Source organism: Vidua macroura (genome assembly GCF_024509145.1).
Source record: "Vidua macroura isolate BioBank_ID:100142 chromosome W unlocalized genomic scaffold, ASM2450914v1 whyW_random_scaffold_68, whole genome shotgun sequence".
Taxonomy (NCBI): domain Eukaryota; kingdom Metazoa; phylum Chordata; class Aves; order Passeriformes; family Viduidae; genus Vidua; species Vidua macroura.
This window is the reverse complement of record NW_026530538.1, coordinates 1096692-1218587: the sequence shown is the minus strand read 5'-3', so window position 1 is coordinate 1218587 and position 121896 is coordinate 1096692. Positions and strand designations below refer to the sequence as shown.

The 121896-nt window shown below is 46.4% G+C and overlaps 1 protein-coding gene and 1 long non-coding RNA gene across 3 annotated transcripts; one reads left to right on the top strand and one right to left on the bottom strand.

Moving 5' to 3' along the window:
- The first annotated feature begins 3897 nt into the window (after positions 1-3897).
- On the top strand, positions 3898-94992 carry LOC128822760 (ubiquitin-associated protein 1-like). The gene is made up of 8 exons (XM_054004567.1): positions 3898-3919; positions 25988-26028; positions 65700-65824; positions 73683-74609; positions 89887-89922; positions 90340-90537; positions 91982-92083; positions 94522-94992. The coding sequence occupies exons 2-8, from the start codon at positions 25995-25997 to the stop codon at positions 94660-94662; spliced, it is 1563 nt and encodes a 520-aa protein (XP_053860542.1). The 5' UTR covers positions 3898-3919; positions 25988-25994; the 3' UTR covers positions 94663-94992.
- LOC128822761 (uncharacterized) lies at positions 58411-60572 on the bottom strand. Of its 2 annotated transcripts, none has more exons than XR_008441586.1 (3): positions 60444-60572; positions 60161-60330; positions 58411-58699 (listed from the first exon to the last, which is right to left on the bottom strand). It is a non-coding gene; the product is annotated as an uncharacterized LOC128822761 (long non-coding RNA). The 2 variants fall into 2 exon arrangements; XR_008441587.1 differs by lacking the exon at positions 58411-58699 and adding an exon at positions 59417-59517.
- Positions 94993-121896: the final 26904 nt, after the last annotated feature.

Below are 121896 nucleotides of genomic sequence, written 5' to 3'. Positions count from 1 at the left end.
GAGTCTCTAGTGTTTGCTACTCTCAACCTAGCAGCTTTTAAGCTTAGATGCTCTTGACTTGCTACTCTCAGCCTAGCAGCTTTTAAGCCTAGGAGTTCTTGAGTTTGCTACTCTCAGTAGCTTTTAAGCCTAGATGCTCTTGAGTTTGGCACTCCCGAGTCTCTTGTGTGGTTTTAGACCCTCAACCTAGCAAAACTTCTAGGGGCCCCTCCCTTTTGTCCTGTTTCCTAGTGGATCGTGCTAGGAAACTCCTCTGCTCCCTTCCTCTGAGGGGTCCAACCCCTCCCTGGGACCCCATCCCAGTCACAGTTTCCCTGGGGGATTCTCTCACTCCTTTTATCTCTCGCTTAATTTCTTTACTGGCCGCTTTTCTTGCGAAAAGACGGAACCGCAGTGTGGGAGACTCATCACTCACTTGGCAAGTCTGGGATAACCAGCCCGCCTCTCATTCACACACATTCATCCTCCCATACCCACGCCCCCGAAAAGTACTTACAATCCTTTTTCCTTTCTGGGTCTTTTTGTACACTTAGTCTGAGGGGGCCAATTACCATGGTTTTAGGGAGCCTTTTCCCTTTTCTTTGTTTTATTGTCTCTTTTGTCCACCGGTTGGAACCTGCGTCTGCCGATCACACCAGAAGAAACAGAGCGAGGCTGCCAAATGGGCAGGGTGCACCTCCCTTGTGGATATTCTCAGCTCAGTCAGAGAGAAAGAGAAAAGGGTTTTCTAACCAGGCGAGAGCCTGGGAAGCAGTTGGGAAAGAATGTAAATAATTCTCCAATCTATCTTATTGTTCACATTGTTTATAGATATGTTCTGCCACTGTGCGTCATTCACTGCACACCAATGGTGTGAGATGTTTTTACTCTAAGACCAATGAAATTAATCCGCATGATGTTCTCTATATATGGAGTGGTGCATTTGAAATAAAGGAGAGTTCATTTTCTTTACCTTCTAATCTGGAGTTCTCTGTTCCCATCCTGCTCAACAGTGTCACTCCCTCACTCAGAGTCCTCTGAGGCCCCGGCAACGAGATGTTAAATCCGAGTCACGGCACCAGATTGTGAAAAACGCCAATCACTTGTTTTAAAATTTTAAAAGTTTAATAGTAATAAAATAGTTATAAAAATAGTAATAAAATTTAGAGCAATAAGAATTTGGACAATCAGAGTTAGGACAATAAAGGACAATAAAAAGCAAAGAACTATGGACGTCCGGGTGTCTGGCACTCTGCCACAGAAAACACACCTCGCTAACAAAGGATTAACCCTTAAAAGCAATAGCCTGTTGCATATTCATATATCTCATACATGATGTAAACATTCTTTTCAAACAAAGGATGCCCGCTTATTAATTTCTGCCCTCCCCCCCCCCCCCCCTTCATCTTGTAAATCAATTTCTTGGCTCCTAGAAGTCTGGAAGAAGTCTGAACAGTCCTGATAAGGAGGCAATAATAATTCTCCTGCAAACTATATTTACCACACTACTTAAAAGAGATTAATACAGCATAACTTTCCAACTTAACACATATAGGATTCATTTTAATATTTGTGAAAAGCCAGTCATATCATATGCATCTATAACACTTATCATCTCCAGTTTTGGGTCTTGGTCCACACTGTCTTCAGACAGTGAGTGCTGATAGTTGTCATATCTGTAGCAGGTGTCTTCTTCATATGTTCATTGTATGTTATCCCATCCAAGCAGGCATTTTAACACAAGCATACTTATATCAGCTATTTCACTAAGCTTAATTAACAACAGAAATAAAAACTATATAACAAAGTTACTTTAACATCACACATATAGAATCCATTTTAATATTTGCAAAAAGCCAATATTATAATATGTCTCTATAACAGGCATGTGCCCCAGTGGACTCTTTCCCTTTATTCTAATAAAGTTGCAGGACTCCTCTGTCTCCTTTATGGACACTGGCTTTTCATAGCATGATTTTCCATACAACAAGCATAAAACACCTCGTCCTCCCCTTCCACCACTAGACCAGAGGAAATAATGCCTGGCACTGGCTTCACTTTGCAAAACTTTGTCGGAGTCTAGGACATCCCTCTGGCTGCCCTGGCTGTCTCAAGACCCTAGCCGGGGTTTCAGAGACCCCGCCAAGAAGTCAAAAACATCTGTGGCTTCGATTTTAGCCCGTGGAAAACTGCCAACTCTGTATGAGGAATTACAAGTCACAAGGGTTTTAGTAGTGTGATATTTAAACTAACACAGGGTGGAAAAATAGAATTTTGGGGTTTTTTAAATAAGGGGTTTAGGGGACAAGATGGAGGGATTTGGGCGTGTCCTGACCTTCTTCTTGTTCTTCTTGTCCTCTATGTCTTGCTGTGATAGTGACACTTTTCTATTGGTTTAAGGTAGGGACACACTGTCCAACATAAATGTTAGGTATTGGTAATAAATTGTAAACATAGTATACGTAACTTTTGATATAAAAGGTAAACACCGTCCGAGAGGGCGCGCAGAATGTTATGGCCTCCTTGCTAGCCAGAGCTCGGCAGGTCAGAGAGAAACTGTTATAAATAAGAAAAAATAAACAACCTTGAAAACACAATCTGAAGCATTCCAGACTCCTTCTTCAGCTGCGTTTGGGCTAAGGGAAGCAAAGACTCTTTTCAGATCTCTCTTGGGGTCACCCTGACCTATAGGAACCCTGAGAGAGAGAAATCCACAAAACTTCATCCCAGTTTTCCCTTAAAGAGACCCTTGTATCTAGCTTGGCTTTATCACCTGGCTTCTCTGAGTGAATACAAGAGCCCAGTGCACAATGAGATGCTTAGTCAAACTTTGAGGTACTCTTCTCCACCAAGAAACTCCCTTATTATAGGGGAAATAAAGGGCACTCAAATATTTGTACAATTATGCTGCCTTAAAACTGATGTGGATGGATATGTGCTTTTCCTTATGTTCACATGGATCATGAACTTTTTCCTATGCTTATAGAGGCAAAAATTAAGAGTAACCCAAACCAAATGATCACCAGTGAGCAACATTGTAGAGAAAAGAAAAAGGAAGACAGGGGAAAAAAAAAGCATGATGTACAGGCAGACTGAAAAGAAAGCCAGCTCCTGACCACTTGAAACCCTCTGGTGTCTCAAGTCACACAAAATCAGTAAACACACTATTTTCCTGAAAAATATGGCATTTCTTTTATGCCTTTTTTTTGGTGTCTTTTCACCTAACAAACCTGAAAGACAAGGGTGCTGCAAAAAGCCAAATTGAAAAAAAAAAAAAAAACCTAGAAAAGAACCTATCAGGCTTTCCAGCTTCCCCTGAGGATAAAATGCCCAAGGGATAATAGTCTTTAGCTGTTTTCAGTCGTGATTTACCATGATTAATGCTCCTCTCTACATCCTCCCTCACACGCATAACTACCACTTCTATTTTGGACAAAAAACCTTAATTTTGTACCAAGGCCCTCTCAAAAGACTGAAAACCTGCTGCCAAAGCTGCTCTTGGGGGAAAGTGCTATGCTCCAGGGCATCCAGCAGGAGTGCCTCCTCAGCTGTACCGGGCAGGCATGCAGCCCTTCGTGAGGGGATTAAGGGCAGGTGTCGAGGCAGCCATCTCTAAGGAAAGAGGCTGAGACGTATGGAGCAAAATGCCACCTTCATCCATCCCGGAGGAGTCTGTCGCTGTGCCCAGCTAGGAAAGGGGCAGAAAGTGCTAGCGGAACCCCCGGGCAGGGCCGGAGCCGGGAACAGGCCCGCAGCCGGGACAGGCAGAGACAGACCTAGACACCTCCACACCGCTCTAGGCAGAAGGAAATGAAAGTATTCTCGTCCCACCCCTCTTCCGCTGAGGTGATGTCACCGTGAGCACCTCCTGATTGGCTCGGCGGGAGTAGGTGACCTCGCGGAGTGACGTCAGCGTGTCGTTGAGGAGGCGAGGTGGAGGGTAGGTAGACAACATGGCCTCTCCTGGTTGAGGGGCTGGGGGTGGTGATACGGTGCGCGTTTCGTACCGGCGGGTGGTGGCCAGTGACCGCGGGGACAGCTGGAACCGCCAGGTGCCGCGCAGGTAACGAGCGGGCCGGTAGGGAATGGGAATGCAGATGCTGGTCTGGGTGAGGGGCGCAGACTGCCGCTCCTCGGGCCCTCCGCCCCGCTGCCGAGCTAAACGTCGCTGCCGCTTCTCCTTGTCCGGGGCGAGGGACCATCCGCGCCCCCACCGTGATTCAGCTGATGCGAAGTGCTGGCGGCCGCTGGCGGGGCGGCTGCAGGGCCGCTGGCCTCTCGGGGCCGGGGTTCGCATGTTTGGGGGCTGCTCCCCCGGCTGTGGAGGGGAGCGAGCCTGCGAGCGCTGCGTTACTGCATGGTCTTGCTCCGCCTTCACGGCCTCTCGGTATTGCTTTTGAAGTTACCCTTTAATGGAGGTGCTGTACTAGCTATGGGGAAGGGAATGAGACTGAGATGGTATGTGTGGTAACAACACCGTTGGACCGATTTCTTCAAGGCCGTGTGCCAGGATGGTGTTACGTTGCAGTACCACAACTGTACTGACTTCAGGTTTTTGTACATGCAGAGCTGTGATTCAAAAGTGTCAGTGATACTTTAGATCACCATTGCAATTGGGTGATTTAAACTTTTTAGACTGTCCTGGTTTCAGCTGGGATAAAGTTAATTTTCTTCTCAGTAGCTGTTCCAGTGCTGGGTTTTGGATTCAGTATGGGAATAATGCTGATAACATGCTGATGTTTTGGTTGTTGCTACGTGGTGCTTACCCTGAGTCAAGGGCTATTCAGTGTCTCAGGCTCTGCCAGTAGGTAGGTGCACAAGGAGCTGGGAGGGAGCATGGCCAAGACAGCTGATCTGAACTGGCCAAAGGGATATTCCATTCCATAGACTATCATGCCCATTATATAAACTGGGGGAGTTGGCTGGGAGCCACCAATCGCTGCTCAGGGACTGGCTGGACATGGGTCAGTGGGTGGTAATTGAACTGTGCAGCACTTGTTTCTCTTGGGTTTTATTCCCCTTTCTCTTTTTCATCATCATTATTATAATACTTGAAACTTCAAAGGGAAAACCAAGGAAATCTTATGTATATGTGAATGAATAAATGTTAGTTTCTCTTTAGTGAATTAAAATTCAATTTTCAGACTACTGTAAGAGTACACTGATTAGGTGGAAGACTTACTGTATAGTTTATGTTGATGGATAAAAAATCATCAAAACCACGTGGAAGAGTTCCATCTCCATTGTTTACATGGTGTTTTGCAGTGCCTGGTACTTGTCCTAGAGACAAAAAATCTCTAATAGAATAGGAGTCAGATTTCTGGACCAATCCAGCAGACTACATCTAATTCTGTCACACTGGCAGCCATAGCTGTTTTGGCTGGTGCTGGTGGCAAAAGTGCTATAATGCCACAGAAGTTATCATCTTAGTCGTTCTCCTTTTTAATTGTATAAGCTTATGGTTTTGTTTTGTTTCCACAAACTTTAGGGATTGATAATTCGGGACATTCAATACTGCTGTGAATTTCCAGTCTATATAATAAGTTTTTTACATCAACCTGTTCTTGTATTTTACACTTAGTGCTGGGTTAAATATTTCAATAAATTAATCTGTGAGAAAATTAGTTTTACTTATTAGACAAAACTGCTATCCAGCCTTCTCTGGCATTTTGTTTGTAACATAATAACTCCCAGTCTTTTCAATCATAAATTCCAAAGCTTCAGCTGTCATTTTACAAGGATGCCTAAAGGCATGACTAACTATTTAAAATTGATCTGTGGAATTCAGATCAATGTCAGTGTAAAGAAGGTCTAATGGAGCTGTAATTGAAAAGCTCTGAAAGAGGTTTTTGAAAACGATTATTTGAAGAAAAGGTAAAGAAGGGTGAGCTCACAGTTGTTGTGTGTTAACTACTTAGGTAGGTAATCCTCTCTGGTACGCAAGTGCATTGCTTCATGCTTTGACCCCATCACTTGGTTTGAATAACCTCATGTTCTGTGTCCCTAATGACCTTTTGCAGTCAGTATAGTCTTGTATGAGGTCTCCTAAGAGAAACTGAGCATTGGGATTTTTCCCTCACTTAAATGATCAGATTTATTCCAAATCCTTGCTTGCATAGGGAAGGCATTTTCTTTAATGTTAAGAAATACTGTCTTTCCTGTGATTGGGAAATTTTGAAAGAACAGCTTCTATGTCCACACTTGATAATGGTGGGGGTTTTTTTGTGTGTTTTCCCTTTTTTGTAAGGCTACAAGGTCTTTTTGGAATCCTTTAAGCTTGCAATGTACTTGAAACATGGAAGTATTTAAAAGGGGAAGCAGAATATAATTTCTCTGACTTTGGTTTAAATATTTTCTGGAGGGGAAAGCAGATTGGTTCAAAATGCCAATGTTGCATTAGTAGTGTTACAGTTTTTAACTGAGTTAAAATGGAAATTCTGAGCTTATGTTTTCTCAACTGCATTTTGTATCAGAAATTCTTACACCAGAGTAACATTTTAAGTGGGCATATCAGAAGAACACGAGTCCTATACAAGAAGCAGTCAGTTCTTCAGCTGGAAGATGGTCTGAATATACTTAAGCTACTTAGCTATTGGTAGATGTTTTCATGGAAGCTAGTAAAGAGTTGTGAGCTCCTGGTTAGCCTGGTTTATGTTGCTGAAGATCAACATTCATGATAACTATCTACTAGGTTATGTGAAAGATTTGATTTAAGCCCTTTCCTAATGTATATGTTTGTGCTTGCACCATTTGGAATCTCTAGGCTAGCAGCAGATGAAGTCATGACTGAAATGACCGGTGAAGTTTGTTCCCTGAGTTTGTGAGGTTGGATTTCTAAGAGTATGTGTATGACCAGTTATGCTATGTTAAGTGTTAGCAGCATTCTTAATCTAGATATAGATCGTGCTTTTTTGTTTAACTTGATTTGTTTCATCAATGCTGAACTCTAAATTAAAACTAGATTCCTAGTTTATAAACACTCTGTAAATTGTTAAAGCATTGTTAAATATTTAACTCATTAATAGTAGTATGAAGTCTTATGCTAATTAAGTTGAAGTAGCTAAATTTGTTTATAATTACTAAATGCTTTCCATCTGATTATTTTAAGCTCTCAGAACTGGTAGGCATTTGCTATTCAAGACTATATAGGAAAATAGTAGTTAGAAGCAGTTGCTCTGCTCATCAAATTTAGGACTTGTTTCATTACTGCATTGTGAGATTATTATAGCCCTCACTAGTAGTACAAGTGCTAGATCATATTTTCTTCCTTTTTTCCCCCCTAGAATGTAGGAATTGCACAGCATATTTATATTTTCTGGCATGGTTTATCATGCAAATGTCTGTGTTGCTGCTATTGTATTTCAAGGAGGGGGAAATGGTCTAGTTTACCACCCTGTCCTGGTTTCAGATGGGATAGAGTTCCTTTTTTCTTAGTAGCTGGTACAGTGCTGTGCTTTGGATTCAGTATGGGAATAATGCTGATAACACACTGATGTTCTGGCTGTTGCTGAGCAGGGCTTACCCTGAGTCAAAGGCTTTTCAGTGTCTCATGCTCTGTCAGGGTGGAGCTGCACAAAGAGCTGGGAGGAAGCACAGCTGGGACAGTGGTGGTAACACCTCTGTGATAACATATTTAAGATGAAAGAAAAAAGTGATTGTGCAGTTGTAATTGCAGACAAATAAGACTGGGGTGAGAACATGTGAGAAGAACAACTCTGCAGACACCAAGGTCAGTGGAGAAGGAGGGGCAGGTGCTGCTCCAGGTGCCAGAGCTGAGATTCCTCTGCAACCCATGGTGAAGACCATGGTGAAGCAGCTGTCCCCCTGCAGCCCATGGAGATCCATGGGGATACAGAGATCCACCTGCAACCCACGGAGGAGACCCACGCCAGAGCAGGGGGATGCCTGAGAGGAGGCTGTGACCCTGTGGGAGGCCTGTGGAGAGAGGGGCCCATGATGGAGCAGCCTGTCCTTGAAGGATTGCACCCCATGAAAGAGTGTCCCATGCTGCAGCAGTTTGGGGAGGACTGTTGCCCATGGAATGGGCTCATGTTGGAGAAGTTTGCGGAGAACTGTCTCCTGTGGGAGGGACCCCATGGTGGAGCCAAGGAAGGACTCCTCTGCCTGAGCAGTGGGAGAAACAATGGATGATGAAATGACCATAACCCCCATTCCCTGCCTCCCTGTGCTGCTTGGGGAGGAGGTAGAGCTGGGAAGGAGGGACGGGTGGGGGGGAAGGTGTTTTTAAAAGTTTATTTTACTTCTCATTATCCTGCTCTGATTTTGGTAGCAATAAATTCAATTAATATCTCCAATTAGGGTCTTTTTTACCCATTATGGTATTTGGGGACCTCCTGGTCCTTATTGCAACTCATGAACCCTTCATTATATTTTCTCTCCCCTGTCCTAGTGTGGAGGGGAGTGGGAGAGCGGCTTTGGTGGGTGCCTGGCATCCAGCCAATGTCAACCCACTACAGGGATTTACCCAAAAGGGGGTCGATTGATGTTCGAGGATGGGCTGTGTATCAGTCAGCGGGTAGAGAGCAATTGCACATCAGTAGTTTTTCTTGGGGTTTATCTTTCACTTTCCTCCCCCTTTTTATTAATATTATTATAATTTTAAATTTTACTTTGTTTCAGTTATTAAATTGTTCTTATCTCAACCTATGAGTTTTATTTTTTTTTTTTTAATTCCCTTCCCATTCCCACTAGGGTGAGGTGGAAGTGAGCAAGCGGCTGTGTGGTACTCTTGTTGACAGTTGGGGTTAAAACCATGACACCCTTTTCTTGGTGGTGATGTAGCTTCTACATTAGTGAAGCTGATCTCAAGGCCAAAACAGGATGTAAACTCTTTTTTTCCTTCTTGCTTATCTATTTAGATGATCTTTAAATCACTTGGGTAGCAGTCAATAGTAGGAACTACACTAAACCCACATCTGTTCTTGGAGTTGACAGAACCTGTGTTATCTCCTTATATGTTGTGTTTGGAAGTCAGGCAAGCATTAGATATTAGTTGCAGATTCTTTTCTCTTGTGACAGGGCTCTCTTTTGGGAAAGGGTACATTTTAAAAAGGTCACCCTGATTTATTAAAGAAATATGGATATTGATCTAGCACCGATATCCAACTGTGACGGACAAAAACTCTCTAACAGTTTAAAGTTAGAAAGTGTATGTTTATTGCGACGCCGGGCAGCGTGTGGGATAGCTCCCAAATACACACCGCACCTTTCAAATGATTACAGAGTCCTTTTATCCACACAAGAATTGAATACCCAAAATACAAATACATATTCATCATTTTGGTACATCCCGTTCCTCGCTTCGTATGCTAATCATTTCAAAAGCTATTAAGCATGCGTAGTTTGTTCCTTGAAATGGGTCGGTGGTCCCTTTCATGAGGAGGGGTCCCAAAATGAGGAAGTAAATGAAGTCTTCCTCATTTTGACCTTTCTACCTTTTCAATGCAAATATGACAAATGAACTCTTGGTAGAACTCCCATTCCTTGTCTTCAATTGGTTTCAGAACAGAGGAGGCCCACAATTGTCTTATGTTCCTAAAAGCTATTTGTCAGTTTCTATATTCTTCATTATAAACCCAGCTAACTAAACATTGTGTTGACAAGCAATCAATTATTAGTTAACTACTAACTCTTAACTTCATCAAGGCCTACTTACAGAATCCCTTTATTTTAATTAACTCCAGTAAGGCTTATCTCTAACTAAAATCTTAGCTCCTCTAAAATCTCTAAATCTCTTAAAGTTTATGTTTCAACCCATTTGCTGCAACAGTTAAATGGGAATTTAGAATAGGTTCATCTTGTAGACTCTTGTTCAACACATCAGTCTCTGGCCAAAGATAAAGCTTGCACTTATCTGCCTTGACCACCAGGCTGTCTATAAGTAATTTTTGATTTTCTTATGTTTTTGCCTCTGAAACTTGTAGTTCTAGAGGCTTGTGTGGTATAAAAGCTTCAACTTCATTGGAAACTTGTATGGCTGGTAAGTCATTTGGTGATTGAAAATTGGTGCATTAGTGTACTGTGTTTTCTCACCCTTGTAGCATTTTCCCTTATTTTTGGGTGAAATGTATGGCAAAGGAATTTATGTCCCAAATATACTGTCAGGATGTTGAAGGAGGAATACAGCTGTCTATTATCAGTTAAGAGCCTTAAATCCTTAACCAGTCCAAATAGTATGTGCTTTTAGCAAGTGCAGTGTCTTTAATCACAGAATATGCTGAGTTGGAAGGGACCCAAAAGGCTCATCAAATCCAACTCCCAGTCCTGCACAGGACCATCCCTGAGAGTCACACCCTGTGCCTGAGAGTATTGTCCAACCACTTACTGAAGTCTGTCAGGCTTGGTGCTGTGACCACTTCCTTGGGGAACCTGTTCTAGTGCCCAACCACCCTCTGGGTCAAGAACCTTTTTCTAATATCTAACCTAAACCTTCCCCAACACAACTTCAGGCCATTCCCTCAGGTCCTGTCACTGGGCACCAGAGAGAAGAGATCACTGTCTGCCCCTCTTCTTCCCCTCACAAGGAAGTTGTAGACTGCAATGAGGTCTCCCCTCAGCCACTCATATGTCTTCCTCTCAAGGCCCTTCACCATCTTCACAGCCCTCCTTTGGATGCTCTCTAATACCTTTCTTATATTGTGGTGGCTAAAACTGCTCATGATATTCAAGGTGAGGCCACACCAGTGCAGAGCAGAGCAGGGCAATCACCTCCCTCGACCAGCTGGTGATGCTGTGCCTGATGCACCCCAAGGATATGGTTGGCCCTCCTGGCTGCTAGGGCACTGCTGACTCATATTCAGCTTGCCATCAACCAGGACCCTCAGGTCCCTTTCCATGGCACTGCTTTCCAGCATCTCATTCCCCAGGGTTGTCTCATCCCAGGTACAGAATCCAGCACTTTTCCTTGTTGATCTTCATATAGTTGGTGATTGCCCAGACCTCTAATTTGTCATGGTCTCTCTGCAGGGCCTCCCTGCCTTTGAGGGAGTCAACAGCTCCTCCCAGTTTTGTATCGTATGCAAACTTACTTAGTGCCCCTTCCAGTCCTGTGTCCAAGTCATTTATGAAGATGTTGAAGAGCACAGGGCTTAAAATTGAGCCCTGTGGAACCCCACTAGTGACAGGTCACAAGTCTGATGTTACCCCATTCACTAAAACCCTTTGTTCCTGACCTGTGAGCCAGTTGCTCACCCATCACACGGTATGTTTATCCAGCTGTGTGCTGGACAGTTTGTCCAGAAGGATCCTGTGAGAGACGGTATGACCAAAGTGGGACATGACATGAAGATAGCTGCATAACTACAGGTGTCTAACATTAATGTAATGAAGCCATATGGAACAAGAGAGTTAGAGATGCCATGCTTCTCTGAGAATGTATGGAAGGGCTGCCTTCTGCTTTAACTTCCCATTGACCGATATGTACTGAAGCAGAAGGTCTAGTTGCCCATTATGTCATGCTAAGCAATGGTACAATTTGAAGAATCAATTTCTCCTAATGTTTGTCACTGCTAGGAAGATGCTATCCAACATCTGCATGTAAAGTCCTATATATGGATGTTATTGCCATTGCTAGAGTGTTGTCTTGTAATCCAATAATGTGATCTGCATGCAGACCTACTCTTCAGTGGCTCTTTTCTCCATGTCTTTCCTACTCATGTATTCTGGAAATATTTTTAAAAGTGCTGTTTTATTGATTCCTGTCCTTCTGCTCCTCAGTCATTGCACTGGAAATAACTGAATTAGTTTGATGTTATGGACTGTCCTTCAGATTTAGATCTCTTGTTACAGTTGCTTGGGTTTTTGATCCATGGAGTGTGTATGCCGCAGAGATCTAATCCCTTCCTCCCTCCACTGTTGTCAGTGTAACCCCTATTCTGCATTTGGTTAAATGTAAGGTGACCACTTGTATCCCATAAGATGGAGACATGTAATTAAAATTGTTTCAACCAGAAAATACTGAAAATTGAATGGAAACTTCTTACCAGCATTTGCTTCAAGGAGGGTCTGGTTTGTTCTTGTTGATCTTAAAATAGACCAAGAGCCTTAATGTACTTTATCTCTTGGATTGCAGTAAATGTATTTAAAACTTTTTTTTCTGTTAAGACTGGTCATAGTGATGTTTGCTTTTTTTTTCTGCAGGAGGTGTAGTTGCAATGTGTCAAATATAGCTGTACAATGACTTTATCCAAAGAGCTATTATCAGTGTCTCAGTATCACTGTGCTTTATGAAAGGGGAGTATCTCCACGCAGATGACTCTGCTTGTTTGCAGAATTGTAAGAGGTACAAAGCAGAAGCAGTTGCTGCAGATTTTGGGCTGATGTCATCCATTTGGAGACTGCAATAAATGAAAACAGAATCCGTTTTGCACTGTAGTAGACTCTGATCAGCTTTTTACTGTCAGTCTCAGAGCAATAATGGAATGCTTACATAGGTGGAAAGCTTTGATAGAACTTTGAGTTTTGTTTTATCTTAGCAACAGGCACTGTCTACTTCTGTTTTTGTGGTATATACAGCAAACAGAACTTTTAAGCATTGCACACAGTAACACTAGAACAGGCTGCCAGCCACATTTCATCACCTTATTTTCAAAAAAATTAATTAGTATCTTGCAACTAATCAGATTTGAAAGGCTATTCAGGGACCACTGTTACAAGCATCTTGTTGCTCTGTCTTGCACTATATACAGAATGCTGATGTTGGTTTAGCCTTTCACTTGCACTGAAACAAGTAGTTACAGTAAAAACTTAAACCACTGTCTAAATCTGAAATACCTGTGGTGCATTAGAAATCAATCACTGCAATCAAACTGCTTTTCACTGTTTTTCAGTGTACAAACAGTAATAGTTAATGAATGTAATATAGGCAGCAAAAATGAATCTCTTTAAAGTCAGGGTTTTTGGGGTATTTTTGTAGTTTTCAGAGTGAATGGTGCATCCTCAGTTGTGCGTTCTTAGGTTAAACAATGAGTATCAGCAGGCAAAATGGAAATGGCAAGATTTTTTTCTCTGAAAATCACAGATGTGCTGCACTGATTATAGTTGATAACTTGGGGCATTTTGATTTCCTCTGACCCATAATACTTTCTTCAGAAGGTGGGAGTTACTTCCGAAAATTCATGTGGTCTGGTATCTAGACACAGTTGCACCCCAAAATGAAGGATATAGCAACAAAAGACCAATTCTTCTCGACAAATAGTTAAATTGGCTTGAGTTATCACTGAGAAAGCTGTTTCAGGTACCATTAGCAATAGGATGCTTCCAATTTGACCAGTCAGAGCTCTTTCAGAAGGAAAGGAATGTAGATATAAACTTCAGGGAAAACACCAGTAGAAGGAACATCCAAATAAAATTATAATTGAAAAATCTCCCAACTTCCTAGCAGCTTCTCATGGTAGTAAATTTTTTTCCTCATCTGTGTATGAGATTCTCCCTTTGATACCTTGCCTGCACCAAGTCACACTTCCCTATGTTCTCCTTGTTATCTGGCAGCACAAGTAAATAGTCATTCAGGTTTAAGTGGTGACATGTCAGGTGGGCTGTCTTGGTTACCTGTGTTGTTCCTTCAAGCCTTTCCAACTTGTCATCTCTCTCTTCGTGCCAGTTGTTTCTGTCATCAGTTTTGTCTTGTCACTTCTCTGTGTCTGCATCTGTATTTTTTTTGTTTCTTGTGGTTGTTTCCCTGTGTGTGTCCCCCTCCTCCCCTTTGAGACAGAGTAAAAATTTAACAAAGTAGAAATCCATTTGGATTTAAATGAAATGTGCCGCTTTGAGCTTGCTAACATAAGTAAAATATGCTGTTTAGTCTAGTAACTGCAGCACTAACAAAACTGCCCCAGCTAAGGAGAAAGAATGCAAATTTCCAAGCTAAAGAGATAAGAAAGACTCTTCAGACCTTGAAACAGACAGTGCAGAGTGACCCAGGAGTTCTCTCTGTACTTTCTGACAAAAACTGAGTACAAGTGTAACTAGCTGTAAGCGTAAAGCGAAATCGGAAGAATGAATATGCATGAACCTATTGTGAAATTCTATGAATATGTAAATTAGCTAGAGTAATAAAAAAGGATCGGGAGTTTTCAGGGACATGCATGTCCTTTGAAAGGGAAAAATCCCTTACATGCGCCCAGCGCTGAATAAACATACCGTCCCTACAAATCTTTATAGGAATTGTAGGGTCTTGATTTTTCACCGCAATTCACCTTCTATCATCATAACTCTGAGATCCTCTGCTCTCATCTTGGGCTCTGGTATGCTGTGTTCCTCTGACTGTCTGGTTTTAAAAATGTTGCCCTGTTGACTCAGTGTTAAGTGGAAAATGAACATACAGGAAGGGAAGAGGTTGCCTTGGTTGCTGCTGACATTAAAGTTGCTTATAACTTTAGGCACCTGTAGTCCTGATCTCTTCAGAGAATTAACCAGAACCAAGAATGAGAGAATGAGGCTAAGGATGTCTACATTTATAGAAGTGAGCTTGTAGGTGGCTGTAAGAAAACCTTGTAGTACTATGCAACTAACTTGTTTCCCTAGACCAGGAAAGGTGTTTTATGTTCTTTGTCAACTTAAAGCATGCAGTAAAGCATCTGACCAAAATTTGTTCCCCTATGTGCCATTCCCACAGATGCCCTTCAGCATCCTGTTCTGGACTTTGTTCTCCAGAGGCAACAATGATAGGTCTGCAGTCTTCCATTAACTCGTTTGGAGTAAGGCTTTGGGAGCAAGTCCTTTAAATTTCTAAAAGAGCAGTAACAAATGTAAACAAACCTTTACTGCACAGTGTAGCAACTTTGACTAAAGCAAATATAGTTCAGACCCAGAAGCATAGTAGCAACATCAGTAACTTTCTAACTGGCTGCAATTCTTTTTTTTTTTTTTTTTTTTTTATTTCCCCTCTACGCCAGCAAGACAGAGCAACAGCAAGATGCTTATAATAGTGGTCTCTGAATAGCCTATCAAATCTGATTAGTTGCAAGACACTATTTTAACTAAACGTTTTTTTGGAAAGGTGATGAAATGTGGCTGGCAGCCTGTTCTAGTGTTACTGTGTGCAGCGTTTAACAATTCTGACCGTGCCTTCTGCAGTAATGGTATCTTAATAAGTACACACTCACACAGTGCATCAGGAAGAGCTAATGTGATATAAACTCAAATGTTACCTGAATCTACAGTGTGATTGTCTCTCTGGAAGTGGTGCATTTCATGATTAGTTTGCTATTTATGTGCCTTAGCTAGTTCTGTAGTTAAACTAAGGTGTTGCATATGGCAGAGGAATAATTTTTCCCACTATGCCTTAAACTTAATGCAGATGCCTGGTCTGCACTAGGATTTTACTACAAGATTGCCAACAAAAGCAAGATACTTATTGTTTATGTGGGATATTTTGACACTGAGGATGCATCCAAGGCTTTATGCAGCTCCAGATTGATATACTACTGAAAACCTTCCTGGATGCTAGATGTGCACATCTTTAACTTTGCAGGATTTTTATGCATTGCTACTAGTGTCCCTGGAGTAAATTGATTTTGTCATGGTAACTTAATGTTCTGTTGCCCAAGATCAGTGTGTGAGATGGTAAACTTAAAATGTCCTTGCAATGGCCTACTGGAGAAGGGTTATAAATTACCATTCTAAAAATTATCTCTTTGGATTTTCTTTTCAATGTCCTTTGTGTAGGTACAGTCTGGAGTAAGCTGCTTCTGGTAAATGAGGTAGACAGCATAAACCATATTACCTGTAGATAACTGGTTCTGCATTGAAAAAACTTCCTTGTCAATTGAGTTGCCAAAGTGAGTAGGTTACTTTCATAAAAAAATTGAAATCCTTTAGAAAAGTAGCACTTGCTTTTCAGTCTGAGGTAATAACTAGAAGACAAACTTGGAGAAATTAAAGAAAGTGTGCAGAGGCCTTCTCCCAAGTTCAGCTCTGCTATAATAGTAGTGAATGATGGGCAGCTATAGTACATGCTTGCAGACAGTGCCTCACAGTCTCCAATGACATACAGAAGACCAGTGAGGTACATGGAGTCTGTATGATTTTACAAGTGGCCTGGCTTTTTTGATAATAACAAATCAAGTTGACATCTTAATTGTTACTCTCATACAGAGGAACTAGCAATGTAGCAGCTTGTCTGACAGTGTGATCTGTGTCTGAAAGGTGCAGCCTCTTTCATGTGTAGGTAGTATTCAAGGTATTCAGGGTGCTGTAGTCTGCAGTCTGATCTCCCCCTCTGTGGCACTGGGACTAATAAAGCCCATTCATCTCTAGTGGTTGACATGCAACTGTACTGGGTGGTCTTGTGGCTTTGCCCTTAACATCCTTCCTGAGGTGGCAGGCTCAACACTGTTTCACCACCTTTTTCTTCTGCCTTTGAAACCGCTATGTTTTGTTTGCTTCTGAGAAGCAGTTGCTGGCTAGTGCTGAAACCAGTTCTCTGGGTTTAGTGGACTGGTTTTGGATGTAACGCCAATGTTGATAGAGATGGTGAGATGTGCTGAGAGGAATCTGACAAATGTTGAGCAGAATGACACTTATGTACAAGGTACACCTGGAGCTGCCCAGCATGACTCACTTGCTCATGGCCCAGCACCTGCTTACTGTATTTCACAGTCTGGTTGCACCCAGGTAATCTTCATACAGCTTTGGCTTTAGCTGTGTGTTGAAATTCCATTAGCCAATATGGTTGGTTCACCTATTGATTTCAACAAAATTTTGAAAGGGACTTGAGCACTGTTGCAGCGTGGCAGGGTGGTAGAAATGCTGCAACCTTCTTCAAAGTGTCTCCTTCAGAAGCCGCTCAGAGTAAGGCCACCAGAACAGCCATTTCAAGTCCATGCACACACACACACCACAGATAGCTCAGTAGAGGAAAGACAAGAAGAATCTTTGTATGATGTATTCCAGCGAAGGTTTATTCCAAAGCACCCCGAAGGGATCAGGGACAAAGACGAAACCATGTGGTCTTCACAGACTTAAGTATGGTGTCAGTGACCAATGACCTGAGGGCACAGGGCGGTGCAAAGGGCAACAACCTGTAGGGGGGATGACGGATAAATAATTGGGGTGGGCAGTGTCAACTGGCCAATGGGGGAAGCAATCTAATGTAGATTGGCAATAGTGCTGCAGAGCACCATGGGCTAGGTCCTTTCTTTCACCTAGGTGGGGAAAACTATGGTATATTCTTCCAAGGCAAGGCCCTGGGGATTTCCCTGAGGGGGAAGGATTCAGAGGATTCCACAGAGCACAGCAAAAGGGGCTTTCCTAAAGTACTTGAAACTGGCTCTTCCTGCCCCTAGATGTGTCAGCAGCTATCAGGAGGAATAGCTAAGATGTCTATATAATCCTCACCTTATGACACCCTTTAAGGTAACATTAGCAGTTAGAATCAGCAATGGAAACAGTGAGGCTAAGAGTAAGATCTTGATAGGGGAATGATGGGTGTGAATGTTAGATCTGCTCCACGTTGTGCTTTGAGTACTGTCTGCTGCTGGTGGGGTGTACCAGTGTAGTGGGTCTAGCACTGGCCAAACGCCAGTGCACCCACTAGAATTATTTACTCATTTTCTGCTGTGAGATAAGGATTAGGAGGAGAGCAAAGCAGGCTCAAAACTTTAAAGGGTATAAAGAAAACTTTATTAACAGAACTAAAAGAAAAATAATAAGAAATCAGAATAAACATTCAGAACACTTCTCCTCCCCCCAACTCCTCTTTCTTTTCCCACTGACAACATAAAGAGACAAAATTTGATATTTTCAGTCAGTTTACCACTTCTAAAATAATCTTTCTTCAGTTTACTTAGGGAGAGGAGTCTCTCCTGCCATGCCATGGAGACTTTTCCACAAGAAACAATTCTTTCATGGTTTTAATTTTCATCAATAGCAGCCGCCCGGAAATCTGCAATCGTGAAGTCCCTCCACAGTTTGGTAGTCTTCCCACAACTACCACCATGTGTCATCTCAGCTTATTGGGGTGCAATTTTAAGGATGAGCTGTTCTAGTATAGAAACAAAAGTTCTTTTATCTCCGGGAACAGAGGTTTTCTTCTCCCATCCCTGAGGCCAGGTTTCTCATCTCTCTCTGTTCAAGCTTTTCATTAGATCACAGCTACTTCAACATCTGCTTGCTTCAACACTGGTGCTTCTGCTCACGGCTATGCCTAGAATGCTACATCGCCCCAATGCATTCCATGAGTTACAGGAAAAAAAAGTCTTGTGTATTAATTATATCTTCACCATAGCCTTACAAGAGAATTTCAGCCCAAGACTAAGGCATCTCCTTATTCTCCTCCCATCTGGGATTTGACACCTTCTTCACTGACCTCGGTGTCTCCATGTTGTTTTCTTTACGTGTCTTCCCCCTGTCCTTTTTCTCTCACTCGAGAGAGGATTGATGTCTGCAAGTTTCATCTGTGCACTAAAAGAGTTAATGTCTCACCCAGGCCTGTGGATGGTCATGTGATCTCTGCCGGGCCGCGGCCCCTCTGGCTGCATGGCTGTTTTCCGGCCTCTGCTGCGTTCAATTCAAGCCACGGGGCTGCTTTCTGCGCGGGGCTTCAGGGCTGCCTCTGTTCTTAGTCGCATGATTTTCCGCGGTGCCAGCAGGATAGCTCGGCAGCTCACGGCTGGAGCAGGGCCCGGCTCGGCTCCACCCGAAGCCGAGCAGAGCCAGCCTGGCCCACCAGCCATGGTTGGAACTCGCTGGTGGCAGAATCTCAGCCGAGCTGTACCGCGAGCTGAGCCAGCCGGGCTGTGTGGCAGAGCAGAGCCCAGCCCGGTCAGCGTCGTTACCTGTTCAAAAGCCGGAAGCAAGAGAGTTTTTCCCGGAGTTTGTTTGTTTTTAAATGTGATTTCACAGAAGCGTATTCAGCTCTCTTAAGTGGTTTAACAGGGTGTCAGTTGAAATGAACAGGGCTAATGCCTTTATTAATGTTCAGCTCTTTATTAAAAAGATCAGCTGGGCAGGGGGCTCGACGCAGAGCTCGCCCCCGCAGTCGTAGCTTTCCCAGGCAGCCAGAAGGAAGGCGGCGTGCAGAGTCGGTCACTGGAGTCCCGAGCAGCAGCTGTCCTTTCTCCTTCCGTGGCACACCGGTGGCCCGAGGATGAGGAGGCGTGGTGTGCAGAGTCTGTTGCTGAAGTCCAGAACAACAGCTGTCCCCGCTCCTTCCGTGGTGGCAGCACCAGGGCTCTCTGTCTCTATCTCCCTGCTTCTCAGAGCCTAATATAGTCTGTTCTCTCTTAGGTGATGGCGACGGTTAAAAGCCAGTCAGGGGATGTGTTTCCCTCTTCCTCAGCTAGGGCATTTATCTAGACTCCTCTATTGTGTTCAGTTTTTGATTTATATTCATTTTTATCTCCTAAAAATACTCCCATGATCCTAAGGGGTTTTTATTTGCATGTTAGTCCCAGAATGGCAGCGTGGAGGGGTGGGAGGCCAGGTAGTTTAGAGAAAACAAACAGAGCAATTAGCTAATTAGCATTTCAATATCGGTACTTAGCTAGAGTTAGTTGTTTTCTTTTAGTGTTGCTATGGGAACTAGGAAAGCCCTGCCCGCGTCTCTGGGGAACACCTGGAAACTGTTCATAACAAATCCCTCCTCTACTTCTTTGATCGGGCTTAAGCCCGCATCAACTTACAGTCTTTGGCTTTTGAGGGCTAACTTCTTTTGGCATTTGTATGCTTTTACTCAGGCCTGAGGGTAATTCTAGTGTTCTTTAGAAACCAAGTGTTTTTTTTTTTTAGGTAACTCCTTTGGCTAAAGGACACATAGTCTTATTACACAATTACCAAGTACTTAAACCTTTTCTATGGTACTTTAACTCAGCAACAGTTATTAACACCTTACTGTATATCAGCCTCTAGCAAGTCTTCTTTAAAGTTAATTTTAAGTCCTCTGGTTTCTTAATTACTGTCCATGCACAAGAGGAGGCGGGTGACACTGTTGGGTCCGGTCTGGCGTCTGGGGGTGGCACTGGTCCTTTAACTCTGGTGACATGGGTCCAGCCTTTTTCTTAGGTCCATACCGCAGTGTGTGTGGTGAGTAGTACCTGGAAAGGTCCTTCGAATTTGGGGGTTAATGGAGTGGTAGTGTACCAGGACTTTATCAACACCCAATTCCCAAGTCTGATGTGGGCATTGGCGTCCAGAGGGGAAGTTTGGGAGAGATACCCCTTCTTTCGGAGGCCTTCTAGGGATTTTCCTATGACCTCTAAATATTTCTGAGTTGCTGCCTCCCCTTCCAGATAATCTGCTGTACTGAAAGGGGTGATTAAAAAAAAAAAAAAAAAAGGAGTCCAAACATTATTTCATAGGGAGAGACCCCTGTGTCAGACCAAGGTCTGGTTCTGATGCGCAAGAGAGCGAGAGGTAAACACCTGAGCCAATTCATCTTTGTTTCTTCAATTAATTTAGTTAACACATTTTTAAGAGTTCTATTCATCCTTTCCACCCTTCTTGAGCTTTGAGGATGCCATGGGGTGTGCAACCTCCACCTTATCCCCAGGGCTTTTGTTACTTGATGTAAAGTTTGAGCGACAAAATGTGGACCTTGGTCCAAGTCAATGTTATTGACTAGCCCATATCGTGGTATGATGTTTTCTAAGATTATTCTTGCAACTTCCTGCAGTTTCCTTTTTGGTTGGGAAAGCCTCCACCCAGTGAGTGAGGTGATCTACGATCACTAGTATATGTTTGTACTTTAATTTTCCCTTGCAGGATCAATTTTTGGGCTTCTTTTATCAGGATAGCTGCTGCTGCTGTGATTACTTTCCCACTTAAATACATTCTTAGGGCTTCTTTGAGCAACTCATTGATGTTCTTTGCTTGCCAGTCCTCTATCTTTTCTGGTTTTTGTCTAATATCGGGTCAGGATTTGGTGGCAAACTAGACCTTTAAGAGGACTTGACCCTCTGGGCTATCTGGGTCTATATTTGAATATAACTGGAAATTTCGTTTTAGTTGGTTAAGCCAAATTGCCGGGGTCTCATCCTTCTCCTGAGTACCATCAAAGCCCAATTTCGTGTTGCTTCCCCTAGGGATACTCTTTGATCCCTCTTATCATGAGGGACCTATAGTCTCTCATGTTTTGCCTACCTTCTTGTTGGCTGGGACTCCAGTTGGGGTCCACCAAGGGCATTCCCTGGTTCCCTGGGGGCCCCAATCCACCCTCTCTTTCCCATATCTTCACCCCTGCTGCTCAGATCATCTGGACCTTTCTCAGAAAGAACAGAATGCTTAGAATAGTTCAGGTCTCCCCAGGTACAAATACTCAGCCCTAGAAACTGGTCCAACTGGCTAGATATTCCAACGGGGTCTTCCACTAAATTTCTTAGCTCTTTCCCAAATCCCCAGACTTCAGAAGCTGCCAAAGGTGCATCCACAAACCTAACTCCCCCAGCTGCTCTACCCATAGGAACCCCTCTAAGGGGAAAGAGCCCCTCCACCCTTGGTGCTTTGGATCGGGTGCTACAATACGGCCCTTTTTCTAAGGCACCAAGCAGGGAAATAGTAGTGGAGAGAGACACTGGAGGCCAGGGGGCATGCCAGGTGATGAACCAACCCTGGGCAAAGGTGGCCTCAGCTCCCAAGTGGGAGGAGGCAAGGAAACTCCAGCTGGAGAAGGGGAAGAGGGAGTTGGGGAGATGGTTGAGGAAACTAAGGGAAGGGACGATGAAACAGAGGTGGGAAAACGGGGGAAAGGAATCAGGGACTTAATAGGAGGGGCTGAAGGACCAACTGGGGAAACTGTTGGGGAAGTAACAGGAGCAGAAGGGGACAGGCAATCGAGGGGGTCCCATTCCTTTATTTTTCTAGTCTCCCCCTCTCTATTCCCTTTGTCTTCCTCTCTATTTCTTTGTAACTTGCATATTCTCACAGTCTCATTATTTATAGAATTCTCCAGCCAGCAAGCTGCATGGGATAGTTGTTCTATATCAAGGCCCTCTCTTCTGATTACACATCCACTGATCTTGGGTTCCATACCACGGCCACTCTCCCCGTAATTCTAACTTCGGCCATACTTCTTATACTGTAATGTATCATCTTACTCTTGTCTAGATCCTTCATGATCTCCCGAGAATCCCATTAGTCTAACAGTTGCCCCAAGGGGCTGTTAGGGGGAATTCTCTTTGCTTTGGAAGGATTTGCTCTTTTACTATAACCTCTTCCCATTTTCAGGCCTCAAAAACAAAAAACGTAAATAATATATACCTTAAATGGTGCTTCTATCTAAAATGGAATATACTGACAGGCAGCTAAAGCTCATCTGGCCCCTCCCAACTTCGTATTTTGAATAACTTGACTAGACTTAATCTCTTTTAACTAAATTCCCACTCTTGGTCCTACCCTCTTGGCATTTTACATTGTCTCTTGGCCAGGACAATCACTAGTCACAATCTCGTCTACTGTCTTCTGTTCTTTTTCTCTTTGGCCTAAGTTTTGAAATTCTTGATGGACTTTCTAGGATTGTACCCCTGCTAAGTCCTGCCCAAACTCTTACTTGGCCTTTTGCCTAACCTTCTTACTAGGCTTGGGAAGCTTGGTCTCCCTGCCGAGGTAAGGTCGAACGTCCTGCCGAGCCTTACACTCGAACTCCGGCCAAGTCCCCTTGCCTGACCCTACTAGGCTTGGGAAGCTTGGTCTCCCTGCCGAGGTAAGGTCGAACGTCCTGCCGAGCCTTACACTCGAACTCCGGCCAAGCCCCCTTGCCTGACCCTAGTAGGCTTGGGAAGCTTGGTCTCCCTGCCGAGGTAAGGTCGAACGTCCTGCCGAGCCTTACACTCGAACTCCGGCCAAGCCCCCTTGCCTGACTCTCCTACTAGGCTTGGGAAGCTTGGTCTCCCTGCCGAGGTAAGGTCGAACGTCCTGCCGAGCCTTACACTCGAACTCTGGCCAAGCCCCCTTGCCTGACCCTACTAGGCTTGGGAAGCTTGGTCTCCCTGCCGAGGTAAGGTCGAACGTCCTGCCGAGCCTTACACTCGAACTCCGGCCAAGCCCCCTTGCCTGACTCTCCTACTAGGCTTGGGAAGCTTGGTCTCCCTGCCGAGGTAAGGTCGAACGTCCTGCCGAGCCTTACACTCGAACTCCGGCCAAGCCCCCTTGCCTGACCCTACTAGGCTTGGGAAGCTTGGTCTCCCTGCCGAGGTAAGGTCGAACGTCCTGCCGAGCCTTACACTCGAACTCCGGCCAAGCCCCCTTGCCTGACCCTACTAGGCTTGGGAAGCTTGGTCTCCCTGCCGAGGTAAGGTCGAACGTCCTGCCGAGCCTTACACTCGAACTCCGGCCAAGTCCCCTTGCCTGACCCTACTAGGCTTGGGAACCTTGGTCTCCCTGCCGAGGTAAGGTTGAACGTCCTGCCGAGCCTTACACTCGAACTCCGGCCAAGCCCCCTTGCCGTACTCTCCTACTAGACTTAGCTTCCTTGCCTTCCTGCCTTTCTGCTTACTTGGGTTATTGCCTGCTCTGACGGGGACATCCTGCCCTGCCTTCCAGGGCCATTCCCCTATCTGCTCTGACGGGGACCTCCATCCATGCCTGCCATGGGCATCCTACCTGCCCTGTTATGCTGTCCTGCCTGCTGGGGACATGCCCTCTGCCTGGCGGGACTTGCTGCTCCTGCTTGCTTGGACATCCCACCTGCCCTGTTGTCCTGTCTTGCCTGGCAGGGACATGCCTTTTGTCTATCGGGGACATGCTTTCTGTCTGCCAGGTACATGCCCTCTACCTGCCAGGTACATGTCAGTCCTGCCTGCTAGGACACCCTGCCCTACCTGTCAGGGACATCCCACCTGCCGTCCTATCCCATCCTGCCGGCGCCGGGGACATGTCCTCTAGGACCTCCACATCCCACCTGCCCTGCTGGGGATATTCCCCTTGCCCTGATTGCCAGGGACTTACTTTGCCCATAGGGCATCTCCACACGCTCAGAGGAGGGCCTGCTTTACTTCTAAGGAGACGCCTCAGTCGCTCCTCTATGCCACTCGCTTCCCCCCGTTCCCAGCCGGCCCCTTCGCAGGAGTCCGGAAACGCGGTACTAGCGGGTCCCTCTCACTTCGGGGGTCCGAGCTGCCGGCCCCCGTCTCACTCACTCATTCGCTCGTCTCCCGGTTTTTCTTACCCATCCGATGCTCCTCTGCGTTGCTTGTCTCACGCGGATCCTAGGGTCCGAAGGTAGCCAGCAACTCCCGAGGGTCCCTCGAAGCAGATGGTTGAGCTGTCCAGCTGTCCGGGGGTCCTCTTCGGGCGTGGCTATCCCGGACGAGCCCCCAAATTGAAATGAACAGGGCTAATGCCTTTATTAATGTTCAGCTCTTTATTAAAAAGATCAGCTGGGCAGGGGGCTCGACGCAGAGCTCGCCCCCGCAGCCGTAGCTTTCCCAGGCAGCCAGAAGGAAGGCGGCGTGCAGAGTCGGTCACTGGAGTCCCGAGCAGCAGCTGTCCTTTCTCCTTCCGTGGCACACCGGTGGCCCGAGGATGAGGAGGCGTGGTGTGCAGAGTCTGTTGCTGAAGTCCAGAACAACAGCTGTCCCCGCTCCTTCCGTGGTGGCAGCACCAGGGCTCTCTGTCTCTATCTCCCTGCTTCTCAGAGCCTAATATAGTCTGTTCTCTCTTAGGTGATGGCGACGGTTAAAAGCCAGTCAGGGGATGTGTTTCCCTCTTCCTCAGCTAGGGCATTTATCTAGACTCCTCTATTGTGTTCAGTTTTTGATTTATATTCATTTTTATCTCCTAAAAATACTCCCATGATCCTAAGGGGTTTTTATTTGCATGTTAGTCCCAGAATGGCAGCGTGGAGGGGTGGGAGGCCAGGTAGTTTAGAGAAAACAAACAGAGCAATTAGCTAATTAGCATTTCAATATCGGTACTTAGCTAGAGTTAGTTGTTTTCTTTTAGTGTTGCTATGGGAACTAGGAAAGCCCTGCCCGCGTCTCTGGGGAACACCTGGAAACTGTTCATAACATCAGTATTCAAACTAGCCAGCTGGTTGGTTCTGTCAGGTCTGAAGGAAGCTGCCAAGGTCCTTACAGGGAATCATTTCTGTAGCTCGTGAATTTTTTCCTTAACTAAAAACCAAACTACGTTAAACCACAACAACCAGATAACTTCATGTTTTGGAAGAATGGCTGTTGGACATTTCATATAGCTGGAGGGCTTCAGAAACAACGGGCAACTCTGATTCTTTGTTATGTATAATGCCACAAGGAGGATTTTAAAAATAATTTATTTGAAGAATTATGCTGTGGTGTCTTAAGAAAGATATTGTGATGTATTTCTAATCTAGCAAAAGAACCAGTTATGTTATTGAACACACCATGAGCATCCTGGATCAGCTCTTTCTCAGGACAGGCTGGCTCTGTTAAAAGCTGGCTAGGCGTTTCTGTGTTTAACATCTTGGCCATATAGGATTTGCATCCAAATTTTAAGTTGCTAATAAAATTCTGTGGGCAGTGAATGAGGCCTCTTGTTAACATTATTTTCTTGTGTGTATCCAAAATTATCTTCCTAATTGTACCATTTATTGTATACCTGTATTGTGCATTATCCAGTGTGTCAAGACAAGTGCCATGCTGGCTGACTGCATACCCAGTATGATAGTATCCCTTTTTAGAGCAGCGAGTATTAAACTGAAGAGGATAAGTGTGGTATTTCCAGTAGGAAGGGCTAGTCTTAATGCTAGGGGAGGCAGGGTGTGCCTTATGGTGCTGGGACAGAGTGACCTCTGAGCACTGTGGTCTGGAAAACTGCCTTTCTGATCAACCTAGCTGCTTCTTGGCTGTTTTGACCTTTCTTCTTCATTTTGCCAGTTAGGTTGTCAGACCCTGGGCTAAGTAATTTGCTTAATAAATTCTCAGAGCTATAAAATAATTTTTTCTTATCTGTCTAGGGAACAGGATAAACAGAAAGTGTCTGTAAGTATCCCTTAATCTAGAGATAAGACAGTGTAGAACTGCATAGGCTTATGCTGTAGTACATGTTGTTAAAGCTGTTTTAAAATGTTTTTCAGGTTCTAAATGGCTTCTAAGAAGTTGGGATCTGAGTCTCATGGTAAGTAAAATTTGGTATCCCTGTCTCTTCAATAGGATGAATCCTACTGTTGTTGCTGACTCATGTCCAAGCCTAGACAGTCCATAGAGACTAATCTGTTCAGCCTCTGAGTTGTTGTTTTTTTTTTGGGGTTTTTTTTTTTTTGTTTGTTTTTTGTTTTTTTTTTTTTTTTTATTAAGTACCTTGTCTTCCTTCTTGCATAGGCACTTCCTGATGCCATGCCTGTTCTCTGGTTAAAGTGAAATTCAGCCTGTGACTGTTTCCTACTTGTTCATGACAGAATAATACCTTCCCCTTCCCCCTACTTCCCCCTTCAAAATCAAAGCTGAACTGCAGTTGTGATACTGATTTGATGTTTGCTGAAGTGAACGCTAGATTTGTAGCTCCTTTCTATGGAAGTCACGTGAACAGCTGGATTGAAAGTGAAGCTTTTAATATATCATAGAACTATGCTTGCTTTTTGCTCAGCAGTGATTTTTTTTCCTAAATTGGACTAATCTGGTTCAGCAGGCAAGTGAAGAGAATATCTTCTTCTACATTTGAGATGCATAGTGTCATGTAGATGATTGGTATAATAAAAATTATTTACTTGTATATGTGCTTATCTCTTAAGGATTAATATTTCTGTGGAACATTAAAGTCCAGTTTGTTGTATGTCATGTATCTTCTTCAAATCAGCAATCATTCAATGCAGTACAGGGCAGTTCATGTGAAATTTCTAACACAATTTATCATGCTATAGAAACTCAGTATTGATCTTTCTGGGTAATCTTTCTGATAAGAGGGCCCTGGGGAATTCCATTTTTCTTTCAGCTTTTTATTCAGTCTTGCAAGTAAAAAGTTGAACTACAGAATAAGAAATGCCTCACTTAAATATGTGGTTAAGGATTAATAAAAATGACCAATCAAAACTTAATTTTTATATGGTCTCCTTTGTGGCCCAATGATCCTGCTGCAAGATAATGAATTTATTTATTTGCTATCTGCCAGCTTTTTACCAGTTGTACTCTTGTATCTATGAACATTCTGATCTGCTTGTCTTTTGAGTCTATTTTTACTTCTCTCATTTGCTTCCTAAACCAGACAAACAAAGATACTGCTCAGAGCTAGAATTCAATCTGTCTTAAATATTTCTCAAAACAGTATGGTGTGGTGGAACATGCTCCTGGCTTCAAAATAACAAAATCAAAACAAATGGTGCTGTAAGCTGGCTGCTTAACTTGTCTACTCTTTTGTGTACCTTCTGTTCCTAATGATACCAGTGACACTGTCATGGTATTGTTTCTGAGAAGTAGTAGAGCAACTTCCTTGGCTTATTATGTCTTAAGTAATTAGCAAGGCAATTCTTTTCAGTTTTCTCCAGGGTTGTTAAGAATTATTTTGACCAAGTGAATGTTGGCTTGCTGTAAAGCATCTAGTCCAACAGCTACCTGGTTTTTATCAGTTCAGTGTCTCTGGCAGGCTGATAAAATCACTCAATATAGTTGATATATCTCTTGTACTGATTATTCAGCTTCTTATTGGAGGTTAGAGGACTGTTGTTGAATCACAGAATAGTTGAGGTTGGAAGGGACCTCTGGAGATGGTCATGTCCAAAATCCTGCTCAATCAGAGCCACTTAAAGTACCTACTCAGGACTGTGTTCAGATGGAGATGAAGATGGGAACATAAGGTATGGATGGAGAGGAAGGAACACTTTTCCTGTTTTGGAAGGTATTCTTAGCATATACCTATAACTATGCCTACGTGTGTAACTTCAAATGCTCTCGTCATTTGAATAATTGGAAGTTCAAGGTTAAGTTCCAGTAATTAGTACCATCTAGAAACACAGCTCTCATCTATTGCACAAAAGGTTTGTTATATCAAGTGCAGTATGTTAATATTGAAGTTGTATGCTCACTGTCACTATATAACTTGAAAGCTCCTAATTCCAATTTCTGAGAATGATGTGTGTTTTGTGACCACAAAAACTAAGTTCCAGTTGGTTTCAAAACTGTTCCCCATTTATAACTAGTAACTGGTTTTATCTGAAATGTTTCCATTTTGCTACTTTAAGACAACAAAATCATCGCTTGATGAGACACTTAAAAGGGCTTACATTTTTTTCATGTACTCTGAGGTACATGCATGGGAGAAATACCAACAAGATATTATCAAGAGGTCAAAATAAAAAGAAAAACTTTATTGGCAACTTCAGAAAATCAGAGAACCTTGGCAAAAGGTTTAGAGCAGCTGTCTTAGGTTGCAAAATGTAGCTGGGGGTGTGTATTCTATTACCATCTGTTAGAGGTGGGGCAGTTATCTTCTGTTAATTGGGCAGATTTCTTTATCTCTTCCACAACCAATCCTTCCTCCAGGAAATATCTTCTCTTAATGGGCCACTGAGTCCAATTCCATTTCTGATAAAATTACATCATCCCATTGTGAGATGCTCCGCCCAGGGGGAGAAACCAAGCAATCCTACCTGGATATAATCTGAGATTCAGAACACCACAGGTATCCTTTTCCCACTGGATTCCCAGCAGAGCAGCTTTCTTCTCCAATGGATTCCAAGGTCCATCTACACCACCACTGGACCTTCAGAGGAAAACTACACCCTTCTACAGGATCACTGCTTCAACATAACAATATCTGTCACTCCAGGAGGACTGCAACCACCATTTAATCAGACTGCTACCAACATCCTGACCAACAGGGTGTCAGGTCGTATTCTGACTCTGTCAGTATTTTGGGTTTTTTTGTACTATTACATTTTTATTTTTAATTTTCCTAATAAAGAACTCTTATTCCTATTCCCATATCTTTGCCTGAGAGCACCTTAATTTCAAAATTATAATAATTTGGAGGGAGGGGGTTTACATTTTCCATTTCAAGGGAGCCTCCTGCCTTCCTTAGCAGTCTTAGCAGTCTTTTCAAACTAAGACAGATTTTGGGGCCCAACGTGAGGCCTGAGGGCATTGAGAGAAAAAGGGTGAAAAAGAAATAATAGTTCTTGAGTAACCTAATTTTTGTGTGCTGATATAGAAACCTCGTTAAGTATCACCACGTGGTCTAGCTTACCCTGGTTCGGGTATGTCCTGGTTTCGGGCAAAGCTTTCTTCTCCACTGGATTCTCAGAGGAAGACAAGGCCCACCTACACTACCACCAGACCTTCAGAGGAAAACTACACACTTCTACAGGATCACTGCTTCAACAGGACCACATTTTACCGTTCCGTGTTTGGGGCAGCGTGATGTAGTCAATCTGCCAGGCCTCCCCATACCTGTACTTGGACCACCGCCCACCATACCACAGGGGCTTCACTCGCTTGGCCTGTTTGATGGCAGCACACATCTCACAGTCATGGATAACCTGAGAAATCCTGTCCACGGTTAGATCCACCCCTCGGTCTCGTGCCCACTTATAGGTGGCATCTCTATCCTGATGGCCTGAGGCATCATGGGCCCATCGAGCTAGGAATAACTCTCCCTTGTGTTCCCAATCGGGGTCTATCTTTGACACCCCTATCTTTGCAGCCTGATCTACCTGCTGATTGTTTTGCTGCTCTTCATTAGCTTGACTCTTGGGGACATGGGCATCTACATGGCGAACCTTCACAGGTAGTTTCTCTACCCGGGTAGCAATGTCTTTCCACTCTTCAGCAGCCCAAATTGGTTTTCCTCTACGCTGCCAGTTGGCCTTTTTCCACCTCTCCAGCCATCCCCACAGAACATTGGCTACCATCCATGAATCAGTGTAGAGGTAGAGCTTTGGCCACTTTCTGCAATGTCCAGGGCCAGTTGAACGGCTTTGAGTTCCGCAAGTTGGCTTGATCCACCTTCTCCTTCAGTGGCCTCTGCGACCCCTCATGTGGGGCTCCATACAGCTGCTTTCCACTTCCAATTCATCCCTACGATGCGACAGGAACCGTCAGTGAAAAGAGTGTAACTTGTTTCCTCTGCTGCCAGTTGGTTGTATGGTGGAACTTCTTCATCACGTGCCACTGGTTCTTGTTCTTCATCTGTGCACCAAAACTTTCACATTCGGGCCAATTTGTAATTACTTCCAAAATCCCAGGGCGATTCAGTTTACCAATACAGGCGTGCTGCGTAATGAGAGCAATCCACTTGCTCCATGTAGCTCTGGTGGCATGGTGGGTGGAGGGAACCTTTCCTCTGAACATCCACCCCAGCACTGGTAGTCGGGGTGCCAGGAGGAGTTCTGCTTCTGTGCCAATCACCTCTGAGGCCGCTTGGACTCCTTCATAGGCAGCCAAGATTTCCTTCTCTGTTCGGGTGTAGTTAGCTTCAGACCCTCTGTATCTCTGACTCCAAAATCCTAATGGTCGGCCTGGAGTCTCATTAGGCACCTTCTGCCAAAGGCTCCAGGACAGACCATGGCTCCCGGCTGCAGAGTAGAGCACGTTCTTCACATCTGGTCCCGTCCTGACTGGGCCAAGGGCTACTGCATGAGCAATTTCCTGCTTAATCTGGGCAAAAGCTTGTTGCTGCTCAGGGCCCCAATGGAAATCGTTCTTCTTGCGGGTGACCAGGTAAAGAGGGCTCACGATCTGACTGTACTCAGGAATGTGCATTCTCCAAAAGCCTATGGCGCCTAAGAAAGCTTGCATTTCCTTTTGGTTGGTTGGTGGGGACATAGCTGTGATCTTGTTGATGACATCTGTAGGAATCTGACGCCGTCCATCTTGCCACTTCACTCCCAGGAACTGGATCTCACAAGCTGGTCCCTTAACTTTACTCTTCTTGATGGCAAAACCAGCTTCCAGGAGGATTCGGGTGATTTCCTCTTCTTTCTCAAACACTTCTGCTGCTGTGTTCCCCCACACAGTAATATCATCAATATACTGTAGATGTTCTGGAGCCTCACCCTTTTCTAGTGCAGCCTGGATCAGTCCATGGCAGATGGTAGGACTGTGCTTCCATCCCTGGGGCAGTCGGTTCCAGGTATACTGCACTCCCCTCCACGTAAAGGCAAACTGAGGCCTGCATTCTGCTGCCAGAGGAATGGAGAAAAACGCATTAGCAATGTCAGTAGTGGTGTACCACTTCGCTGCCTTGGACTCCAGCTTGTACTGGAGCTCTAACATGTCCTGCACAGCAGCACTCAGTGGTGGAGTCACTTCATTCAATGCACGGTAGTCCACTGTCAATCTCCATTCTCCTTCTGATTTATGCACAGGCCAAATGAGGCTGTTGAAGGGTGAGTGGGTTTTGCTGACCACCCCTTGGCTCTCCAGCTCTTGAATCATCTTAGGGATGGGAACCACAGCATCTCGAGTTGTTCTGTACTGTCGGCGATGCACTGTTGAAGTGGAAATTGGTACCTTTTGCTCTTCTCCCTTCAGAAGTCCTACTGTAGTTGGATTCTCGGTTAGTCCTGGCAAGGTGTTCAATTGCTGGATGCCCTCTGTCACTGCAGCTGCTATCCCACATGCCCACCTGAGTCCTTTTGGGTCTTTAAAATACCCCCTTCGGTGTCACCAGATGACACAAGGAAAAACGACGCACCTCAGCTATGGTCACGATGAAGAGACTTATTTATTTCCTCTGACTCCAATAATTTATAGTTCTCAAAAGGTGCCAGTGGATTGGAGGGTGAACATGCCACCTCTCCAATGACACTGGACAAACTACCAGTACATGAATTTTCTCCGCCTCTATGATGGAATGCAAAACAATAGGTTGTTTACAGAAAGTTGCGTGAGAAAGTTTTCTACAAGAATGTAAACTCAGAAGGCTTTAGAAAATTTTAAAAAATCAGGGTGACACTTCGGAGGTAATCTATGCCCAAAATGCATGGGGCCTCTGGGTCAGTCAGAATAGGGTGTTTTTTCCACTCATTTCCAGTCAGGCTCACATCAGCTTCCACCAAGGTAAAGTCCTGTGATCCCCCTGTCACGCCAGCGATGGAGACAGATTCTGCCCCCGCATGTCTTTATGGGACTAGTGTGCATTGCGCACCAGTATCGACCAAAGCCTTATATTTTTGTGGTTCTGATGTGCCAGGCCAACGAATCCACACAGTCCAGAAAACACGTTTTTCCCTCGCCTCTACCTGGCTAGAAGCACGGCCCCTCTAAGCCTGTTTATACTTCTTTCCTTGGGCATATGTCTTACAGGTTCCTTCAAGGGGATCAGGCATGTCATCATCATCATCATACCTGGCGGCTTGGCTACGGGCAACTGGAGCTGCTTTCCTTTTGGTGGAACTTCCTCTCTGAGTCTAGCCTTCCTTCAATTCATGCACCCGTTGTGCCAGAGCAGCAGTAGATTTTCCGTCCCATCTCCTCATGTTTTCTCCGCAATCACACAGGAAGAACCACAGCTCAGCTTGTGGGGTGTAGCTTCTCTCCCCATCTGGGGAACATCTGTGTTGGATACCAGGGCCTCTAATTTGTACTGCCGAGATTTGGAGAAGGTCCTCTTTAATCTCCTCCCTGAGTTTCTGGTGATTCTCCTCTATTTTGTCTTCTAATTTCTGCAGACGCGTTTCCACTGCTGTGATTCTGGCGTGTGTTGGGCCATGTACAGCATCTGCACATGCTCGGAGCTTCTTTGCCATATCGAGCACGGTCTCATCTCTCTCATCCTGCTTCATTATTGCAAAAGCAGAAGCGTATTCATGTGGCCCAAGCCTTACAAGTTTTCGCCACATTGCAGATGTACATGGTACCAAGTCTGGATTCCTAGTTGTGGTGTCATCCGAGAAGATAATCTCTGCCACTGCCATTTCTCTCAGGTGTTGGATCCCTTGTTCTATAGTCTTTCACTGGGTCTGCTGCATATAAAGATTGTCTGTACACAGGTACCTTTGTGCTACACTTTCCAGGACCCGTGTCCAGAGGCTGTGAGGGTTAGCTCCCCTCATCATTCCTTGGTCGATGACAGGATCATGTGACAGGGATCCCAAATGCCTCGCTTCAGTGCCATCCTGAATTGTATCCTCGCCTGCAGCATCCCAAAGACGGACTAACCAACTAATTATAGACTCACCAGGTCATCGAGTGTAATCCTTTCTTAGGCCACGAAGTTCCTTTAGGGAAAAGGACTCAATATTGGCCTCTGATCTTGTACCAGTTGCTTTGACTCCTGATTTTATGTCAGGAGGCGTTGAGGGTCCTTCTCCTGCCTCATAATCATCATCGTCATCCACTGGTCGATCGGTCTTGTCTGTGCACTTTCCACTTTTCGTGCTAGTAGCAACAGCCATTGGTTGAGGCTTACTGTCTGGTTTAGCTGCTGTCCTCGAGCCTGGGGTGTTGGCTGCAGCCTGAGTGACTGGGATAGCTGCTGATTTATCTCCCTGCCCCCTTTCCTCTGTCTGCTGCCCTACAGTATCCAGCAGGGTGTGATAAGCATATGCCAGGGCCCAGCTCACTGTAATGATCTTTTTCTCCTTAGGGTTATCATGGCACTTCTCTTTCAGGTACTTTGCCACCTCAGCTGGGTTCTGAATTTGTTCACATGGAAAGTCCCAGGTTATAGGGTCAGAAAATTTCTTTAGGATTTGGCCCATATCCTCCCATTTCCCACACCACTCAGGATTTCTCACACCTGGGTCTACTCCTGGGTCAGGGGTCTCATCAGCCCCTCTAGAAATCTCAGCCCTTATTCTAGAGAAGCTGCAGACTGTATAGAGAAAGCTTACCAGATTAAATACCAAAAAAAAAAAAAAAAGTCTCTTTAACATTCAGGGGAAACTGAACATTCTCCAATAGGGATGTAACAGATTCAGAGGAGAAGAAGGAAAGCAAAGGCTGAAAAGCCTAATCTCCTGCATGTGGTTGTGGCTATATTTCCCCCATTTGCTGGCCGTTATCTAAACATGGGTCCTATACCTAAAGCTACTGTGGCTGTTATCCAGTTTGCTTTATGCATTAATAAGGTGAAGAATTCATGGATTTTTAACTTCCTCTGGAAGGCAGGCACATGGATTCAGAGCTATCACACACTTACTCTATGTTTTTGAGGTTACTTTAATAATGGTACTTACTGTGAGGAAATGACACCGGGTGAAATTTTCTCCCAACCCTTCACCCAGCTCTTTGGGTCTGCCCCACCAGTTTTTGAAGGGTTCAAATCTTCTCTAAATGCTAATGATATCATACAGTAGCTGGTGTTGCTGATAGGCCTGTTCTAAGACTGACTTGGATAACCACCCTGACACCTACCCCAGAACACAGGGATGCTGCCCCAGAACCTGACATTGCCCTGGGGACTAGGGATGCTGCTGTCCCAGAGCCTGACCCTGCCCCACAGCCCACCTCAGAAATGAACCACCTCGATCAGGTGGGGGTTCTGGTCAAGGAGATACGTGAAATGAGCCAGATAGTGAAGGAGTACATTTCCCCAGCTGGTGAGAAACCCTTCTCCCTGCTTCAAAGAAGGAGAGTCTAATGGTGCAGCAGTAGAACCCACAGATGTTACAACCATCCAGGTTCCAGCTGAACTGCAAGAGCAGTCACAGCCAGCAGCAGTCACCCCTGTGGAAACGAGGAAGTGCAAGATGAAATCAGAGCATCCAGATAAGGATAACAAGAAGGCCCTCACAACCTGCAGGGGAGCCAACGGTTGAGAGCATCACCGAGTCCCCGATGTATGAAAGTCTCTGTAATCTGCACAAAGACACTGTACGACAGGGACGTGAGGCTTATACAACCTGGTTACTCCGGGTCTGGGACCTTATGGGTACAGGCGTGCAAGTGGATGGTGGTGAGGCAAGGAATTTGGGACCCTTGACCCAGGACTCAGGTATGAATCAGATTTTTGTAAGGGAGCCAGGGTCCCTTTCCCTCTGGGAGCGGCTTTTAATGAGTGTCAGAGAAAAGTTTGTCCACAGGGAGAGAATGCAGCAGCACCATCCTAGAATGCACTGGAAGACCCTTGAGGAAGGGATCCAACAGTTGAGACAAGTGGCAGTATTGGAGGTACTCTTTGGGAGGGATGGACGGCATGATAATGACCCTGATAAGGTCAGGTGCACAGGGCAAATGTTGTGGAATCTGGCAAATCTAGGGCCATCTCAATACAACACCTTAATTGCAACGATTAATGCCAATAACAACTGAGAGACAGTGGGTTCTGTTGCCAACAAGCTTAGAAATTATGAGAGTATGATCAATGGCTCGATGCAGGCTCGTGTTTCTGCCATGGTTAAGGACCTCAAAGAGGAGGTGAGAGGTGGTGAGGGAGGAGGTGAGGAGGCACAGTTCCCATATTGCACCAGTGCGAGTCACAGGCCCCAAAGTCAGAGCCCAACGTCCCCCAGCTAGAGAGAGAGGGTACACCCCACAAGCTGACCTGTGGTTCTTCCTGCGCGACAATGGGGAAGACACAGGAAGGTGGGATGGGAAACCTATTTCTGTCCTGGCAGCATGGGTGCGTCAACTCAAGGAGGGAAACACTAACCGAGAGAGTTCCACTAAAGTGAAGGTAGCCTCAGCCTCCCATGACCGAGCTGCCGAGTATGATCTGTCAGATCCCCTCGAAGGAACCTCTAGTATGTACACCCAGGAAAGAAATAATAACCAGGGCTAGAGGGGCCCTGCCTCTAGCCAGGAATAGGCATGGGAAAACCTGATCTTTGAACGGTGTGGATCCAATGGCCTGGCACATCAGAGCCACAAAAATATGAAGCATTAGTTGATACTGGTGCACAGTGTACCCTAATGCCATCGGGACATGTGGGGGCAGAACCTGTTTCCATTGCCGGGGTGACAGGGGGATCGCAGCAAGTGACCCTGGTGGAAGCCGAGGTGAGCCTGACTGAGAAGAAGTAGAAAAAACATCCTATTGTGACTGGCCCAGAGGCCCCGTGTATTCTAGGCATAGACTTCCTCCAGGATGGCTATTACAAAGACCCAAAGGGACTCAGGTGGGCTTTTGGAATAGCTTCTGTAGAGGCAGAGGACATTAAGCAATTGAATACTATCAGAAAATCCATCTGCAGTAGGACTCCTGAGGGTGGAAGAGCAACGAGTACCAAATCCCACCTTGACAGTGCACTGCCGGCAGTATCAGATGAATCGAGTCGCCATGATCCCCATCCACAAAATATTCCATGAACTGGAGAGCCAAAGGGTGGTCAGTAAGGCCCACTCACCCCTCAACAGCCCTATTTGGCCTGTGCACAAATCTGAAGGAGAATGGAGATTGGCTGTGGACTATCGTGGCTTGAATGAAGTGACTCCACCACTGAGCGCTGCTGTGCTGGACATGCTGGAACTCCAGTACAAGCTGGAGTCCAAGGCAGCAAAGTGGTACACCACTACTGACATTGCCAATGCGTTTTTCTCCATTCCTCTGGCAGCAGAATGCAGGCCTCAGTTTGCCTTTACGTGGAGGGGCATGCAGTGCACCTGGAACCGACTGTCCCAGGGGTGGAAGCACAGTCCTACCATCTGCCATGGACTGATCCAGACTACACTGGAAAAAGGTGAAACTCCAAAACATCTGCAGTGTATTGATGACATCATTGTGTGGGGGAACACGGCAATGGAAGTATTTGAGAAAAGAGAGCGGATCATCCAGATTCTGCTGGAAGCCATCTGCACCATTAAGAAGAGGAAAGTCAAAGGACCTGCCTGAGAGATCTAGTTTCTGGGGGTAAAGTTGCAAGATGGACGGCATCAGATTCTCACTGAGGTCATCAATAAGATCACAGCAATGTCTCCACTGACCAGCAAGAAGGAAACACAGGCTTTCCTAGCCACCATAGGTTTTTGGAGAATGCGCATTCCCAAGTACAGCCAGATTGTGAGCCCTCTCTACCTGGTTACCCGCAAGAAGAATGATTTCCACTGGGGCCCTGAGCAGCAACAAGCCTTCATCCAGATCAAACAGGAGATCGCTCATGCAGTAGCCCTTGGCCCAGTCAGGACAGGACCAGAGGTGAAGAATGTGCTCTACTCTGCAGCTGGGAACAATGGCTTGTCCTGGAGCCGGTGGCAGAAGGTGCCTGGGGAGACTCAAGGCCGACCACTGGGATTCTAGAGCCGAAGTTACAGAGGATCTGAAGCCAGCTACACTCCCGCAGAGAAGGAAATCTTGGCCGCCTATGAAGGAGTTCAAGCGGCCTCAGAGGTGATTGGCACAGAAGCAGAACTCCTACTGGCACACTGACTAACGGTGGTGTGGTGGATGTTCAGAGCAAAGGTTCCCTCTACCCACCATGCCACCAATGTGACATGGAGCAAGTGGATTGCTTTCATCACACAGTGTGCCTGTATTGGAAAACTGAATTGCCCTGAGACTTTGGAGATAATTACAAATTGGCCTGAAGGTGAAAACTTTGGTCTCACTGATGAAGAGGAGCAAGGACAAGTGATAAGGGCTGAAGAAGCTCCACCGTACAACCAACTACCAGCATAAGAAACACAATACTCTCTTTGCGCTGACGGTTCCTGTCACATTGTACGGATGAAACGCAAGTGGAAAGCAGCCGTATGGAGCCCCACATGACAGGTTGCACAAGCTACTGAATGATAAGGTGGATCTAGTCAACTTGCTGAACTCAACGTTCATCCGCTGGCTCTGGACATTGCTGAAAGTGAGAAGTGGCCAAAGCTATACATTTATACCGATTCATGGATGGTAGCCAATGCTCTGTGGGTCTGGCTGGAAAGGTGGAAAAAGGCCAACTGGCAGCGTAGAGGAAAACCAATCCGGGCTGCTGAAGAGTGGAAAGACATCGCTACCAGGGTAGAGAAACTACCTGTGAAAGTCCATCATGTAGATGCCCATGTCCCCAAGAGTCGGGCTAATGAGGAGCACCGAAACAACGAGCAGGTAGATCAGGCTGCAAAGATAGAGGTGTCAAGGATAGACTTAGATTGGCAACATAAGGCGGAGTTGTTCCTAGCTCGATGGGCCCATGATGCCTCAGGTCAAGCGGGTGAAGCCCCTATGGTATGGTGGGTGGTGGTCCAAATATAAGTATGGGGAGGCCTGGGATATTGACTACATCACACTGCCCCACACACGCTGAGGCAAGCACTATATGCTGACCATGGTGGAAGCCACCACTGGATGGCTAGGGACCTACCCTGTGCCTCACACTACTGCCCAGAACACCATATTGGGCCTGGAAAAGCAAGTCCTGTGAAGACATGGCACCCCTGAGAAAATTGAGTCGGACAACGGGACCCATTTCAAGAACGGCCTTATAAACACCTGGGCCAGAGAATATGGTATTGAATGGATATATCATATCCCTTTATGCACCAGCTGGCAGGAAAGTTGAACAGTGCAACAGACTACTAGACTACTTAAGACTACCGTGAAGGCACTTGGCGGAGGAACTTTTAGAAATTGGGAAATGAACTTAGCAAAAGCTACCTGGATGGTCAACACCCAAGGGTCCATCAATTGAGCTGGTCCTGCCTAGTATGGACCCTTGCACACAGTGGATGGAGATAAAGTCCATGTGGTACACATTAAAGGTATTTTAGCAACGACTGTTTGGATTAGTCCCACCTCAGGCAAAGGTAAATCCACCTGTGGGATTGTTTTTGCTCAAGGACCTGGTTACACTTGGTGGGTAATGCAGAAAGATGGAGAAGCCCATTGTGTACCACAGGGGAACCTAGTCTTAAGTGAGAACTGTGTGTAAGGTTTCATTGTGTAGAGTTTATTGATTTGGGTATGATGCAGATATTAATAGAATAAGGGGTGGATAATGTCTTAGGTTCTAAGATGTGGTTGGGGGTGTGTATTCTGTTGCCATCTGTTAGAGGTGGGGCAGTTATCTTCTGTTAATTGGGCAGTTTTCTTTATCTCTTCTACAACCAATCCTCCCTCCTGGGAAATATCTTCTGTTAATGAGCCATCGAGTCTCACTGCATGACTGATAAACATTACATCATCCCATTGTGAGATGCTCTGCCCATGGTGAGGAGCCAAGCATTCTTACCTGGATATAATCTGAGATTCAGAACACCCACAGGCAACCTTCTCCCAGTGGATTCCCAGTGGAGCAGCTTTCTTCTCCACTGGATTCCCAGAGGAAGACAAGGCTTACCTACACTCCCACCAGACCTTCAGAGGAAAACTACACACTTCTACAGGATCACTGCTTCAACAGGACCACATCTGTCACTCCAGGAGGACCGCAGCCACCATTTAATCAGACTGCTACCAACATCCTGACCAACAGGGTGTCAGGTTGTATTCTGACTCTGTCAGTTGGGTTTTTTTTTTTGTTTGTTTGTACTATTGCATTTGTATTTTTAATTTTCCTAATAAGGAACTGTTATTCCTATTCCCCGATCTTTGCCTGAGTGCTCCTTAATTTCAAAATTATAATAATTTGGAAGGAGGAGGTTTAGATTTTCCATTTCAAGGGAGGCTCCTGCCTTCCTTAGTAGACACCTGTCTTTTCAAACCAAGGTAGCAGCATTCAATCAACATTAAACACTTCACAAAGCAGTAACTTAGCTCATTCAACTTAACTAATTTCAAGCCCATCCAATTTTCAGTTACTCAAAATTCCAAGAAGAGGGAATTAGAAGAAATATAGAAAGAAAGAAAAAACCAAACATAGATACCACTCCTAGTTCCAGTGGTGTTCAGCTAATAGAAATTCCAAGAGGAGGTAGGGTCAAGGAAGACATGTGCTTGCTTTGTGTGTCAGGTTAAATATCCTTTGACTTTCCTGGACCATTCCCCCATGTGGGAACTGTGGTTATCTGGCCACTCTAGGGTCAGCATTGGGCTCCAGGGGTGGGGTGTGGAGCATTGCCTCTGGTGTGATAGTGATTGGCAGCCACTGTGGGGCTGGGATACAGGCCCAGGGAGGCATGGAGTATACAGGGCAGTGTATTGCCTTACCAAAGGCAAGGCCCAACCTACCCCTTCCCTCACACACATGCACCCAAAATGTTTCGAGGCAGCAATCTCCTCCAGTCTCTCATAGCTACCAAACTGGAGGACACTTCTGTGAGTTGGCCAGCATATTATATTCACATCTTACTCCTGTAGTAGAACCTTTGTCCAGGAATATCATATGGCACATGGTGTCAGAGATGAGACTGACAGGTACAATTTTGCCAGGGCTATTCTCAGAACTTCCTCAAAATGCTTTTAACTGCTAGAAGGATGTTGAGGTTTGACACTGGCTAAGTACCAGGCACTCACGAAAAAATTATTCACTCATTCTCCTCTGCTATAGTTGAGCAGAAGAGGTGGAAAGAAAAACTGAAGGGCTCATGAGTTTAGATAAAGATTAGGAGAAAACACTTTAAGGGCAAAAGTGATTCAAAATTCAAAAGGTATAAAAAATTATTAGCAGAATTAAAATTAACAAAATTAAAAGAGGATAATGAGAACTAAAAGAAACCTTTAGAACACCTTTTTCTCCCCTCCAGCCCTTCCTTTCTTCCCACTGACAGCACAGGGAGATAGGGCATGAGAGTTTTGGTCAGTTTTTCACTCGAGATCTTTCATCAGTTTTCTGAGGGAGTTTCTTCTGCTATGCCGTGGGGTCCTTCCCACGGGAGACCCTTCTCTCTGAACTTCTCCAGTGTGGTTCTAATTTTCATGAGTAGTAGTCCTGCCCAAACCTGCTGTAACGTGAGTCCCTCCCACAGGCAAAAATAAGTCTTCCCAAACTACATGGCGTGGGTCATTTTAGTTCATGGGGTATAGTCTTTTAAGGATAAGCTGCTCTAGTATGGAAGGAAGGGCTCTCTTTTTCTATCCCTGGAAGCAAGGGTCTTCTCTTTCTTTTCAATTTCCTACTAGATTACAGCTTTTCAGCATCCAGTCGCTCCAGCACGAGCACCTTTTCTCATGGGCTGCGAGTGGATCTCTGCATCCCCCCATGCACTTCATGAATTACAGGGAAACAATTTGTTGTATTATAGTCCTCACCACGGCTTGTAGAAGAATCTGAGCTCCGATGTTTGGAGCACCTCCTCCCCTTCCTTTCACTGACCTTAGTGTTGCCATGGTTTTTTACTCACGTGTCTTCACCTTTTCCTTTTCTCTGACTCGGGAGAAAATTGTTGTCCGTAGGTTCATCTATTCTCAAGTTCTATCAATGGAAAAGTTCTTATAGGGTTTTGCAGTGCTGAAAGGTTGATGTTGTCTGGGCTCTGTATCAGGGAATTGCTCGCCATGCCCCTCGCTGTCGGCCACGTTGTCCCCGCTGGCACTTCGTGGGTGGTGCTGGCACCATTCAGCACCTCTCTTCATGCGGGGTGCTGAAAAGGAGAAGCCACTGCTGCCACCTCTGCCCTTCTGCTTGCAGCACAGCTGGCTAGAAGTGGCTAAACAGGCAAAGTTCACTGTGAGCCATGCCGAGATGGCACCGGCCTCATGGCCCCAGCCGCTCCCAGTGCCAACTGCATGGCTGCTTCCGGCACCAGGAGGGCCCCAGCTGTGGCGCCTCCTCACCCCTTGGAAAAAAAAGAGGACTGTGTGCATTTTTTTTCCTTCTTAAATATGTCATCACAGAGGCTTTACCAACTTCTCTAATTGGGCCAGCAACATGTCTATTGTCAGAGCCTTCAGGGATTGGCTCTGCTGGACATAGTAGAAGTTTCGAACAGCTTCTGTCTCAGAAGCTACCTCAGTGGCTTCCCTCGCCCACTAAAAAAACCCCAGACTGTTTTAAACTAACATGAAAGATGAAGTGGCTAACAGCCATATTAAATAACAGTTAAAAAAACCCTTTCATTGCTCCACTTTAAGATGTGACTATACAACAGTAGCTTGTATAATACTTCCTCTACATAGGTTTTTCTTATTGCTTTAGAATTTATCATTAAAAACAATTTGTGCTCTTACCCATCAGTGTGTTCAAGCAGAAGGGTCATCTGTTTACGAAAATAAAAGGATTCTTGGCTTTCTAGATCAGATTTTAACTTCATGTAGTGGGTTGATGCAGTCCAGATGCCTGGCACCCACCAAAGCCGCTTGCTCACTCCCCTACACAGCTGCATAGGGGAGAGAAAATTTAACAAAGGGTTTGTGGGTTGAGATAAAGACTGGGAGAAATCACTCCCCAAATACTGTCACAGGCAAAACAGACTAAAATTAAAGATATTAATTGAATTTATTGCTAACAAAATCAGAGCAGGATAATGAGAAGTAAAACAAGCCCTTAAAAACACCTTCCCCCCACCTTTCCTCCTTCCCAGCCAGGCAAGGAGACAGGGAATGGGCTTTATGATCCATTTATCACCTGTGGTTTCTCCCACTGCTCAGGCAGAGGAGTCATTCCCCTGCTGCACTGTGGGGTCCCTCCCACAGGAGACAGTTCTCTGCAAACTTCCCCAGTGTGAGTCCATCTCATGAGCAACAGCTTTCTGTGAACTGCTGCAATGTGAGTCTATCCTATGGGCAACAGTCCTCCTCAAACTGCTGCAATGTGGGTCACTCTTCCATGAGGTGCAGCCCTTCAAGGACAGGCTGCTCCATCATGGGCCCCTCTATCCACAGGCCTCCCACAGGGTCACAGCCTCCTCTCAGGCATCCTCCTGCTTTGTCATGGGGCTCCTCCAGGGGCTGCAGGTGGATCTCTTCATCCCCATGGATCTCCATGGGCTGTAGGGGGACAGCTGCTTCACCGTGGTCTTCACCATGGGCTGCAGAGAAATCCCAGCTCTGGCACCTGGAGCAGCTCCTTCCGCTCTTCTCCACTGACCTTGGTGTCTGCAGAGTTGTTCTTCTCACATGTTCTCACCTCCACCTCTTCTTTGTCTGCAATTACAACTGCACAATCACTTTTTTTCTTTCTTCTTAAACATGTTATCCCAGAGGCCTTACCATCATTTCTAATTGGCCCAGCCTTGACCAGGGGTGCATTAATCTTTGAAGCTGCCAGGGATTGGCTCTGCCGGACATGGTGGAAGCTTCTGGCAGCTTCTCTCAGAAGCCACCCCTGCAGCCCCCCAGCTACCAAAGCTTGGCATGCAAACCCAATATACTGTTCTGATTGTGCTAGAAAAAAGTGAATACTATGTCCATCCATGTTTTGCTTCAGAAGGACTTTTAGTTTTTAAATGTCCCAAAATACTTGGTGTGTTTCTTAATGTGTGCTTGTGGGTTTTGTAGCAAAGTTGTATTCAAGATGAGGTTATATCACTGGTCATTTTTTTTTTTTTTAAAGCATACTAGGAAGAAACGAAGTGGGTTTTGTTGTTTGTTTTTTTTTTTTTCCTGTACCAAACCAGAGTGTTGCTATGTAAGTACCACAATGTGTGTTTGTATTCTCAGCGGCTAGTATCAGTTTCAGACAAACAAGAAGTCTCTACAAGGGGAGGTGTCTTATAAGAGGAGGTGTTGTTTTGAGCAACACCACTTAGTATGTCAGTAGGCCTAATAAGATGAGTATTTGCAACTCTTGAGTAATTTGGGCTGTGAGATCGGTGCATGGAGGTGATCCTGCTTCACTTGAATCATCCTGCTTAGAGCATGACTTGTGCCAGTGAGACTAAGCAGGGCACAGTAGCAGCAGTCACACCAGACTCCGAGCACTTGAGAGATATAGTGGTCTCTGACCTGGCCATGATTTATCACTCTCAGTGCAAAGGCTGTCACAGTTGCTATTTCTACATAAGCAAATGCTTTGGCATATCCAGGTTCTCAAACTGACAGTTCAAATACAATTTGGATGCCATGTTGCAAATAACTATGTTGGTGTGGTGCCTAAAGAGGCTGACCTAGAACAGAGACTAGAAAGAGTTAAAACAATAAGGTAAGTATTTATCAAAAGGCCTTAAAGGATACACCTTGGGCAGTACAAGAGCCTGGCCAGGGCTACACCCAAGATGGACCCAAGATGGTCACAAGATGGATGAAGGGTCACGAGTTTTCACACTTTTATAAGTTTTGGTCCATTTACATATTGGGGTTAATTGTCCAATTACAGCTTCAGGTTATGAAGTCCCATCTTCCTGGTTTGCTCTCTTCAATTTGCTGTTGTTTATGCTTTTGTGCCTGAGGCTGTAACGGTTGTCCTTTGTTCTCAAGCTGGAAAAGGATTGTTTTGTCTAACTACCCTGTGAAGAGAATTTACTAACACTTAATATGAAGGTTAGAGTTGCACACTAATGCAGCACAGATTCTGAAAAATATGAAAGCTAAAACTTAAAGCATCATTTCCCCCCGTTAGAGGCTTGGCAAGGCCTTTACCTTGTCAAGTCTCTATTCTAAATATCTACTAATAATAGGTATTTAATAATAGAGAAGTATCTAACAATAGTAAATAGCTAACAATAATAAACATCTAACAACAGATAAATATCTAATAGTAAATAAATACCTAACAATAGATAAATATCTAATAACAGGACATATCTAACAGTAAATATCTAATAACACATAAGCATCTAACAATAGTAAATAACTAACAATAATAATAAACAATAATAAACAATAATAAACACAAATAAATATCTAACACTAGTAATTTCTTGCACAGTCGGGTATCATGCAAAGAAGAATGATGATTATTATGAAGGATTCTTTAGGCACAGAAGAGGAATAATTTAAAGCATGTTTTTGTTTGTATCAGTCTGTTTTTACAGTTGTTTCAGGAGCAGAAGCTTTCTTAACTCTGGAGTAGTGAATCCAGGGTTCTTTGCCAGCAGCTTTGACTGCGGTGAGGGTGGTCAGCAGGACTTGGAATGGTCCTCTCCACTTGGCTTGTAGAGGATCACTGTCCCACCACTTAACATAGACCCAGTCTCCAGGTTGGAAGGGATGTGCAGGTGTGTCCAGTCCTATGGGTCTGGATATCACAATGTAATTCTGGAGCTTCTGCAAAGTGGAACCTAAAGCCATTAGATATCTCTGTAAATCAAGTTTCCTGTTCATGTGAATTTCACCTGGAATATGTGGAATCTGATATGGCCTGCCATACAGTATTTCATAGGGACTGGTGTTATCCCTTCGCCTTGGTTGTATGCGGATTCTCAGTAAAGCTATAGGCAAGGCCTGAACCCATGTCATGGATGTTTCCTGACAAATTTTGCTAATTTGTGTTATGAGAGTCCCATTCATATGTTCAACTTTACCACTCACTTGAGGTCTATAAGGTTGTCATGGTTGGACACTGGCGCAATGCCAGCGTCCCCATGAAAATGCACTTTCTTTAAATAAATGCTGTGAGATGTTATCAGGAACAGAGCAGAGCAGGCCTAAGCTTAATAACAAAGGAACAAAAACTTTATTAAACTACTACTAATACAGAAAATACAAAACTAATTCCAGGATGAAGACCTTTTAAACCACCCCTCTTCCTCCCAATTCCAAAAAACACCCAGCTATGAAACATCACCCGGGATTCTTGATCAAATTACTACCCTTCAGGTAATCTATACTCAAACTATCAAGGGAGAGAGAAGTCTCTCTTGTACCACAGACCCCCAGGAAACACAGCTGCCCCCCTGTGTTTCCCTGTCACACATGGCAACCGCCCGGAAAAAATCTGCCAGTGTGACACTCTCCATTCTATGTCACAGTGCTCTCACCACCGTGCATAGACAGACTGCTCATAGGGCTCTTTTAAGGATGCTTTGCCACAGACCAAAAGATACAACAGTTCAGTTTCTCATCCTGGGACTACAGTCCCCCCCATTTTCCCCTGGGGCCGAGGGGTCCAAAAACAGGACTCATCTTCTTCCCAAAGACAGAGGGTATCACCATTCCCTCTTCAGCTTTCTTCGTTTCTCGCCATTCTTGTGCTGCTCGAAGCTGAAACAGGTCTCCTTGGGTCACCACTGCATCTCCCTAAATTGCAGTCTCTATTGCAGGAGAGTTTGGTTCAGTCCATGGCTAACAAGAAAAGTCCAGCCAAAGCTACTTCATCATCTCTTCCCACCTAAACATTTCTTCTTCTAACATCTCAGTTCCCGGACTATCTCTCTTCCACTACAAATCAAGGAGGAGTAATACTTTTAAAAAGCCCTCATTTCCTGGAAAGGGTTAAAAGTTCAGACTCCCTGGACGACTGATATCTCAGTCTGGTGTTCCACTTCCCACGCTGGGCATTCCCCCCCTTCTTCTTCTCTTCTGCCGGCAGATTTCCAGGTGCCGCCAGGCTCTCTGTCTCTTTCCCTCTTGGGGGGAGGGGGGGCAAAGGCATCTCCGCTTCTCTCCACCCTTCTATCCACAGGAGCTGGCTCGGTTCCAAACCCTCAGCCCCCCTCGGCCTACCTGGACAAGGCCGCGTGGCTTCCCCTCCCCCACCCAGCCTAAGGCTGGGCAGGGGGAGAGCCTGCACTCTCTGAGGACCGGAACCCAAAGAGACAGCTCCCCTGGGAGTTCTTGCTTTTAACCCCCTGTGTTCTCAGAGGCGTGTCCATACTTTCAGTGGTCACTCCAGGTGCCAATATCCAAACCTGACCACTGATTGGTTTGACCCAACTTCCTGGAAAAAATTCACTTCCATGTCAAACCACGACAAAGGTGTATGCAGATCCCAAGTAATTCCCAAAATCTGACTAACTTCTTTAACCACTGTTGCAACAAAGTGTTGTCCCCTATCTGATGACATTCCCAAGGGAACCCCAAACCTTGGAATTTTATGACTGAGCAAAACTTTCACCACTTCCTTTCCTGTGTTAGTGCAACAGGGGTAAGCTACCGGCCATCCACTGAAGGTGTGAACTAATACCAGTATGTACCGGTATCCCTCTTTGCGTGGTAACTCCGCAAAATCTATTTGCCAGTAATCTGTAGGAAAATCCCCTGCCTTTGTCACTCCTAACACAACTCTTCCTCATGACAGGGTTGTTTTTACAGCAGATTTCACATTTGCTCTCCACTGACTCTACAATATCTGTCATTCCCCTTTCCTATTACTACCTTTTTTAGATGTTTCAAAAGATTTTCAACACCGAAAAGTGTGTTTTCACGTTCTCTCTGAGCTAGCTCCTGAAGGATCAGGGGTGAGACTACAACCTGATCTGCTAGTGTAACAGCCCATCCACTTTCTGTGATCTCAGCTTTAAGGAACTTAATTAGTTTGTGGTATGCTTGGTCACATTTTGGCATGAACCCTGATAAATCAATCTCTTTTTGTGGAATACCTTTTTCTGAAATTCCTCTTGCTGCTTTATCATCAAAACGATTTCCCAATTCTGGAGTGGTTTTCCCTTTTTGGTGACCTCTACAATGCATGATAGCTACTTCTGCGTGTTTTTTAATGCTCTCTAAGAGGGCAAGTATTTGTTCAGTATGTTTGATTTGATTACTTTGAGTGTTCAGAAGTCCTCTCTCCTTCCAGATAGCTCTATGGGCATGGACAACACTAAATGCATATTTAGAGTCAGCCCATATATTTACCTTCTTTCCCTCGCTCAGGTCTAGAGCTCTTGTCAGTGCAATCAGTTCAGCTTTCTGTCATAACACATCTGCTGGCAGGGCCTTTGCCTCGATCACCTTGTCCTGTGTGGCCACTGCATAGCCTGTCATTCTTTTGCCATTTTTCATGAAACTGCTCCCATCTGTAAAAAGCTTCCAATCTGCATTTTTCAGGGGCATGTCTTTCAGGTCTTGTCAGCTGGAATAGATCTCTTCAATTGTCTGTAAACAGTCATGTTCAGGCACATCGTCAATTAAGGTGGAGGACAGAAACATGTCAGGGTTAACAACAGAGGTTGTTTTCAAGGTAGCATCATTCTGTTCTAACAACAGTGACTGATATTTAAGCATTCGGTTACTGGACAGCCAATGTCCCCCCTTTAGTTCAAGTACAGCTGCTAGAGCATGGGGTACATACAATACAATGTATCGCCCAAGGGTGAGTTTTCGGGCTTCCTGGATCAAGATGACAGTGGCTGCCACAGCCTTCAGGCACCCTGGCCAGCCTTGGGCAACACTGTCTTGCTGTTTGGAAAAGTAGGCCACAGCCCTCCGTTGGTTCCCAAGGCACTGTGCTAGTACCCCCAAAGCCACATTCAGTCTCTCATATGTAAAAAGTTCAAAAGATTTAGTTAAGTCTGGCAGTCCCAATTCTGGAGCTGACATTAGAGAGTGTTTCAGCTGTTTAAAAGCTGCTCTGGTGTTTTCAGTCCATAGGATAATGCCCTTTTCAGCTGCTTTTAATGCTCCATATAGGGGTTTTACCAGCAGTCCATAATTTGCTGTCCACAAATGACACCAACCTACCATTCCCAGGAAAGCTTGCATCTCTCTCATGGTATGGAGCTCTGGGAGTCAACAGATGGCTTCTTTCAGTTCTTTGCTGAGCTGTTGGTGTCCACAAAAAAATTTCAAGCCCCAAGTAAACTACTGCTTCTTTAGCAATCTGTGCTTTGTCTCTAGAAACACTGTACCCACTCAGTCCCAAGAAGTTTAATAGACTTACAGTAAATGGTATACAGTCATCTCTGTTTCTAGCCACAATCAGGATGTCATCCACATATTGAAGAATAACTACTTCTGGCTCCTGTCTTTTCCAGTCTTCTAATTCCTTTGCTAGCTGGTTTCCAAATATTGTTGGGCTATTCTTGAAACCTTGGGGTAAAACTGTCCAAGTAAGTTTGCTTTTCCTCCCTGTCTCGGGATTTTCCCACTCGAAAGCAAAAAGCTGTTCGCTGTTTTTGTGCACAGGAATGCAGAAAAAGACATCCTTCAGGTCTACAACAGTAAACCACCCTAATTCATCTGCCAGTGTGGTCAAAAGGGTATAGGGATTGGCTACTACTGGATGTATGTCCTCTGTAATTTTGTTAATTGCTTTTAAATCTTGTACTAATCTATAATTCTTATTATCTGCCTTTTTAACAGCTAAAATGGGGATGTTGTATTTGGACTCACATTGCACTAATAAACCATGTTGTAGGAATTTTTCAATTACAGATACCAATCCCTTACGGTTTTCTAATTTCAAAGGGTATTGGTTTTACCTTACTGGTGTGGCTTCTGGTTTGAGTGCAATACTCACTGGTTCAGCCAGTTTGGATCTTCCTGAGATATCACTGGCCCACACTATTGGATTGACTGCATTCTCAACTTCAGTGGGAATTTCACCACATTTTTCCTGTATAAAAAGTGCAGCAACTTGGACAAATTTAGATTCAGGAATTACAACTCTTACACCTTTTCCCTTTTAAAAATTAATTTCTGCTTCCAATTTTTCTAATGAATCCCTCCCCAGCAATGGTTATGGGGAGTTAGGCATATAGAGGAATTGATGGGTTACTCAGTACTTCCCCAGTTTGAATTTTAAAGGTTGGAAGAAAGGCTGTGTTTCGCTTACCCCGTTTGCTCCAACAACATGTACAGTATTGTGACTCAGTTTCCCTTCTAAGGTATTTAACACAGAATATGCCGCTCCAGTATCTACCAAAAATTCTATGTCATCTTTCCGCAGCTTAGCTATAACCGAAGGCACTGCTGGGGGATAAGCCTTCAGTCCCCATAATTCTGAGCATGAGCTTTGTTCTACTGGGAATTGAGGAACTGGGGATTTTTGTTTCAACACTGGGCAGTCATTCTTCCAAATGTCCCTATTTTTTACAATAGGCACACTGATCTTTCTCCGTAGGTGAAGTTTTCTTGGATGACTTTTCCTGAGTTGCCTTCTTACTAGGTTGGGATTTAACTCTTTCAGGTGGACCCCTGTCTCGAAACACTTTCCAGGCAACCTCTAGCGATTTATCTATGTCTCGAACCCCCTCTATCTCTTGCAGCTTTCTTCTTATATCATTTGAAGCTTGACCCATAAATAAGAGAACTAGGTGTGCTTTACCATCAGCTGATTCAGGATCTAGATCTGTATATTTGATAGCAGTTTCTCTTAAACTGTTTAAAAAATAAGTGGGTGATTCATCATAATTTTGCCTTACTTTGTAAAGCTTTGACCAATTTATAGCTTTAGGGACACCATGTTTTAACTCATATACCACAAGGCTTTGATATCATTTTAACCTTGCCATATGTTCTGGGAGATTTGGATCCTACCCCGTATTTTCTAGGGGAACTATCTGTGTAACAGTGCCTTGAACCAACCCATTTGCTATGCTAGCCTCTACTGACATTCTGATGGCTTTATTAACCATTCGTCTCTCAGTGGGATCAAGTAATGTGTCTAACATAGAGTTCAAATCAGCCCAGTCAGGGTTTTGTGAGTTAATTACCCTTTCTACTAATGTTGCCACCTTATCTGGGTTCTTTTTATATTTCCCCACAGTAGTTTTCCACTGCTCCAACTCGATAAGGGAATACAGAACCTTTACATATATTGGCCCCTGTTTGCCGACTGCCTGATGTAACAGGGCTTGCAAAACTGGCTATTTTCCTTTTTCCCTTTTTGACCTAGTACATTTGGCAATTGGGCTGTGTTCTTTGATGGCTTTTCTCTCTATCCTTCCCCTCTTTTGCTTACTCAGGGCACCAATGATTTCATCCTCCTCTTCCTTGTCAGAGCTACTTGAGCAAGAGCTGTCTGACTCTGTTGACTCTGCTGTAGCAAATCTACTTTGACTAGTCCCGATTCTAGAAAGCACCATGCACGACTTACAGCGCCACTGGACCCGGGCTGGGTACCTCCACACTTTGATGATGTCATCTCCTGAGGCAACTCCCCAGTGCTCAGGGTTGCTATGGAAACTCACAGGCCTGAGAGCAGAAGAAGAACCACTCCCCCTATGGGAGGGCCCCTCTCTGCCCTCTTGGCAGATGGCTTTGCTCCCTGTCTCCTCCTCTAGAGGCGGTGCTGTGGGCTGCACATGCTGACTGTCCTGTCCCCCTGCCCTCGCCCCTTGCTGTGACAGCGGCAGGGGCAGTGGCGTCCATGGCTGCGAAAGCCCGCCTTTTTCCTCCTTCACTGGCTGGGACCCTGCCAGACCCACCCCCTCACCCCCCCCCCCCCTTGCTGTGACGACGGCAGCGGGGGGTGGTGGGGTCAAGGGCCTGCTGTGAGCACGACCGGCCCTGCCTTCAAAGCAGGGGTGACTAAATCTAACTCTGCCTCCTCCTTGTTTTTGCATTCGCTATTCAATATCAGCTCTTCTTTTTTACTTTCCCCCTCTTTTTTCTTTAAAAACAATATATATTCTTTTTTCTCTGTTGATGGGCTTTGCCGACATGATAAAACCATAAAAAGCCTAGCATATTCTAACTTGTCGAAATATCTGTCTTCACATATGCGGGATATCAAACTTGATATTAACTTTTTATCAAAGCTACTGAACTCAGGCAACGTCTCATCATTATCGAGTTCATAAGTTGGCCACATTATTTCTGAGACCCTGATAAGTTTGGATTTAAGAAGCAACGACTCCTCACCAGTTAGGTCTCCCCAGTTTTTCAATACTAATCCTAAAAAGCTGTCTCTCAGAGTTTTTCTATTACACTCACAGAAAAATACACACCCAATCTTAACACTTATGAGTAAGAAAGTAACCAGGGAGAGAGAGAAAGGAAGAACAAGTACAATACAGGATTAGAACTCATGACCTTCAGAGCCCCAGCGCAGGAGCTAATCCACTGTGTCACCCCTGGCCCCAGGCCAACATTTACCACTGCAATGCTAAAGCTCTGCTTTTTCAGAGACCGTCCTCTCCTACACTAGTGGACAAGACAGCAAACAAAAGTGGTTCCGCCTAGACCCCCTGGGGTGCTTCCACACTAAACAAAACTACAAGAGATCTCTTAACACCTAACTCAGGTGCTAAAACAGAATACCACCTTTATTCAGTTACTCACGTGTCTCTGTGCTAGATCCAAGGATTCTTGGGCTCTCATACCTTCTGGACCACAACTGGGGCCCCCCTCAGAGTGCCGGCAGGAGTGGGGGGCAGGAGCTGGGTGCTCCTCTGGTCCAGGGGGTTTTCCAGATGCCTTGCTGTCCCTTTGTGGGGTGCCAGAACTGATGCCTAAAGAGGCTGACCTAGAACAGAGACTAGAAAGAGTTAAAACAATAAGGTAAGTATTTATCAAAAGTCCTTAAAGGATACACCTTGGGCAGTACAAGAGCCTGGCCAGGGCTACACCCAAGATGGACCCAAGATGGTCACAAGATGGACGAAGGGTCACGAGTTTTCACACTTTTATAAGTTTTGGTCCATTTACATATTGGGGTTAATTGTCTAATTACAGCTTCAGGTTATGAAGTCCCATCTTCCTGGTTTGCTCTCTTCAATTTGCCGTTGTTTATCCTTTTGTGCCTGAGGCTGTAACGGTTGTCCTTTGTTCTCAAGCTGGAAAAGGATTGTTTTGTCTAACTACCCCGTGAAGAAAATTTACTAACACTTAATATGAAGTTTAGAGTATGGCCAATGTGTCCACTTTCCTATTCCCTTCTGTGATGAAACCTGGGAGATCAGTGTGCGATCTCACATGCATTATATGGTAAGGTTTCTTTCTGTGAGAGATTGTGGATATTCTCAGCTCAGTCAGAGAGAAAGAGAAAGGTTTTCTAACCAGGCGAGAGCCTGGGAAGCAGTTGGGAAAGAATGTAAATAATTCTCTAATCTATCTTGTTGTTCACATTGTTTATAGATATGTTCTACCACCGTGCATCATTCACTGCACACCAGTGGTGTGAGATGTTTTACTCTAAGACCAAAGAAATTAGTCTGCACAGTGTTCCCTATAAATAGAGCGGTACATTTGAAATAAATCGGAGTTCATTCTCTTTGCCTTCTAACTTGGAATCTTTCGTTCCCGTCCTGCTCAACAGTGACAAGAGATTAAGCATGTTAATGCCGAAATCAATTGGTGTAACTTTGGATTGGAAACCTCTTTGAGAAGAGCGTGTTCTGTTCTCATAGCTATACCTGCGACATATGCAGAATCTGTGACCAGATTAAAGGGTTTGTCTTTGAATTTCTCAAAGGCTTTGACAACAGCTGCTAATTCTGCAATCTGTGGAGATCCCTCCACTATTTGGATGTCAGATTCCCAATTTTGAGTCTTAGGGTCCTTCCAAGTCATTACAGATTTGTGGGAGGACCCTGAGCTGTCTGTAAAAATTGTTAGAGCTTTGAGTGGTGTTTTACTTTGGACTAATTTTGGGGTCAGATTTAAGACTGCATTAAAAAGTTTATGTTTTGGGATATGAATGGAAATTTGGCCTTTATAGCTGTCTAGGGCAAATTGGAGGTTTTCATTGGTCTGAAGCAAATGTTCCAGATCCCCAGTGGTTAGTGGCAAGTATATGCATGTGAACTCACATCCCAGAAAGGGAGCGGAGGCGAGTTCTGGCTTTTTTTATTAAATGTCCCATGATTTCTTGGAAGGTGATAATTGTCTTTGAAGGTTGGTTATTTGTAAAGATCCATTCCAGTATCAATAAAGGGTCTCGGAGTTGAAGATCCCATTGGAAAATCAGTCCATAGAACCGAGGTGCTTTTCCGAGGATGACGAACTGGAAAGGCAGCTTGGGCTCGAAGCGATGGGCTTGGTGTGAAGACAAGGCTTCTTGGACCTTGGTGATGGTGTCTCGGGCTTCTGTTGTGAGCATGCGTGGAGAGTCTAGGTCTTCGTTGCCACGGAGAAGGTTGAACAAGGAAGCAAGGTCCTCTGTTGTAATTCCTAGCATGGGGCGTACCCAGTTGATGGATCTGCACAGACTGTGTAAGTCTCTCCGGGTTTTTGGGTCATCTTGGATAGCAAGCTGCTGGGGTACAATTGTCCTTTCTTGGATCAGGAATCCAAGATAAGTCCATGGGTTGGTGTATTGTATTTTGTCCTCACAGATCTCAAACCCTGCTTTTTCTATGGTTTCGATTGTCCCTTTAACTGCTTTTTCTAAGTAAGTTTTTTCTGATGCACAGACCAGGATATCATCCATATAGTGGTAGATGATTGCATCTGGAAATAAGTTCAGAACAGGAGACAGGATGTGAGGGACGTACCACTGGCATATAGTGGGTGAGACTTTTAGTCCTTGGGGGAGATACAAGCAATGGTATCTTTTGAGTGGAGCCTCTCTGTTAAGAGAGGGAACGGAGAAAGCGAACCGTGGAGCATCCTGGGGGTGCAGCGGAATGCTGAAGAAATCTCTATGATGGCAAGAGCCCAGTCTCGAGGCAGCATCGATGGCAAAGGCAGGCCAGGCTGGAGGGGGCACCCATGTCCTCAACGACCTCATTGATTTTGCGAAGGTCGTGGAGGAGCCTCCACCTGTCCGTCCCAGGTTTTTGCAGTACGAAGACTGGAGAATTCCAAGGGCTGGTGGTCTCGACAATGTGACCTTTGGCAAGCTGTTATTCCACAAGGGCTTGTAGTGCGTGCAGTTTTACTTTAGAGAGGGGCCACTGGTCGATCCAGATCGGGTCTTGGCGTTTCCAGGTGAGCCAAGGGGTATCTGGTAGTACGCGCTCCTCAGTGGCCCCAGTCAGAAATCCTGACTGGGAATACGTAGGGAAGCTCCCCACTGGGATAGAACGTCCCTGCCCCAAAGGGTGATGGGGGCTCTTACCACGAATGGGTGGATGGTTGCCAGCTTGCCTTCAGGCCCTTCAACGAGGATGTTGTGCTTGCTTCGCATGGACACTGTGGCTCCACCAATCCCTGAAATCATTCCTGCTACCAGTTGTAGTTCCCAGTGTGCTGGCCATTCCGAGCGCACAATGATGGTCACGTCCACACCGGTGTCCAGCATCCCTGGAAGGTGGAACTTTTCTCCTCTGTAGGATAGACCGCACTCGATGGTAGGCTTACTTGGTCCCACAACTTGTGCCCACATTACTGTCTGGTTGAGAGGAAGCTGTTCCCTGTGATTCTTTGGGAGTAGAAAGGCTTGTGCGATAGGAGTTCCCTTTGAAAGAAAAAATGGTAAGTCCGTGCAACACAGCTGCACAGAGATTTCTTGTCCTGGGTGCACTGTTTGTACCTCTGGAATGACAAAGATTTCCTCTGGGCCATGGAGAGTGTCACCTATAATTAAAAAGTTAAAAGGACCACCTTTTGGCCCATGCTTGCCTGTGGGAACACTATAAACATCCTTATTATTAAAGTCAATGGATAAAGCAGTTACCAACTGGCACCGTGTTCCCATCGGTATCTCTCCGTGGGTTGGATCTTCTCCATGTGGCCTGGAATCTGCTGGGATGACGCGTGACTGGATCTGGATGACTTTTGATTTGTTGTCTTTGCGCGGGGCCTGGCCGTGCTCCACTGGAAGTTTCCCGAACGCTGTTGGTATCACTGCTGGTTCTGGGGTCTTCGGTAGGTGTTACGAGGGTTTCGGCTAGGTGACCTGTCTGGACAGTCCTTTATAAAATGTCCAAATTCCCCACAGTAATAGCAGCGGGCCTGGTCTTTGGAAGTTACTACTGCATACGCACCAGAAACTCCTTCTGCAATACCCTTAGCGACTGCTTGGGCCACTGTGTTTTCAGTGGACAGATGACATGTGCAGCTTTCCACCATTTGCTCTATGGTGGGTTCTGTATCCAAGGGTAAAGCCCTCAGAATTGTTTTACATTGTTCGTTTGCATTTGACAAGGCAAGCTTGCACAACAGTTCTTTTCTTGCTTCTATGCTCTCTATCTGTTTTTCCAGAGGATCTTTATTTCTGTCTACAAACTTGATAAAGCTTTCATCTATTCCTTGTTTAATACTAGAGAAGTGTTGGGTAGGGATAGAGTCATCTGAGGTAAGAAGCAAGGAGGTTTTTGCTGCAGTAGCCAAGTCTTGTAGTGATGCCTTAGGTAAGGTTTCAGCTTGGTCAGAGGGTTTCTGTAAATCCCCTTCTCTGGCCAGCTGTTGGACTGTAAAATCTGGCTTATTTGCATCTTGAGCATAGGTGTCTGATAGTGTTTTTATTTGCCTTTTCCACTGTCTTTCCCATAGCATATATTCTGCTGGGGAAAGAAGGCAGTTGGCAATGTTTTTAAGGTCGTGAGGGACAAGGACATGCGATGAAAAAAGTGTTTCAAGGAAATTTCTGAAAATATGTGAACTTCTACCATGTTCTTTGGCTATATTTCGTAATTGTATCAGTTCTTTATTTGTGTTAGGTTCCCACGTTGTTCTAGTGGTCCCCCCTCTTTTCCCCTTTATATAATTTACTGGGAAGGCAGTAATTCTCTGAACTAGTTCCCAATCCCCTGCCCGAGTCACTTCCATTTTAATTAAAGCCCATGGATCAATTTCGTCTATGTCAGATTCAGACTCACTATCCTCTGATGAGGTGTGGTCAGGAGGTGCTCTATGCTTTTTTGGGTGTGTTGGAGCGGCATTTTGCAGGGGTGTGGGGGACTGGACAGAGTGTGGGGGGCAGCTGGCTGGGCTTGGCTAGAGGGAGGCAGCAGTGGGGGGGTAATGGCAGCGCCACATGTGGCACAGCCTGCGCAGGGCTGCGGCACATGGAGGAGTGGGGTGCCACCGTGGGGGGTCTCGGAGATGACGTTAGGGGGGCATTGAGGTTGGGTGCGTGGATGCAGTGCTTGGGAATGCAGGCAAGGGAGAAGCGGGGGAGAGGAGGCGGTGGGGTTGGGGGGACCTGCTGCTGCGGGCATTACGGGGGGTGCAGAGAGATTCGCTGGGGCTGTGTCAGGCAGGCAGGCAGGGGTGGTAATGGGGGTGGGGAGGGTCACAGCGGGGGTGAGAGGCACGGCAGCGGGGGGGAGAGGCACGGCTACGGGGGTAGGAGGAGATGTGGCGGGCTGCACGGCGGTGTTGGAGCATGGCGGGGCAGACCTGATTGAGACCTATGCGATTATACCCGAACATGGGGGGGGGGGGGAGGGGGGGGGCAATGCGCACACCGTGCCGTGCATTGCGTAACTGAGGGAGCTGAATCCGTGGTTGCCGTTTCCGGGGCGTGGGCGGAGGGATGGGCGGGCTCCGTGGACCCTGCGGGTGCAGGAAGGGTGGGTGGGGGTGGCACGATTCCCCTGTTCCCCCTCCCAGGAAGGACCAAGCCAACTGAGAGAGGACTGTTATCTGGCAAATTAGTATTTGAAGGGAGTGGTATAGGAGATAAGGGTGGAATTTTCTCAGCTGCTGTTAAGCTGCTTGGGTTGGTTTTTTCCACTGCTTTAGTGATAGAGTGAAACAGAGGCAAGAATTTGGTAACAGAAAAGTCTTCTTTAGTTTGGAAAGCATATATTCTTGTCCCTACTGAGTCCCAAAAAGAGTCTGAACCAATCATGTTTGTGTTACTGTCTGGAAACTGAGAAAGGATCCATGTTATAAATTTTTTCAAGTTAGTTTTTGAAAGATTGCCTTTAGAGAAAGAGAAGCTGTTAGCAGTTAGGATTTCTAGGATTTTTAAATATAAATCTCTCTCGTTCTGGAATCGTTTTAATTTACTGAATTTTGATCCCATTGCTATAAGTTCCCTTGCCCCTCCCAGCAGTGAAAAGGAGAAAAAAAAGAAAAAAAACCAGAAAGAGACCCAAGATTAAAAGCGTGCAGAAAGGCTGTTTTAAACTTACACTTTGTTCAGCTGAGAGTGGGTCCAAGGCTGCTGGGTGGGTGGTTGGCTTTGTCCAACTCCTGAGGAGCTGGTCCCAGATGGTGATATTCAGGTTTGTTGGACACCTCTTCCAGATAACTTCTTCTATAACGGAGAATTTACCGTCAGAGGGTCGTGTCAGGCCCGAGGCAGTAACGATCCATGAGGAATGCTGCTCTCAGGAGTACCAGGATGCCAGTTCTCCTGTTCGGGCGGCCACGTATCGCGGCCTGGGGTCCCAGGGGTCCGTCCGGCCCCCCAGGCAGCTGCCGCCGTAGGTGTCCCGGATAGCACTGTGCTTAATCAGCTCAGCCTGTCTGGGCCCTAAGGCTAGCTCCCAGCCACAGGCAACTTTAGCGAGCAATTCTGGAGTGATTTCAGCTCTAGTGAATTCAGCTCTTAGTGATTTCAGCTCCTTGCTCGCTATGTGCCTCGGCAGATGCAGGGATGGAGAAAGGAGAAGTCTGTATGGGTTTCTGCAGCGGTGTCTTTATTGGCAGCTCTTGCAAAGGGTTCCAGTGACAGGTCTTCTGTCGAACTGGGCAGAGGTGAGGGTTTATATAGGGTTCTGGGGTGTTAGGAATTGTCCAATGGCCAGGGTTTGAGGAGAATACAACCTATAGCCTTACAGAGAGACAACAAGGGTCAGAGGGCAGAAGAGGGGCTGCTTTGGTCCACTCATCATGACTCTGCATTTCTTATCTTAGGCAAGTGATCGCCATGGAGGCCTTGCAAGGTCTCTACCTGATACAATGCTGGGCATTGTTCTACTTGTTTCAGTATGTTCTTATAATGGTTCACTTGCTCCACTTCCTTCTACAAATACGCTCATAATACAACAATTAGCTTTAGCTTAAGCATCTAATAATCATTAACCTATCATTGGTGTATCTAATTTCAATATGAATTGGTTCTCACCCTCAGCTAAAATCTTAACCCTTTAAAATCATGATTCACCAACAGCTTATCTTCCTACATCTTTGTACTAGTTTGAAAACAAACCAGCAGAGGATTCCAAGTCAGAACTGCAATTTATTAGGAAAATTAAAATAAAGACAGAGAACACTGGCTTAAACTGACAGTCAGGATACAACCTGACACCCTATTGGTCAGGGTGGTAATAGCAGTCCTGTTGAAGTGATAGATGTGGTTCTGTTGAAGCAGTGATACTGTAGAAGGGTCTGATCTTCCTCTGAAGGTTCAGTGGTGGTTATGGAGCTCTTCTCCTCTGGGAATCCTGTGGATAAGGCTGCTTGTGGTGTTCCAAACGTCAGATTATACCTAGGTAGGAATGCTTGGTTCCTCCCCCTGGGTGGAGCATTTCACAATGGGGTGATATAATTTTATCAGTCATGCAGTGAGACTTGATGGTCCATTAGCAGAAGATATCCCCTGGTGTCGCGGTGCGTGGGGACAGAGAGATGACGCACATTGGGGTTTTCATGTAGCAGAGAGACTTTTTTGGTGTACACAGCCCTTTTTAGAGGCTATTCAAAAGACTCTGAATTTGACTCTGATTGGTTACCACCCAGCTATTGACCAATAGCTACCTGCTTGTGTTCATATCTGGGACTGGCTCTCTGAAGCCAAACCCCTCCTCCTCTTATGAGGCATACAGTCCATCTTATGCCGTGATAATTTCACCTTTTCTGTTTTAAAATATAAAAATTTTACTAAACTCAATCTTTCTAGCTATTGGTGTGTTCCATCAGTTCTTTACTATCATGTCTAGGAGCTATTAAAGTACAGTGTTACTAGGTGGCACGCTGCAGGTTAATTGCTTGAAACTTATAACTTGAACATTGCAAACAAAACTTAAAAGCTATCAGAAGTAACATTAAAAACTGTTAGGGGTAGTATTTAATGCTTTTGAAGTGTCTGATTTTTGAGGTCTAGGTGAAATCACAGGTGAGTTGTTATTCCAAAAGTTTCTAGCTGGTGGAGAGGGTTGTTACCCATTGAATACTGGCATTTGTGGAAATATATGCATCCCTCCCTCTCTGTCAAAGGCACACTTTACCTGTATTAGTATGTCTGGTTGTGGTGAGTTGGTGATAGCAGTGACAGACTTGGTATATTTAGAAACTTGCTATTAGTTTCAACGTGAGTTGGTATGAATGATTTATCTATGCACAAATATGAAAGGTAGTAGTTAGTGATTTTTAGCTTGAAAAATGATTTTATAGACATTGTAAACAGAAGTGACAAGACACAAGTACTTAGAAAACTCTGCAACTGAAACTTGTTAATTTAAAGCTGTGGAGTTCATGAAGACTTTTAGGTTATTATATTTTAAGGACAACATGTTTAACAGATGAGTTTATGCATTCTTAGTGTTTTGCTTTAGGATGAGAGAGGGTTAGGTTTTTTATGTCAGTGGTAACCTTCTCTATATTAGGGAAGTGGCTACCTGTCCAGCTAGGTTTTAGTGTTAGTTTACGAGGGTCTGCAACAGATGGAGCTCGGGCTGTTGCAGGAGCGGCACGAGCGGCATGCATCATGGCCGCCCTCATGGCACCGCTCCCTTGCACGCCTCCTCCCCCCACCCTCGCCGCTGCTTTCAGCCCATATGGGCTTTTTCCATGCCCTGATCCCTGTCCCCAGGGTAGGAGAAGGGTGCCTGGGAGACCCCCCTCCCCCCAGCGTGGGTGGCGACTTTCGGTACAGTCAGGGTTGGTTCAGGGCATTGTGTTGGGCTCTGGGGTTTTTGGGTCACTGCTGGGGCTGCTGGTGCCTCTGGACCTGCTGAGAAAGTGGCTTGCCGCTCACCATTGTCCTGCGGTGTGGCCATGTGGTTGCAGCCATGCGCTTGGTACTGGGATCTCGCTGCAGCAGTTCCGCAGGTTCCATCTCTTGCTGCTTTTGCTGCCGTCTCGCTCTGCTTTGCAGCCTCCCGCGGCTTTGTACGCTCCGTCCCCCTGCCGCCTGTCGCTGCTGCTCTGCTTTTGCAGAGGGCAGGCGGAGGGGGAAACACAGTGTTAGGAGGGAGCCCCCTGCATTGGAGGACCAGGGCCACCCCCTGGCCTTCCTCCCCTAGTCCCGGTGAACTCACGGTTGTCCACTGATGGTGCAGAAGGCATCCACACGGCCAGCGCTGTGGTTGCCAGGCGACAGGGTTTTCCAGTGGTGGGGCTGCCGGCTTCTCTTTCAGTTTCTAGCGCTGTGATGCTTCTGGGGTCTGGTGGATGCACGGGGTGGATTGCTGGACGCCATGACAGAGGTGATCCTGGCTGCTGCCTCCACGTGTTCAGTGCAATATCTCTTTTCCCACGGGATGCTTTCTGTGCTCTGCTATTTTGAGATTATTTGGCTGGCAGTTCCTGCATCACGTGGCGACGGCCATCTTGGGTGAGTGACTCACGTGCCATGTGCTGACCACCATCTTGGGTGATCTGCATCCAAAGCGCATGGCATCCGCCATGTTGGGGTTTTTCTGCAGGCTATGACCACGGTGCATTACCGGTGGTACAGGGCGTGGAGCCTAAAGATGGCTTTTTCAGCCGTGGTATGGGCAGCATCTCTCCTGCTGTTTCTGCATCCCGTTCGGCTTCTAACTGCCTCAGGCAGTTTGAGATAAACATTAAGAGTTTTAAAATGTCCATAGTGGCTTTCAGAGCTTATTGCTCATACTTTACTCCTCGTTGAAGTAAGAGAAAAGTTCATACCTTAATGACTGGTTGTTCTTTTACAGAGATAAGTCCACCTGTTTCTTTGGTGGGGTTTTCCTTCTATTTTTCAGATTTTTTGTTTCTTTGGCTCTTATGCCATCTCAATTTCTAGCTTTACCGGCTTTTCCGGCTTTTGTTTCACACAGCTCTTTGGCTGTCCTTTTCTCACAGCTCTGGCTGTTGCTAGCTCTGGTTGCATTTTCTCATAGCTCTCAGCTGTGGCTCTCTGCTCTTTTGTCTCATTCCTTTTCTCATGGCTTAGTTCCTTTCCTCACACAGGCTCACCAATTGTCGCGGTGTGTGAGGACGGAGAGATGACGCACATCGGGGTTTTCATGCAGCAGGGAGACGTTATTGGTGCACACAGCCCTTTTTATAGGCTATTCAAAAGACTCCACGTTCGAGTCTGATTGGTTACCACCCAGCTATTGACCAATAGCTACCTGCTTGCATTCATATCAGGGACTGACTCTCTGTAGCCAAACTCCTCCTCCTCTTATGAGGCATACAGTCCATCTTATGCCATAATACCCTGGAGGATGTTATCAGGGATAAGTCATGGAAGAAATAAAGAACACTGCCCCACCTGTTTTTAACAGCTTATGAAGATGGTGATAGAATACATACTTTTGGTTACATCTTACATTGTAACCTAAGACAATCTTGCTCTCAAAGTGAAATGTTTATTGTTAGGTCGGTGCGGTGCAACAGGTCAGGATCTCACCTCCCTGGATAACTCCAGAGATAACTTGCTACCAGACAGATGTCCGGCCTAGGTTATCTCACCAATTCATGTGAGGGGGAAAATGCCCTGAATTATGCACTAGCTGATAGGCAGAACAGATAAGTTCTGTGGCAGACCGCAAGTCCTTCTACAGAGAGCATCCAAAGGAGCGCTGTGAAGATGGTGAAGGGCCTTGAGGGGAAACTGAGGAGTGGCCAAGGTCACTTGGTCTGTTCAGCCTGGAAGAGACTGAGGGGAGACCTCATTGCAGTCTACAACTTCCTTGTGAGGGGAAGAAGAAGGGCAGACACTGATCTCTCTGGTGCCCAGTGACAGGAGCCGAGGGAATGGCCTGAAGTTGTGTCAGGGAAGGTTTAGGTTGGATATTAGAAAAAGGTTTTTCCCCCAGATGGTGGTTGGGCATTGGAACAGGCTCCCCAGGGAAGTGGTCACAGCACCAAGCCTGACAGACTTCAGTAAGTGGTTGGACAATACTCTCAGGCACATGGTGGGATTCTTGGGGCTGTCCTGTGCCAAGCCAGAAGTTGTACTTTGATGATCCTTGTGGGTTCCTTCCAACTCAGGGAATTATTCTATGATTCTCTGAATTCCAAATTAACGGGATGTTCCTCATTTCAACAGCTTCTTATCCTTTTGGAGCCTGTGACTGCCTTGTCAATAGTGAAGGAATACAAACAGTACCTTAACTGTCATCTGAGTATGAAAATGGGTCAGTGTCATGAGTGGAGTGGAAGCTTCAGACAAAGTTTATTAAAGAAGCCCTGCCACTGAGTCACGACATGCCAAGGAGACCCCCTTGCTTTCAAAACTCCTCAGAGAGAGGAGCCTGAGTGTAACTGCATGCTGCGGTCACAGGGAAGATGTTCTCCAGCCAGCTCACTCCCCAAGACTGATGGGCAGTCACGAGAGCGGCCGCCCCTGGATCTCTACTGAGACCCTCCCGGGTGGTGGTGCATACAGGGGCTCGCAGCTCCCTGCAGCAGATGGCTGTGGTGTGGGTGACACAGCAGCAACCCAATACGAGGGACCAAGGCGAAGGAGTAGAGAGGGATCACTTGTTTGAGTTCCAAGGAAGGTTTATTTCCCCAGAGGAGCCAGGGACAAGTAGAGGAGCCAGGGACAAGTGACGACAGCTGAGGGCAGAAAAACCTGCTTTTAAGGAGGGGCGGGAATAAGTGGAGGACACAACCTTTTACCAATAGGAAGGCATTAGAGGAAGATTGCAGGGTAAGGGCTATCCAGTAGAAGCCAACAAGGGGAAGGAGAAAACCTTGTAATACAATCTTGCTTCGAGGAAGGGATGAAGGACAAGGAACATTCCAGAAGGGAACAAGGGAGGTACAAGGAGACCGACAGGGGGATTGACATACACTTGGCGGGAAAATCTTGGGGTAAACAACTCAGGACTGAACCATTAGGGAAGCCAAATGGAGTACATGGAATGAACCATTACAAACTTATAACAAGGAATATTTAAAACCTACTACAGAAGAACGAACTGTAAAATAACAGACTACCACACCTGAGCATGGCATCTTAGCCTCAGACTATCAACAGTTTGTGTTTTGCAACTTTTTCCTGATAGTTCTAATGATGGCAAATCAGATATATTTGTATAAAACTGAATTATTTATTAAGACAAATGAACAGACAAAAGATAACTGATGAAAGATTTTAATCAGAATTACTACACAGTATAAAACTAAAAGAACTACTAGTAGATTATAGTATAACATAAAATAGTGCACTATATCAAGAGTACTTATATTAAAACTAGCAAAATAAGTAGTATTGATTAGGAGTTGAACATAACTTACCACTTGATATAAAATTTCGATAGCCAAACTGAATTTCATTTCTATATATTTAATTTAAAGAAAGCAAGCAAGCAGTGCTGGGTGGCCAGGGAGTCACCACTCCACTAATGGCACACACCACTACAAGTTCACCAGAGTATATATACTGTTTTTAAGCCTACAAAGCATTTTCCAGTGTGCTTGTGTTAGTCCGAATCAGCAAATATCAATAAGCTGGGATCAGCAATTTCATAATCTTTCCAGGTAGTCGTTGGCTTCCTGTCCTTCTTGTGGTCATCTGGAGGGAGGCCTTACCGGTGTCTGCTACATGATTTTTGTCAAGTGCATCAAGCTTTATATTATACATAAGCATTTAGTCGCTTTGTTGCAATATCCCTTTAGCTTTACCACAACTTCCTCTATTTTATTCTAAGCATCAGTCATTTTTGCCACCTTATCTCTTGACTCTACTATACTTCTATTTCGATGCTTTATTTGCTTATTCGGTCAGAAAGTTTCAAAACCATTCTTTGTAGTTATCCCAGGGAACGCATCCACTTTTGACACAGCAGATACAAGCATTTGCTGATTCCATTGCCAATTGACACGAATAACAAAAACATTTTTTCACACCACTGAAATGACAATAATGTACACAGATGCCTTCACTTAATCCCTTGGAAAGTAACCACGAAATAGGTGTCCCCACTCATGGGAGAAACTGCATGCATTTCCAGGAAAATGTATAGAACATTTCTGCTTTGTTGAAGTTTGGTGTGGCTTTTACAGTTGTAAAGTGAGTGTCTGTCAGTCAGAAATTCAACTTATCTTGTCAAACCTCACTTCAAAAGTAAGATGCTTATCAGCAGTTGGGAGATGTCAGACCAGTGTTAACGCCATGGTGCCAAAATAACTCACTACAAGACAGCTTGTCCTGTTTGAGTTATCTGACTGGTTAACAAACAATAGATAAGCTCATATGGGGAGTGAGATGCCTTGTTACAGTCAGGTAAAAATGGTGAGTCACAGCTCACTGAACAAGAGGTTAGTCACTAAACACCATCTTAGTGATGCCACTCATGTCTCTTTGGATCTGCATCGCTCAAAGCAAAGTTACAAATGAGTGTTAGAGGAATGCTTCAGATTATTATACACAGCTGGAAACCTTGCTTGTAATTCCAAAAACTTAGACCAGAGATCCAAGAAAGTGAGTGCAATTTATATTGTGTTTTCTAATACTTCTTCACAGCAGCTCAAGGAAAGCAAACCTGTAGTCTGGCTGCTTCAAAGTGGTTGAGCTTTAAGTAATTCTGCCTTTTGAGTTTGCTGGATGCCTGAAGAAAGAGTTTAATCCTAAAATACTTTTTGAATACCACCTGAGTGACAAATATAAAGAACAGATGGAGGACCACGAAATAAGTCTCAGGCTTCTCATCGGAGTGATCACAAATCAGACAGCTAATTAAGTTATAGTGCCTTGTTTCAAAAATCAGACTTGCTATGCTAAATAGTCTTGAGCTATTTCACTGTTTTGGTTCAAGTGGAGTGTCTAGACTTTAGGCCACTTTGCCCTTGTGACCACTTCTGTAGAAATGTGACTTCCCACTTGTATGCCAATACTTGGATTTTACTTTAGCTTAGCTGCTCTAAAGCTGGGCTATTTTAAAACATGTTTTGAATATGATAAAAAAGATGGATCTTTTTAGAGACATAACAGAATACAGTGTTCAGGAAAGAGCTTCAACTTCCATTTGTGTAGGGATAGTCTTGTCACAAGGAAAGCTAAAACATTGGGTGTATTGACTTGAAAATCTATTCAGTTGTTGGATTGTTGTGTGTTTGGGGTTTTTTTTTTTAGTAGTTATGAGCTAAAACATTAAAGAAAACCAAACCAAAACACCACCAAAAAAACAAAACTGAGGCAATGAAGTCCAAACAGATTCAATGTGTTTCTGATCAAGCAACTTCCTTTGTATTGAGTCACCTGGTATAGTTTGGGCATCAGAGATAAATAGCTCCCAAATACAGAAATGTGTGTCTTAATTGAATGCATTAAGCTTGTAAGGTTTTTTTTATACAATTTCTACTTTTGATCTTAGGTCCTTTCAGTTATCTTGATGATGTCCCATTTAAGATAGGAGACAAATTCAAAATCCCAGCAAAGGTTGGATTACCCATTGGTTTCAGCCTGCCTGATTCTTCTCAGCTTGTCAGAGAAGCCCAGGTAAGTGATGCGTTCTGTCTTTCTGCTCTCTTCCCCCTGGTGCTGTAAACTGCATGTAGTCACAGTTTACACATGTATTCAAATGTTAGTCTTAGTCCTGTAGTGTCATTTTGTATGCCAGGCAGTAGTTGCAGAAGATCTGTTAGAATGTATAGAAAAATTAAAATATGATAGGCTGTTCAAAAAGCTTCTACTTTTAAAAATACCTAATAACATTTATTTTAGTGTATCTACTTCAAAAAAGTACAGTGTTTTTGTTGTGGACTTCTGTTTTAAAAGACAGGTGTTTGCCAAGGAAGGTGGGAACCTTCCTGGAATGGAAAATATGACTCACTTCCCTCCAAATTATTACAACTTTAAAATTACATCACTTTCAGGCAAGGATATGTGAAAAGCCCAGCCTCTGACCCCTAGCCAAGTTTCGATTAGCCCCTCCCAGACCTCTTGCAGTATCTCTGCACTTCCCAAGAGAAACCCCCCAGCCAGAGAGGTCACTCACCACCTAAGAGACTGCAACAACTGCACCCCTTCCTCCCCCAGGACCATTTCAATGTCATTCCAAGATGTCCAGCTAGGTCTTTTGTCTCTTAAATACCATTCATTCATCATCTCTGGGGCAACAAATGGGAAGAAAATTTCCTGAAAGAAAGAAAAGTAAAAAAAAGAAACAGGAGGTTATAGGTCTAAATGTTACCCTGACTAAATTTGAATAGCATTTTTAAGAGCAAATGCTAAGAACTGATACATCTATGCTATGGTATACTTGCAGAATCTTGTTTGAGGGTAACAAGTGTTTATATAACCATATTTTATGTGTTCTCACAATTGTGGGATGAAGAAATAAATTTTCAGTTCTTGTTTTCTGTGCAGTTCTGAGTGGGAATTCTTTTCCAGCTGTAGGGTAAACAGGTTACAGCATGGTACACAGATGGCTTCCAGGTCTTTGAGAAGCAGGTCTCTCTTACTATAAACTCATAGTAGCATAAAATCAATGGCTTTAAAGTAAATGTTGAAAATCTAATCTCCAAATACAAGTTATGATACAAGAAGTCTAATTGAACTATATTTTCTCATTTTGGATACATGATTTTCCTTGGCAGTCCAAACTGATGATTGTTTTCATTTCAGTTGTGACAGATAGTTCTGCTTTTATTCTTCCCTTTTTTCTTTTTTAAATTTGTTTTTTCTGCCCTGCAACTCATCCACTGGAGAGCCGACTATCTCAATTACCCTGCATCATGGCTTTTTCATTATAACCATTAAATGATTACCTGATTGTCCTAATATGCATATGTGAAAAACGCCATTCACTTGTGTTAAAATTTTAGAAGTTTAATAGTAATGAAAATAGTAATAAAAATTAGGACAATAAGAGGCAATAAAAAGCAAAGAATTATGGACATCCAGGTGCCTTGCACTCTGCCACAAAGCACACCTTGCTAACAAAGGATTACCCCTTAAAAGCAATGACCTATTGCATATTCATATATCTCATACATGATTCAAACATTCTTTTCAAACCAGGGTGTTTCTGCTTAATTTCAGCTTCCCCCCCTCATCTTGTAAATCAATTTTCTTGGTTCCTCAAAGTCTGAGCTTTCCTGATACGGAGGCAATAATTCTTTTATTAGGATCTTGGTGTCTGTTGCTGTTATCTCTATCCAGAGAGGATAATGTGAAGAATTTCTTGATTATCCTTTACATTCCTTACGCTAGTTACAAAAAGTGTCTTACATGACATAGTTTCTATTTTAATATTATGCTATAGCTTAAAAACGATATTTACCACACTACTTAAAAGACATTAATACAGCATAACTTTCCAGCATAACACATATAGTATTCATTTTAACATTTGTGAAAAGCCAATTATATAATATGCATTTTTCACACATATTTCCACCCAGTTAAAGTGGTGTGGAAGAGCTAAAGGTAACTAATGTCATATTGCTGGCTTCATTGTGCTATGTTTCCATTTTCCTGCCATGCTGAGGTTCAAGTATAATATGTCCAATTGGATTGATGTACCCTGCATAATAGGATGCAACTATGTAGAATACGCATATTGCTGTGCAATTCGACTTTTTTTACAGCTGTAGTGAGAGCTATTAAAAAAATAAAACTGCAAGGAAGCAAAATTGCCCAAAGCTATATATTTTTATATAAATACCCCCTTTTTAATATAAAAAAAAAAAAGTGGTCAGTTTTTGTCCATGTATATAGTCATACATACACACACACACACACCCACACACACAAAAAAAAAAAAAACGAACAACCCTGATAGCTCTTCTCAGATATCAAAGAATGTATAATGAGTAGTGCTCAGTACTTCTGCCAGTGATTTGTTTTTCAGAGTTGCCTTGCTGATAAATTGTGTATCACGTCTCTTGGAGTCTTAGAGCTAAGGGAATGGAAAACTGTTATGCAGTTAAGACAACAGGTCTCCAGGAACTCACTGGAGCTTGCTATAGGATAGGATGTGGTGCAACACATAGCAAGTCCCAGAAAAGCTTAGTAGAAGCCTAGCAAGCCTTGTTGGTTTGCTGCTCTTTAGAGACAGGAATTTATATGACCTAGCAGTCCCATGGCAAGAGCACTCCAGTTATGTGCCATTATCCTGTCAAGGGTATCTTATAACTTCTTGTGAGTCACGGGTTATATCCTGGACTTAACTTGTAGGCTGTGTTTTCTGAACATTCTTTTGGTTATTTAAAGACCATTTGAGGTTGTTCATTCTTACTAAGATATTAAAGCTTTAGGTAAATTTAGTCTGTTCAGAATGTTGTCCTTTCAACCAGGCCACTACTATAACCAGTAAACTGATAGTGAGTAGCTTATAAATGCCTTCCTGTGCTAACCTGGCCCTGAAGGAGATGATGTTAAATGAGAAAAGCTTGTGAGATCTTGTCATGGCAGTAACTGCATCAAAATTTGCTACTGCAGGTAGTTGTCATCATTGGTGTAGCCAGTATATGCCCTTTGCTGGTGAGCCACTGGCACTGAACTAATACCAATGCCTCTTAAACTAGTGGTTATAAAACTATAATATCAAGTCCCTTGGAAATATATTAGGGGGAACTGAGTAATACTGCATTGGTCTTTGGATGAAAAAAAATACTCTGCTGTACTCTTGAATGACTTGTGGAACTTGTAGACAGGAGGTAGTTCAGTGATGCTAAATCTGGGTATGGCTATCTAGTAGGCTTGCTACATCTGTTGTCTTGGGGGCAGAGGGTGGGAAAGCTGTGAAACTGATCTTGGGATGATGTCCTGGTTTAAAGGACAGGTGTCTGCCAAGGAAGGCGGGAGCCTCCCTTGGATTGGAAAATGTGTCATCCTACCCTCCCCTCCAAATTATTATAACTTTGAAATTATGGGACTTTCAGACAAAGAGATGGGAAAAGGAATACAGTTTTTTACTAGCATGTCATACACAGAATCACACACAGAATCACTAGGTTGGAAGAGACCTTCAAGATCATCAAGTCCAACCCAGCCCTAACACCTCAACTAAACCATGGCACCGAGTGCCACAGTCTTTTTTAAAACACTTCCAGGGATGGTGACTCCACCACATCCCCAGGCATACCATTCCAGTACTTTATCACCCTTTCTGTAAAAAACTTATTCCTAATATCCAACCTAAATTTCCCTTGGCACAGCTTAAGACTGTGTCCTCTCATTCTGTCAGTTGCTGCCTGGAGAAAGAGACCAACCCTCACCTGACTACAAACACCTTTCAGGAAGTTGTAGAGAGTGATAAGGTCACCTCTGAGTCTCCTCTTCTCCAGGCTAAACAACCCCAGCTCCTTCAGTCGTTCCTCATAGGGCTTGTGTTCCAAGCCCCTCACCAGCCTCGTTGCCCTCCTCTGCATGCGCTCAAGCATCTCAACGCCTTCCTAAAGTGGGGGGCCCAGAACTGGACACAGTACTCAAGGTGCGGCCTCACCAGTGTCAAGTACAGGGGAAGAATGACCTCCCTGCTCCTGCTGGCTACACTATTCCTGATACAGACCAGGATGCCGTTAGCCTTCTTGGCCACCAGGGTACACTGTTGGCTCATGTTCAGCCGGCTGTCAACCAGTACCCCCAGGTCCCTTTCCACCTGGGCACTGTCCAGGCACACCGTCCCCAGCCTATAACATTGCAGGGGGTTATTGTGGCCAAAATGCGGGACTCGGCACTTGGACTTATTAAACGTCATCTTATTGGATTCCACTCATTCATCCAACCATTCCAGGTCTCTCTGCAGAGCCCTTCTACCTTCCAACAGATTGACACATGCTCCCAGCTTAGTGCTGTCTGCAAATTTACTAATGAATGACTCAATACCATCATCCATGTTGTCAATAAAGATATTGAACAGAACTGGCCCCAGCACAGATCCCTGAGGGACACCACTAGTGACTGGCCGCCAAATAGATGCAGCACCGTTCACCACCACTCTCTGGGCCTGGCCATCCAGCCAGTTCTTAACCCAGCAAACAGTGCTCCTGTCCAAGCTGTGGGCTGCCAGCTTTTCCAGGAATATGCTGTGGAAGACAGAGTCAAAGGTCTTGCTGAAGTCCAAATAGATAACATACATAGCCTTTCCCGCATCCACCAGGTAGGTCACCTGGTCATAAAAGGAGACCAGGTTGGTCAAACACGACCTACCCCTCCTAAACCCATGCTGGATGGGTCTGATACCCTGGCCATCCTGTAAGTGATGCGTGATGACACTCAATACAAACTGTACCTTACCGGGTACTGAGGTCAGGCTAACTGGCCTATAATTACGGGATCCTCCTTCCCACCCTTTTTGTGAATGAGCGTCACATTGGCCAGCTTCCAGTCATCTGGAACCTCACCAATGAGCCAGGACTGTTGGTAAATGATGGAGAGCAGCTTTGCAAGCTCATCTGCCAGCTCCCTCATCACCCTAGGATGGATCCCATCTGGTCCCATAGATTTATGAACATCCAAGTGGCTCAGCAGTTCTCTTACTGCCTCCTCCTGGATAACAGGGGAACCATTCTGCTCCCTGACACTATCTACCAACCCAGGAGGACAGTTGTCCTGAGGACAAGCTGTCTTCCCACTAAAGACTGAGGCAAAGAAGGCATTAAGCACTCCATCCTTTTCCTCATCTGCAGTTACTAAGTTCCCTCCTGCATCCAGTAGAAAACAAAGGTTGGTCTTACCCTTCCTTTTACCATTAATATATTTGTAAAAATATTTTTTATTGTCCTTCACAAAAGTTGCCAAATTAAGTTCAAACTGAGCTTTGGCCTCCCTAATTTTTTTCCTACATGCCCTAGCAACCCCCTTAAATACTTCCTGAGACACCTGACCCTCTTTCCAAAGATGATACATCCTCTTTTTACTCCTTAGTTCCTTTGAAACCTCGTTGCCCATCCAGGCTGGATGTTTGCCTTGTCGACTCATCTTTCGGCACACAGGGACAGTCTGTTCCTATGCCCTCAACATCTCTGTTTTGAAGCATGCCCACCTTTCCTGGACTCCTTTGTTTTTAAGGACTACTTCCCAAGGAACTCTCTGAATAAGTCTCCTAAACAGGCCAAAGTCTGCCCTTCGGAAGTCTAATGTAAAAGTCTTATTAATGTTCCTCCTGATTTCACCAAATATCCAGAACTCTATAATTGCATGATCACTATGCCCCAAGCGGCCTCCAACCACCACATCTCCCACCAGTCCATCTCTATTTGCAAACAACAGGTCTAGCATAGTCCCTCCCCTGGTGGGCTCATGTCGGAATCACCCCCAGATTGGGGTGACCCCGGGTGGTGGTAAAGTCTCTCCTCCAACCCGTGCCTTCAAAGAAAGACTCAGTAGTCTTCAGTCGTCTGGTCTCAAGGCAGTTTATTGCATTTTATCTCAAGGCACACAGACTCCCTGGCATTCTCTCTGACTCCTTCTCCCTCTGCGTCTCTCTCCATCTCCCTCGCCCAAGGGGCTGGTGCCATCTTTTATATCACACATTACGTATTAAATGTTTATAGTTTTTCCCCAATGCCTATCACCTGTATTGAACAGTGACTTTCTACTCTAAACCAATCTGTGAGTGCCAACATCACCAAGAACATGGAGGATAGGAAGGAGAAAGAAGGAGGACAGGGCACGCCCAAATCCCTCCATCTTAGAACTTCTAACCCCCATGTACAAAACTCAGACCCCTCTGTACAAGGCCTAAAACCCCCCTGTACAGCACTCAAAAATCCTACCTTTCACTTTGTGACTACTTCTATTATAATATCTAAACTTCTGTGATTTCTTGTTCTTCCTGCAAAGTTGGTAAATTGTTCCATGGGTCAAATTCAAAATCACAGGGGTTTCCGACTGCTTGCCAGGGTCTCAGAGGCTTCTGACCTGGACCCGGAACATCCAAGAGTGTCTGAGGGACACCTTGGGTTCTGACAGGCTCACTCACCAGCTGTGGCAAAAAGTTATCCTCCACACACTCTAAAAACTTCCTGGACTCTCTATATATCTGTATAATAAGGCAAACAAACAACCACAATGTCAGCAACAACAAATAAAAAACAACTGCAGTAACAGCCTTATCTTGGCTGCAGGCAGTTCCCCTTCAGTGCAGTTACGGTCATAGCCAGAAGGGGCTCTGGTGGCTCCCAGCTGGGCAGGTCAGGTGGGATGATTCCCCCACAGCTCCAGGGTTTGCTGTGGCATGAGTTCAGCCGCCTCTCTCCATGTGGGCAATGGCGGACGTGGAGGCGGGAGAGATAGAAAAGGGGCTTCCTTTACAAACTCACGACGGGCCCGGTGCCCCTCCAGATAGAGAAAGGAGCTGTAGCAGGAACCTCGGAGCAGCGGCTGGAATGGCAGACAGGCATACCCCAGGGTGGCAAGCAAAATGTAATAGAAAATTCCACAGCCTTAACAGGAGATGTGGTGGTCGGATGGACACGGGGTGCTGGGTTAGAGTGTAGTGGAAAAGTCCGAGGCAGAGGCAGAAAGCAGTGGGGCTTGGCAATGGCATAAAGCTGCAGGGCTTGGCAGCTGCAGCCAGGCTTGTCCATAGCAGCTGCCACACGCAGCTGGGTAACATATCCTTTGGGAAGGGGGAGGGGATCAGGATCCCAGGTTTTCCCCTGAGGCACCTGAATATATGGTGAGGGTCCTTTCCAATCAGATCAGGCATTACTAAGGTCCCAATTCACCACATGGTCTTACGAGCAGAGACTCACACACGGTAAAGACAAAGCAGTGCTGAGCTGGACTCTGGTGGCAGCTAATTCTTCCTGCGGTAGGAGCAACTTGACCATTCCCCTCCAATCCCAAGAGCAAGAGAGAGAGAAGAGCTGAGCCCAGCCCCTCACCCCCCAGCCAAAATCTCCTGGTATCTCTGCCTTTCCAAAAGAAAGCCCCTCATCTAAGAGGCTGCAGCCAGCTGCACCCCTTGCCCCCACCTTGGCCATTTATTTTGTCTCTCTTAAGTACCAGTCATTATTTTCTCTTAGGCAAGAGATGGGAGAAAATTCCCTGAGAGAAAGGAAAAAAAACCCAAAAAATTCTAACCTCCAACAGATGATCAGTAGCTCTATAGCAAAACTAAGTGTAGGAAGGAGGCAAAATATGATACTTTAATCTAGACTATAGACAGGTTTTAGTGCTAGAGACAAAATTAACTATTTCTGAGGTCTTTTAGTTTTGTCAGTCTGTAAACCTACAGACAAGATATGCTGGTAAATAAGAGGTGCTGGGAAAAATTTATGCCTGTCCATGGTAATTCATGTAGCTCTTATTCTGTTACTTATGTTGCTGTTAGAAGTAGTGGCTATGATCCTGATATAATTTATCTTTTTTCTTCTTTCCTTTCCCCTCCACCCCTGGCCAGTATGACTTCTCACTAGAAAAGAAAACAATTGAATGGGCTGAAGATATCAAAAAAATTGAAGCTGCCCAGAGAGAAGCTGAACAAAAGGGAGAAGAAGCACTAGCAAAATCAAAAGCAGATTCAGAGGACATCACCAAAATGGGGTTCTCAGAGGGACCTTGCCCTAAAGTCATGCCTCCTCCTATTAACCCCATCCTTGCTAGCCTGCAGCACAATAATATTCTTACTCCCACACCAGCCAACAGCAGTGCTGTGAAGCAAAAGGTTATCAGTCCACCTCATCCAAAAGCAGACTTCAACCCAGCTGATTTTGAATGCGAAGAAGACCCTTTTGACAAACTGGAATTAAAAACTATCAATGATAAGGAAGAATTAAAAAGTATCCTTGAAATTCATGTTGGTACTACTAGGCCAATTGTTGCCCAGCTGTTAGATAATACTTTGCCCAAAGTAGAGTCTGAGTCCGTGTTGCAAGATGAGAAATTTCTGACATCCATAGAAAGGGCTACATTGGACTTCAAACCCCTTCACAAACCAAATGGCTTTATCACTTTACCACAGTTGGGAAACTGTGAAAAGATGTCCTTGTCTTCCAAGATGTCCCTGTCCCCTATCACTTCAGTGAGCAACATCAAAACCCTGTCCTTTCCTAAACTTGACTCCGATGAGAGTGATCAAAAATCATCAAAGCTTATGAGCACTTTCCACAGCACTACCTGTCTCCGCAACGACACTTTGCTCAGCTCTTTGCAGACCTGTGCTCAGAGTAAAACCAGTGAACTGAATGGACACCATATGGTGGGTCTTTCTGCTCTAAATGAGGACAGTGGCATGGAGACATCAACATTATCCTCTTCATCCAAACTGCCTTCCCTGGCTGCATCAACAGTTTGTACAGAAGAATCATCTCAAAGCACAGCAATTATGGTAAACACACAGTGGATTAGAGTTGGGGTTGCTGGGGAGATGTGGAGCTGTGAAGGTGCAGAGACAGATGTTGCTTCTAAAATGTCCTGTGGTTTTAGGTTCATTTAATGGGAGAGATGTGTAGATCATGTGTGGTAGTTCCTCTTAATTTATGTTGCAAATTGATCAATTAAATAGGTCTTCATGCTGGCAGTTCTGAACCTCAGATTATTACTTCACACGTTCCCCTAAATCTGATATTTTTAGACCAGTTCTGGTGATTTTGCTTTCAGCTTTTTGGTACTTGTTCATAGTTGCACACCATTGAACTAAGCATATGAGATCTTTGTACAGTCTTGTGTTTTGTCTTATCCAACTGAGATATATAAGATTCTGAACTGCTCTTAGGTTTTGAATTAAATCTCTTCTAGATTTGTTCCTCGCTTTGCTTATATATTTCCTGGAAATAATGGAAATGACAGCTTTTCAAGGAATAGAAGCAATCACAAATTAAAAAACACATGTGCTTTGTCACTTGGGAGAAAAAGTGCTTGCAGTTAACCTGGAGTGAAAGAATGGTCATTTTTTTTAAGGTTTAATTTATTTATTTATTTTGTGAGATACTTTTTTAAATCTACCATTTTCCTTGTAAAGGAGGGGACAAGGATTGCTTTCTGAATACTAAAAGCAGTCCGGAGGATTATCTTGGATCACTAATGTTACAGTTGATTGCTGTACAGCTCTGAGGCAGGAATTTGATGTTTCATTTCTTCAAACTTGTAGCAAGTCCCAAAATTATTTTGGGGACACTTAACTTCACGCAAGTTATTGTCTAGGAATAAGAGCAGAAATTTGAGTTTAACTCTATCCCAGTCAAAACCAGCACATTCCACCCCCTATTCCTGTTTTGGTTTGAAAAGACGGGTGTCTGTTCAGGAAGGCAGGAGACTCCCTTGAAATAGAGAATGTAAACCCCCTCCCTCTGAATTATTATAATTTTGAAATTAAGGGGATCTTATCCGCCGGCGCGTCACTTATCCCGCCCTGACCGGCTCCCGAGAATGCGGCTTGGCGCTTTGGCTCCTCATCAGGGTCGATGCCGCCGCTACTTCCGGGCGCTTCTGCGGCTGTGCCCCGGGGTGGGCTGGCCACGCTTTGTCGTCGGCACGAGGGAAGGAAACGAAGAGGCAGGGAATTGTCCAAATCCGTCCGCGTTGCGGCTGGACGCTTTATTGGTCGCAGGAGCCACAATGGAGAAGCTGCGGCCGCTCCCAGCCTCGCTTGGACAAATCTGGCCCCGAGGCTGGGGTGCCGCGGAGGGATATAGGGGTGGGACAGGGGAGGACGGGAACTCTCCACCCAATGAACACAGACGCCGTGGAGGTGACGTTGCCACAACGGCCAATGGGGACACGACGGGGGCGGACACGGGGGTTCAGGGCCAGTGGGACCGCGAGAATGAGGTGACGAGCACGGAACTGCCGGGGACCGGGCGGGGGAGTGGTCACAGGAGTGGCAGGGGAGAAGACCCAATGGCCGGCAGCCTGGGGCTAACTTCCGTGGGAGGGGATAACACGGGGGATGCACGAGGATACATGGAACCGGTAAGGTAACAAAGACCAGAACCCCAAATCTGAACCCAAAACCCAGGATGCAACAGTTCCCCGCTTTAAAATATATAAAAAGACAGTTGCTTTGACTTGGATCTTCATGTGGTGGCCTCTTCTTCCAGCTTCTTCTGCTGCAGTGACTGCAGTGGCTGCTTTGCAGGTGGAGAGGGCCTGGAGATGGTTTTTCCCTGGGTGTTTGGGGATAGGGGAACTGGGGCAACAACTTTATTATGAACATGTGGACTGGGGACACAACTGGACTGAGGTAGTTGTATGGAGAATGCTATTTAGGGAGATGCTGAATCCCTTCTCTCTCTGCGGCGCCTGCGATTGGATGCAACCCCTTGGTTGGTGGGATCACTGGTTGCATCCACTGGCACTGCATCACTTTGACTCACAGGCTGTCCTGGAATGTAAGGTTTGACATGCCTCCTGGGGATCCACCTGACTCCTGAAGGCATGGATATGCAGGCATATCCCCGTCCCCAGGTGAGAAGTGGGAATGGACCCTGGATTTCTTTAGAGTCCAGATCCCCCACTAACACTGGAGGCCTCTCTTCTGGTTGGAGCTCCTGACATTGTTTGAAATGTCTCAGGGCTGGCGGTTTTGGTCTGTCAAAAGAGCAATTTAGAAAACTGATGGTAAACAATGCGTTGCAGAGCCTCTCGTGTGGTGACAGCACTCGCATATCCCCTCGCTGCTTCCGGAGGACCTGCTTCAGCGTCTGGTGTGTTCTTTCTATTATGGCCTGGCCGGTGGGGGAGTGAGGAATCCCGGTCTTATGTTGGACCCCCCATTCTTGCAGGAAGTTACTGAGTACCCTGGAAGTGTAAGCTGGACCATTATCAGTTCTAATTGTGGCTGGGACCCCTAAGGTGGCAAAGGCGTATATGAGGTGTTTTCTCACGTCTGAGGCCCTTTCCCCTATGTGGGCTGAGGCAAAAACTGCCCCCGAGAAGGTGTCCACTGTTACATGGATATTCTTGAGTTTCCCAAATTTGAGGACTTTTGTGACATTCATCTGCCATACCTCGCAACTGCGGAGACCTCTGGGATTCACACCTGCTCCCAGTGTTGGTAAAGATGCCTCCTGACAGTCGGGGCATGAGGCCACAATTTCCCTGGCTTGGTCACGCCGCAGATGGAACTGGTGTACCAGACCTGGGGCATTTTGATGGAACTGCTGATGGCTCAGCCTGGCCTGCTCAACTATATTCGGCTGGCCTCCCAGCTGTACTGGGGCTGCCAAGGGCGTCTGCTCTGCGGTTCCCCTCAGCAATAAAGCCTGGGAGATCCATGTGTGATCTCACATGCACCACATAAAAGGGATGCTCACGGATAGAAAACAGGTGTACCAATTTTGTGAGCAACCCAAAGATGACCTGATTTGGGACCTCTTTGATGACTGCATGTTCTGCTCTAGACACTGCTCCTGCTGCATACGCAGAATCCATTACCAGATTGAAAGGTTGATTAAATTTCTCAAAAGCCCTCACAATAGCATCTAACTCAGCTACTTGTGGGGAACCTTCCACTACCTTAACATCAGATTCCCACAGCTGAGTCTCTGGGTCCCTCCAAGTCACCACTGACTTGTGGGACTTCCCTGACCCATCTGTGAACACTGTCAGTGCTCTGAGTGGCTTTTTACTTTGTAATTCTTTTGGTAACAATTTGAATTCTGTGTTGAACAGATGATGGCCAGGATATCCAATTTGAATTTGGCCTGAGAAACTGTCTAGAGCAAGATGCAAGTTCTCATTTTGCCTTAAAAGATGTTTGAAGGTCTCCTTGGTCATTTTCCCCGTGGATATTTTGATGGGGAGGTGGATACATGTGAAGTCACAGCCAGCTAGTACTTGCAGACGAGCCCTGGCCCGTATTATGAGCTGCACCATCAGCTCTTGTGGTCTGGTGATACTTTTGGACTGTCTGTGGCCAAGGAACACCCACTCTATTATCAAGAGGGGGTCCCGTTGGCCCTTGTCCCACTGGAATATCATACCATATAAATGGGGTAACTCACCTAGGATGATGAAGCAGAAAGGCAGCCCTGGTTGACAGCGATGGGCTTGCCTGCTCGCTATGGTGGTCTGGACCTTCTCGAGTGCGGCTCTTGCCTCCCGGGTCAGGACTCTCAGGGAACTTAAACCGTCAGCCCCCTCCCTTTCTGCTAATAAGTCAAAAAGAGGGCATAGTTCCTTCGTGGTGAGTCCCAGCCAAGGCCTGATCCAATTCAATGATCCGCACAAGCGCTGGATGTCATTCAGCGTCTTGGGGTTGTTACTTATCTGAATTTGTTGAGGCCTAATTGTTCGATTATTAATTTCCAGGCCCAGGTACTTCCAGGGTGGCAGCAACTGTACCTTCTCTTTTTGCAACTCAAATCCGACTGCCGACAAGGCCCTAACAGTGTCCTCCAGAACTGCTTGCAGGACCTCGCTGTCAGGGGCACAAATCAGCACGTCATCCATGTAGTGATAGAAGATGCAGGATGTCCACTTGGCATGCATGGGGGACAGAACCCTGGCGACATACCACTGGCATATAGTGGGGGAACATTTAAGCCCCTGAGGTAGTACCGTCCAGTGGTAGTGCTTCATGGGGGCTTCTCTGTTGATGGAGGGTACAGAGAAAGCAAAATGCAGAGCATCATCCAGATGTAATGGGATTTGAAAGAAGCAATCCTTAATATCAATCACAGCCAAATTATAATTTTGGGGGTAGCATCGATGGAGATGGCATACCCGGTTGGAGAGAGCCCATATCTTCTACTACTTCATTAATTTTTCTTAAATCGTGGAGGAGTCGCCACCTGTCCTTCCCCGGTTTTTTAATTACAAATACCGGTGAGTTCCAGGGGCTGTTTGTTTCTACTATGTGACCCTTTGCCAATTCTTCCTCCACTAATTTTGTGAGCACCTGTAGTTTCTGTTTACTCAGCGGCCACTGCTCCACCCAGACGGGCTTATCTGTGAGCCATGTTAATTTCTGAGTGGGGCGCTTCTCAGTGGCCGCACCTAAAAATGCTGGGGGGCCGGAAATTCCAATTTGGCCCCCCACTGAGCTACAGCATCTCTTCCCCATAATGTGAATTTGCAATTGATCACGAACGGACGTACTGAGGCCAGCAGCCCGTTTGGACCCTTAATTTGGACAATATTATTGGATTGCCTTGCTGGCTGTGGCCTGCCTAGTCCTAAGACTGGCGTGGCCACGCTCTGCAGCTCCCAGTGTGACGGCCACTTGTGCGGTGGGATGACCGTCACATCTGCCCCTGTGTCCAACATCCCCTGAAGATAGGTAGAACGCCCCTCGCACTTGAGTTTACACCACATGAGGGGTTTTTCTTCTCCCAACTTCCCAGCATAAAAGACTGAGAGTTCCAAGTCATTGCACAGAGCACGAGGAATAGGAATCGCCTGTGCAATTACCTGGCCCTTCGGCAGGAAGAAGGGGGAGTGGACACAGCGTGCCGCGAGATAGAAGAACCCCGGATTAAGGGTGGAAATCACCGGAGGAACCTCTATCTCTAGTGGGGTGCTTTTTGTGTCCCCAACCACGAGGTACCTGCAGTTCAGAAGGTCTTCTTTCCTCCTGGTTTCACAGCAGCAGATGTGTGATAGAAGCTCTGCGTCCGCTATGAAGAACTGCCAGTCCTGGGAACTAAAGTGTACAGAATTAGTGAGTCGGAGCCGATAAGGCCCCCTGATGTCAGTGGTTGAGACGCAGCTGCTTGCAGATGGGACTAGATGGTGAATCGCAGCTCCCCTTGCAGCACCGCAACTTGCCTCATTTTTATCAATACGCGAGGCAAGTGCACGTTCATTTCCTAGCTTTTTGAAATGGTGGGGTTCCCGTCCCCCCTCCCTTCTCCCGCAGTCCCGGGCGGTGCAGTCTTTAGAAGTGGGCAGCGATCCTGAAAGTGTCCTTCCTGATGACAGTGGAAGCATCGGTGCCTGGATGGAAATCACCTTGGAGCTGAGTTCCTTGGAGGAGCAGCAGCTGATGCGACCAGCTTGTCTCTTGGTCTCTTTGGGGCTTCCTCCTCCATCAGGTGTGCTTTCAGGGTGCACTCCTCGATGATCTGGTCGAGGGTCGGCAGTGGTGATGCCGGCAGTGATAGGATGATTCTTTTGCACATTGAATTAGCGTTCATGTGCACCACTTCTAGGACCAGTCCGTCTTGGTGTTCAGGTCTCTCCACCCGTCTCTCGACCGCTGCCCGGACTCTGTCTACGAAATCTAGAAAAGGCTCTGCAACACCTTGTTTAATTGCAGTATAGGGTACCACTGGATCCTTGGTGGGCATGCCCAAGAATGCACTCTCTGCTGCACCCTTGGACATGTCCAGCACGGCCGTTGGAATTCCCCGAGCCTGTAGTTGCCCTTCACTCCATTGTCCCTCACCCACGAGATGGTCGAGGGTGATTGGTTCTTCCACAAAATCCAGGCTGTAAGGCCCTTCTCGGATTTCAGGAAGCAGGTCTGCTGCTAGTTTTTTCCACCTCCTCTCCCACAGGCTGTATTCCGATGGGAGAAGCAGGCAGCTAAACAGACGCTTAATGTCTGCTGGCACTATGGTTCTGGATGTTAAAGTCGCTTTTAGAATGCCCTTAAAGAAAGGGCTTGCTCTGCCAAATTCACACAATGTCTTGCAGACCTCTTTCACTGATTCATAGGGAAGGGGTGCCCATGTAGGGTTCTCCCCTCCCCTGGCATAGGAGACTGGAGTGCGGAGCGACTGCTCGACTTCGTAGACTGAGCCCCATCCCCTCCCCTCCCCTCCCCCCCTCCCCCCCCCGGGTATCCGAGGAGCAGGAGGATGTGGGGGCGGGGTGCGAGGGACAGGGCAGACAGGGCGGGGAGAATCTTCTCCCTGGGACAATGGTGCAGAGGTGAGAGAACCCTCTCTGTCGGGGGAGGGTGGGGCTGATGTTGCAGCAGGCAGGACATGGAAGGAGGGAACACCCACCCGAGGGGGAACAGGGGGTGGGGTGGCAACCCAATGCCTTGAGTAGGTGGTGCCCACGCCCACAGGGAAGCAGGAGGGGGTGGGGTCAAAAGTGGGGACAAAGGAGACAAAGGGATTGTGGGAAGGGGAAGCCCGGCCATGTGGCTTCCCTCCATCTTGGGAAGACAAAGACCCAAACCACGTGGCCGTGGCTTCCTCAGGGGAACAAAGAAAAGGGTTCAAAAAACAGAGCAGCGCAGGGTAGCACCGAAACTGGGATTCTTAACTGGGAAAAAGGGATTGGGAAAGGGGTTTGGGGTCAGTTCCTCAGCGAAGTAGCCAATTTCACTGAGGCGGGGATGCCGGGGGGGCTCGGGGGAGCCAGGAGCACAGTCCACGTTTGTGGAGCTGCCCTGCGTCTCATATCGATGGGGTATCCCCCACGGCCCACCCAGGTTAGGGGAAGAAGGGGTAGGAAAGGAAGGTGGGGAAGCAGTTTCAGGGAATAATTCCTTCTGTTGGGTAGCTAGCACAGTCCCCATGCTACTACTACCCACCCAACCCCACCCCTGGTGCAGTAAAAGAGGAAAAAAAAAGCAAAAAACACAGGAGACCCCAGCGGCTGCTGCTCGTGCTGTGTGCGGGCATGTCCCGACCCCCCAGGAACACGGGCAAGCCCTCCAAAAGAGTATTAACTGGACACCTTTCCACGACTAATACTCACCAGACTGGAGTCTCTGCAAACAAAAAGCTGCCACCAGGGTCCTCAGTCCCGAGAAGCTTCCTTCCTTCGGCACTCCGTGGCCGTGAAAGGTTTCACTTCCCCTCCCATGCAGGGAAAAGCATCCGCGTGGTCCCTCGTGGGTGGCAGAGGGACCACTGACTTACTTTGGGGAGTCTCTGCTCCCGTTTTCAGTCCGGCAGGAAGCACTGCTTCCGCGCGGACCGTGGCATGATCGGCCCGGCAGCCCGGCCCCGTGGTGGCAGTGGCACGGCCCCGCGGCAGTGGTGCATCTCCACATGGCTCCCGGTGCTCCGCGGTGGTTTCTGCCTGCAGCGGCGGGTTCGCTGGCCCTGGCCTCACCATTGGGCGCTAATTCTGATGGCGCATCATTTTTCCCGCCCTGACCGGCTCCCAAGAACGCGGCTTGGCACCTCGGCTCCTCGTCAGGATCGATGCCGTCGCTACTTCCGGGCACTTCTGTGGCTGTGCCCCGGGGTGGGCTGGCCGCGCTTTGTCGTCCGCGCGAGGGAAGGAAACGAAGAGGCAGGGAATTGTCCAAATCCGTCCGCATTGCGGCTGGACGCTTTATTGGTCACAGGAGCCACAATGGAGAAGCTGCGGCCGCTCCCAGCCTCGCTTGGGCAAATCTGGCCCCGAGGCTGGGGTGCTGCGGAGGGATATAGAGGTGGGACAGGGGAGGACGGGAACTCTCCACCCAATGAACACAGATGCTGTGGCGGTGACGTTGCCACAATGGCCAATGGGGACGCGACGGGGGCGGACACGGGGGTTCAGGGCCAGTGGGACCACGAGAATGAGGTGACGAGCACAGAATTGCCGGGGACCGGGTGGGGGAGTGGTCACAGGAGTGGCAGGGGAGAAGACCCAATGGCCGGCAGCCTGGGGCTAACTTCTGTGGGAGGGGATAACACGGGGGATGCACGAGGATACATGGAACCGGTAAGCTAACAAAGACCAGAACCCCAAATCTGAACCCAAAACCCAGGATGCAACAATCTTAGGCAGATATGGGAGTAGGAATAACAGTTCTTTATTAGGGAAGAAAATAAAAATAAAATAAAAATGCAGTAATACAAAACAACACTGACAGAGTCAGATTATGACCTGACACCCTGTTGGTCAGGGTGTCGGTAGCAGTCCAGTTAAATGGTGGCTGCAGTCCTCCTGGAATGACAGATGTGGTTCTGTTGAAGCCACGATCTTGTAGAAGGGTGTAGTTTTCCTCTGGAGATCCAGTGGTGGTGCAGATGGGCCTGGTCTTCCTCTGGGAATCCAGTGGGAAAAGGCTACCTGTGGTGCTCCAAATCTCAGATTATATCCAGGTAGCAATGCTTGGCTCCACCTGGACAGAGCATCTTATAATGGGATGATGTAATTTTATCAGTCATGCAGTGAGACTCAATGGACCATTAAGAGAAGATATTTTCTGGAGGAAGGATTGGTTGTGGAAGAGATAAAGAAAACTGCCCCACCTGGTTTTAACAGGTGGTCCAATTAACAGAAGATAACTGCCCCACCTCTAACAGATGGCAATAGAATACACACCCCCAGCCACATCTTATATTTCTGTCCTAAGACAATTCCACAGTATTTACATAATGTGCAGGGTCCTACACTATCCAATACAAGCTCATTAACCATCCCACTCCTTCCCATTCTTTGATATAATACAGAGATATCATTCCCTTAGTCTGCAGGTCAGTACACTGCTGCTTTTAAGGCTTCTCTCCTCCATTGGTTCATGTGGTTCCTGTTTGTCCTGGTTTCAGCTGGAGTAGAGTTAATTTCTTCTCAGTAGCTGTTACAGTGCTGTGTTTTGGATTCAGAATGAGATTGGTGTTCATAACACAGCAGTGTTTTAGTTTATTGCTAAGTCATGTTTATCCTTAGTCAAGAACTTCTTTTTTCCTTGTCTCATGCTCTGCCAGTAAGGAGATTTGCAAAAGAAACTGGGAGGGAGCATAGCTGGGACAGGTAACTCAAACTGACCAAAGGGATATTCCAAACCTTAGAATGTCATGATCAGTATATAAACTGTGGGGTGTTACCCAGAAAGGCGGCCAATCTGGGTTCAGGAAGGAAGCGGGGGGGGGGGGGGTGTCTGGCATCGGTCAGCAGGTGTTAAGTAATTGCATTTTGCATCACTTGTTTTTTCCCTTTTTATTATCATTATCATCATTTGCCATTGTTGCTGTATTTTGCTTTATTTTCAATAATTAAACTGTTCTTTTCTCAACTTACAAGTTTTACTTTGATTCTTTTCCCCATTCCACTGGGGCCGAATGGGAGAGAGGGGGCTCGGGCGAGTGGCTGCATGGTGTTTAATTTCCAGCTGGGCTTAAACCATGACACCGTTATAGCAATTCCTGTAACATACAACTCAAATAATGTCTAGCAAAAATTTAAAGGTATATCTCCACCCCTGGTCCTTTTGGGCCAGATTATAGCGTTTAACATTGCAATGAACTCCCCTTGTTTCCAGCCTGGCTGCAACAAGGGGTTTCCTGCTAGAGTCCACCATTATTAGTCCCCATCATAGTCCTCCATGGCTGCAGGGGGACAGCTTCCTCACCATGGTCTTCACCATGGACTGCAAGGAATCCTTGTTTCCCCTGCTCCAGCATGGGGTCCCTCCCACGGGAGACAGTCCTCCACAAACTTCTCCAATATGCGTCCTTCCCATGAGCTGCAGTTCTTCACAAACTGCTCCAGTGTGGGTCCCTCATGGGCTCACAAATCCTGCCAGCAAACCTGCTCCAGTATGGGCTCTTCTCTCCACAGGTTCTGCCAGGAGCCTGCTCCAGTGCTGGCTTCTCACGGGATCACAGTCTCCTTTGGGTATCCACATACTCCTGTGTGAGGCTCCTCCACAGGCTGCAGGTGGACCTCTGTTCCTGTGTGGACTCATCCATAGGTCACAGTCCCTTCAACTCGAGTTCACACTGGAGTTCTAGCTTGTCCATTACAGCAGCAGTGCTCTGGCACATCACCATTACTGTTATCTAAACATTCCCAGGCACAATACAGTGAGGTGATGAGCCACACAGCACTACAGCAAGCAGTGGAATCAAAAACCAGCCACTAGTGAGCACTAGACTCTAATATAGTCAGGTAAGCAAGCCCATGGCAAGCACAGGAGCCTGCCAATTAATAAACAGCACTAACAGCTATAAATTTGTCCTAGCACATTCCAATCAAATCTGTTATCTTGAACCCTTTGATCCCCATGTTGAGTGCCAAAAAGGACTGCTGTGGTTTAACCCCAACCAGTAACCAAGCCCCACACAGCCGTTTGCTCATTCCCCTGCCAGCAGGATTGTGGGGAGAATTGGAAGGGTAAAAGCTAGAAAACTTGTGAGTTGAGATAGACAGTTTACTAGGGAAAGCAAAAGCTGTGTGCACAAGCCAAGCAACACAAGGAATTAATTCACTACTTCCCATGGGCAGGCAGGTGTTCAGCTATTTTACAGCTGTGAAATGCCACATAACAATTACTTGGGAATATAAATGCCATCACTCCAAATGTCTCCCCCTTTTCTCCTTCTTCTCCTGTCTTTATATACTGAGCATGATGTCATAGGGTATGGAATATCCCTTTTGTTGGTTGTGGTCAGATGTCCTAGCTGTGTCTCTTCACAACTTCTTGTCCATCCCCATCCTCCTCACTGGCAGGGTAGTACAAGAAGCAGAAAAGGCCTTGACACTGTGCAAACCCTGCTCAACAATAATAATAAAAACTCCCTCTATGTTATCAACAGTCTTTCCAGCACACAACCTTATACTAGGTACTGTGAAGAAAGCTAACAACTCCAGCCAAAACCAGCACATCAGTAAGCTTGTTATTTTTTTCCCCCAAAGAACCTAAGATCTGAACACCAGTACTCATGAAGCCTAGTGAAAGCTGTATGGTCAAATCCTCTAGCTGGCTCTAAAATAATCTGGTTGCTTCTGTCCAATATAAATGATGTTTCAGTGGTTCTGTGCCTTACTGACATACTACAGGGTTTTGTGACACTATGTTCTCTGAAACAAGTGACACTGCTGCTCTCCTCTCATCTCTTTTCAGACTTAGGTAAATGCATTATTGATTGCGAATTACAGTATTCTGACAACTAGTGTATTTTTCAGCACAGGAGAACAGCTGTTTATTGATCACTAGAACAAATTTAATACAGTAAACTTTGGCAGAAACAGCAGCATGCTGAGCAACTGCTCACTGTTACAGATCACAGGTTTGAGAGGTGACTATCATCGTATGTAGCTCAGAGGTAAAAACTTGAAGTATGACACGTCTCTAGGGGTTAATATGAAAATCACTTACGACTAGATGACCATATTTTCACTCTTGACTATTCAAATCGCTATGCTGGATTAGAACTTATTAATGAGTAAGAGTAAAGGTATATTTTCAAGAATGCTGTAAGGAAAGATACAAACTGATAAACAAACAAAAATAGTCTTATTAGGAGAAGTAATAAAGATCTTCATTTGAAACTGTTTCTACTTTGAAAGTAGCAAACCAAGAAATAGGTATGCCAACAGAACTAGACTTCAGAATGTACTTGTTTCATATTTCCACAATATGGTCCCAGTGTCTGGAAAAGGACAGCTGAGTTGCAAGAAATTGAATCACAGAATCATTTAGGTTGGAAAAGACCTTTAAGATCATTGAGTCCAACCTTTGACCAATCACCACCTTGTCAACTAGACCAGAGCACTGAGTGCCATGTCCAGTTCTTCCTTGGACATGATTTGTAAATGCAACAAAATTTTGAAATTGTAATTGAAGTAAATGTAACAGAAGTCCTCAGAATGTGAAAATGATAGAAGGAAGTCACAGTCATCTCTGTGACTGGGAGCAGAAGGGGCATGTCTCCCTTCAAGGTTACACAAGAATAAGCCTGTCCTTTTTAGAAAGCCTCAGAACAATTATATGTCCCAGTGTATTTCACAGTGGTTTTTATATAGAATTTTTTTTCTCAGAAGACTAGACATTGTAACTTTGGATTTGGAGTTTCCACTGGAGTTTATGCTTTACCAGTGAATTTAATCTAGGTTTCTTTGGATGGAAATAAACTTGTGATTTCTCTGAGACTGAATTGATTCTGTTATGGGTAGTCCCCTCTCCTCACTGTGCTTATGGTGGTTTTTTTTTTTTGTCTTGGTTGTTTGGTTTTGTTTGGTTTTTTTTTTTTTTTTTTGAAGCTCACTAATTTGCTTTTTGCAGCAATGGCAGAGGGGAGAAATGATTAGTGAAGTCAGCAGGTTGGAATTAAACAAAGCTGATCAGAGACCTGATTAGTATGATGCATTTAAAGAAATCTGGTTGCTGGAGAATGGAGCGCTCCTGGTAGACCATTCAGAATATATATTGCTGCAGTAGCATGATATATGCAGGCACACCAGCTGCAGACAGGGCTCCTGGCCTATAAAGTCCCTAAAAGTAGGCACAGTGTACAAGTACATAGTGAAAGCAATGTATGTTTGCTTTTTGAAAGGCACTGAAATGCAAGTTTGAGATGTAAGGGGGCATGACTGCTGAATGACCAGTCCTAGCTTTGTCCCCCGAAATTCCTTTAGCTGTTTCCCTCCTCCACTGGAAATCACTGACTTCAAAGACAGGTTGTTAAGCTCAAATACATTGAGAAAGAGGAGTTGGTCCTGGACTCTTGAATGTCTAGTCTCAGAAGCAGTCTTGGTTTTCCTGGATGCAGCATTGATAACAAAGCATCATCCTTCAGTTTGATAACCAGCTGATTTCAGGGCTACTCTAGAGCCACACTTCAGTGTATCCCATATTCCAGTGCTTTTTGCTTTGGCAAAAGTGTCTGGAGGAAGGGGGTGTGTGAAGAGCTTTGAACCTCTCTACTACCATGAGGAGAGGTTCTTGCACAAACCAGTCCATCAGACCAAACGTGATTTCTTGGGCTTTGTGTCCTAGAAGAGAAATTATTACCCTGGAGATAAAAATGGGTAGAAATGCAGAACAAGGTCTTCCCCCCCACACACACTTTTCTTCCATCCCCCAATAGATGGAATTTACCAAAATCCTAACATATAGTCTCAAAATTGTTTTTCTATGAATAGGTTTTTTTTTTTTTTTGTTGTTGTGGTGGTTTTTTGTTTGTTTGGGGTTTTTGTTTGTTTGTTTGATTTTTTCAGTTTGGGCCCAAAGAAGGCTTTTCTGAAAGATGTAGACAAGCTTTCAAGCAATCTATGTTGGCTTAAAAAGATATTAAAGAAAGGCAATAAACATAGGCCCTTGGTCCAAAGTAATTTCTTGCAGTCTTTTAAAATTTGATTTAAAATGCAGGAAGACTTTGAAATGGATAAATTGAAAAGGGCAGAGTTCTGACTTTGCACTGCTGTTGTCTTGGGTAAAGTAATATAAAGTGGAGGGTTGGTTCTGCCCTCTGGCAGCCTGGTTCTGCAGAAATGGAGCAGGTGTACAGCAAGGAACATTATCCAGCCTTGTTGGTGTACTGAGAATGGGACCAAGTTTTGGGCACTGGTAGAAAAATGGCATGCTCTTTTTAGCCAGTGTGCCATTTTGCTCATATATGGTGGTGGTATGGATAAGTGATTTAGGTCACTTAAAGAATCACCATCAAAAGTATTAGCAAAAGTGGTTTTAATATGAATTTATAAAAGTGTGATTTAACAAAGTTTGATGGCAAGGTTCACTCTATTACTTACTACATGGATGAAACATACAAAAGAAAATCAAGTTAGAATTGATTTAGAATCATTTACACAGAGACCGAAGATGCAAAAGGGTAAGAGAGACCCTCCTGTTGAGTCACAAGGTTCATAGTGGACCCCCTTGGTTTCTAAACTCCTGACAGAGCTTAGGTGCAACTAGGTCCAATTTTAGTATCAGGTTTGGAAAATGGTTTATGTCTAATGGAATTAGCTACATAGATTTCATTAGTATTAATTCAGCATACTATCAGTCACTTATCAAGGATCTGTTGTGAAATAAATGGTATCTCCACCTCAGGTAAAGAATCTCAAAAACTGAGAGACATCCCAGCTCAAGGGGAGAGTTACTGGTGTGCAGTCCAGTTGCAATTTAGAGAGAACTCAAATTGGACTCATCCAAAGATCTGTTGTTGATAAAAAGTGTCTTTGCCTCCAGGAGCAACCTTGAGAGGTGTCCCAGCTCAAGAGGAGATGACTGCCCTGCAGCCACGCTGCCTAGCAGGGAGAGCTCAAAGGTGGCTCACTTTGTCATATTTATGGGATAAAGTGGGTTGGCTTGTTGTCAAATTGCATATGATGGGAAAAGTACGCATGAAACTCCTTAAACCCACAACTTTCTTTGGTCCTTGATAAATGCATCTTGGAAAAATCACACACAATTCATGTGTTAATTGCACAATCATATTCCAAGCTCATATGCATCAGTGCTCTCTGCTCCTTTGTTTTTCATAGAACTACAGCTCAGACCTTTACCTCCTTTGGAGCCTGTATCAAACTACTGCAGGTTTAGTTAAGGGGGTTGAGTGCATCCATCACAGGTGTATGAAATGAAGTGCTTTGAGAGTAGAAAAGAGGTATGTGTTTCTCTTACTCCTCATGGTCAAAAAAAAAAAACATTAAGGGAAATCTCTAGGCAATGATTTTTAAATTATCACTATCATTCAGCCAGCATGTTACACTGAGCTTTGTGAACACACAGAAGTCACAGTGACAGAATAAAAAAGCTTACAATTATTATGAGAGAGGACACATCCTTCTTGCCATATAATCTGTTTTTATAGAGTGCTGAAAGAAGAAATTATCCTTATGGTGTCTATTCTATAACTTCACATAACTGTGTAATGTCTGCATCTTACATGTGGAAACCTGATCAGACCACAAGTCTCCCTAGTATAGTAGACTTCTTCCCAGATCTCTCCCATAAAACCCTTCCTCCCCAGCTGTAGTAAATTCTGTTCACTGGTGCATAATGTTTATAGTCATCTTATTTGTGTGTTGTCCAACAGGTGCACCTAGACTACAAGGAAACAAAAATACTTACGGTAAGTTCCCAAATACCTGTGTGCTTGCATTGGATCATGTTTCTGAAAATCTCCAGAAGTAGTATTCCATAGGTGATGAGTAAACTGAGGGTAAAGGAAGCAATCTGCATGCTTCTGCTGAGGTACAGGGTTTGACTATATCATATAGTTGGGCATGGAAAGGTTTTCATCCACTGGTGGGAGAGGATATATTGGAAAGATTCTGAGTTGTTGGTTGCTGTTTTGACGGTTAAAAAAGTATGGTGGGAATCAGACTGTGCACTGCTTGGTTTCATCCGAACAGTGAGTAACTTCCCAAGGGCAGTCTAGAAAGCCTCTTGGATTAATTATATGGGGTATCCTGGTTCTGCACTAGCCAGAAACAGGATGAGGGGATGCAAATGATCATCACCTCAGCCTCTGGATTTTCCCCTTTAGGTAACACACCAAAATTTCCCAGTGTCTAAAGTGCCCAATAATATCAGCTGCACAAAGCAGTCAGGTGACCCCACTTCTGAACTACAGCAGGCCCTCTCTGCTAGTGAGAGGCAGTGCATAGAGGCAGTTGTCAACATGGGATATGCGCCTGAGGACGTCCTGAAAGCCATGAAGAAGAAGGGGCAGAACATAGACCAGGTAAGAGCTTGTGCAGTGGGGAAGAAACCCTTGATTGGATACTGATTCTGCTGAGAAACAAACCTAGGTTTGCAAAATGTATAGGGGGAATATATTTATTCTAGCAAGGGGTTGCAGCCTGTAACTGCTGTGATGTTAACCACTAGAGAAGTTGTCAGCTGGTAATAAAGGCTCCCAAAACCAAAGAAAAGAGTGTCCACACTTGTTTCTGATGAGAAACTGAGTCAGCCACACCTGTGGGTGCTGGGTAGGAGCTGCATTGAGCTTGGGATGGGCCCTTAGCTCCATGTCAAGCTGGGAGAGGTACTGGGCCTTCCCGGAAGCCACAAAACCATACAAAGTAAGCTTAGCATGGCTCTATGACATGCTTAGTGCCATGTGACAAAAAACCAGCCAACTTCCCTTGTTCTGAGCATGGGTTGCAATGCTGATGTCTCTACTTGTAGAGAGATTTTGCCCCTGCAGGCTTACAACATCCCTGAAAGCCTCTTGCAAGGCACCACTGACCAACTTTCTTTTGTGTGCTGTGTTGCTTCCTGCCTCATGTGTTGCCTCAAGCACTTGCTAAAACCAGGTCATTGAACATTAAATGCTGCAGAGTGAAGTGTGGCTCTGTGTCTTGGATCCTCTTCAAACATTTTAAAGCAGGAAGAGTGTGGCCAAACTTTCTGTGTGGGAAACCCTTGGTGAACTGTGTGCAAAGCATTGCCTGGCAGGACTGTGCCTGTTGCCTGGGGGGGAGGAGCGTCCCAGTGACTCCTCTCGGAACTGATCTGCTTGCCCACTACCTACATATCGAGAGTGATTTAAGCTGTGTGCTGGAGTGAACTGTAGTATCAAATGAATAAAATGCCTCTAAGGATGGTGGTTTTAAATCCTGCTGTATTTGCAAGCTGTGTTCTTTTGTGGACCTAGCATTACCTATCAGACATTTCCCCCACCTCTCAAAATTGAGGACAGATAAGAAATTTGGCAGTGGTTTCTGTGCATGTGAGCTGGGATTTGCAGCTCACTCACTAGTATGCTGAGTTGATCTTTAAAGGCTGAATGCTTTCAGATTGCATTAGCTCTTGTGACTGGCTGAGAGGAAGCTAAAAGCTGAGACATCTTGACTGTTGAATCTACAGTTTCATCTTAAAAAACTTGTAGTATAAAAAGCACAGTTAAACTTCTAAAAAGTGGCTTGTGAGACTGCTCTGACTAGAGCAAATGATGTTCAGAGCTGGTGGGAGAACACAGGAGGACAAAAGGGCTCATCTGCTTTCTCTGAACAAGTTCTTGCATAAAGACTGTCTCAGATCTACTAGGAAGAATTTTATCTGAGTCCCTGGTGAAGCCTGGGGTAAAGTCATGCTGAGCCCCTCTGCATGTACAAAGACGGTATTCAGCCATGTGCTGCAGATGCTGCTCTGCAAGCTTAGTTTCTTTTCTTCATTCCCCACAGGTTTTGGATTACCTGTTTGTACATGGACAGCTTTGTGAGAAGGGCTTTGATCCACTTCTTGTTGAAGCAGCTTTGGAAATGTACCAGTGTTCAGAGGAGAAGGTGAGGACACAATGCGTGCAGGAATAGACAGAATGTGCAGTTCCTCTGGCTGATGTAATTCTGGCTTTTGTGGTAATGCCACCTTGTTTCCAAAACTGACTGCTGAAGGGCATTCCTGTTGTGATAAAGTGACTATGTGTTAAAGCATTAGAATTATACCATGTTCCTTTATCATTCTCACTTGCGTGCATTTTTATGGAGACAGGATTTTTTCAAGACCCTGCTTATTCTGGTTGCAATATTTTGAACCCAGAGTTCTCTTGTGGGTGAGGTGCTTGGTACAGAAACAGTTAATTTCAGAAGCAGCAAATTATCTTTCAAAACCTGCCAGCCTCCCCTGCCTGTGAATTTTTTTAATTGTTTGGCTGTTTTACAAGCACCAAAAGTACAGAGACAGGAGCAAGTAGCCAGCTCAGAAGGCAGCAGGATCTTTTAAAGTTTGGTTGTCTGTTGTGTGCCCAGTTATTTTATGAAATCTTTAGAGGTGCAACCCAACCCCCCAGATGCAGAATAATAGAATGGTTTGGGTTGGAAGGGACCATAAAGATCATCTAGTTCAAACCACTCCCCCTTCCCCCATAGGTAGGGACACCTGGAAGGTGCTCAAAGCCCCAACTTTTCTTGGCAACCTGTTCCAGTGTCTGACCACCTTCACAGTAAAACATTTCTTCCTAATATCTAGCACAAACCTACCCTCTTTCAGCTGAAAGCCATCCCCCCTTGTCCTATCACTCCATGCCCTTGTAAATAATCCTTTTCCAGCTCTCTTGTAGCCCCTTTAGGTACTTGAAGGCTGCGACAAAATCTCCCCAGAGCCTTGTCTTTTCAAGGCTGAGCAATCTCAACTCTCTCAGCCTGTCTTCATAGGAGAGATGCTCCACCCCTCTGATTATTTTCATGGCCTCCTCTGGACTCGTTCTAACAGGTCCACATCTTTCTTGTGCTTGGGACCCTAGATCTGGATGCAGTACTCCAGATGGAGTCTCACCAGAGCAGAGGGGGACAATCACCTCCCTTGACCTGCTGCTCACACTGCTTTTGATGCAACCCAGGATACACTTGGCTTTCTGAGGTGCAAGTGCACATTGCTGGGTTATGTCCAGCCTCTCATATACTAGCACCCCCAAGTCCTTCTCAGCAGAGCTGCTCTCAATATATTTATCCCCCAGCCTGGATTGATCCCAGTATTTGCCCTGACCCAGGTTCAGGACCTTGCACTTGGACTTGTTGAACTTCATGAGGTTTGTATGGGCCCACCTGTCAAGGTCCCTCTGGATGGCATCCCTTCCCTCCAGTGTGTCAACTGCACCACACAGCTTGGTCTCATCTACTGAGGGTGTGCTCAATCCCTGTCCATGCCACCAACAAAGATGTTAAACAGCACCGGTCCCAATACCAACCCCTGAAGAACACCACTCATCACTGGTCTCCACTTGGACATTGAGCCCTTGACTGCAACTCTTTGAGTGTGACCGTCCAGCCAAGTCCTTATGCACTGTGTGGTGCACCCTTTAAATCCATATCTCTCCAGTTTAGAGACAAGGATGTCATGTGGGACAGTGTCAAATGCTTTGCACAAGTCCAGGTAGATGATGTCAGCCACTACTGACGTCATATATATGCCTTCTTGCCTTTCTTGGACTTTGTGATGAGCTTGCAAACAGAGGAATGACAGTGTGAAGATGGGAGCAGTGATGTAGTTCAGTAAATGAATTTGCTACTGGCTTAACCCCAAAACTGGAAATGGCTAATCTCCTGATTGTCCATCTCAACCAATTTGATTTTGGTTTGATTTTGTCATCATTTGGCATCCCTTCCCCCAAAGTGGAGCAGAGGTCCTGTAAATTGCACAGGATTCATAAAAGTCTGATCAGTCATTCACTTCTTGTTACTTTATTTTTTTTTAAATTCGGGGAGGATTTGTTGTTTATGTTGGTAGTATTGTAAACAGTGTGTCCAATAGGATTTGTGCTAATCCCACAAGTTTGTCCTAGATCTGAATAGCCATTTGATAACAAGGGCTACTGTGCTGTTCCCAAAGTCAATGTAACTTTAAAAAAATTCAGATGCAACAGTAGTTAGTAGATGTGGGAGAGCAAGGTGACATTAATCAGTCTGTTAAGCCAGGCTGATAAATTTCCTACTGGGAGAGACACCCCTGCAGACTGAGTTTTGGTGCCCTTTGATGAAGAGGATTTTGGAAATGCAGGCCTGCAAACCCAGGGGACTGAAGGTGAGGCTCTGTGGGCTACTGCACCCAGAGCTCTGCCAACTGTGGTGTGAGCAGACTTTCTCCAACCATTGGAATGGGCTGTACTTGGGGTGTAGAAATCCACTCTATGGGGTGCCCAGTCACTGAAGACTGGCTGTGTGCTAAACCTCCACTGAGCACCGATGCTCTTTTCTCTTGCAAATAATGGACTATCTGTGTCTTTCAGATGACAGAGCTTCTCCAACTAATGAGTCAATTTAAAGAAATGGGTTTTGAACTAAAAGACATTAAGGAGGTCTTATTACTACATAACAATGACCAACAGAAGGCTTTGGAAGATTTGATGGCCCGTGCAGGAGCCAGCTGAAAACACAGTCCTGGATTCTCATCATGCAACAAAGCAAGACCAGGGTGACCTAATCTCAGCAAGGAGTTTGGCTTTTTTGCATATAAGGGAGAATGTCTGAGCAAGCCCATCCATGTGCATCACTCCAGCATTTCTCTTTCCACTGAGAGTCAACTTTCTTTTTTTAAATTAAATTTTAAAGTGTCCTTTCCTAAGTTTCCTTGTTTCCAGCTTGGCCACAGAGAGTTTACACTGTCCAGTCTCTACTGGAATTGTACATAGGTAGAGATGGTGTGGTTTCTCCCACTCACCTTTGCACTGGAGTTGAACAGAACATTGTTAGTTCTGAAATTAGGATGCTTTGGTTCTTTGAAGCTGCTTTCATGGTGTCTGCTTGTACTGAATTACTTGATTGTATCATAGTCCAGATTAACTGGTTAAATTTGACCTTTAGTGCAATGGAGTTTTATTTTTTTGGGGGAAAATTAGTCTGCAACTTAGTAAAACACTGTTTCAGAAACTGTTGCTATGCATAAAGAGAGAGCCTATTCCTCTTGGGTTTTTTTACCCATGAATCCAACACTTCTGCCAGACATGAGCGTTCAATGCTGAGTGATCTGTAAATTCCCTTGAAACAGGTAAGTTGTGAATTCTATCTGGACCTGCAACTTATGTTGTTTTTTGAACCTGAAGGCAGAGAGCTGGAGATTAGTATTCTTAAGCCCCCAGGTTTGTAGGATATTTAAGACAATGATCTGCTAGGAAATCAGTTCTATTTTTGTTTTAAATGATACTCAGTGTGATGCAGGAGGTTCCTTTTCAAGCACTTTAAAAGAGATATACTCACTGTATTAGTTCCATTTCTCACACTGCTATAGAATTGCATAATAGCATAGAAATTGCATAATAGACTAGAAATCAGCTTTTGGGTTGGTTTTGATAGTTGAAGTTCTAAGTACTTAAAATATCAACAGTCTTGAGGAATCTTTAAAGTAATTCACTAAATATTTTTATTCTGCCAAAGAAAAACGAACAAAATCCTCAATATAACTCCCAGTGTCATGGTTCTCATCTCTCATGCTCTTTGGCTTCAACAAATGAACAACTTGCTGGATTCTGCCTGCTCCTATAGGCACACGTGCACACTGCGTGTTGGGCAGAACAACCAGAGGTCTCCAGGCAGACGGCTGCAGTGGTGCAAAAGCCACGCCTAGGGATCCAAACTAGTGTTACGGCATGGAGCTGGGAGCATTGAGAACTTAGACAGGGAAAAATGACTTGTCTCATTTCCTCAGTTTAAGTTTTTCAGTAGGAGGTTTTAGCTCATCAGGACCCTGAAGGAGATGACATGTGTCTCTATTATGTTGGTAACTTTATATGACCAAAACATGTAATTTGGGTCCAGTGTTAACTCCTGGAGTTGTCTGTGAGGTTCTCAACTACATTAATTACCTTTCCTTAAAACAAAATGATACTGAGAAAATATGTACCTCCACATCTAGGAAGTGTGGAGATATGAATGATGAATAGGACCAGGACAAACTGCCTTGCACATATCCCATAGTATTGAGCTTCACCAGCTTCTATTAGTGGGACTGAAATTAAGACTTATCTAAGGAGGACATTCAGCAGCTGGTGGATCAGCAGCTGCTGCCTCTGTGGGTACAGGTAAAGCAGTTGTCCAGCTTTCCTTCCCAGGTGAGAAATGTGACAGTTGGAAGTGAAGAAATGGGGTTCCTGATTAATCAGAAAAGCTGGAAAACAAAACTTGAACTGCTTTACTGTCACTGCTGAGAGCATTCAGTTGTGTTACTTGTTTCAGTTTTCTCACAATTAATATCCAAACAAATCTGTCTGGTACTAGACAATCTTGAAAAGGCAAGAAGTCTTGCCAGCAAAGAAACAACTATTTAGACCAAACTTCTGAATAAAATCATCTCTTCAGTTGTGTTAATGCGTGTTGTTTTTCTGGTCTCCCCACTACAGTAACCACTCTGCTTATGGAGACTGTTGTAGAGGTGAGAGCAGAGGTGAAGATGGAAACTGATACCTGTAAAGCTGGTGGTCTCCTTCCAAAAAGATGTATCCCTCTGTGTCTTCCCTGATGACACTGCTCTTGCTTTGTCAGTGAGGTTTTTGGATTTACATCTGTATTAGGTTTGCATGGCCAGGTTTTGGTAGAAGAGGGGCTACGGGCATGGCTTCTGTAAGAAGATGCCAAAATCTTACCTCATGTCCCATAGAGCCAATGCCAGCTGGTTCCAAGATGTGCCCATTGCTGTCCAAAGCTGAGTCAATTTGGAATGGTGATAACTTCTGTGATAGCATATTTGGAAAGGGGAAAAAACTGGAAGAGCATCCAAAAAAGAGTTGAGAATATTTGTGCAAACTCTGCAGACACCAAGGTCAGTAAAGAAGGAGGGGGAGGAGGTCTATTGGTGTTACTAATATTGAGAACGGGACGTGCCTTGGCTTGTCTGGCCCCTGCTGCTGGACCAAATAGTGGCAACTGTGGTGTTTCACCCCAGAGACACTTCTGGATAGCTGGATGTTGCAGCTGGGCGCATGGAGAAAAATCCAGGCATGCCGGAGCTCAGGTGGTGGCGGGATGGAGCTTCCTTTCGCAGAGGGTCCGCTCCTCAGGTTTCCCTCTGCCGGAGAAGCCTTTAAGGCTATGGTGAAGGAAAGGAGCCTGTTCTGATGGAGGGTTTTAATCCAGAGCTTTTATTCTGGCCCACAGGTCTCTGAATCCAGTCACAGCTCCACCAGAACTCCCGGACCGCGTGGTTCCCCTCTCTTTTACCTGGGGGAGGGGAGGGGGGAAGGGCTATGGAGCCCACCAACCAGGTACAGGAGAGGAGGTCTCAAGGGACAAAGGACACCTGAATGGCCTAATGCCCCCCTGGGGGTGGAGGGCATCTTTTGAATCTGCCCAATCACTCCACGCACTTCCGGAATGCCAGGAGTGACAGTGCTGGCAGGGGTCAGGGTGGGGAAAGGAGGAATGATTGACACACCTGGGAGGACATCTTCAGGGGAGGAACCAGGGTTCGGAGGTAAACCATGAAGGCACACCGCAACATCTCACCCTTGTTTTGTTTAAAATGAAGAGAACTGGGTTTGGGGGGCAGAATGCTTGCCAAACCATGGTTGGTAAGTTGGTTCCTCTCCTTCAGGATGGTCAGTATTTTCAACTGAGGCTTCCAGGTCATCCATTGGAGCACTAGGGGCTTCCAAATGGTATACTTCAGGAGGGGAAGATGAGCTTGAAATTAACTTGTAAACCATGTGCTTTATTAGCCCAAAAACAATGCTAGCAAGTACAATAACAATATGTAGAATAAACAGCACTAAAACCACAGTTTTCAGAATAGATCCCAACCAGCCCAAGAGTCCCCAGCCCTTGAACAGTCCACTCAGCCAGTTGTCTGTTTCTCTCTTGATGCCGTTCACCATGGTTTTCATATTGTCGATTGTGGCATGGACGTTCTCTGCTTTCGATGACAAGTTGAGGCAGCAGAGACCTTCAAATTCTTCACAGCGATGGTTGTGCAGGAGGAGCAGATAGTCTATGGCCACCCTGTTTTGAATGGTGGCTTGCCTGGTAATTTCCTCGTCTGATAAGAGGTCACTCAGGGCAGTAGAAGTGAGATTTGCCTGTTTTGCAACCCAACCTTCCAATCGGCCTAATTCTCCCATGCTTTTTGCTGCTGAGATCCATGGCAGAAGGACTGTAATTGCAGTGGCCTTAAATCTTGACCAGTGAACAATGTCTGAATTACAGTCTGTGTCTAATTGCCTTAGGTCCCTTTTTTGGACAGCCAATTTATGCGTATTATTTTTTATTTGCCATTGCATTAGATTTGTTCGATTTGGGGTAAACAGGCTCAGCTTGCCAAAGGTGCGTGGACCTCTGAGCAGACGAGGGGGGAAGGCCTGCCCATGCTCCATACATTTGCTTTGGACTGAGGGACTATCCAGAAGATCGCTGGTGGAATGATCGCGAGTAGGATGAGGAGCAGACTCAGTCTCTCATGGTGTCTCGAGACTGCACACAAACCGCGGGATCTAAACCGGTAAACGGAAACTTAAGATAGAAATATATTACAAGCTATTCCAGATAGGAGGTGTAAATGGAATTTCTTCCAGGGAACACGCACAGCGTCTCCTCCTCCGGGCAGCACTAGCAACCTGGGGCGCTTCTGTAGGCTTCCCTGAGACCTTGGGGATGTAGGGCCTTACCCATTGGGATGGAACCCACTTTAAACCAGAGGGGGTGAACACGCAGGCGTATCCACGTCCCCATGTAACTAATTTGTAAGGTCCCACTGTCTTCCAAGTCTCAGGGTCCTTTACTGAGACTGGAGGCTTTTCTTTCACTGACATCTGACTGTTCCCCCCAAAGTGGCGTACAATGGGCAGACTCAGGTTGTCAAAAGAACAGTTCAGAAAATTAATTGTGAACAGTGCTCTGGACAACCAGATGTGGGGAGGTTCCACTTTCAAGACCTGATGTTGCTGGTTCAGGACTCTTTTGATATCACGGTGAGTCCTTTCTACCACGGCTTGACCTGTAGGGGAGTAGAGGATGCCTTTTTTGTGCTCTACTCCCCATTGCTGCAGGAAACTCCTGAATTCCTTGGATTTGTAAGTGAGCCCGTTATCAGTTTTCAATTCCTTGGGGATGCCCATGAAAGAGAAAGCCTGTAGAAGGTGCTTCATGGTATCAGAGGATTATTCTTCCGTGTGGGCAGAGGCATAGACCGCTCCAGAAAAGGTATCTACACTGACATGCACATATTTCTGCCATCCGAATGATTGTATGTATGTTACATCTGTTTGCCACAGTTCACAACTGTTCAACCCCCTTGGGTTTGCTCCTGCGCTCATCGTAGGGAGTGCATGTTGTTGGCAATTGGGGCATGTGGTCACAATCACTCTGGCCTGTTCTTGAGTGATGTGAAGCTGATGAACTAGGCCAGGTGCATTTTGGTGAAAAAGCTGGTGGCTGATTTTTGCCTGTTCAAAAACGTTTGGGAGAGGGGCCATCTCTGCAGGCGCAGCAAGAGCATCTGCCCTTCTGCTGCCTTCAGCGATAAAACCTAGCAAGTCGGTGTGTGACCTGACATGCATCACATAAAATGGTTGCTCTCGGTGGGAGACTAACTTTACAAGTTTTGAGAGCAATTCAAAAAGTGCAATGTTAGACACTTCTTGCAGTATTGCCTGATCTGCCCTGGATACTACTCCTGCCACGTAGGCAGAGTCTGTAATCAAATTGAATGGTTCCAAGAACTTTTCAAAGCCCTAATAACTGCAGCCAACTCAGCAACCTGAGGTGAACCTTCCACCTCAGCAATGTCCATCTCCCACTGCCGAGTTTGAGGATCCTTCCAAGTCATAACGGACTTGTGGGATCTCCTGGACGCATCTATAAAGACGGTCAGAGCCTTTTTGAAAGGTCTCCTACTTTGAACGCTTCCGAATTTCAGGCTGAATTGAACTTCTTGTTCGAAAATTTTGTGGGCAGGCCGATGGATAGAAATTTGTCCTGAGTAGGAATCCAGAGCAAACTGCAACACCTCATTTTCCTGAAGGAAATGTTCCAACATTGCCTTAGTAATTTGGCCCGATTTTAACCCGATTGGAATGTGAATGCACTCAAAGTCACATCCTGCCAACTCCCTGATCCGGGTCCTAGCTTTCCGGATCAGTTCTTCTACCAGCTCTTAGGGCTTTGTCATTCTCTTGGACCTTTGGTGACTGAGGAAACCCACTCTATGATCAAGAGAGGGTCCCTCTGGTTCTGGCCCTTTTTAGGTATTTCTTTTGCCTTAGGTGTTTGTTTCTTCTCCCACTGGAAAATTATTCCATGGAGTTGTGGCAACTTACCTGAGATGATAAATTTGAATGGCAGGTCAGGCTGACATCGGTTGGCCTGTCTTGTGGACATTGCTGTCTGAACTTTTTCTAGAGCTTTCTGTGCCTCTGGGGTAATAGCCCTAGGAGAACTTGGGTCCTCTCCTCCTTTCAATAAATTGAAAAGAGGGGCAAGGTCTTTGCTGGTCAGAACCAGCCAGGGCCTTACCCAATTTAAAGACCCACACAACTTCTGGACATCCACAAGGGTCTCGATCCTCGCTTTGATTTCTAATTTTTGAGGAACAATGGTCCTCTTTCCAATCTCTAAGCCCAAATATTTCCAAGGTGGTATCTTTTGAATTTTCTTTTCTTGGAGTGCAAACCCTGCAACAATCAATGCATCGATCGTTAGGTCAAGTGCGTGGGTGAGTAAGTCATCATTGGGGGCACACTCAAGGATATCATCCATATAATGATAGATGATGGCCTTTTCTGCAGCTGCATGCACCAGGGACAGTAAGGAAGAGACATACCACTGGCAGATCGATGGCAAAGCTTTTAGTCCTTGAGGAAGAACTTTCCAATGGTACCTCTTCCTCGGGGCTTCCCTGTTGATGGTGGGGACCGAGAATGTGAAACGCGGTGTATCGTCAGGGTGTAGGGGAATTTGGAAAAAACAATCTTTTACATCAATGACAGCCAAATTCCAATTTTGGGGGAGCATCGCTGGGGATGGCATACCAGGTTGGAGAGAGCCCATATCTTCAATGACATTATTAGTTTGTCGGAGGTCATGGAGGAGCCGCCATCTCTTTTTGTCAGCCATCTGGATGACAAACACTGGAGAGTTCCACGGAGACGTGGTCTCCACAATGTGACCTTTTTTCAGCTGCTCTTCCACTAACTCCTCGAGCACCTTCAGTTTTTGTTTACTGAGCGGCCACTGTTCTACCCAGACTGGTGTATCTGTCTTCCAATTCAGTTTTTGGGTAGGGCGCTTCTCAGTGACTGCTGCCCACAAATCCTGTGGAGAGTCTGGAATGTCAATTGTGACTCCCCATTGGGCCATTTGGTCTCTCCCCAACAAGGGCTCTGGATAATCTAACACAAACGGACGTAGATTTGCCAATTGTCCATTTGGCCCCTCGATTTGGATGACGCTCCTAGATTGTCTTGCCAATTGCATGCCCCCTATACCTCAAACGTGACCAGCCAAGTTTTGCAAAGGCCAATGTGCTGGCCAATCCTGTGCTGGGATTACTGTGCAGTCCGCACCCGTGTCTATGAGCATCTCAATGCGTTTTGACTCCCCCCTCCCTCTGACATTACACCAGATTTTGGGTTTGTCCTTCCCAATAGCTTGGACCTGGGCGACTGTAGGCCCTTGCTTTTTGGTGCCTTCAGGTAGACTCGGCACCGGGATAGCTTGTGCTACGATTTGTCCTTTGGGAAGAAACAGGGGTGGGTGGAAGCAGTGCAGCCAGAGAACGAATTGCTCAGGTTCTGATGTTATCATTCCTGGAGCAATTTTGATCTCTTGCGGTGTGTGTTTGGTGTCCCCAATGACAATGTACTTACAGTGAATTTGGTGCCAAGTACCCTGCTGTTGTGGGTCCACGGAGACAAAATGCCAGTCAGTGTCTTTCAGGTGGAGTGGTTCTGTCAGCTGTAACCTGAAAGGCTCATTGATAGAAGTTGTGATTAGAATAGGGTTGCCTAAGTCATAGCAAAGGTTATTTGGTGTCACATACGGTGGTGGACCAGCAGAAGTGGTCTTTGAAGCATCTGCTTCACTTAGAAAAATTGGGATGTTACCGTGCGCTTGGTCTTTTTTGCTTCCCTCATTCCCTTGGCCTGCTCTTTTTGTGTCTGTGCGCCTGGCAGGCCGGCGCTCCCCATCGAGTTTTTTTGTTGTTGTTGACCCCCTGGGAGCGCTTGTAGTTCTCCTCCCCTGCTATTTTTAAATTCATCAAATTGCTTTTTCAGGGGACACTGGTTAACCCAGTGCCCAAGGTTCTTACAAAGCAGGCATGGCTTTGTGGGGTCAACCATTGCTGGCCTTCACTGATGTCCAGTGTGCCGCTGTGCTGATGGAATGGGCGCTGGGGTGGCAACAGCAACTCTGTGGTGGTCTTGGCAGCAGCTTTGGTCTGGTGTCCTGAGCCACACTCATCAGAGGCACTTTCCTGTTACAAACTAGAAGCATATCTTTTAGTGTAGGGGGGGTTCTAAAGGTAAGCTTAAAACTGCAGTTCGACTCGACACTGCTCATTCGCATTTGCAAATGCCATTTCCTCTAAAACCTCTTCCCTTGTATTCTCTTTCTTAGCTTGGATTTCAATAGCTCTAGTTAACCTTTCCACAAATTTTAAAAAAGGCTCTGATGGTAGCTGTTTGATCTTACTATATGGCTCAAGAGGGCCATCAGGTTGAAGGGTGAAGAAGGCTTTTTCAGCCACATCTTTGACTCACTCAAGGACTATCACAGGGATTACTGCAGCTTGAACTGGGGCCAGAGACTACTGGCCTTCACTGGAGAGATGCTCAATGGTAATTGACATTCCATTGGCATCCTTTGCTGTGTTTGGATCAGCATGCAAGTCTGGGAGATCCTCTTTCAGCAGTTGTTTCCATGCCAATTCCCATAGTTTGAATTCTGTAGAGGTCATGAGGCACAAAAAAGCCCTTTTAAATCATGTGGGACTGTAGCAGGCAGAGGCCCTGCAAGGCCTCTCTGGCAGTCACTTGCCTAAGATAAGAAATGCATAGTCATGATGAGTGGACCAAAGTAGCCCCTCTTCCGCCCTTGGACCCTTGTTATCTTTCTGTAAGGCTATAGGTCGTATTCTCCTCAACCCTGGCCATTGGACAATTTCCAACACCCCGGTACCCTATATCAACCCCCATCTCTGCCCAGTTTGGCAGAAGAGCTGTCACTGGAAACCTTCCCAGGAGCTGCCAATAAAAGACACCGCTGCGGAACTCCATACAGACTTCTCCTCTCTCTAGCCCTGCGTCTGCCGAGGCACTTGCGAGCAAAGAGTGAAATCACTAAGAGCTGAATTCACTAGAGCTGAAATCACTCCAGAGTTGCTCGCTAAGTTGCCTGTGGCTGGGAGCTAGCCTGAAGGACCCAGACAGGCTGAGCCTGATCAGCACAGCGCTATCCGGGACACCTACGGCCCGGGAGGCCGGATGGACCCCTGGGACCCTAGGCTGCATTATGGGACTACTACAGTCCTACCCAGTTTGGCCTTTAAAAGGCCACAGAAGTATGGGCTATGTAGGCCATACTCTTTGTGTGTTTTGCAGACCTCTTTCATTATTTGTTGTGGAAAAGCTTTCCAATTAGCAGTTGTGGCTCCTCCCCCTTGCCCTGCATGCTGATATGTGACAGGGGCAAGTGAGAAATTGGGACCTTGTATTGGGTCTGCGGTTCCCTGCTCCTTATCTCTTGAATGGGAAGCATTGGGATCACTGGTGTGGCTATAGGGACAAGCAGTGGGTGTGCCCCCACCGTGGGAACCTGGGGAGGGGGCGGGGACACCATGGGAAGGGGGGGCGGGGATGCCTGGTGACATCACGTCGGCAGATGCCCCCTGGGGGGCATAGGGGGGCGGAGCTGAGGGAGTGGCAGGTAAGGTGGGGGGGGAGGGAAGGTATCACGAGGATCGGGGGGGGGGGGTGAGGGGGAAGAAAAGATTTTTGGGATGCTGAGGGGACTCATGGGAAGAAGGAGACCAGGTAGGGCACGGTGCCACGTGGCATTCTCCATTTTCTTGGCTCTCTGGGGACTGGGAGCCATTTTGGTCGTCACTGCTCTCTAAAAATCTAACACAACACATGCTCGGGGTTTCTGAGCTGGGGAGACAGGGTGGGGAGAATTCCACACGGTCTGGCCAGGATTTTGTGGACAGTGGGACTCGGGCACTTTAAGATGCTCAGGGAGCCGGCTTCCCTGGGCATGAGCAGAGTCTGCTCCCCTTAAAATACCCAATTTTGGGGTAGAGGGTTCAGAACTGGGGTGGGGAGAAGTAGGAAGAGCAGAGGTATATTCCTTGTTATTTGGCTTTTCCTTCACTTCCCTTTGCTTGAGTAAAGCTGATCGAACTTGCAAACTCCAAAACACAAATTTAGCTGAAGATGTGTCCCCAGACCTTCCCCACCGTGTCTCAAAAGTGGATATTGTGGACTTCTTCAGGAGAAACCTGCGGGAAGTGTAGAAAAAGCCACCGTAAAAACTGTTTCAATTTTCCCTTAGAAAAGGCTACATTTCCACTAACTAAAATTCCTATAATCTGATAATATACTCCTTTCTGTGCCGTGCTTAGCTTAGCCCCCATTTTAGATGTAAAAGGCACAGCACAACTTCACACCGACCAAAACCAAGCCAAAAACCACGGTTAAGAAGCGAAAACACACAGATTTTAGCCCTGCACAGCGGCAGCAGCCTGTGTGGCTTTTAAAACTGCCACCGGCAGCAACGCCGTGCTGCAGGAAAACCCGAAAGCTGCCCCGCGCCGCTGCGAAGGGGAGGGGCAGGCAGAGCCCCCCCGCTCCGTCTGAGCCGGCGCCGCCTGTGGGTATACCGAAGGCTATCGCTCCCGACTCCGCGGGGCTGTGCAGCCTTTCCGTGCTCTAAATAAGAGTGAAAAAGAACAAGTCCCTCATCAAGGACTGTTTTTGAGCTTCCCACCCCCCTATGGAGTGGGGATACTCACCCAACTCGGTGCGGTCGGTGTCCTGGTCCGGCGGGGTCTTCTCTTCACCTGAATAGGACTCCTCAGGGCAGGAGGAGCTACCCTATTCTCCCTCTCAGAAGATCTGGCTCACCAAAAAGGAGCAGCGCTTCCCAGAGTCGCAGAATGTCCACGAGTCTTCTGTGGGATAAATCCTAAAGTCTCTGCTGGAGAGCTATGTCCTCACAGCTCTGCCAGTGGACACCAAGCTGCCTTAAAGCCTCTCCGTGGTCTTGTGAGGCTCCAAGAGCTCCACTGTTGGCCGCCAAAATATTGGTGTTACAAATATTGTGAATGGGACGTGCCTTGGCTTGTCTGGCCCCCGCTGCTGGACCAAATAGTGGCAACTGTGGTGTTTCACCCCAGAGACGCTTCTGGATAACCGGATGTTGCAGCTGGGCACATGGAGAAAAGTCCAGGCATGCCGGAGCTCAGGTGGTGGCGGGATGGAGCTTCCTCTTGTTATAAATAGAGGCGAATAATTTGTTCAGCCTTTCAAGAGTCAATCAGAAATTTATTGATTACAGCAAGCGATGGCAAACAAACAGCGTTGGGTGGAGCCGGGGAGTCCCCGCTCCGCAAATGGCCCACCCTGTTTCCCCCTTCCCACAGTCTTTTTATACTCTCTTTCTTCCGTGTCTGTGGTATCTCTGGGTGTACTCTGCGCTTGCGCCCTCTGTTGCTAGGGGGTTGTCTTCTACTCTGGTGGTCGTTTGAGGGAAGCTCCTCTCTTCTTCCTTGGTGAAAGTCCACAGCCCTGTAATGGTCTTTTCCATATAAGGTTATATGTTATATGCACCTAAGTTCTAATTACACAACCAGCTTAAGTAATCAACATACTAGTTAGTTTCTGTCTGGCAGTTTTCTGTTATCTACACAAGGCTTCTCCTTTGGTTCTCTGTTATCTTACACAAGGCTTCTCCTTTGATTTTCTGTTATCTACACAAGGCTTCTCCTTTCTGTCTTGATGAACAAAGAGTCTTCTCTAACTTATCACACTCTCGCAGAGGGTCCGCTCCTCAGGTTTCCCTCTGCCGGAGAAGCCTTTAAGGCTATGGTGAAGGAAAGGAGTCTGTTCTGATGGAGGGTTTTAATCCAGAGCTTTTATTCTGGCCCACAGGTCTCTGAATCCAGTCACAGCTCCACCAGAACTCCCGGACCGCGTGGTTCCCCTCTCTTTTACCTGGGGGAGGGGAGGGGGGAAGGGCTATGGAGCCCACCAACCAGGTACAGGAGAGGAGGTCTCAAGGGACAAAGGACACCTGAATGGCCCAATGCCCCCCTGGGGGTGGAGGGCATCTTTTGAATCTGCCCAATCATTCGACGCACTTCTGGAATGCCAGGAATGACAGACAGTGTTGGCAGGGGTCAGGGTGGGGAAAGGAGGAGTGATTGACACACCTGGGAGGACATCTTCCGGGATGGAACTAGGGTTCGGAGGTAAACCATGAAGGCACACCGCAACAGAGGTCTACTAGGGACTGGAGCAGAGATCCTGCTGCAGCCTGTGGTGAAGACCATGGTGAAGCAGGTTGTCCCCCTTCAGCCACAGTGAAGGAGATATCCACCCTGCAGCCTGTGGAAGACCCCATGCCAGAGCAGGTGCCCCAAGGAGGCTGAGACCCTGTGGGAAGCCCAAGCTGGAGCTGGCTCCTGGCAGGACCTGTGGCCCTGTGGAGAGGAGTTCACACTGGAGCAGGTTTTCTGGCAGGATTTTGACCCTATGGGGGACCCAGGATGAAGCAGCCTATTCTTGAAGGACTACACCCTGTGGAAAGGACCCATGCTGGAGAAGTTTGTGGAGGACTGTCTCCCATGAGAGGGACCCTATGCTGGAGCAGGGGAAGACTGAGGAGAAAGGAGCAGCAGAGATGACGTGATGAACCCCCATCCTCCCTGAGCTGATTGGAGGGGACGAGGTAGAGAATTTGAGAGTGAAGTTGAGCCTGAGAAGAAGGATAGGGTGTTTTAAGGGTTGTTTTTTATTTCTCACTAGTCTACTCTGATTTGATTGGCAATAAATTAAACAATCTCTTCAAGTCAAGTCTGTTTTGCCTGTGACAGTAATTGCTGAGTGATCTCACAGTCCTTATTTATTCCCTTGAGACTTCTGTTGTATTTTCTCCTGCCCTGTTCCATTGAAGAGGGGTAATGATAGAGCAGCTTGGAGAAAATTAACCTGCTGGCTTAGGGGAGAGGCAGTTCTGAAGAAACATGTAACAAATGACACAATATAATGAGACTTGAATGTTGTTTTGGGCACTATGCATTGTTAGTTACTTGGGTACTATTGTTCTCTCCTGTCCAGTTATGAACAAAATTCAGCCTTGATGTGGGGAGGTCCTGCTGATAACTGCTGTGAGGCTGGACTCTGCCCTGCTGCTAGCTCGTGAGGTCACAGAATCACAGATCATGACTGCATCCCCAGTGACACTTGAGGGCTTAGGGCTTTTCCTCAGGTGTGGCAAGCATATTTCTCTCTCTCTCAGGATTTTTCATAAAGGTACACAGAGAGAAACGAAAGAGAAAACAATTTCTATTTCTGCTGCTGTGGGTATTCTCAGCTCAGTCAGAGAGAAAGACAAAGGTTTTCTAACCAGGCAAGAGCCTGGGAAACAGTTGGGAAAGAATGTAAATAATTCTCTAATCTATCTTGTTATTCACATTGTTTATAGATATGTTCTGCTACTGTGCGTCATTCACTGCACACCAATGGTGTGACATGTTTTTACTCTAAGACCAATGAAATTAGTCTTCTCAATGTTGTCTATATATAGAGCGGTACATTTGAAATAAAGAGAAAGTTCATTTTCTTAGCCTTCTGATCTGGAGTTCCCTGTTCCCGCCCTGCTCAACAGCGTCATGCGCCTTGTTTTTCTCTTGTGGAATGTGTTTGGAGAATTGTTTACCTAGAGTGATTGCTTGGTTGGATCATGGTGGATTGTTTGGGCCTGATGGCCAATCGGATCCACCTGTGTCTGGACTGTGGCGAACAGGGTCACGAGCTGTTAGTAGTTAGATATGATAGTTAGAGAAAGTAGCATGTAGTTTTCAGTATCCTCTTTTATATAATATATTAATGTATTATAGCATAATTATAATAAAGAAATCATTCACCCTCTGAACTAAGTCAGACATCATCATTCTTCCCATTGGGTTCGCCGACATCTACAATACTCAGGTTCTTGGATCAGATTGATTTATGTACCTGATTTTTTTTACCTGGCGCTACTTATGTTTTTCAGTTTGTCTTGGTTTGAAAAGACAGGTGTCTGCTAAGGAAGGCAGGAGCCTCCCCTGAAATGAAAAATCTGAACCCCCTCCCTCTGAATTATTATAATTTTGAAATTAAGGGGATCTCAGGCAAAGATATGGCAGTAGGAATAACAGTTCTTTATTAGGGAAGAAAATGAAAATAAAATAAAAATGCAGTAATACAAAACAACACTGACAGAGTCAGATTATTACCTGACACCCTGTTGGTCAGGGTGTTGGTAGCAGTCCAATTAAATGGTGGCTGCAGTCCTCCTGGAATGACAGATGTGATTCTGCTGAAGCAGTGATCTTGTAGAAGGGTGTAGTTTTCCTCTAGAGATCCAGTGATGGTGTAGATGGGCCTGGTCTTCCTCTGGGAATCCAGTGGGAAAAGGCTACCTGTGGTGCTCCAAGTCTCAGATTATATCCAGGTAGCAATGCTTGGCTCCTCCCCCTGGACAGAGCATTTGTCCTAGGGTGGCATTATGATGCTTGTATCCCCAATCGTATGGTCTGTTTATGCTGGATATTATATTCTGTACCTTCAAGAGTGGCTCTGAGCGTGTAGGTGGGGAGAAGAAGAAACACAGAGTTTTGTTATCAGCCTGCACTTATTACGGCTTGGTGGTCCCCGGGGGTCCGTCTGGCCCCCAGGGCAGCAGCCGCCATAGGTGTTCCGGATAGCACTGTGCTGATGAGGCGCAGCCTGTCTGGGCCCTTGGGCTAGCTCCGAGCCGCTGGCTACTTTAGCGAGCAATTGTGGAGTGATTTCAGCTCTTAGTGATTTCAGCTCTTAGTGATTTCAGCTCTGTGCTCGCAAAGTGCCTCGGCAGACGCAGGGAAGGTGAGAGGTGAAGGCTGTGTGGAGTTCTGCGGAGATGTCTTTATTGGCAGCTTCTGCAAAGGGTTCCAGTGACAGCTCTTCTGTCTGAACTGGGCAATGGTATGGTTTTATATAGGCTGTTGAGGGATCAGGATTTCTCCTATGGCTGAGGTCGAGGAGAATACGACCTATAGCCTTACAGAGAGATAACAGGGGTCTGATGTGCGGAAGAGGGGTAGTTCTGTTCCACTCATCATGACTCTGCATTTCTTATCTTAGGCTAGTGACCGCCATGGAGGCCTTGCAGGGCCTCTGACTGCTACATGCACTCACTCCTCCATATTCTTCTGGAACACAGAACTCCACTGTGTTGTCTGGGCACGAACGGGGCAGAACACAGCGCTCCTTTGCTTTTTAGTTAGTTTAGCTAGCTGAGGCAGAGAAGTTTTCCGTGGACTGGTTTTCTTTCCCTTTTCTTGGTGTCATGGTTTGACACTGGCGCAATGCCAGCGCGCCCATGAAAATACACCTTCCCAAATAAATGCTGTGAGATGTTATCAGGAACAGAGCAGACCAGGCCCAAGCTTAATAACAAAGGAAAAAAAACTTTATTAAACTACTACTGCTACAGAAGACACACACACTAAATCCAGGATGAAGACCTTCTAAAACACCCCTCCTCCTCCCAATTTCCAAAACAACCACCATGAAACATCACCCGGGATTCCTGATCAAATTACCACCCTTCAGGTAATCAATACTCAGTCTGTCAAGGGAGAGAGAAGTCTCTCTTGCACCATAGACACCCCCCCCCCCCCCCATAGGAAACACAGTTGCCACCTCCTGTGTTTCCATGTCACACATGGCAACCGCCCGGAGAAAATCCGCCAGTGTGACACTCTCCTTTCCATGTCACAGTGCTCTCACCACCGTGCATGGACAGACTGCTCATAGGGTTTCTTTTCAAGGATGCTTTGCAAAGGACCAAAGAAAAACAACAGTTCAGCTTCTCATTTTGGGACCAGAGTCCCCCCCATTTTCCTCCCCTGGGGCCGAGGGTCCAAGAACAGAGATCTTCTTCTTCTCTGAAGACAGAGGGCATCACCACATCCTCCTCAACTTTTCTCTGTTCACTCCACTTCTGTCACTCTCAACTGCTGAAGCAGGTCTCTTGGCTCACCATTGCATCCCCCTAAAATGCAGTCTCTATTGCAGGAGAATTTGGTTCAGTCTATGGCTAACAAGAAAAGTCCAGTCAAAAGCTACTCCATCATCTCCTCTTACCTAAAAATTTCTTCTTCTAACATCTCAGGTCCCGGACTGTCTCTCTTCCACTACAAATCGAGGAAGAGTAATATTTTACAAAGCCCTCATTTCCCAGGAAAGGGTTAAATGTTCAGACTCCCTGGACGGCTGAAATCTCTGCCCAGCATTCTCGACTCCCACGCTGGGCATCATCCCCCCCCTTTCTCCTTCTCCTCTGCCGGCAAATTTCCAGGTGCCGTCAGGCTCTCTGTCTCTTTCTCTCTGAGGGGGGGGGAACAAAGGCATCTCTGCTTCTCTCCACCCTTCCGTCCGCAGGAGCTGGCTCGGTTCCAGACCTTCAGCCCCCTCAGCCTACCTGGACAAGGCCGCATGGCTTCCCCTCCCCCGCCCAGCCCATGGCTGGGCAGAGGAGAGTCTGCACTCTCTGATGACCGAAACCAAAGAGAGAGTTCCTCTGGGAGTTCTTGCTTTTAAACCCCTGTGTTCTCAGAGGTGTGTCCATACTTTCAGTGGTCACTCCAGGTGCCAATATCCAAACCTGACCACTGATTGGTTTGACCCAAATTCCTGAAAAAAAATTCACTTCCATGTCAAACCACAACACTTGGAAATGTTCGAACCTGCTCTGGACTGGGACCCAGGGAAACATCAAGAGCTTGCACTTTGTAGCCTACCAGAGCCTACTCTGGGCAGCAGCCTTTCCCAGCGCCAGAGGGACTGATAACAGAGTGACCACCCACCAGAGAGATTTTCTGAATTTGTCATCTCTTCAGAGCAGTGAATGAGTTTTGTCATCTGGTATTGTTCATTTTTTTTGTGCTGGGGAGTGCTTTGCCTGTTTAAATAAACAGGTTTTTTTTCCACTTCTCTTCAAGGAAATTTTTCCAGTTGTGGGGAGGGGCCGTGTGGGTTGGCTTTCTGGAGGGGCCCCTTTTGGAGGTTTTCTCCCAAACTGGCCCTAAACCAGGACAAATAATTGGTGCCCAACACGTGGCTCGAGAGAGTGGAAAAAAAACCCGATTCTGATTATATTTTGTTTGCAGTTAGTCTGTGTTGGGATAAAGCAGTTAGTAGCCATGTTGTTTGAATTCATAATGTCTGTTGGGGTGAAGGCTTGTATGTGTTTCTGGTCTGTGGTAGATAGAGACAGGCGAACGGAAAATCTCGGGATGTGACAGAAAGCAAGACCCTTCCCCCCTCATCCTGCTATAGGTACTCAATCACCCCTGAAGCATGCAGCCCCTCCTAACTCCAGTAGTTTTCCACTCCTTACTAACCCTAGCCGGACCCACCGTCCCCCTTTGACGTAGTAAGACCCCCTTGACTATTTAACCTCATGAGATGAGATAATAAACGCCATTTGACCATCCCCCACATTGGTGTCTGTGCTTGTCAGTGGCCCGAGTGACCCGGGGGAGGCCGGGTCGCCGTGCTCTGTCTTGAAACCAGGTCGCCTGCCTTCTCCGCGGAAGGCAACAAAGTGGTGCCGAAACCCGGGAATGAAAAATTCTCTCGGGTAGCGGGTATCGCCTGGACAAGAGCAGCGGCCGGAGCGGCGGGACCGACTCTCGGCGGGGGAGACGTCCCCGGACCAGCGGTTGCCATGGAAGCCATCGCGAAGGTCGTGAGTTCAGTTTATAAGCAGTGGGGAATTAAGTGCAGGCTCAAGGATTTTTATCTCGCTATTGTGAGGCTCTTAGAGCTTGGGGCGATTGAACATCTCATGGAAATATTACACCCGGAGGTGTGGGAGAAATGCACGGCCGCGCTGGCCGAGGATAATAAATCCTCAGGCAGCGGCAAAAGCCTCAAGGCGTGGGGAAAAGTCGAACAAGCCCTACGCAGGGCGCTAGAGGAACAGGAAACATGGAGCTCCGCGCGGACATGTTTATTAGCTACACCCAAGCTGGGGGTAGGAGCGGCAACGCAAACCGCCCCTGAAAGCAGTTTGCCCGGGAGCGGGGATCCGGGGGGGGCCGGGCGCGTTCCCCCCCTCCCCGAGCCAGAGCCCAAACCCCCCCGCGGAACCTCCTGAAAAACCCGCAGGTTCCCCATCCTTCCCTTCACCGCCGACGGGCGGTTCGGCGCCGGGGGCGCGGCAGCGCACGCAGTCCTTTTGGGAGGAACTGGCGAGGGAAGCTCGGGAGGAGGCGCGGGCGACGCCGCCGCCATACCCAGCCGAACAGGGCGCCGGCGACTGAGGGGATGGGTGGGGCGCGGAGGCTCTCGGCAGGAAGAGCCCGGAGTCGCGGGTTCTTGCTAATGCGCATCCGCAGGAAAAAGAGAAGGAGGAGAGCGGCAGAGAGCGCACGCCCAATCGGGAGCCGCGCTCAACGCTGCTACCATTTAAGGGAGAGACCTCCCCCTGCGGGCGACAGGGCAAGCCCAGGGGGCGGGAGTGGTACCACCCCCGAAGGGAGGGACGGGGCCGGAGCCGCACAAAAAGGCACCGAAGCTCGGAAGTGCGCTGGCATTCGACTTCCGGCTCTGAGTTCGGCGACAGCAGCTCCACCAGCTCGGGAGAGCTGACGGAAGCCGACTGGGACTCAGAAACGGAAAGAGCGGAGCTAACGCGGTATAAAACAAAAGCGAATAAAGCCTTAAGCCACATCGAAAGGCAATCACAATGTGAACCAGCCCAGTTCACCGACTGGGGAAAAATAAAAATACCTTGTGCTGAATGGACCCCTTCAGCCGCGGTCCAAGCCTTCCCGGTGAGAATCACCGGACCAGAGGGGAACCAACAAAGGATATATAATCCGGTAAACCCCAAAGACATACAGGCAATTGTGAAAGCGATCTCAGAGAAAGGGATCAACTCGGCTATGGTCTCCACCCTCGTGGACGGCCTTTTTGGCAATGACGACTTGCTCCCCTTTGATATCAAACAAATAGGTCGCATGATACTCGGCGGTGCGGGAATGATTGTGTTTAAGCAGGAATGGGAAGATAATTGTACAAAAGCGCTAGCCCAGGCTTCTGGGGCGGGGCAGCCACTGCACGGGTCGAGCCCATCCAGGCTGCTGGGAAAACATGACGAGATGGTTACACCTCAGCAACAAGCCGCACAGATGCGGGCCGAGGAAGTTAGGGTCACCACTCGAGCCGCTAGGGAGGCTATTCGGGCTGCCTCTCTGGTTGTGGCCAAGCCATCACCGTGGTCCACCATAAGACAGGCAGAAAGCGAAAGCTTCACGCAGTTCGTAGACCGCCTGCAGGCAGCAGTAGACTCCTCTACCCTGCCTGCGGAGGCAAAGGGCCCTGTGGTGGCGGACTGCTTGCGCCAGCAATGCAACTCCGTCACCAAGGACATCCTGCGCTCCCTGCCAGCCGGAGCCAGCCTAGCCGACATGATCAGACACGTCGTAAGAGAGGAGCACCTGACACCCATTCAAGCGGCTGTTCGCACCCTAACCAGTGCAATGGCATGCTTCAAATGTGGTCAGGCAGGCCACATCGCAGTGAGCTGTCCCCAGCCGGCACGGCAGTCCGCGGCGGTGCCCCCACCCCAAGCACGCCCAAGAGGGCCCTGCTGGAGCTGTGGGAGGAAGGGGCACTTCACTAAGGACTGCAGGTCCCGGCCCCAGGGAAACGGGAAAGGGAGGGGGCACGCAGGCCGCACTCAGCCTCCTCCCGCTATGAATGCAAAGCGGCCCATTTATGTCAACCCCCAGTGGGGCGGGGGGCCCTCATACCCCATGCCCCCACAGGAGGCAGCCAGCTTCGCACCCCCACCAGCGACACAATTGCAGAGTTTTGCAGCACCGCCAGTGGCACCTTCGTATCCACCACCGCCACAAGCCGCGCCTGTGCCACAGGGCCAGCAGGGGACGCCCCAGAGCGGGACCCCTGGGTGGCCCTGGCCATGAAAATAGGGAAGGAGCCCCTGATGGTGTGGGGGACATGCCGCCTTTATGGCAGTCAGGATCCCCACGTCATAGGGCTTCAGTTCTGGGCAGACACGGGGTCAGACTGCTCAGTTTTTCCCCAAGCGCTCTGGCCTCAGCGTTGGCAATGTAAAGAGGTCCTCCCAGTGAACGGAGTGGGATGGCCATCCCGGGCGTGGAAAAGCACCCAGTTGGTGGCTATAACACTCCACACGAAAAAGGGACCAGAACAGACAGTGGCAATCTACCCCTACATTCTACAAAGCTCTCCACCCTTGATAGGAAGGGATATCCTTGCTATGTTAGGAGTCAGGATCACAAATTTATCATGAGGGCCACTGCCATACACCCACCGCTGCCGATCAGACTGACTTGGAAATCATCAGACCCCATATGGGTCGAGCAGTGGCCCCTGTCAAAGCCTCGAATGGCAGCCTTGCTGGAACTGGTCAGCCGCGAGCTGCAGAAGGGTCACATAGAACCCTCCACCAGCCCGTGGAACACCCCTGTATTTGTAATCCCCAAAAGGTCCGGAGAAGGTTATCGCCTCATCCACGACCTGAGGGAAGTGAACAGGACAATCCAACCCATGGGTCCAGTTCAGACACTGCTGCCCACAAACTCAGCCATCCCCAAAGGGCAGCCATGCGCAGTGCTGGCCTTACCCACAAAGGCCACTGATATCCCGACCGGCCATGCAGATGCCTTCCAAATAGGCTGCTTAGCCGAGTCAGACTCAGACCCAATCTTCCACATGCTAGAGGCTACCTTTCTATCCTTGAACGAATCAAACCCAAACCTAACCAATTCCTGCTGGCTTTGCTACGATGTTAAACCTCCTTTCTACGAAGGAGTTGCTCTAAACACCCTATTCAGTTACTCCACAGCCGATGCCCCCCACCAGTGCAGATGGGACACTCCCCGTAGAGGAATCACCCTGAGTCAAGTCACAGGCCAGGGCAAACGCTTTGGCAATGCAGCCTTGGCAAAGCAGAAAGGCAACTTCTGCACCGAAGTCGTCAAGCCCAACAGAAAGATCAACAAGTGGGCGGTCCCATCCACATCTGGGATGTGGGTTTGTCAGCGATCTGGGGTGAGTCCTTGCGTGTTCCTTGCCAAGTTCAATGACGCTATCGACTTCTGTGTCCAAGTTCTGATCGTTCCTAGGGTCCTGTACCACTCAGACGAAGAGGTATACCATCTTTTTGAGGAACCCGGCCGACTCCACAAAAGAGAAATAATAACAGGAGTGACTATCGCAATGCTGCTCGGCCTGGGAGCAGCTGGCACAGCCATGAGTGTCTCAGCCCTCACGACCCGACACCAAGGGCTTGCTCAGCTGCAAATGACCATCGATGAGGACCTGCAGAGGATCGAGAAAATCCATCTCCTTTCTAGAGAAATCAGTCTCCTCGCTTTCAGAAGTGGTCTTACAGAACAGGCGAGGACTGGACCTCTTGTTCATGCAACAAGGAGGACTGTGTGTCGCCTTGAAGGAGGAATGCTGCTTCTACGCGGACCACACAGGAGTCGTTAAAGACTCCATGGCAGAACTCCGGGATAGACTGGCTCAAAGAAAGAAAGACAGGGAAACCCAACAGAGCTGGTTCGAATCCTGGTTCAATCAATCGCCATGGCTCACCACTCTAATTTCCACCCTGATAGGTCCGCTAGCGATACTGCTTTTAGCCCTTACATTCGGACCATGCCTGCTAAACAAGCTGGTCTCATTTGTTCAGGCTCACCTAGAATGGGCCAACATCCTGTTTATAGGCCAGCGACAAATGCTGTGAACCAAAAACCAAGGACACTGCCAGTCGCAAAGGTTCTCTAAACTTGCCTTGCGAAGACTACTCAGGTTTATCAAAACCCCTTTTCCCTTATCAAATTATAACTTTGTACCTCACCTTAGTGCCTATGTTTATAACTACCTCATTCATTAGTAAAAAAGGGGGGGGGAGATGTGGTAGATAGGGCCAGGCGAATGGAAAATCTCGGGATGTGACGGAAAGCTAGACCCTTCCCCCCTCATCCTGCTATAGGTAATCAATCACCCCTGAAGCATGCAGCCCCTCCTAACTCCAGTAGTTTTCCACTCCTTACTAACCCTAGCCGGACCCACCGTCCCCCTTTGACGTAGTAAGACCCCCTTGACTATTTAACCTCATGAGATGAGATAATAAACGCCATTTGACCATCCCCCACATTGGTGTCTGTGCATGTCAGTGGCCCGAGTGACCCGGGCGAGGCCGGGTCGCCGTGCTGTGTCTTGAAACCAGGTCGCCTGCCTTCTCTGTGGAAGGCAACACTGGTCCCTAGTTTTTTTGAGGTCTTAATACTTCTATGGTCCCTGGGGTTTTTATCCAGAAATAGCTCTGGTATTGTCCCTAATACGTAGTTTTTGCAGTAGAGGGGCACTGACTAGAATAGCTATTGGGCTGGACTTGGTGGTAATGACTTGTAGGAAATTTATAAAGGTGCTGGGGTCTGTTCCAGGTATTTTTGGTTCATGGTTATGGTTATGCACCCAGTTTGTTAGAGGAGGAGCAGGGGATAAGGCTTTTCGACCTTTGCTTTCCTTCTTCTCCTCTGAATCGCTTACATCACTATTGGAGAATGTTCAGTTTCCTCTGAATGTTAAAGAGACCATCTTTCTGGTATTTAATCTGGTAAGCTTCCTCTGTGCAGTCTGCAGCTTCTCTAGAATGAGGGCTGAGATTTCTAGACGGGCTGATGAAACCCCTTGTAGTCGTGTGATTTTGAAGTTTATGTTCAAGAAATTGTTTAAAATAATTGTAATGATTTGTTCTTATTCACCCCTGTTCAGTTTTCCTAATAGTCTCTCCCCGAAGTTGTTTTCCACCTGTTTTCCCGCCTTTCCCTGTGTCAGTCCTGGGGTATACCTCCCTTATTTCCAGACCCTTCTCTGTCTATCTTCGAAATCCTGCCCTTGTAGCTTGTCTGTCATTATTTGCTACACCCATTTATCTGGAAGCTTCCCTGTCAGTTATGATATTTTCCTTCACTCATTGGCACATTAGGTATGCACTCTCCCCTTCCCCTTCCCTATTGGTTTTATATTTGGACATATCCACCCCGTACTCCTCCTATCTAGCCCTTGATTTGTTGTTAGGCTGCTCCCTCTCGGGGGTAGCCCCCCCCAAAGCCACCGTTTTTCTCTACTTTGCACCCTTTTGCCTTGCCTTTACTTTGAGTTGTTACACTGTATCACCTGTGCCACTGCCCCCTGCACGGGGAGAAATAAAGATTTCTCGGAGATGCAAGCAAGGGTCCTTCCCTCATCCTTCACCTTGGTCCCTCGTTATGTATCCACTATTATTGGCTGTTTCTGTCTGTAAGGGACCACAGCCGACAGCCGAACCGCCACCCTCTGCTGGCCCGCGCCAGAGGCGGGGGGGTGGCCGCTCGTGACACACGCTTCAGGGAAAGCAGGGTTGGGGATCGCTAACAGCCAGTGCCACTCCCTTCTCCTGCGACCGAGGCGCGGTGCCAGCTTGGCGCCCACCGCGTGGGGCTCCATGAGGCAAGCCCCTACGGAAAGGACTGTCTCCAGAAAGTCTGGTCATCTCTATGAAGTCTGTGGACTGTCAGGCACTGCTGGTGAGACTGCGCACTTTGTGGTTGCCGTGGCTCCCGGAAGACAAGAAGGAAAACCCCCTCCAGTGCCACGTGCTCCGGACGGGAGGAGGACCTTCTCCGGGATCGAGGACATTCTCCGAGGCTTTTTTGTTCCCAGTGATCCCCGGTTTTTCGTGAGTATCCCGGTGGCTGGGACGGACCCGGCTGGGGTGCTTCGGGCTCTGGGCGGGGGTGGCTTCCACGGATAAGGTGGATGCGCAGGTGCAGCGTTAACACCACCCCGCTGGTGATCCTGGGGTCCTTTTTCTTTCGTTCCTAGTTTTACCTCGGAGAGTGGGTGGAAAAGAGCCTAGCAGGCAGCCTCAGTAACAATGGGTGAGAGACCGTCTACTAGAGAGAGGGAAGTTTTTATCCAAGTTGGGGAATCCCTGGTTAGAGAGGGTTTTCGTTTATCAAAGGGAAAAGTTAAGAGATTTGTTAGGTGGATTTTCTTTCATTTTCCAAATACTACCCCCGATGAGGTAAAAACACTGAAATTTTGGGATAAGATTGGAATGAGACTTGGAGAAGATGCAATGATGGATTGTAGATCGGGAGGTGATTTTTATCCTCTTTTTATAAGATTAAAAACCATCACGTTAGAAATGGAAAGGAAAGTGAGAGAAAATTCAAATTAATCTTCCCCAGTTCCTCCTGAAACCCCTGCTCTGGTCCCACTTGTTCCTGACCCCCAGCTTTCCGAACTGGGTGAGTTGGGGGTTGCAAACCACCCGCAGCAGGTGCAGGGCAGCCCCCACATTGTGGAATGTCTCCCTGGCTCCCCACATCTTCCCCAGTACCACTCTGGCTCTGGCAGGACTGATCACCCTGTCAGAGCTCCTTCCCTAGACCCTAATACCTCACCCCCTTTGCCTGTAGAAAAGCCTGTAGGTCGTCTCCCAGACAGTGTTTATTCTTCCCCTTGCCCAGAGTCACAAAATGGCGGACGCCACGTGGCATGGTCCCCATCTTGTGGTTCTTCTTCTTCCCATAATCCCTTTCTCCCTTGCCCCCTCCCCCTGTCCCAAGACCCTCCATGGTGCTCTGGCTCCTCCTCCTCCCATCCTCAACTTACTCTAACTCTGCCCCCTGTACCTCCCTCTGCTATGCCCCCTGGCCAAACCACTGCCCCTCTCCGTGTTTCTGCTTCCTGCCTTGGATCTGCCCCTCACCCTTCGGGACCATGCCTCCCACCTCCGCTTTCCCGCGCTCCTCCTTCCAGTTCCCATGATACTGTGGGAAAAAGGAGGGACGAGGTGGAGGACCGGATGTCGGATCGTGGCAACCCAGTCATCTTCGCAGCACCTGTTTCTTACAGTGCTAGGGGAAAGCGTCCCAAATGGGCACCCTTCCCCTACAGCAACATCAAAGAGTTATTCAAAACGCAGAAGGAGGTTGGCCGGTCAAGTGAATATTTTAAAGGCTTTCTAAGGACCACCCTTTCAGCGAATGTCCTAGTTCCCATGGACCTGAAAGAAATATTTTCCAGCTTATATGGTTCATCAGAATATAGGCTGTGGATGAAAGCCTGGTGGGAACGGCTTGCCAACCTCCTTCCAAATTTATGGGAAAATGAAGAAACGCCAAATGACGAAGATGGCAAGCTCCTCAGTATAGGACATCTCGTGGGGGAGGGTGAGTGGGAGCAATCCATAACCCGGGCTGAAGAAAATTCTTAAGGCAGTCCTAGAGATAATTCAGGTGGAATCAGAAAAGGCCTTTAACCTCCTACCCACTAAAGATCCTTTGTCCAGTCTTGTTTCTTTAAAGCAGAGACCCGATTAAGCGTTTCTAGATTTTGTGGACAGGGTCAGAGAAGTTGTAGGAAGGAGGATTCCTAGATCAGAGGCCCAAGATGACATCACAATAGAAATTGTAATTGAAGGTGTGAATGAGGACTGCAAGAGAATCATCCTCAGCCTCCCTTCATCACCACCACTGTCTCTGGACTTAATTATGGAAGAGTGTACCAGGAAAGCGAGACTTCCTCAAATAGAAGCACCAAAGAGAGTCACCATCAGAGAACAGGCAACAGCAGTGGCAGACGCTCAGCTACCCCCCATCTCACCGCGAGCATCGAGACAATATCCCTGATTCCACTGCAAGCAGAACGGGACATTTTATAAGGGACTGCCCCTATCTGGGGAAAGCCCCCCCGGTTCCACCAAGGAGCGGAGGGGGAAGGGAGCATGGGGGGAATAAACAGCAAAAAAACTAGTGCGTGAGCGTGATGCTGCCCCGCACAAGGATATAAATGGGGCAGGGTGTGGGGAGGATGGTTGCAAACAACATCATGTTAATAGCCCCTTTGCTTTGTTCTCCACCCAGGACGTGACCAAACCTTTTAGGTTACACCTTACCCAATCTGTGACATTTGCCAACTCAGACTGGAAAGAGCTTTATGTGGACCCAGAGCTGGACACCAAGCTCTGCGAACAGGTCCAGTCTCTCTACCGGCAGGGATGTGAGTACCTTGTCGTAGGGGACACAAAGCATGAGATCGAGATTGCGCCGGGAGTCCTACCACCTATCCTGCAGCATCTTGTTCTTATGACACTCTGTGTCCATCCCCCCCTCTTCCTGCTAAAGGGTCAGGTTGTCGCCCAGGCCATTCCATTGCCACGGCTTTTGTGGGACGACCTGGACCTTTCTGCTTACTACACTGAAGTGGTGGGAGAGGAGAAGCCCCTTATATGGTGTGGCCTTAAGAGCGAGGGGCACAAGATCCAATTTCAAGGGATGATGGACACAGGGGCAGATGTAATGGTCATTCCACTGCACAGATGGCCGTCACAATGGGAGCTGCAGGATGTGGACTGCAAGGTCCTAGGTGTAGGGGGCACACAATTCGCAAAACAATCCAGGACCATCATGCAAATTACGGGGCCCGATGGGCAATTAGCAAATGTACGCCCATTTGTATTAAACACCAAGTTTACCCTATGAGGGAGAGCCTGCATGTCCCAATGGGGGGCCAAATTAGAACTCCCAGCCCCTCAGGGTTTTTAGCAGCAGCCACTGAGAAAGAGTGCCCTACTCAGAAGTTAATTGGCTGATACACCAGTCTGGGTAGATCAGTGGCCGTTCAGTAAACAGAAATTAAAAGCGCTCAATCAACTCATGGAGGAGCGGTTGACCAAAGGACACATCGTAGAGACCAGCAGCTGCTGGAACTCCCCGGTGTTTGTTATCAAAAAGCCGGGGAGGGACAAGTGGCGGCTCCTTCACGACTTGAGGAAAATTAATCATGTAATCGAGGACATGGGGTCTCTCCAGTCTGGTATGCCGTCCCCATCGATGCTCCCTCAAAATTGGCAACTGGCGGTCATTGACATCAAGGATTGCTTTTTCCAAATTCCCCTACACCCAGCCGATGCACCACATTTTGCCTTCTCAGTTCCTTCCATCAACCGAGAAGCCCCAGTGCGATGTTACCATTGGTGTGTTCTTCCCCAAGGACTTAAGAACTCACCAGCCATCTGCCAATGGTACGTCGCCAGAGTCTTGTCCCCAGTGCATGCCAAAGCAGGGGAGTACATCATCTATCATTATATGGATGATGTACTCATATGCGCCCCCGATGACAACACACTCACACAGGTTCTGGATAATATTGCTGTTACCTTGTCGGCGGCAGGATTTGAGTTAAATCATGAAAAAGTGCAGAGTCTGCCACCCTGGAGATATTTGGGCCGTGAAATCACCAACCGCACGATAACACCACAGCGGTTGGTGATCAAAGATGAGCCCAAGACCCTGCGAGATCTCCAACAGCTGTGTGGAA

Coding starts and splice junctions, on each gene's coding strand:
- LOC128822760 (XM_054004567.1), top strand. CDS start 25,995: ATGGCTTCTAAGAAGTTGGGATCTGAGTCTCATG. Junction 74,610..89,886: donor CTCAAAGCACAGCAATTATG/GTAAACACACAG, acceptor GTTGTCCAACAG/GTGCACCTAGACTACAAGGA. Junction 89,923..90,339: donor AGGAAACAAAAATACTTACG/GTAAGTTCCCAA, acceptor TTTCCCCTTTAG/GTAACACACCAAAATTTCCC.